Source organism: Xiphophorus couchianus, chromosome 12, assembly GCF_001444195.1.
Source record: "Xiphophorus couchianus chromosome 12, X_couchianus-1.0, whole genome shotgun sequence".
NCBI lineage: Eukaryota > Metazoa > Chordata > Actinopteri > Cyprinodontiformes > Poeciliidae > Xiphophorus > Xiphophorus couchianus.
Window position 1 is genome coordinate 17,101,957 of NC_040239.1, and position 126,005 is coordinate 17,227,961.

At 38.5% G+C, this 126,005-nt stretch overlaps 12 protein-coding genes and 1 non-coding gene across 22 annotated transcripts; 6 read left to right on the top strand and 7 right to left on the bottom strand.

The window, feature by feature from the left end:
* Positions 1 to 4,176: 4,176 nt before the first annotated feature.
* Positions 4,177 to 27,797, bottom strand: ssh1a (slingshot protein phosphatase 1a). 2 transcript variants are annotated; one of them, XM_028034803.1, is made up of 15 exons: positions 27,590 to 27,797; positions 24,967 to 25,004; positions 16,859 to 16,959; positions 14,723 to 14,787; positions 14,136 to 14,257; positions 13,232 to 13,300; positions 12,967 to 13,032; positions 12,555 to 12,749; positions 12,324 to 12,417; positions 11,061 to 11,189; positions 10,796 to 10,842; positions 10,534 to 10,680; positions 9,368 to 9,568; positions 8,549 to 9,248; positions 4,177 to 7,625 (listed from the first exon to the last, which is right to left on the bottom strand). In XM_028034803.1, the coding sequence occupies exons 1-15, from the start codon at positions 27,668 to 27,670 to the stop codon at positions 6,600 to 6,602; spliced, it is 3,081 nt and encodes a 1,026-aa protein (XP_027890604.1). In that variant the 5' UTR covers positions 27,671 to 27,797; the 3' UTR covers positions 4,177 to 6,599. The 2 variants fall into 2 exon arrangements, with proteins under 2 accessions (XP_027890604.1, XP_027890605.1); XM_028034804.1 differs by lacking the exons at positions 24,967 to 25,004; positions 27,590 to 27,797 and adding an exon at positions 19,447 to 19,873.
* Positions 27,798 to 29,140: 1,343 nt separating this feature from the next.
* LOC114154993 (D-amino-acid oxidase) lies at positions 29,141 to 33,338 on the top strand. Its single transcript, XM_028034563.1, has 11 exons — positions 29,141 to 29,267; positions 29,718 to 29,918; positions 30,001 to 30,115; positions 30,477 to 30,553; positions 30,800 to 30,865; positions 31,458 to 31,512; positions 31,601 to 31,705; positions 31,783 to 31,865; positions 32,055 to 32,172; positions 32,741 to 32,839; positions 32,926 to 33,338. The coding sequence occupies exons 2-11, from the start codon at positions 29,725 to 29,727 to the stop codon at positions 33,049 to 33,051; spliced, it is 1,038 nt and encodes a 345-aa protein (XP_027890364.1). The 5' UTR covers positions 29,141 to 29,267; positions 29,718 to 29,724; the 3' UTR covers positions 33,052 to 33,338.
* Positions 33,339 to 33,341: 3 nt separating this feature from the next.
* On the bottom strand, positions 33,342 to 46,064 carry svopa (SV2 related protein a). The gene is made up of 16 exons (XM_028034559.1): positions 45,928 to 46,064; positions 44,388 to 44,545; positions 44,189 to 44,274; positions 43,990 to 44,088; positions 43,438 to 43,509; positions 40,370 to 40,494; positions 40,226 to 40,289; positions 40,009 to 40,134; positions 39,805 to 39,933; positions 39,611 to 39,684; positions 39,146 to 39,222; positions 38,923 to 39,027; positions 36,595 to 36,706; positions 36,425 to 36,506; positions 36,231 to 36,320; positions 33,342 to 36,139 (listed from the first exon to the last, which is right to left on the bottom strand). The coding sequence occupies exons 1-16, from the start codon at positions 45,960 to 45,962 to the stop codon at positions 35,939 to 35,941; spliced, it is 1,635 nt and encodes a 544-aa protein (XP_027890360.1). The 5' UTR covers positions 45,963 to 46,064; the 3' UTR covers positions 33,342 to 35,938.
* A 1,502-nt stretch (positions 46,065 to 47,566) lies between these two features.
* usp30 (ubiquitin specific peptidase 30) lies at positions 47,567 to 55,566 on the top strand. Of its 2 annotated transcripts, none has more exons than XM_028034560.1 (13): positions 47,567 to 47,717; positions 49,297 to 49,406; positions 50,087 to 50,260; positions 50,357 to 50,460; positions 51,583 to 51,681; positions 51,805 to 51,850; positions 51,936 to 52,030; positions 52,117 to 52,176; positions 52,970 to 53,056; positions 53,140 to 53,220; positions 53,335 to 53,557; positions 53,650 to 53,758; positions 54,410 to 55,566. In XM_028034560.1, the coding sequence occupies exons 1-13, from the start codon at positions 47,635 to 47,637 to the stop codon at positions 54,657 to 54,659; spliced, it is 1,521 nt and encodes a 506-aa protein (XP_027890361.1). In that variant the 5' UTR covers positions 47,567 to 47,634; the 3' UTR covers positions 54,660 to 55,566. The 2 variants fall into 2 exon arrangements, with proteins under 2 accessions (XP_027890361.1, XP_027890363.1); XM_028034562.1 differs by lacking the exon at positions 47,567 to 47,717 and adding an exon at positions 47,773 to 47,983.
* A 126-nt stretch (positions 55,567 to 55,692) lies between these two features.
* Positions 55,693 to 58,340, bottom strand: alkbh2 (alkB homolog 2, alpha-ketoglutarate dependent dioxygenase). Of its 2 annotated transcripts, none has more exons than XM_028034566.1 (4): positions 58,207 to 58,340; positions 56,945 to 57,252; positions 56,669 to 56,867; positions 55,693 to 56,596 (listed from the first exon to the last, which is right to left on the bottom strand). In XM_028034566.1, exons 2-4 carry the CDS (start codon positions 57,213 to 57,215, stop codon positions 56,251 to 56,253), a joined length of 816 nt encoding a protein of 271 aa, XP_027890367.1. In that variant the 5' UTR covers positions 57,216 to 57,252; positions 58,207 to 58,340; the 3' UTR covers positions 55,693 to 56,250. The 2 variants fall into 2 exon arrangements, with proteins under 2 accessions (XP_027890367.1, XP_027890368.1); XM_028034567.1 differs by lacking the exon at positions 58,207 to 58,340 and adding an exon at positions 57,627 to 57,756.
* gatc (glutamyl-tRNA amidotransferase subunit C) lies at positions 56,887 to 73,495 on the bottom strand. 2 transcript variants are annotated; one of them, XR_003597659.1, is made up of 7 exons: positions 73,192 to 73,495; positions 73,065 to 73,115; positions 71,558 to 71,727; positions 71,366 to 71,469; positions 71,035 to 71,258; positions 69,037 to 69,040; positions 56,887 to 56,898 (listed from the first exon to the last, which is right to left on the bottom strand). XR_003597659.1 is itself a non-coding variant. In XM_028034570.1 (5 exons), the coding sequence occupies exons 1-5, from the start codon at positions 73,360 to 73,362 to the stop codon at positions 71,197 to 71,199; spliced, it is 558 nt and encodes a 185-aa protein (XP_027890371.1). In that variant the 5' UTR covers positions 73,363 to 73,495; the 3' UTR covers positions 70,729 to 71,196. The 2 variants fall into 2 exon arrangements, 1 of the variants encoding a protein (XP_027890371.1); XM_028034570.1 differs by lacking the exons at positions 56,887 to 56,898; positions 69,037 to 69,040 and having other exon boundaries at positions 70,729 to 71,258.
* Positions 57,887 to 62,745, top strand: unga (uracil DNA glycosylase a). 2 transcript variants are annotated; one of them, XM_028034565.1, is made up of 7 exons: positions 57,887 to 58,120; positions 58,432 to 58,632; positions 59,512 to 59,607; positions 60,845 to 60,942; positions 61,872 to 61,960; positions 62,074 to 62,252; positions 62,342 to 62,742. In XM_028034565.1, the coding sequence occupies exons 1-7, from the start codon at positions 58,022 to 58,024 to the stop codon at positions 62,480 to 62,482; spliced, it is 903 nt and encodes a 300-aa protein (XP_027890366.1). In that variant the 5' UTR covers positions 57,887 to 58,021; the 3' UTR covers positions 62,483 to 62,742. The 2 variants fall into 2 exon arrangements, with proteins under 2 accessions (XP_027890366.1, XP_027890365.1); XM_028034564.1 differs by lacking the exon at positions 57,887 to 58,120 and having other exon boundaries at positions 58,127 to 58,632; positions 62,342 to 62,745.
* On the top strand, positions 63,379 to 66,235 carry pxmp2 (peroxisomal membrane protein 2). The gene is made up of 5 exons (XM_028034568.1): positions 63,379 to 63,604; positions 63,941 to 64,063; positions 64,880 to 65,042; positions 65,652 to 65,771; positions 65,872 to 66,235. The coding sequence occupies exons 1-5, from the start codon at positions 63,489 to 63,491 to the stop codon at positions 65,938 to 65,940; spliced, it is 591 nt and encodes a 196-aa protein (XP_027890369.1). The 5' UTR covers positions 63,379 to 63,488; the 3' UTR covers positions 65,941 to 66,235.
* isg15 (ISG15 ubiquitin like modifier) lies at positions 66,025 to 69,609 on the bottom strand. 3 transcript variants are annotated; one of them, XM_028034573.1, is made up of 3 exons: positions 69,458 to 69,609; positions 68,866 to 69,375; positions 66,025 to 66,327 (listed from the first exon to the last, which is right to left on the bottom strand). In XM_028034573.1, the coding sequence occupies exon 2, from the start codon at positions 69,361 to 69,363 to the stop codon at positions 68,896 to 68,898; it is 468 nt and encodes a 155-aa protein (XP_027890374.1). In that variant the 5' UTR covers positions 69,364 to 69,375; positions 69,458 to 69,609; the 3' UTR covers positions 66,025 to 66,327; positions 68,866 to 68,895. The 3 variants fall into 3 exon arrangements, with proteins under 3 accessions (XP_027890374.1, XP_027890373.1, XP_027890372.1); XM_028034572.1 differs by having other exon boundaries at positions 66,025 to 66,320; positions 68,860 to 69,375; XM_028034571.1 differs by lacking the exon at positions 66,025 to 66,327 and having other exon boundaries at positions 68,256 to 69,375.
* Positions 66,243 to 67,062, bottom strand: LOC114154999 (polyubiquitin-like). Its single transcript, XM_028034574.1, has 2 exons — positions 66,930 to 67,062; positions 66,243 to 66,837 (listed from the first exon to the last, which is right to left on the bottom strand). The coding sequence occupies exon 2, from the start codon at positions 66,823 to 66,825 to the stop codon at positions 66,358 to 66,360; it is 468 nt and encodes a 155-aa protein (XP_027890375.1). The 5' UTR covers positions 66,826 to 66,837; positions 66,930 to 67,062; the 3' UTR covers positions 66,243 to 66,357.
* Positions 73,496 to 73,854: 359 nt separating the features above from the next.
* trnak-uuu (transfer RNA lysine (anticodon UUU)) lies at positions 73,855 to 73,927 on the top strand. Its single transcript has one exon. It is a non-coding gene; the product is annotated as a tRNA-Lys (tRNA).
* A 2,787-nt stretch (positions 73,928 to 76,714) lies between these two features.
* On the bottom strand, positions 76,715 to 105,780 carry sgsm1a (small G protein signaling modulator 1a). 3 transcript variants are annotated; one of them, XM_028034557.1, is made up of 25 exons: positions 105,698 to 105,780; positions 105,527 to 105,570; positions 98,495 to 98,570; positions 93,560 to 93,722; positions 93,152 to 93,304; positions 92,995 to 93,062; positions 91,606 to 91,751; positions 91,127 to 91,264; positions 90,310 to 90,434; positions 89,732 to 89,799; positions 89,457 to 89,620; positions 87,931 to 88,066; positions 86,894 to 87,011; positions 85,755 to 85,819; positions 85,521 to 85,666; positions 84,942 to 85,070; positions 84,673 to 84,855; positions 83,686 to 83,757; positions 81,403 to 82,410; positions 81,086 to 81,210; positions 80,300 to 80,382; positions 80,075 to 80,184; positions 79,872 to 79,968; positions 79,403 to 79,570; positions 76,715 to 77,382 (listed from the first exon to the last, which is right to left on the bottom strand). In XM_028034557.1, the coding sequence occupies exons 1-25, from the start codon at positions 105,714 to 105,716 to the stop codon at positions 77,294 to 77,296; spliced, it is 3,693 nt and encodes a 1,230-aa protein (XP_027890358.1). In that variant the 5' UTR covers positions 105,717 to 105,780; the 3' UTR covers positions 76,715 to 77,293. The 3 variants fall into 3 exon arrangements, with proteins under 3 accessions (XP_027890358.1, XP_027890359.1, XP_027890357.1); XM_028034558.1 differs by having other exon boundaries at positions 81,403 to 82,347; positions 86,894 to 87,023; XM_028034556.1 differs by having other exon boundaries at positions 86,894 to 87,023.
* Positions 105,781 to 111,277: 5,497 nt separating this feature from the next.
* Positions 111,278 to 120,682, top strand: slc6a4b (solute carrier family 6 member 4b). Its single transcript, XM_028032897.1, has 13 exons — positions 111,278 to 111,599; positions 112,342 to 112,476; positions 112,633 to 112,852; positions 113,015 to 113,153; positions 114,081 to 114,215; positions 115,232 to 115,335; positions 116,207 to 116,334; positions 116,421 to 116,533; positions 116,857 to 116,988; positions 117,124 to 117,223; positions 117,317 to 117,417; positions 118,212 to 118,379; positions 118,482 to 120,682. Exons 1-13 carry the CDS (start codon positions 111,398 to 111,400, stop codon positions 118,590 to 118,592), a joined length of 1,788 nt encoding a protein of 595 aa, XP_027888698.1. The 5' UTR covers positions 111,278 to 111,397; the 3' UTR covers positions 118,593 to 120,682.
* The last annotated feature ends 5,323 nt before the right edge of the window (positions 120,683 to 126,005 follow it).

Below are 126,005 nucleotides of genomic sequence, written 5' to 3' on the forward strand. Positions count from 1 at the left end.
CAGCAGCAGACAATGTTTTTCATAGGTTATCTGCCTCATACCATGTTGTCATGACATAGCAACAGTTTCAAGAAATGTGTAAAAAACATATATTTTTTATAAAAGTTACATACTGCAGGTTTAAGTCTTAAGAGTATAGTATAGTTCATGCTTTATTATGAACTATACTTTCATAGTATAGTTCACCTCTTGTGTTCTCTCATTAACACAAGAGAAGTTTTCAAGGAGATGGTTTGTCAACTCTTAATTATTACCGTTTCATCTGACTCCGGTTCCTTACAATTTTTCAGTGACAACATTTAAACCAATGAATTTAAATGTTCATCCTTGAATTTGTAATTTTTATTAAATCCTAAATAGTGTTTCTCACATGCAGTGGTAATTTTTGATTTGGGTGATATGGCTCAAACAGCAAACTTGCTTTTCTAAACCAGCTTTCTGTTGTGTATTCGTATGTCTGATCAATAGAGAGTAGGCGTCCCCGGTGTTGTGTACATAAAATATTGCTGTACTCTGCATTGTACAGCAATGTAGTTTGACTCCCAGTTTCTTATTCTTCAAATATGTAATTGTAAGTTCCCATTTCAGTGTTTTTTTTATTTTTGAAAGAAAAATAAACTGCATTTTATATGATCGGATTTAACATGGGGATGGTGCACAAGCGGGCTCAACCAGGGTGCCATTTATGCAAGAACTACCACGACTCTCATGTCTTACTGTCATAAATTTGCCAACATGTCACTTAGGGAACAGTCACTGTTTTATATCAATGCATATTGACTAAAGTCATTACATTAGCACTAAGCATTCAACGCAGACAACTGGGTATTTTTTATTCCTGCTCATGATGAAGAACCTTGACCAGAGTAGGGAGCTGGAAAGAGGACACAAACTTTTCCATGACATTGTCTAATTGCTAAATGAGTTTGCAATCACAAAATTGCAGCAGTAAGCAGAAAAAATGGCAGAGCACAATAAACAATGATCATTCTAGAGCATGAGTGTGCTTCCTGCCTGTGTCCTCATGCCCTGCTTGTGTGAAAACATATGACTGACTGCTGTCTTCTCATCTGACAGCCCCATTTAACAACCAGATGCATGGTACAACACCCAAAAGACAGAATAAAGCAGAATAGCAGTAAAACACAGAAGACATCATGGTATTATTTTCCTTCAGTTTGGGTTAAAGTTGCTGTCAGTAAGCAGAAGAATTAACTTTTATTGGTTGTTTTTCAGCTACTCTACGACTTGTTGGGAACTCCTTCCCTTAAGCAAATTCTTTCTCTGTAACAACTGGTTCATTATTTCGTCTCAAGCTCCTTGAAGAGATCATTTGATCACCATGTGCTCTGCTGCTGCTGCAACATACTCAGACGTACAGGAATTCAACACCAGGGAACCAACAACCTCTTGCAGACCGAAGTTTTAGCATCTGTAAACAACATCGCTCGATTTGCTCAAACAGGTGTGATAAGAGAAGATCCACAAAAATATGGTTCAGGTTACAATAAACACAACACAGCGCTCTTGCTATATGGTGAACATGACATCGATCACCTATTATATGCTGCAGCTGACACTTACCGGTTAGGATTCCTGGGCAAAGTCGATCGCTCTCCCTTAGGACTGACACAGTGCTCTTTGTTGGTTGTTTAGTGATGATCAGTCCTCCCTCAAATGGCACAAGCAATGGGAGCCTTATATTACATCCATGTGATGTCACTGCACATTTGACTAACACAATCAGGAAATCTTGGACTTGTAGTATAACTGGCAGCTATCTGAAGAAACCTAGGAGAAAGTTGTTTAACTTAAAATCCCATCTTCATGAGGGCTGAGATGCAGAAAGACATGTTCAGGGAAGTGAACTTGGGATCGTTTGCCTTTATGTTGTCTTTCACTCTGGATTCAAAACACTCTTGTAAACATGTGTGTAATAATAGATAACTATCTATAAAAAAGTGAATAAAACTCTGTGCAAACATTTAAGTCTCAGGTAGAGAAAAACATCCCCACAGTACTACACTGCCTCCACTGTGTTTTATAATAATGATGGGGATTAACTTACACACAGCTAGACACCAATTACTGCTCTTTACATGTGTTTATTTATTGGCTTTAATATAGAAGTATCAGAGTAAAGGGGTTAGAAATGCATGCCACATATCTTAACTTTTTGCTGATAAAAAATTTTGAAAACTTGTAATGTATCATCTTCCTTCTACTTCACGTTGTGTTGGTCTTTCTCATGAAATCCTGATAAGAGTACGTTGAATGTAAGGTTGTAATTTGACAAAAAGTTCAAAAGGTATGAATACTTTTGAAAAGCAATGCTTGTTTTCAAAGTTCAATTCAAGGGGTAAATTGAAAATGAAAAAAATAAGTTCCATGGTTCACAGATAAACACAAGACAGTGCTGTACAACCCAGAGGTAATAATGATGGTGGTGTGTGAAATGTGATTTTGAATATCAACCTAATGGCTGTTGGAAATTAGTTTTATTTTAAAATTTTTGCTTCAAACGAGTCGTGCATTTTATTTTAAAATTTCATTTTGTCTTTTGTTGAAAATATCTTCCATCTTCAGTGTTTTTAGAGAAGTCCTGGAAACGTATTCTTAATTTTGAGGGTAACATTAGGTGTTGCCATAATTGACGGCATCTTGAGCAGTCAGATGTGGTACTATGTAAAATGTTATCACCTTTAGGGTCTTTGTAATTATTAGCAGGCAGCTAATGGGCGGAACATCATCTGAAAAACAGCTCAGAAGTTTTCTATTGTTTCTTGCTGTCTCTATAGTAATGACCAAAACAGGATGCAGTGTCGGATAATAAAACAAAAGTGCAAGCACAACGGCCAAGAATTCACCGGCAGAAGGAGAAGAGGGGCCACACCCATCGACTCCAAGCTGAAGGCTACTGTTTTTTCCTAGACAGAGTGATTAGTGTTTTTACCAGCCAATGCTTGTAAAGTTGAATAGGTCACCTCATTTAGAGTAAAACTAACTCAAGCAACGAGGTTATTTTAAGATTATCGATTAAAAGCAGGCTAAAAATACTCCTGCATGTAATAACATATGGTTACAGCATGTTTTCCAATGTACATGCAGCATTTCCAATCATGCATTTAAAATACAGTGTTGGGAAGGATTAATGCTGGTGTTCACAGGACTCCAAAACAAACAGCACTAAACATCTCTGCCTCTTCAGTTCCCTATTGCATCCAGAACTGCAGCCATTTAGACCCAGGACACATTTAACTTCAGTAATTCACTGATGTCATGCAAAGAGTAACGGAAAGCCAAATGTTATGTAACCTGGCTGTTAGAAAACAGTCCTTTTGCCAAAACACACAGATGAGGGCACCATGATGTAATTCAGGGTCCACACGCTACAGTATGGAGCCCATACTTTTTTCCTCTTTAACCCTTTTTCACATCATGACCACAAACTTCACAGTACTTTGTTGGGATGTTACTTATTAGACCAACACAACCACAGTGCATAATGGTGTGATGAGAGTAAAATGAGAGATGGGTTTCTTTTTACAAATAAAAATCTGAAGAGTGCGGTGTGCATTTGTGTTTAGCCCTCTGTACTCTGACACCAAAAAACGAAGACGAAACGAATTGGTTTCACAAAACAAATAATTAGTAAATAGAGCCCATCTGCGTATGATTTGTGAGGGCCTCAAAGATTTATTAGGCAGAGCTTCATAAAGGCAGAGCAACGCAGCAGGCAGCTCAGGGAGAGAGCTATGGAAAACAGGCTTAGGTCATAAAACAATGACGGAAAACTGACATTGCAATTCATCCTAAAAACAGCATCCTGACTGTGACCGGCTTGTGGCGACAAGGCTTTTGTAAGAATGATGGCTGCGACATGCCATTTATCCAATATTACAAAAAAAAGGATATGCAAAAGGAAATAAATAGAAAGTGTTCAATGAAAACCACATTCAACATAAAATCAACCAGTCAAAACTGTTAAATGTCTAAACCTCAGAAATACAATACACTGAGGATCAGGGATCCCTCAGCATCTCAAACGGTAGAAAAACTGTTTGAGATGTTTTTCTACCGAAACTCTCACTTGAAACTCCATTAAAATCTATTGCAGCTACACAGTAGCTTCAGATTTGTGTACAGAAAACAAAAACAACAAAACAAGATTCAGGGTAAATTATGTAAAACAGGATTTTATTTTCATAATTAGCACATACAGTACATTATTTTCTTACCAACATAAAAAGTGCAATATGCATTCAAACTACAGCAATGCACAGTACAAAAATTACTGCATAATTAAAATATAAAAAGAAAAAGGTTACAAAACTGTGAAGTAACCTATTGTGAACCTCGTCACAAAAGCTTTAAAACTCACTGATGATATGAGCATAAAAGCCTAACAGCTATGAGCCCCGGGACTCCTCAGATTCTCTTTGACTACTCCGAAAGGTGCAAAAAAGAGGTGACAGCATTTAAATATGTACGCGATTGACATTTGGATTCACATATTTCGTACAGCTTTCAATTTGTTAAGACGGCAAAAATAACTTTGGTCTCCCACACTTCGAAAAGCACAAATGAGCTTAAAGACATTGGCAGCACTTTAACTGAATTTAAGCCAGAGAATGATTACAGGTAGTGTTTACACCGTTTTTTTTTTATTTGTAAATGTCAGAAATGTCCACACAAATGTGAGCTCTAACTCTCACACTAGCCATTTTTATTTTGATCTCAAGCCATGCTGCATGACTTCTTGTCACTACGCTCCTCCTGAAATATTATACAATGTAGGAAATGATGAGGTTAATAACATTACTCCAATGTTATTTTGGAAGATAGCTCGCCAGAATCGACTCAGTAACAAAAAGCAGTGCAAAAGGAACAACAAACTCAGAAAAGATTCTGTTCTGTTTGTTGAAAACAGCAAGTATGCCTCTGGCAACGGTTGTTTCTCTTCCCACTCCCATTCACGCACTCATACGCACGTGTAATTAATATATTACACATTAGTTTAAAAAACAGCAACAATGTCCTCACTCTAACCAAGCATTAGTGAAAGAAGTCCAATTAAAAGACTAGTTCAGGATTTTTGAAAAGAGGTTCTGTTCATTTAATATAAATCCTGTTAAGATGGTCTCAGAGGCCAAACCAACAATATTTTATCCTCTTAAAACAATTCTAATCGCAAGAACATCAAAGCAGTTTATAAAACTGATAAAACTTTGAACTCTTTTCTTGTTTGCATTGGGTGGTTATTAACACAGACGCCATGTTCATGTCACAGAAAACAGAGGTAAGAGGATGCGCACCATTAATGATCTTCCTGCGTGAAACACCTACTGAGAACAGAGCATTTAAAGGTTTCCAGTCAGGATAATTGTGTGATTGCCAAAACTGCATGTTATATATATTTTAGTTTTTACTGTGCTTCTGCTGACTCTGAATAAAAATGTGTTACATGTTGTGTTCTTGGTATTTGTTTCATGGGGAAGTTCATTGTGGCACACTGCCTCCTATCTCAATTTCCTGTTAATAATCGTTTCAGGCTAAATAACCCCCAACATGAAAGACACAATGTTTCTGTAAGCTTCAATGGGTTTAAATTTAAAACGTTTTATGACCATAATAATGTAAATATAATTATTAGACATGACAAAATGAAATTTAAGACCAAGTACTGAAAACTTGGAAAAATTAAAACCTTAAAAAAGCCTAGGAACATGCAAAAAGCTGGTCAGAGATTATTATAAGAATTTGAATGCTGTAGGTCTACTAAACTTTCAGCCGTATATCGAGAATGGCATAAATCCATTGTAACGTATAAATAAATAGAATAGTTTAGCTTTTTTAGAAGGGATACTCATTTTACATAGTTTTAATATTCTTTTAAAAATGTCTAATCTCCTATCAACTAATTTTTGCCTTAATGCCAGGAGTATTAGTAATACTTGCCATAACAGTGCAGTGTATTACACCAAGACTGACAGCGTTACCATTTCTGCTAGAAATAAAATATTAACTGCTTTTAACCTTACTGCAGAATCTCACTTCAAAAATCCTGAAATATTCTGGACAGGAACTCACTGAATGCAACATGAGGTAAATTAAAAAAAAAAAAACAGTCATCAAAACAACTCTGCTTCCACCAAACCAAACTCTCAGTTAAAGTGAAGCTCGTTGAGCAATTCAAGTTCATCAATGCAGGCTATAACTTTATACCTGACAGGTAAACGTAAAGTAGGAGCTGCTGGAAACCAAGTTAAAGGTCATAGAGCGCCTCGTACCGTCTCAGCATGCAATCTGTCACACAGATCTGTGCCTCAGGTCTCTTGGGTAAGGCACTTGTTTGTCTGTGATTCAGAGTTAGAGGTGATCTGATGGCTTAACAGGTTTGTCAGATACAGCAGTATGACTTTGATCGCTATGAACAGCAGTTTGAGAAACATTGTGGCCTCCTTATGTAAGAGTTGGCATTGTGTTTGCTCAGTTTCGACTCGCTTTTCACCGGAATGGGTGCAGCCCTTCACAACCACACGGCGCAACAGAAGGGAAGGTGAGTGGAGCATACAAATGTATGAGTCCCACTTGATACGTCAGCTCCTGGGCTCACCTGGAAGTGCTCTTTCTGGAGTGAGCAGGTTCTTGCCGGGTCTGGACAACGACGAGGCGGTCGGAGAGTCCCACTCTAAGCCTTGGTCCGGCTCAGGGGACAACGAGAGGAGCAGCAGTGTCCCAGCGTCTGAAGAACAGGCCGAACACAGGTCATCGGAGGAGAGGTTGAGGCTTCCCAACTTGGCCAGCGAGTTGGAGCGCTTCAGCCTGGAGGGCACGGTTAGGCCTGCCAGCCGCAAGCGCGTCTCAATCTCCTGCGCCCTCTGACGCACGAGGCCGGGTTTCCCCCGCACGCTGCGCAGACTGTCACTGCTGGAGCTCCGTGTCAGCGTGGAGCCGTGAGGGGAGGAGGTGGGTGTGAGGAGCCCTGAACCCACCACCCCCAACAAGGCTTCGTTGGTCAGTGGCACTACCAGTGGCTCTAACCGCACTTGGCACGGGGTTGATGTTTTAGCGAAATCCCCGGTAAAACTGGAGAACTCCTCCTTTTCCACATTGTGAGACGGACACCTCTGAGACTTCTGGCATTCCTGCAGGGACATTCCTGAAAGCCTCTCAAGCCTCTCTGCCCGACGCCGGACCAGGCCAGACCGACGCAGCTGCAAAAGGCTCTCCTGCTGTTGGCCAAGATAACAAGCCACTGCGGGCGTCTCTTCCTCAAAATCGGCTCTCATCAGCTCAGGGAGAACATCCGAGGCAGATTCAGTTTGGCTGTCTTGAAGCAAATGGCTGCTGTCCTCATCCTCCGCTGACTGCTGTTCCTCTGAGGACGGCAGAGCGGTGGCAGAGGCTGCACAGTTGGCACAGTCACACTGAGGACCACAGGGCTTCAGAAGTCCCGCTGAAGTTGAAACGCCTTCAGAATGATGCAATGAAGCACTTTGGACTTCAGAAGGAGGGCGGGCGTTAAGGCGAAGCTCAGAAGCTGGAGAAGAAGAACGCTCTTTCTGATGAGACCCAGGCACCAGAGAAGCATCTCTCTGAAGAAGGAGGGAGGAAGATGTGTCCTAAATAAAGACAAGATAAAACACGTCTGATGAAAACACAAGTCAGATGAATAAATTCTGATTTATATAGATTCATTACAAGCAGAGTGATGCAATATAGTGGTTAATTCCTGATAATATTGATTATTATAAGTTACAGACTCTAAAAACAGAATATTACCGTTACAAGGTTCCTGCGCAATTTTAATTTTAAAATCAATTACTTTTCAAGACTATGATGCAGCACATATGACATCTGGCCTCAACTTAAACCAGCTCTAGTCCAAAATTTGTAAATTTTATATTTACCCACAGGGATTGTGGTATTTCACAATAAATGTTGATTCATTAAGGGGCAATTTTTGTTTTACAAACTTTGGTACCATTATTTATTTACTTTCCCAGACTTTTAAAAACTATGTAGGACCTAAGGACGCATAAAATATCACAACTACATTGTCATCGCAATATCACTATGAGCAATATTCATATCACAAAGGACTGTCTGCAGTGCAATGACTGTTTACTTATATATATATTCTAAGTCATATGAAGTTGTTAAAGTAATATTAAGTTGGACACAGTCTCACAACAAGAGACACTCACACCAGACACAAACGACTTTGTCCAAAATGCTAAAGACTGCAGAGTGATGGTAGCACAAATGAGAAAGAAGAAAATAAGCATATATTGCAATTGATATTATCTTTGCAATATTTACCAATATTGCCGCCATTGTAATATTTATTAATATAGTGCAGCTCTAGTAGGAACTTGTCTGGCATGATTCTTTTGTATGCGTTCTGTACTTTTGGTTTTGGCACTCTGCGCACAGAACATTTCTGTATTATATAACTTTTTTCGGTTTATTTAATATCGAAATTTTGTGATAAACATAATTTTAAGCTAACCACAGTCATCATTAAAATATTTCTCAAACTTACCTTGTGGTTTTGTAGAAGGCTCAAATGATTGTTGTTGTTTGAATTGTCATTAAGGGATGCCAGATCCATCCCAAACCCCTCCGCATCGCCCTCGACCTCCACATCCTGAGTCTCACCACCGTGTCCCTCACCTCCCCCTCTGTCATCTGGCTGCATCAACACCTCCATCTCTGCCTCCTCCTTTTGCACGTCCTCCTCGTTCTCCTCCTCCACTGTGCTGAACTCCAGTCTCAGCCGAAGCTCCTCCAGGGGTTCGGGCCCACGGCTGGAGGTCTGGGCAGCGGTGCCCTCTGCCGTAGGTCCAAAGTGAGGGAGCGGCAGGCCTTCCCGCCCATGGAAAGCCTCGTCGTCCAGCAGGGCGTCTCTCTCCACGTCCTCGATTTCTATGAAGACTTTTTCCATGCCGAGAAGAGGAGGGCCACGCACAGGCGTTGACGGCTCGCTGTCGAGGGCTGAGTCGGAGAGCCGACGGAAGTAGTAGTTGTTGTAAGCGGGGTCGATGTCTAGAGCAACAGTCCTGCATGGGGATGAGCAGGCGGCGCCTTTGTCAGAGGACCCCTCCTCACAGCAGGGAGACATCTCTGGGTCTGCAGTGGGATCCCCCCCATCCTCTCCTCCACAGAACTGAGCCAGACCCTGCTGACCCTCGGCCATCTCACAGTCTGCGTCCGGGTGCCACAGCTTATTGTGCCGCTGTTTGCTGGGGGCAGAAAATCCCACCGAGCACAAGAAGAGGACACATAACAAAAATAAAAAGTTTATTTCAAAAGTACTGATAGCTGACAACACGTCAGACATGTATGGAGTGAATGAGCGTACCTGGCATCTAAAATGCCCTCATACTCTGCCAGCTGCCTCATGAAACCTGCGTTGGGTCGTGTGATGTTCCTCTTCTGCTTCACAAAGTTATACGCTTTCTCCAGAGACCAGCCGCACTCCTTCATGGCATAAGCAATGACGGTGGAGGCAGAGCGACTGACGCCCATCTTACAGTGGACGAGACACTTGGAGTCGTTCTTTCTGTGGATAAGAATTACACATACATCTGTGTAATATGTGTATGTATGCTAGCTCTTAAAAAAGGGAAAACTGGCAATCACATTTGTCTTTTAAATTGACTTAAAAAGTAGATAAAGTAGGAATACAGATGATAATGGATAAAAAAAACAAACTTCCCAGGATTTAGAGGCACTCGTGGAAAAAAGCTGTCTTCTGGTTCTTCCAGATTTTGATGGTCAGTATGTACACTTCAATCAAGTGAAGCAAATCTTTTTTCTATTTTTTAACTTTCTACAACAGTGAACAAGTAATTTTCAGATTACATAGTGAAAATAATTACATTTTATTATGCTTTATAACATCAAATAATGGCTCGTAAACAATCACTTGGTTTGGTTATTTATATTAATTAAGGATAATCGGGTATATCCAATACTTGGATACATTATATGACAATAAAAAAACACCTGAAAATAGTCAAGGTTATTATTTAAGAATTTATAAAATAAGACTGCGCTGGTATTTGAAAATACTTTTTTTTTTTTTTACATCATACTGGGGTAATTTTGATGTACGAGCTGTCCCTGAACGCACCTTTAAAAAAAACATTCAGCTCCTACTTCAGGCAGCAGGATCTGGACTTTAGCTCCTTTTTTCTCCTGTGTTCACATGCAGCTTGAAGTTATCTATAGTGAGTAATTAAGTGCTGGAAAATATTCCATTGCTACTGTAGCTGAATAAAAAATATAAATTTTCCTTACATATCAGATTTCATGAATAGCCAAGCATCCACACTGGTTTTCTTTGCCGGTAAGTTTTAAAGTTATAAGTTGAGTAATTTATCTTGATCTGTTTAAAATAAAATATACATTTTTATTTCTAAATGGAGAGCTTCATCGTTGGATTCCACCACCCAAAAATGTAGGCCGTTTACACGTCAACAGAAAAGAGCTAACAAATATTATCTATAAAATTCTGCGACTCACTTTGCTTTCATGATGAAGTTATACGTGTCGTTCCAGTGAGCAAGGAGATCCGTGGCCTCTTCATCATAAACGCGGATGTTGTGATAACAGAACGTCCCTGGGAAGAAGTTGTCGATCTCCCTGGTAACGTTGAGGATGTAGCCCACCCTGGAGGAGAAACACAGCACCAACTTATCACCAGCATTCTTTCTCGCTTAGATCGTAATGAAAATATGCGTTGTGTGTGGTTATCTTAGTTCTCGCATAATCTAAAACAAATCACCCCGTCTCCTGCAGCTCCTCCAAATTAGATGCATTCCATTCAGATCCCTAAAAACAAATGAGAGAAAGTTCTGTTTAGTCAGAGTGTATTTTAACTCCGTTTAAGGTTGTTCTGTTCTTCATGACAATTATTTCACTGAGAAGATTAATTAAACAGAAATCTGTTTCTTGACCATAAAGGAATTTGAACATTTTCAACGTCATTTACATCAACAAGTCCAGCAGACATTTTTTGTGACAGTAGAAGAGAGTTTAACGATGCTCACCAAGTAGACATGGTCAAAAATGAGAGTGGCTTTGTCCATCTGGCCGAGAATCAGCAGCATCTCATTGTCAATGAACTCCTTGTATTCTTTCAAGTTGCAGTTCATGTGCTGCTCCAGCTCAGTTCGGATCTGAAAGAAAAAAGAAAATGGAAGGCCTTTGTTTCTGTCTCAATGGCTTTACGATATAAAACATAAATTCTGCCTACAGTGCCGAGGAATCTTCAAGGTTTTAATTTCAACTGTCTCCAAAGCTTGACAGATGTGAATGTGTCGCAATCTGAGAGAATAAAACTTTCTGATAAATCAGCCAAACTTCAAATAAAAAAGGCAAAACAAAACCTTCAATTCAGAAGCAAGTAAGCAGATAGTTTAACCAAAACAGAAATGGGGACTGTAACATCAGGATTTAACACAACTCCAGAAGCTGTCGCTGTGGCAAGATGTTAAATTAGAATCACACAATAAGACAATAATTGTTTATTTAAGTTTCATTTAATAAGAAAATATATTTTCTGTTTAAGTATAGGGGTGAAAATATTGGGCTCTAGGATGTTTGGTGATGTGTAGTAAGAGAAATTGTGGAACAACAAGGAAGTAAATCTATTTAGTCAGAAAAGTAAAAACCAGAAATGATGCATGTATAATAATGATCTAAACGAAAAGAAACAAATCAAAAACAGAACCTTAGATTGGCTCCAAATTTAGCAATTGCGATATGAATAGAGTCAATGAAGCTAAAACTTACTGAGGAGCTGACGCCTTTAAATATTTAGTAATGTTTCCTTCTACATTTATACTGAGCAGACTATTCAGAGGTTATGTGCAGGTTTGACTTCTTTATGCATAGCTGTTTCAATAATGATCCAATATTAACTAAAAAAAAGTAGCAGTCAAATTTCCCACAAATAGTGTAAAGGTTATAAATATCAAAAACGGATTAATTTTGAATAATTGATAAGCACAGGGACAGTGTTAAGTCTACAGGTCAAAACAATCACCTGGTTTATAAAGACGTTTAAGAAGTCAGAGACTCAAACTGCATTTTAAATAATCTGTAAACAGGATAAATAAGTGATTAAAGTTTGATTCATCTCATCAGTACTTTGAGCTACAAACTGGAAGCTGCAGAAAGGATGCAAAATTCAGCATCTTAAGTCAGTCGGGGTGTAAATCAGTGCCTTCTTCCACTGTTTACAAAACGATATCAAGAGACTCTTTGGCATGAGATTTTTTTTATTCCACTCCTTACACTTATGCTTTTACCTGTTTGCAGGTGACGTTCTCAAGGTCCTGGGAGGTCATAATGCTTCTTAGTTTGGATTTAATAAGGCACTCCGTCCTTTCCCTCTCTGAAGGCCTAGAAATAAAACAGCATCTTAACAATCTGAAAATTGCACAGAAAATTTGCTAGCCATCAAATCAGAGTACATTCCAGTTAAATTGTTGAAGTATTCACTAAGAGAGGTGTTGCTAAGGTAAATAGAGTTTTCTCACTTGTCGACAAACATGATGGGTGAGTCTGGCCGCGTAGTTTCTAAGTCCTTCATGGCGTTCCACTCGTTGATGCAGCTCTGCTCAGAAGCGATGCAGCTCTCGTAGTATCCCATCCAGGTGAGGGCAATGCCTCCAGGGAAGTAGTTAAACCTGCGCGACACCTCACAAGCCTTGTGCAGCACCTGCAACGCCGACCTAAATCATTGATCACACAAATGAAGATTCTTTTTAGGATATAGAAAGCATAGAAGTATTCAGCATCTTACATTCTCCTCCCAGCAGGTGGCACACTTATTTCTCATACATCACTGCAGCCCATCTGACTGGTTGTCAGGGGAATTACTGCGCTATTCCATTACAGGTAAACTGCAGCAGACAACCAGGGTGACTCAACAGGTTAATCATTACTCACCACATAGCCTGCACAGACACGGGCTTGAAAACATGAGTCCGACCTGCTGTGTTCACAGTGAAGCCCCTGAGGAGCAGACAAAACAGATGGGACACTGAGTGTGGAGAGAGTTGCTGCTTTGTGTGAATCAAATTCATCTGAGGTGTCAGAGAGTTGGTGCAGGATTTGATAAAAATCTGAAAAAAAAAGAAAAAGAAAAAAAACAACAACCAATGCTGTAGTTGTGTCCCCTGTTCTTTCTGACAGGGAGATTTAAATAGCTCACCCGTCTCCATCCAGATGGATCTTTGTATCGCTCCAAAGAGGTAGCACCATGCCGATTGAACAGCTTTTACTGGCATAAACACAAAAAAAATCATTTCAGGAATACTGGCATAAGAGTCTAAGAATCAAATAAATAAGAAACTATATGTTTAAGATTTTCTTTTTGCAAACATTAGTCTAAGTGACTAAAATAAGGTTACTCTCACTGACAAGAACCTCTAAACTGAGAATAAAACAGTTATAAATTTCTAGCCCCTATATTCTATACATTTTCTCAGTGAACATAATATGTTTATTATTAACACAGATTCTGAGTGTTGTAAATAGACTCAGAATGACATTGCCATACAGTTCAGTATTTACAACTGTGATTTGTGCAAATTTTCCATTTAAAAATTCTCAACTTTTCCAGACTCAAATTTCTGTTTTGTTCTGGTTCTCTGATTACAAAACAACTTACTACTTGTATAAAACTATCTGTATGTTTCACAAAACAACTCAACGCTACTCTTAGATTCTGATTTGACAGACTCTTATATCATCTTATTTAAAAAAAATATAGACACTTAACTTTTTTTTTTTACTTGATAACTCTACACTAACTACAGATTATTAAAGTCACAGTTTACAATGTATGAAAATCCATCAAATAAGAATATAAATACTTTGTTTGGCATCTAAACATGACCCAGGTTAAAACTCTGATCTAAGAGGGTCTAAAGGTCACTAAAGCTGTTATTAAATAGCCCAATCTTTATCTAGACAAAAACAACAATGAAATGGAATTCCATACTTCTCCTAACTTTTTAAAACTAATCACTTCTGATTAGTGACACCAAGAAAACGACTCAAAGCAAAACAGAGCCTATACTGCGTAAAACCCAAGAAACCGAACGAATTTGTACCAGTCTTTGTTGGTGAAGTCGATTCCCAAAAGGATGTTCTCCTCTGTGTCCTGTCGCCCGCTGGTGTACACCACCACCATGTACCGCACCCGATCCGACCACGCACTCTCCAGACGCACTGCCTGCAAAGGGAACAGGCAGGTTAACAGGTATATTACTCCCAAGTTTCCTGTTTAATTTATTAACACAGCAAAAATAAAACACAGTGACTGCAATGACTGCAATAGAAAAAGAAGATAGAAGGTTTAAATAAGAAATCAAAGGTGAAATAAAATAAAAAATCCTGTGTACGCTACATGCTGGTGAAAATCTTTGCTTGTTTATAACAATTATTGTAATAAAAAAATCAATAAAAACAGGTGAAACTCTGCTTAAAAAAGTAATGTGTCAAAATACATAATTGATAGATATAAAAATTTTATTTCATCTCTCTTACTAAAGACACCTTGCACTACTCTTCAACACCCTCATGAAACAACAACACTGAGCAAATAAGCACCAAAGTGCACAATAAATTGCAATCTGCTTGTTAAAATGATCTTATAGTCACTGTCTTGATTAAGTTTTATGTTTCTGATGTCTCTCACCAGTTTGATTCTGTCCTCTGAGCGGAGAATGTTTATCATCACCTGCAGGTGCTGAGGTAGTTCACCTGTCCGAGAAGGAAGGAGAGTGTTTTTATAGTCAGTTACTATAAATTAACATCATTAAGCAACACTGGGAGTTGATTACATGCTGTAGGCATTATGAACTTATAAAGTAAAAAGGGTTTCTAAGCATCAACTAAAGCCTGCTGATTTTTAAAAACAGAATTTAACACATTCAGTTAATTTTGATCAATAATTAATTCAATTTCAATGTGAATTAAGTCACATGTTGTTAACTAAACCAAAAGAAGCCTCCTGACTTTACAAAGTAAACTTCATCAACCACAAAATCTGAACTCAAGAACTTGTCTTTGTCCGTTTCCCCTACCCTTGCTGTTCCCTTTGACAGCTGGTCATGAAACAAGGTGAACTAGCAGAAATAACAAATGACTGTAAGTAAAAAAAACAACAACTTTGAAATATGTCACAACAGGTAAAATGATGTTCTAGATGTACAACCATGGCGGGCAAACAAGAGTAACAGGTTTATTATTCTACTGACTGTCTTCCAGCAGCATGATGCAAACTCATCCTTCTCCTAATAAATCCATATATGGTCACTGGCTGTTAAGATATTAATATTTAAATCATGCTGTGATTTCGCTTTATTACACAAAGTGAACTTAAATAACAAGATTAAAATATTAAAGCTATAGCTAACTTAATAAGCTACACAGAAACAGAAATGAATGAACAGCTGTATAAATTTAAGATTGAAATAATTGCAATTTAAGACAAAGTACAGAAAACTGCACAATACTTTACTGCAAATCATCACTGCAAATTTTGTGTCACAACAGGTAAAATGACTGTGATATAAATGCACAGTATTTATATCACAGAGACATACTGCACAAGGGAGGAACACCAGAACAAAACATATTCACCATTATCAATCTTAAAAAGAAAAATTGCTAATTGTCCACAAAACCGTCACTGGTGCATCTCTAGGATGACCCTCTATGCCTGATCAAAACAAAAGCATTTCCTACATCATTTACTTCTTTTTCATAAGAAGAGCTCAATTAAGTTCAAGTTTACATTTTTTAATCTTGATGCTGAACATGTTGAAAGATTTCTGAAAATGCTACATTTGTGCAGTGTTCATATTTATTAACACTGCTTCTCTTCCCATTTTTACATAAAATGCCAAATGTGTCCAGGTTGTGCCCAGCTGGGATAAATACCCTCAGCAACTAGAGAGACATGTTTGCACTAGCAGGGTCTGTCGCGTAGATGTTCAATGACGAACTTTAAGTTACAGATGGTAAGGTAGCAGGTCTTAGAACAAGAAAGCCCTTATTGAAGAACTCTCTATAGGTCAACCTCCCTGTCTCCCACTTCTGGGTTAAATACCACAGTTCCTGAGAAATGACACAGCTATTTCCCCTGGCAAAAGTTCCTGACGACACAGTACGTCTGGCAGATATGTGAGCTACCTTACAAAGTGGCCAGTAAATATGGTCAAAGTTGCCAGGAGCAGTCACGGTTTGCCAAATGACTTGGCAGCAGATGCGCTGTTGGCTCATGGTGAATTCCCATCATGAATGCGTGCTGGCAGGTAGGCTTTGTGTCTTTAAAGGAGCAATTGTGGCTTTCAATCAGAAAACCTTTACGGATACTGGGCATTCAGACTGACTTCAGTCAACGCAATAAGCCATACAAGCCACTTCACAACAGGTTTATTCTTTTGCAAAAGTAACCTCTCTTCCAGAGTTACAGTAGAAGAAAAACAAATCTCTAAATTACACACTAGGATTGCTACTCTGGTATTGCTGGAATAAATGTTATGAATCTTGAGTTTATAAGAAGAGAAGAAAACACGTGAGGTTCCACAAATGGTTGGGCCCTCTTTAAATCGTCCACAGAGGTTCCTCTAACAGTGCTACCATAGGCTGGATTTAAGCTGTAATCTGCCTAAGCTACGGGTCTGGAACATGCTTATCAACGACACACCCGCCATCCTTCTCACCCCTGCTATAAACATCTGCTGCAACGCTAAGGAGCGCCACAGCTGAACTCCTCGTACACCGAGACGACAGCAGGTCAAGCTCAGAAAACATGTTTTATTCTCACCTGCATGTTTGTGAGGAGGCTGTGCTTTTTGGCCTTGCTGACTGCTTCCTTGCTGCAAGAAGAGAGCGGCACCCTTCACCATGAAGAAGCTCTCGCTCAAACTGCCACAAACAAAACAAAACAAAAAAAAAAAAACAGGAAAGAGAAATTTTAAAACAGAGAAACTGTAGGTCAGATTCCATGATTCAGGGTAATGTCCAAAATGAGCAAATAAATGAAACAGCGAGGACACTCGACAGGAAAAAAAGCAAAAATTTTCAGTTTTAACAGGATTGTTTTGTTCAGTTCGATGAAGCCAACGAGACAATCGTAAATCATGGCTGTCTGCTTCTGGCCAATTCACTCAACAGCTCAGAGGAGAAGCCAAGCTGCCACGTTACAGAGGCCGACCTCAGGATTGATGCTTTGAACTGAGTGCTTATCTATCTTCTTTCTGCTGCATGGGCTTCACACTCTGATTTGACTTGTCAGGCCTTGGCTGGCTGGGTCTAATGCAGCGAGGGCCTGAATATTGACCTAACTACAGTTCTTTCCCTTTTTTGAATAGGTCTCCAGTGCTTATGAGGAGCTCTAATAAAAACAATGAGATGTTTTCCTCAGACTGAGTTCAATCACTTGAATTTAATGGAGAGAAATGTGAACATATCCGTAAATCTACCTGACAGCAGGGTGGAACACATGTTCCGTGTATTCAACGTGTGCAGTCTGGCAAACCAGGTCATCATCAGGAAGGTACAAAACTGATGAGTGACAAAATCAAAACAAATCCTTACATGTGCTGAAGACAAACCTGTCTGTAAATGCTGCTGCCATGACATCATTGTGTGCTGATGGAGGCTAAAAGAGCCCATACAGAAGAAGCAGGCTCTTTTTGGTTATTACAATTTAATTTTATTAACATCCAGGGAAAACTAAACCATTTCATTATAAATGATGATACTGGAGTGACGATTGCGATTGGTTTCCTTCACTCCTCTTTCTATCTCATTGTCATGACTTCCCCACCGCTCTCCTTAAGTTTTAGCATCATTGTATTTATGAGCATATAATTAATGCACAACATTGGAAATATATCAAATATTGCAATCAAGCAGTCGTTTGTAACTATGACACTGGACATATAAATATATATATGAAGGTAGGGTACACATAGGAAAGGTTGCCAGCCCATCGCAGGGTAACAACAACATAGAAACAACCAACCACACACACAATTTAGAGAGACCAATTAACTTAACAGTGATGTTTCTAAACTGTGGGAAGAAGCTGGAAGAAATCCACCCATGAACAGTGAGAACATGTAAATTCCATGCAGAACAATACCAGCCATGGATTCGAACCCAAGACCTTCTTGCTACAAGGCAGCAGTGCTACTTACCAACTGCATACAAATACTTGATTGCAGTTGTTGTTGCTAATGTTCAATATACCTGCACAATTATGTACATTTTTGTAAGAATTTCATGCGACTCAGCTGCATATCCCTTAGATTAGTGTAAGCTATTTTTATTTCTGATAACTGCACAGTATTTTTATTTCATAATCTTTAACAGTATATTATTAGTTCTACAATTGTTGTGTGAACCTATATATCTGATGCTGATGTTATACCTACATTTTTCCTCTAAGACTCAAAAAGGCTGTTTCTATTCTTTAACATAGTGAGGGTGGTGCAATCAGTTATTACGTTTAACAGCCAATCACTTTTTCACATAGAGCCAGGTAGGTTTGGCTTTTTCTCCCTTAATAATAAGCATCTTCATTTAAAAACTGAATTTTGTGTTTACTTGTGCTGTCTTTGACTAATGTTTAAATTGGTTTGATATTCTGATTGCACTGAGTTTGACTTTTCAGTAAGTAGTCATTCTGAAAATGTTACGATGCGTTGCTCTGTAGATCTCCAAATCTGACTAAGTTTCCTGTCGTTTTGGTCCGACAATCAAACCCCACATGCAGCAAAAAGGCCTGAACCAAACTGAACATTATGAAGGAACAATGAGTTTCATTTTGTGCACCACCCCCAGAGCTGCAAAAAAGGAGAAGAAAACGGTGACAAGGCACGAGGGTGGACAACGAGAGCTTTTGTGTCACTTTAGCACATTTATGGCTTGACTTTGTTCTATGTTTGATGTTTATGATGGAGTGTCTAGTTGCTAAAGCAAGAACAAGACTGAGGCAGCCACCTTGTCAAACCAAGATCCTGTCCAAATTCAGGCTAATAATTGTTCACTTTTCTAGACATGTGAAATTGTGAAACCTGTTTTTATGTTTTAAATCACAAGCTGTCCAACTACAGACGTCCCAACCAAACAGCCTAAGCTCTGCTCTTTCCCTGCAGCACCCTGCTATCAGCTTCTCCACAAACGCTGGGGCTAAAAATACATCTACTATCAAAGAAAGTCCAGACTGTAACAGAAAACCTGCTCACCATTATCACACCTTCAACTTCTGCTAAAGAGTGAGAACTTTCAGGTAAAAAGTTAAAAACATAGATAATAATCAAACAGTAACTGCTCCTGAAGCTGTTGAAAATGTAAATAATTTATAAGCTGATCTGCATTTTTCCAAAAAACCGTATTAACACTCACATGCGGTTTATCTCATTCTGGGTCAAAACGGCATTCTCCACAAAATAAGGTAGCATCTTCATCACGGCCTCCTGAAAGGGCTCCACAACCAGATGCATCCTGTTCTCCGGAGTGTCACCTAGGTCTGCCTGGTACCCAGTTAATGCCTCTGCATCCACATCCAGAAACAGTTGAGGAGGAGAAAAGAGGAGTAATCACAGCTTCAAATCGGTCCCAGTGGTTTTGAGTGACAGACAGTCCAAACTCATCTGGGCTGCTCAGCGAAGCAGTGCCGTCTGTTCAGAGGCCCCTCCCCCTGATCGCCTCTTCCTCCTCCCCTTCGTCTCTGTTTGTGAGTCAGCCCGCTTGCCTGCAGGGACACACTCCACCCGGTGCCTCAGGCGCACATGGCCCGTCTCCTTAAATCCCTCAGTCTGTCTTGTCTCTTGTCACAATCTCTCTGCAGTGTAGAGAAGACTGTGAGCAAGAATCTAAAAGCTAAGAATAACTCAGGAGGTGGATGCCTCTTCCCAACAGGGGAATCTTGCCTTTGAAGTTTCCTTAAACTTCAGGTTAAATCTGAACGAGGTAAAGTAAAGGCTTCCTCCTAAGGCAAGGGAAGAATGTCATTTTCAAAAACAGTTGTGAAAAAAAAATCTTTACGCGTCTTTTTCCACTACAAGAAGAAAAACCTCTTGGTTTTGCCAAAAATAATCCAAATTAGACATCTAATATTGAAAACCACATCAGGAGTCTTCAAACTTTATGATAATGTCTCAGCAGAAGTCGAGCAAAAGGTGGAGCAGGCACTGGGAAGAACTGGCATTGTCCCAAAACCCCCAAATCTCATTATAGACGAGCTTATAGGGGGAAGGATTATCTCTTTCCTTCAAGTGCCTGGTGCTAGTTGTCACTCACTCACATGCCATCAAACATGCCGTCTGAGATTATTAGAGATTACAGCTGGTTATGGAGGACATACCTTTTATGTCCCATTTGTCCCTAAACTCTGCAGGATTTCTTTTAGATGTGTAAAGTATTGTAAAAAGTAATTACAATACTTTTTAATTATTGTATTCATATATAATTAACAATTATATATGAATTATATAAATAGAATTCATAATGAATAAAGTCAAACAAATATGCTTTAATGAGATTCTGATAAGACAGACCTCCAACGCAACTTTTTTCTGAGCAACATCATGTCAATGACTTACAGAGCACTGTACACATTAGCAGAGGTTCAGAAATGTTCATTTGAAACTTCGGGCAGCTTTTCATTTCCCTCCTGAAGCATAAAGCAACTTCCCCGTAAAACTAAGGTCCAGCTTTAGAAGAATTTGGTACAGATGATGACGTAGCTCTGCGTTAGAGCAGGGTTTGTAGCTCTGTAGGAATCCAGATGGATCTGGACGGGGCAAAACAGGACCAGATGTCCTCTAAGCCGCCACCTTGAGTTGCTGGACGAAAGTGTGAGACAGCTGCTCCGAGTTACTCTTTAAAGAGGCCACTCAGAAGCTGTTACCAGGCTGGTTTAGTCATGTTTCACACACAGCACCACAATGAGGGGAGAGAAAATAGAAAAAATAAACCCCCCTGGAGGCTCTCCGTTGCATAACATTGCCATTTTTCCTCACTGACACTTTACTCAGAAAATAAAGGGAGGAGTGCAGAAGTGAGCAACCACCTCAGGTATCAGATGATGAGCCCGAGCAAGAAAAATGACATCATGAGCGTACTGAGGAAAAATTCAGGAGAAAAAAATGTGACCAATATGAGATGCAGCTGAACAAAACTTGCAATCAAGTTTTGTTCTAAACAGACTCATCTTCACTAAAAACAGAAAACAGTTCAATGTAGAGGACATGAAAAAATTTTTAAAAAAAACAACTGCCACCATGCCACAAAACCCAGGACTTCTGGAAAAATTTACTTTGGAAAAGTGTTTCCTATTCATATTTAGCATAAATCAAGAAGTGAAAAGGAAAAGCATATCAGGTCAACAGTGAAGCATTCAGGAGGAAGTGTCATGGTTTGGGGACTGCTTGCTGCAGCAGAACCTTAAGTCCCACCATGGATTCTATGATGCATCTAAAGGGGCTTCAGAAAAATGTGCTCTAATGTTCTGTAAAATAATAACAACAATAATACAGCTGAAGCAGAACTGCTGCAACTTGACAGTGACCCAAAACAATTCAGTGAACCCACCAATGACTGGACGAGAACAGAAGAATAGAAAGTTTTCAGCCGAGTCAAAGCTCAGATCTTCATCTCCATGAGATGCTGTAGGGTGACTTGAAACTGGCTGTACATGCAATGAAGCCCTTAAATCGTCTCACAACTAAAAGAGAAGATTGATGGATGGCTACATGGAGCATTCCACGTTAATTCAGCTAGAGCGGGTAAGACTATGAGGGGGTCCTAACTTTTTCCCATGACATTGTGGTTAATATGTTTTATTTGATGAGTAAAGCGAGACTCATTGTTGTTGTTTACCAGCAATTAAATCACTTACTTTTAGAAATATAAAAATGTCGGAAATATTTAATGGTGTAATTTATTTTTTCACATAACTGTGAAGACAATAAATCAAGAATACTAAGTAATGGCTGGTTAATGTCAGATAGCAACCTAAATATATATTTCTTGCTTTTTCTGAAAAACAAAACAAAAAAAAATAGAAGCGTGGAAAATTATGGGCAAGCATGACCAGAAGTCTTGTGTTCTCATTATCTATTTGAAAATTAATATGTAATTATAGTCGTATAAAAATATTTTGTAATTATTGTAAATAGAGCTCAGTAAAGTACAGTTAAAGGACAGAAAATCATACTGTTTTTGTATAGAGTTAATATTTACTATGAAATACAACATGGCTCAAAATTCAAAATTTAGGAGGGATCTGACTCGAGACTTTAGACCAATGTATAAGATGCAAAATAATGACTTAGTCCAATCTCTGGATGGGACTATAGCATTAAATTATCCTTCTTTATGAACCAAAGGATAAGCTCTGAACCACTATCTGATTTTCACTAAACTCAAAATAAAACACATTAAGTTGCATGCTGTTGATTTATATGTTCACAACCTGGGAATAATGAAGGTTCTTAGTTTTGATGCATTTATTGAATCAGAAAAAATTGATACTTCAGTGTTTGACTTAACAATCGCCAGTCAAAGCTGATCAAGGGAAAATAGCCAAATTCAATCTTTGCCTGATTGGTAAATCTTTGGCAATATTTCAAATAATCTTGAAAGTAAGACACTGTCCTTAACCTTGAACTAAAGTACCTTGCCCGTTTTTTCAGTTTACAAGCTAGTTGAATGAAATCATTCTTTGGTTAACTTCCAAAGACACCTGCACAATGTTTATGTTGGCCCTCATCAACTATCTTGGCTATTCATCATTAAGGTCAGCCAGCAAGCACAAACATCCCCATTTGTTCCCCATTTGGCAGAACATCAGCTGTCCATCAACAGATGCTACCTCTCGAGTTGTGTGTCAGATGAGCACACCCTGCTAAATACGTCTATCAAATATGCATCAACTGAATGCATTTATACTATAAACATCAAGTTACTGCCAGTTTTATTACCCAACGTGGCTTACAAAGGCTTCAAAAAATGGCAGAAATCTAGACGCAAGTCGGGACTCGCACCATGCATAGATCATGCATTACCCGAGGACATTCCATAGGCTGTTGCATAACGGAAAACAAACAGAACAGCTTGTATGATGTAGTTTCCCTCAGTTCACATTTCTTCTGAGGCAAAGTTTACAGGAATAAATGTGTGTAGAATTATAGGTCTCATAAGAGGACATACCATTGTTCACAAGAGAAAAAGAGCTGTCAAAGTGAGTGACATATAAACTCCCACATTGTTATCTTCTTGACAACTAAGGTTTGTGCTGACATGCTATTGAAGAAGCTTTTGTCCTGATAAGCTCTGAATTGAAATTAAATCCCTGGGTTTGCTCCACTGAGGCTGGGTTACAATGGTGTCCAACTGAGCTTGACTGTACTTGCTTTGCATAATTATAACAAATATTTACATCATAATAAATTGTTACCGAGTTTTGTTGTGAGGCTTGTGTGATTAAATCTGCCAGGGCTGATTGATAGTGAAAAAAAAGTACAATTATTTTGGTCAGCAGAACCCAAAACCACTGTGTATAAACCACTGTTGGACTTTTTCATGAACCCAAAAACTGAGTTTGCACTGTTTGGGCAGTAGATGGTAGTTTTAACTAAAGACTAAAAAGAGCCTCATAATTCTTCCATCTACCAAACTAAAACTTTACAACCTGATCACTTTGTAATAAATTTCTCCCACAAGAAGAAAAACAAATGACGGCATGGTATAATTAAGGTGTATAATAATATCAGTATTAGTGGGTTGTGTTAATGACTTTAAACTATTATGTATTTTCCAAGCACATAGTGCCATTTTATCACATAATCAAGTAACTATGTTACCTTCAGTTGTTAAAAAGAATACTGTATATTGAAGCTTGGGAAAGCAGCTCCAAGAAGGAGCTTTGTATAAATAGACGGCGCTTGCTAGCGTTTGGGATCTCCGTATGGTTGCCATGGGAGATTCAAGGATTTCTCAAACATGCATGAAAGAATCAAAGTAACACTCCAGGTATGTTTTTGATGAGGGAATAACTTTATAACATGAAATAAAGCAAAAAGAAATTGAATTTACAAAATACCCTTCCTTTAAAATAAAATTTGCCTTTTAAATGCTAAGTTAGCATAAGCTAGCAATGGGTGGTTTAACATTTTATCAATATTTATGATTTATAGCAATAAAGATAAAAGTTCAAATACTAATTTGAATTTGTTTGATACAATAATTTCGCATCCCTATGATACAACATTCAAATTTGGACCAAAGAATTGATTATAAAGTTAGTATTAAAACACTAAAGCTACATTTATTTCTATTCTGAGTTATCTTTATATTATTATTTTTTATTTTAGTTCTATTAATTGAATTATTAATTAGGTTTTTTAACTCGGTGTTACTAAGTATGAATTTTGGCATTAAGGAGAGACTACACAACTGCAAGTAACAAAGACTTTGTATTGATCAGAACTGCAAGTAAATGTGAAGGATGCATACATCAGATTTTCCATTATGTAAACATTTTATTGTTGCATGAACATGCAACAACAAACATTATGGTTAACAGATGGTCTGTTTAAAGAAAAACCAAAAAAAACTGTGACAAAGCAAACAAACAGACACACCATTCAATATATTCCTTCAGGGAAAGTAACACAAATGTTGCAGTTGGCAATTAAAAAGAAAAAACGTGCCAAGCAGACAGACAAACAGGTGTTTTACGACACTTGCTCCTATTTGCCGATGCCAGAGAGTCTGCCGCCACTCACGATTTCACAGCATGAGTCAAGTACAGATGCTGGTAAATAATAGTCTGTAAATAATACCTGCTTAATAAATGTGAAAGACCTTGCTCAATGCTATGTGACAGAGAAGTGTAGCTGCACGTTAAGATAAACATACCTCTGATTTATTCGCCGTTCATCGTCACTCCCGAAGTCCTGCAAAGATAAGAAGAAATGAGCGATAGTAAACTGGTTTAACTATAATCGTGAAACACACTTTAAGGTGTTGGAAAAATGCATCATCCTGAGTGGTGGGCTCTCCAACCACCTATGAGTTTGAGTACTAAAGATTTTGTTTAGATTTAAAATGGGATAGCATAAAAAAGAAGCTGCGGTTTGGTAAAATGTTCAAATGAGTGTGTATATACTCAATGTTCTAATCAAGAGACTGAAAACGTAAAATGGTCAAAGTGTTCACATCTAGTTTTGATTTGGCAAATCAAACTAAGGAGTAAAATTGTATAATTTAAATATAAAATTATATTTAAAAAATACTGTTTATGTTTATGGCTGATCATTTCTGAACACTTTTCTCCATACTTATCAGGTCAAACCACATAGTGCAATATGATATCACTGGTCAATCTATCCGCCAAATTCTTATATTTTTTTTGTGTTGTATTGATATTTACTTATATTCTTATATTCTATATTCTTATTCCTTGTTTCTTGCATAATTTAAGGTTTTTCTTGCATAATTTAAGGTTTTGGTTAATCACATTTGGTGTGTACCTTAGTATTTAATTTGTATTTTGTATTCTTTTGCACTTTTGCTTACTGTGTGTTATCTTTGTTTTTTGCCTGGGTGCTGCTGGTAACTTCAATCTCCTGAGGGAGTCTTCCCAAAGGATCAATAAAGTACAAGTCTAAGTCTAAGTCTAAAACATTTTTCCACACTGAATCATTGGGCTGTCCATGAAAATCTTAACCTTAAACTAAATCTTAACTTTTTATAATTGTAGCCTGATCTCTCAATGCCTACAAATCGTATAAATAAAATATTTGAGGCAAGCCCGTATGTTCTATGTATATTCTCTGTAAAATTTGACAGATTTGCCCAACAATAAGTCAGAATTTAGTGACAATGTTCCTTGTTCATCACACCAAAATAGGCAGCACAAATGCGTTGAGAGTAAAGTCCTTTTAGGCCAGAAGATCAACTTGAGTCACACATTGCCTGTTTTCAAACATGATCCTGCAAGCAAATTCACACACAGCCATGGAAAACGTTGCTTGTTATCTGGTAGACAAAGACGCTTTCAGAATTTTACTTTCTAACTTTCTAACACTGAGGTACTCTTAATTTGAAAAAAAAAAAAAAAGGTTATTTAATACGAGAAATGGTATATATGTATTAGTAAGAAATGCACGAGACTTACTGGGCACAAATCCTAAACAAAATGCATGATTATGTTTGTCTTCATTACTGTGCATTAGGATTAAATTGTCTCAGCTGCCTCATCACTTCATGCCAGCATCCCCTTATGTGCCTGTTTACATAAGCTCTTTTTCCCTTCACTCCTGCACAGCGCTGCTCCTCCAGCCCTCCCACCCCTTGTGAACAGATGACATCATGGCTGCGGCAGATTTCACTCAGCATTTTCTGTCACACCTGAGCACAACATTCAAAGCACTAACAAGGTACACAGACAAAACAAAACTAATCCTACAGAGGGCAGGGTCTATTTTTAAAAAGCAACCAAGTGCTGTAAAAGCCTCAACATCCAGCAATAATATGTAAAAAGTTTTTTGGGGGGTTGTGGAGACAATAAATATTTATCCCAAAGAAAAGCTCAGACACAAAAATATGGTCTTCATATCAGCAGCTGTAAATAAATACAAATTCATTCCTGATTGTATGGAGAGGAAAACAAGGTGAGCTCATGTGTTTGTAAGTAGTAAGCAGCGCCCTCACCTGGCTACTATTATCAGTGCGTGTACATAGTAAAGAAACCTGATTGTGATTGATAAATGTGTGGAATACACTTTGACTTTTTCAGCATAGTGGCCAGTAAACAAGAAACTCGAAATACAAGAATTGACTATTGTAGATCAATATAAGTTATAAGTAATCTGATTTTTTTTTCTTAAAGAATGTGTCAGTCCGGAAATCTACTTCTCACTGAGGAAATGACCAATAGTTCATAAACTGTAAACCGACACACATATCCAGAGCAATGTTTCGTGTTTTTAATTTAAAATTAAATATTTTCCTGTAAATTAGCTGCCAAGACAGTATAATAAAAATTTTAACAAGGAAATGCCTCATTTATCAGATGTACTTCTTTGTAAACAACATTCTGTTATTCTTTTTTTTTTTAAATGAATAAGATGTAAACCAGATTATTAAATGAGTCAATCACGTCATAAACAGCTAACATTATGGTTAGCTGCTGCTTGCTTCCATCATTCATAAGGTATTAAGGATTATGTTCAGCCAACATTAGCACATATCAACATTGCAACAGACGAACTTAACACTTTTTGTCATCAAGCATAATAACATGCTGACTTATCACACACTGCTGGTTAATTTTTAAAAGAAAGTAAGGAACGCGTTTGATAGCTAACAGCTTAGCATAACGTGATAAAGCCTAGCATAACATAACTAACGGTGCTAATTTAGCTTCAATCAGCGGCCCTTCCTCCAGCAACATCCCCCTCATCCTCACTGCTTCCCGGCTAGACCACCACGCCGGAGCATCGCTTTAGCTGCCCTCCTCGTAAGGGCCGAAACTGACCTCCCCCGCAGTCGTGGTCGCTGTGCTGGCGGTGGACGCGGCGCTCGGAGTCGGGGACCGCTGCAACGTTACCAACGCCATGGCTGGAGGCTGCGGATGCTGCACCGACACCGGGGCGGCCGCTGTGGCCTGGAGAGCTGCAGCTAGCTGCCGGGGCTAACGGGGTGTGGAGGAGGGAGGCAGACCGGGGTGTTATCTTGCAGGATGGGACTCAGTGTGTGGGCGTGCACGTAGGGGGGGGGGTGTGTGTGCGCGGGTGTGTGTGTGCAGGAAGAGCTGCCTTCAAGGCTTCATGTATTACCATTGGACTCTAGTAAATGTAAATGTTACACAGTAGGACAGACATTTCTAAATAACATCTGTGAAAAGTAATACTTGTGTATGCAACTTATTGCTGTCAGACATATTTTAGTTTTTAAGGCTTGCATAATATCAAAATTGATTTAAAACTAATTTATCCAAGTATAAAAATAATCTGATGCTACTACAACAGAATAAAAAGTGCACAGTAGTAACAAGTACAATAAAGAAACATAACAGTTCCAAATAAAAACATTTATTCTCTAAATTATTGAAGTGCATTGAAATAAAGGATATATCTGTACACCATTTCAGTTTTTTGTAACTTTTATTTAGTTACAATTACACTAAACTTTCAATCTTTTCTCATTCCTATTAGCTTTGGTACCTGAGTTTGGGATTCTTAAAATTTATTTGGTTTCTGAGAACAGTCAAAGTGTAACTTGACACTGATCTTATTACACTATGATTGTTGTGATAAGAGTTTACCCAAAGTGCAGCATTGCATCATTTTACAGGCCATTGCTACAACCATGACTGAATAAATTCCTTGGTTGTGACATTTTATAGCTATTATATAACTTAAATGAAGAGAATAGGTCTTAACACGGGACTATTATGTTTCATCATATGCAAGTTCAGTCAATATATAATTCGCTAGAAATTATGGAACAGGTTATTTCCAGATTGGAAGTTTGAGGCTTGTTTCATTCTAATTGATTTATACACTAAATTTTGTGCAGCCACAGAAATTTAAATATATAAAAGTAAAAAATATTAAGTTTATTTGTAAAGTGGCAGTCACACAAATAAATCCAAGCACAAAAATTATATGCAACATATTGCAGTATATTTCATAAAAGAAAAAAAATACAAAGAGAGAGGATACACCCTGGACAGGTCACCAAATGAGTGCTGATTATTTTTTTCTACAGAAAACTAAAAAGTTTTTTTTTTAGCTTCAACATTTTTAGTGCTTTTAGCCAAAACCGTTTTAGTTTGATTTTATGAACAAAAGCCGGACTTGAATGCCTCTTTCTTAAAAAAAAAAAAAAAAAAAATGTTTTATGCGACCAAGTTTATTTAAAGTGATAAGTGTTAATAAATAACATTTTTACCACTTTTGAATTGTGGTTGCATAATATCGCAAAAATAAGTAAGTTTTCATTTATTTATAAAAAGCTATTAAATACCATGTTGGTGACGTTGAATCACAAGTGACGTGTGCCCCCATGCGTCCGCTATGGTTGTGCTTTCAACGATGGGACGTGAACGCAACACGCACTCAGCTGAGAGCTCCGCCCTCCTCCATGTGATATATGGAGCAAAATGGGAGTGACTGGTAGTTAAAAGTGTTCAGTAGAGACTTGATCCAAAGGTAAGTCAAGAAAATAACTTTTTTATGAACGTCCGTTTTGTGATTTAAGGTGTATCTCTTAAATTTGTGTGGATTCTACTGCTTTTCTTGTTATTTTTTTTTTATACACGCTTAATCAAAATGTGTATTTTGCCAACTCGTCGTCCCCTGTTACATAAACCTCTCAGCATGGGGACTGCACAAAGTTCGGAGAGCTGCCTATTTGTTTTTTCTGGGTCTGGTCAACCATTTACATTTTCCCCAGAATCGTGTAGCTTTTTCCTTTCAGTACATCTGATTTCATTCATGCACAATTTCATGCCATAGCGTGCAATATTAGAGCAGATGCACCGGCCTAAGCAACCTGCTTTGTAAAGTTTTATGGAGTGTTATTTACCAGCGATGTGGAGTATATCTGTGTGCATAAAGAAGTAATTTCAGATCAATCGGTGTTACTGTGTCTCATTTCAGTGCAAAGATGCGAGTAGCAGTGATTGGTGCTGGAGTCATTGGCCTGTCAGCAGCTCAGAGTATATATGAGCAGTACCACTCCATAGTCAGCCCACTGACCATTGAGGTGTATGCAGACCGCTTCACCCCTCTGACCACCAGCGATGGAGCCGCTGGCTTCTGGCAGCCATACCTCTATGACAAGGGCAACATCCAGGAGACGTGAGTGCAGTCTCTATAATTGCCAATTCATTTTTCCCCCCTTTAATTCCAAATATGACACTTTTTCTCTTTATATCTTCAGAAAGTGGAATAAGGAGACCTTTGATTACCTGCTAAACTGGCTGAGCTCACCTGAGGCAGTAAAAATGGGCATATTCCTCCAATCAGGCTACAACCTCTGCATTGAACCCCTTCCAGTGAGTTCTGTTTTGATCTTGTAAAATGCACTACAAATCTGACCATAAAGATAAGACTTGGACTTGTTAGCCTTTTTTACAACAAAGAGCAAAGCTAAATTTTAACCTCTTAAAGATTATTTATAGAATTATTATGGATAAGTTCACTGTCGGTCATAGATAATACTCCAATGGTTTTTAGCTACACTGAAACACAGTGTTGTTCAGACAAGCAAAAGATGGTTGCCAGCAGTGGTTGGGAAACGGAGCGGCCTCCCTAAGGTTTGGGGATACACACAGAGTTAATTGTGGTTCTGTACAGTCACACAGATAAGGTCATTTTTGTGTTGCATTTCCTTAGTAAACCTGTTTTTGATTCTAGGAGCCATCATTTAAGGACATTGTCCTGGGCTTCAGACAGCTCACAGAGCGGGAACTGCAAATGTTTCCTGGATACAAGTGAGTTCCTTCAGAAACAGCCATAAAAACCAGTCAAGCAGCCATCTGCGCCTCTTATCACATTCCCAGTGTAACAGCAAATATTAAAACGAAGCCCATACTTTCCAGTGGCACACATGAAGAAAATAAACAATTTTTTCAGTAGACGTGATTAAACTTAACTTCTTCCTGACACGTAATTTGTATTCCAAGTTTGTTTGCTATTTTCTAAATAGCAAATTATCATTAAATAAATTTTTTCTTCAGGTTTGGCTGGTTCAACACAGCTCTCATGGTGGAAGGTAAAACCTACTTACCATGGCTGACGGACTGGTGAGAATGTTAGATCATGTCAAATCTGCATTTTTTTCTCACGTTCGTTTTTGTCTTCCTTTAGTCCAGGGGTGCCCAAAGTTGGTTCTCGAGGGTCAGCATCCTGCACGTTTTAGTTCTGTCCCTGGTGGCATCAACAACCTTTTCAGCATTTCAATTTTCTTCTTAGGCCTTCTAACGAGCCATTATTTGATCCAGGTGCGTTAAACCAGGGAGAGAACTAAAACATGCAGGATGCCGGCCCTCGAGGACCAACTTTGGGTGACCCCTGCTTTAGTCCTATTATATTTGTTAATGTTAATGATTACATGGATTTATGTTGTGTAGCAACACAGTCAAAAGTAATTTATATTTAAAAGCTAGTATCTATTGGAGTTTATTTTATTTGAGATTTTATTGGCTCTGACAGGATCTCCCTCCTAAGGCACGAAGCTCTGCATTACAATGTAGTTTGACCTCTAAAGGCCATTGGTCTTTAAAATAAGTTGGTTATCACCAAGATAACCAAGATTATACACAAAATCACAATATGTAACTTGTCACAAATCTTGATTTCCACAGAGGTCCTGCTAATGAACAAAGTTTTTTGTAGGTTGAAAAAGAGGGGCGTCAGATTTTATCACAAGAAAATAGAGTCATTTAAAGAGGTAAGTGTCAGCTTTTTCATGTTTACAATTGAACTTTTTGTGCTTCATGTTTGTTTATCACTTTACATATTCTCCATGACTCCTTTAGCTTTCTGATGCTGGGGTGGATGTGATAATAAACTGCACTGGGATAAGATCTGGGGAGCTGCAGCCCGACCCGGACCTAACACCAGGCCGTGGCCAGATAATTAAGGTGAGCTAAAGACTCCTTGAAGAGCCTGTGCAGACAATACAGAAACTGATCTTTTTACTTTCTTTTCTGGGTTTCAGGTGGACGCCCCATGGCTGAAGCATTGGATTAGTACCCACAGTACCAAAGCTGGAGTGTATAATTCACCGTATATCATCCCAGGGTATTTCCAGTAACACACCTGGTTAACTTTTAAACACCATGTTTTTCAGTGGGCAGTTTTACCTCATTCTTTTCTGGTGGTGTTGATTTGTAGCTGCAGACCTTGCTTGGGCTGCTTTGGGATTGTTGTGCAGTGAGGTCAGAAAGTCAGACCTGTTTTCTTCCGCTCACAGACCCTCTGTGTCCGCAGGAGTCGTCTTGTGACTGTGGGAGGGGTTTTCCAGCTGGGAAACTGGAGTGAGCAGAACAACTCCACTGACCATGAGAACATCTGGAAGACTGCATGTCAGCTTGAGCCCAGTCTCAAGGTGAGCTGACGTCAGAAGGCCAAAAAGAGCCACTTTGTTTCCGCTGAAGTTAATTATTTATAATGAGCCTTCTGTGATGAAGACACTTTTAATCTTTCCTTAGCCACTTTTAGGGACATTTTAAAAAATGCAAAAGATAAGAATTGACAGTGCATTAAAACGAACAAACAAAAAGACATCACAATCAGATGTAGTGACTTGCATTTGATTATTATGCAGTATCAATAGCTCTTAAACTTGCTAACATTTTGTCACATTAAGACCACAAATCTGAATGTATTTTAATAGGATTTTTTGATGGACCAAAACACATCATTCTGAAGGAAAAAGAACGCACATTTTTAACCAATAAAATGTGAAAAGCGTAAGCGTCTGCATTCTGCCTGAACTTTGACTAGACCACAGTGACACATCAGCATGACATTATCTAAACTATTGTAACCCACTGTACATATTTTTGTGAGGCGTGGTCAGAAGTGAGAGAAAAATGCATTTTTTCACATGAGTAACAGCTACAGTTTAAATGTTTTTCTCTAAAGGTCATGGGTTGGTTCTTGTTTCTCCACAGCATGCCAAGATAGTAGAGGACTGGGCCGGTCTCAGGCCTGTTCGCAGCAAAGTCCGACTGGAGCGAGAGACCATACAATCCGGTGGCTCCACAATTGAGGTAAAACTGAGCAGAAAATCAGTAATTGATTGTTGACTTTCTGCTGTCCAGCTTCCTAAAAAAAACCCAGTGGTTCTCTCTTCCAGGTCATACACAACTACGGCCATGGTGGCTTTGGGCTCACCATTCACCGGGGTTGTGCTCAGGAGACAGCAAGGCTGTTCGGTCAGATCGTGGCGCAGAAGGGCAAATGCCCCAAAGCTCGCCTGTAGCCCTGAGTCCAGCAGCAGGGATCGGGGCTCTTCTTTTGCCAAAATCCAGCACTCCCTGTGTTTTTAACAAAGCTAACATGTAATGCAAAAAAATAAAAATACTCTGCATACTTTATCTGAACTATGCTGACATCACTACAACCTGAGACGACTTAGATAAATAATGAGTTCGAGTAAGAAAGATTTTCATAAATTGTCTTTATAGTTTGTTGTAAATCCATTGCTTCTAGAATATAAAATTTCCCTATTAATTTTATAAATAATAATAATAAAAAAACATGACTCCATTGGCATTTTTAATGTTTTTTATTATAATATCATACACATTTACATCTAGTGCATTGACACTTAATGCTGCACGATATCTCAAACACGGGCGAGTCAAAGCATCTTGGTGGACCCGTGAGTGGTGATATCCTGTTGTTTGTTAGATTAACCAAAGTCTGCCTCCATCTCTATCAATTACAAACAAAAGACAATGACCGAACTAGGTGTTGTATTTTTTTTCTCATTTACATCAAGAACATGACATCCAGTTAACGTTCACAGCTCGGGTCTATGTATGGGAGTTAAAAGTCTGGATCAGTAGAGGAATAGTTGATACACGAGTAGTAACATCATTACTAAAATGCCCTCCATAGGCAGTTCATTTTGGCTGACCACATGAATACTAAGGCTGAATTTCTGGATTATTTGTCAACTTCTCATATTCTTCAGGAAATAAAGCCTAATGTTTTATTAATGCACATGTCATTTTCTAGAAAACTTCCCAATCCTCTAAACTTATCTGCATGTGAAGAGAAATAATTACAAGATGCAGCTGGAAATGTACTTTCAAGGTAAAATGGCCAAATTCCTGACTTCAGTTGGGCCTGAAATTAAGTAAATGTGTAACAGACTCTAACTTTTTCATCTGGACTTTATCTTCACTTTGTATTGATAAACCTTTGCCCTGTTATAGCATATTTTGGAGAAATTAACACTTAAGAAGTAGAACATGTTTAAGAAAGTTGAGATAGCATCTCTGTGGAGTGGCTGTAAAAGTATTCATACCCCTTCAGCCTTTTCACATTTGTTCACATTAAAATCACAAACAAGGATATTCTATGTGACAGACCAACAAAATATTACATATTTGTGGAGTATAAGATAATGAGATCCCTGTTTTCCAGATCTTGTAATAATAAACAATATAAAAAGTGTGTCCATTAGTTTTTTTTGCTCCATTTACTCTGAAACCTTTTACATGAAATTCTGTGAAACAAACTGGCTTCAGATGTTCTTGAATTTAGTAAATAGTAATTGCTGCAATTTATTCTTAGTATAAAACCAGATGTTCTGTGAACGTTACAGATGTTTGCTACACTATAGGGAACACTAGTGACAGAAATATTCCTGAAACACATCAAGATAGGTCAGTGATGTCATGGAGAAGTTTAAAGCTAAGTTCTAAAACAAAATCCCTGGCTTTGAACATTTCACAAAGCTCTGTTCAATCATGTCAAAGTAGAGGACTGCACAACAATGGTCTTAATCAAAACATATTTGTGTACTTTTGTGAAAATTAGTATTAAGTCTTGAAAATTCATGTTCACAGATTGTCTTCACTCAGTGGGACTGAGGTTGAACTGTGTTGCAAAGATGACTGAGCAAACATTTCAGTCTTGAGATGTGTAAAAGTAGTAGACGCATACCCCCAAAAGACTGGAAGCTGCAACTACAGGGAAATGTGTCTACAAAGTACTGGCTTATGGGGACTAAAAACAAATTGGTTTGTTCATTTTAACATTTTTAAACCATCTCTAGATGTTTCAGTTTCCTTCATAATCATGGGCTACGTGGTGTTGGTTTGTCACATATAATTAGAATAAAATGCATGGAAATTTGTGGTTGTAATATGGAAAAAAATGTCACAAAGTTCAAGGAATATGAATAAGTTTGCAACATATTGTAAACTTTAAATCTACCGGTACTTATATGAGTGTACAGAACCATTTAAGAGTAATTACACTTTTGGAAAACTCTCTTCAGACTCTCGCTGTTTGTGCTGTAATGTAGAAATGCTTAGTTTTATGTTAAAGAAACTTCCAGCCCTCCACTGACAGCTTCAGGAAATCTAAAAGTTTGTCATAGGTAAAACAATCACATCATGATTAAACTTTTCAAAATCATGATTTCAGTCATTTATATGTGCATTTGCATTGGGAAACTGATGAAAGTGAAGCAAATTATTTCTTAAAAGTTCGGATATTTGCAATAAAATCAAGGGCTCCTACATAGGATCTATATTTACCTTGATAACTAGGAATGTTCAGTGAAAAAAACGTAATCTGGTCAGTTCATCTGAGGAGTTATTTTTGTTCTTCAACAATACTTTTTTAAGTTAAAGTGCATTTCAGCAGGCAATTTCCATGTACATGAGATGATTGTGGGGTTATTTTTGCTAAGAATACTTAGGAGATGGTATGTTCAGTATGCTTTGTGTACTACAGAGGCTGTTTTTCATTGATTTCCAAGGTGGTTTTGTCACCTACTCAATAGGTTGTTTTAAGGCTCTTTCAAACGAAGGTAGCTGTATGAAGATAAATTTCATCACTTTCACACCTTCTATCTTCCCCTTTTCAGAAACTTTTCCCATTTTCACCATCATCTCCGGTAATCCTGAACATCGCTTGGTCTTTCTAACTCGTCCTGTGCGTACGTAGTTTTACAGTGGCAACCCTGTGACACCAATGGTGTTTAAAGACTTTACATACAGTAATGTGATGTAAAAATGGTGCTGCCTGGATCTTAGGAGAAACATACAAGAAGGGCAGAAAGCTGGTTTAGTTTTCTCCTCTCCTCTCATCTGGTCTCTCCTCCAGCTTTTACCACAGTGAGCATGTCCTCAACCCTGAGAACCAGAGCTGGAGTGTGGGATTTCTTCTGATCTGTGGCCTACCATCTCCTGTCCCCACTCACGATTGCTGGACTCCTGCAGACCTCGACCTGTGGTTTCAATGGGCAGAGCGCAGGAGGCGACAGCAGCGAACAGGCAGCAGCAGCAGTACACAGAGAGGGCCAGGTACACCGAAGACTCCAACATCACCTGCAGGATGAAAGTCCGAGAAAACCAAGATTAATAAACTCATGTAGCCAGTTCACTTTGAATATTCAGTACTTTTTTATTTAGGTGTTACCTGTGCAACAAAAGGAGTGATGAGGGCACCAACTCTGGCCATCCCACTGCTTGTTCCCAGACCCAAAGCTCTGGTTGCTGTTGGATAAACCTGCAGAAAGCCCAGAGAAAACGGCCATTTCGTGCCATCTATCACCCTGCTTTCATTGTTTCTCATAGTGTAAGCTCATACAACAGTCTGCAAGGATGTATTACCTCAGGAGTGTAAACATAGGCTGCCTGGAAGCCTCCAGCAATAAATGCTCTGGCTATGAATATCAACACCATCATGGACACTCTGCATAAGAAAACGTGTGTCAAAAGGAGCAGATAAACATTGAACAATATTAACATGACAATTCATAAGATGTAAAAGATGTATTTACCTCCCTACACATCCATACAGAGGGATGATGCACAGAGAGAACACAAGGAAACACAATGCCATGGTCTTTCTCCGTCCCAATCGGTCAATAGCCCACAGTGTCACCAGCAGTCCTGCAGGAAGTCAGCACAGTCACTAATCTTCAATGCACAGAGGTTTTTGTCCTTTTTAAATGTGTGATAAATAATGTGAGTATTATTTATTATAGCAGAGAACTGACAGAGAAAATTATCTTTTTGGACTATAACAAAAAATGTATAAATGTATATTTCGCTGTGTGTGAGATCCTCTCCTTAAACTGCTAACATAAACATACAGGCGCATCTTTTTACCTTAGAAAAACATTGAAAATAATTAAGTAAAACTGATACAGATTCAATACGTACACACTGAAATTTTTCAAGAATTAATTTCTATTTATTTTTATTATTATAGCTTTCAGCTAACAAAAACCTAAAATGTCTGTTTCTTGAATAATTAGAATAAAAAAATTTAAAAGACTATGACTGTAAAACTAGGGAGCTCTGTAAATCAATGTCTCAAAGGAAGAGTGCAGATGCAGAGTCACTGATTTTAAGTAGCTTGAGATCCAATGGAAAGTTTCTGTTGTCAGTAATTATTTGAAGTTTCATTCTGTCTTCTGGTGTTGGCACCATGTTGAAGCACAGAGTCTTCCTGAACCCCTCAGCAGAACCACTGAATGACCGCCTCCATATGTCTCTGCACTGCTGCAACTATTAATGCTAAAGCAGCCCCAACCACATATTAAGCGCATGTAACACTGTACATGGGCATGATTATGTTACAGTAATTACCATAGCAACAGAACAGTGAGGAGGGCAGAGATGTAGAGAACTACAGAGACGCCACCTTGGCGGAACACTTACTACAGAAAAGTATATTTGTTTTATAATACATTTACCCCCAAAGACAAAAGAAAAAAATATATTAAGAGCAGAAGAAATCTTATGTATTTTGAACAATAACAATATTTGTTGCTAATCTGTTGCTAAGAAATGAGCGTGTTTTCTGTTAAGGAAGTGCCACGAAGTAAACATCAGATGTTTACTTTTGCAAAACTTACCAACTGTAAATTTCTTTTGTCCAAGCAGATAAGCAGTATTTCCAAAGAGCTTATGTTTTATAAACAATAATACTACTTGTTATTAATTTGGTGTTAAGAGATGAGTGTTTTTTTTCTGGTAACGATGTACCAGAAACTGCCACGAAGTACAATTCAGATTTTTACATTTGCGTTGAATAACCAAAAAAAAAAAACATTTTCACTTTTCTGAAAAATTCACCAACTGCACAGTTCTTTTTAAGTAGCAAATACTATATGACAAGTAGCATTTCAAAAGAGAAGAAATCTTATGTTTTTTGAACAATAATAATATTTGTTGTTAATCTGTTGCTAAGAGATGAGAGCATTTTCAGGTAACCAAGTGCCATGAAGTAAACATCTGATTTTTACTTTTGCAAAATTTACCAACTCTAAATTTCCTCTGTCTAAGCAGGTAAGAAGTATTTAGGAAGAGATTATGTTTTATAAACAATAACTAATTTGGGGTTAAGAGATTATTATTTTTTTCTGGTAACAAACTGCCACAAAGTTTTTAAGTTTTTAAGTTTTTTAAGTGTATTTGTGTTGAATGACTTTTTATAATATATTTACCACCAATGACAAAAAAACAACAACACTTTTTTGAAAAATTCACCAACTGCACAGTTCTTGTTAAGTAGTAAGTACTATATGATAAGTAGTATTTCAAAAGAGCAGAAAAAATCTTATGTTTTCTGAACAATAACAATATTTGTTGTTAATCTGTTGCTAAGAGATGAGCGTGTTTTCTGGTAACCAAGTGCCACATCTGATTTTTACTTTTACAAACGTAAAAATCAATGTACTCACTCTATTGAGTACATTGTAGCTTACTTTAAAATTGATTCTAATTTTTAGCCCCATTTAAATTTCTTCAGAAATTTTCTAGTTTTTCTATGCTATTTTAACTTAAGCTTGTGTCAAATACATGCAACTAGTTTTAGCACAGACTTGCAGTTAGAGCTAACAAGATGCTAAAGTAATCAATAAAGAAACAAAAATGTATAAACAATTATTGAATACGACCTGAGAATATGTGTCTGAGTTAAGTGATGTCTTTTGTAATGCCAAACAGCATTCTCTGATGAGAACGATGTGTTGTTTTAAAATTTAGAATCTTGTGCATCTTTTTAAAACAATTTTTAATGTTTTTTTTGTCCAAGATACTGCAGAGGAAACATATTTGTTAATGACAGTGACATAGCAAAACATATTGGATTTATTTACCTGGGAATTCAGACAATGTAGTCCAGAGCAGATCTTTATAGTCATCAGAATTTAGATATCTACACTCCAAGTTGCATCTGAGCTCCTTTTTTCCGCCTTTGGGCACTAGAGGGAGACATTAAGCAGCAAAAAGTATCTCTCAGTCTGATATCTGACATGTTTTGGTAATGCTTTTTGCTAAAACATGACTGTTTCTATTTGTGTGATGACCTCGCTGACTCACTTCCACATGCACCTCCTTCCTGGAACAACTCTGTAGTGAGCAGCACCAGTCCGTAGTAAGAGAAGGCGTTTGCAAACCTGCACTGACAGAGATGCAAAATGAAATCAGACTCGGCGCCTGGCAGAAGCATTCATGTCCTTTTACCTTTTCCATGTTTTGATACATGACAGCCACAAACATCAAACATCTATTTTTATATTTTTAATTGTAAAAACAGTTGAAAACCACATGTCTTCATTTTCACAAATACTCATTACTATCTATCACATACAAATATAATGAAATGCATTGAATTTTGTGGACAAAATATTTAAGAGTTTAAGGGTTGTGAATGTTTTTACAAGCCACTATGCATAGGCACTGCAATTTTTAAAAAAATGATTAAAATAGTAAGCACTAAAATCCTGAAGCTTGAGAAGCTCTTGAAGAGGACATTGTGCTTGCTTTATCATTTGTTTCATTTACCAAATGAACCAGAGCAGAATCGTGGTGCATCGGAAGTCTGATGAAAATAAGTCTCGGATCTTCCCCCGATCTTCCTAATGAGAACGAACAGATACAAAAAAATAGATAAATGCCTGCATAACAGGATTAAACAGCGGAGAAGAGTTATTGTTACACAGAGCATGCATGTTCTGCCAGCCCAGGCTGTGCTGCACCTGTCTGTCAGCAATAAGTTTCCCCAGAGGCATGGGGACGCCGTTCTCTGTGGCTATACGTTTCAGAGTTGCCAGAGCCTTTTCCTGATTCCCCGTAAGCACATCATACCGAGCACTCTCTGGCAGCCACTGTGAACACACACATACCGGCAATGAACATGCCATTACATAAAGATGAACAGTCTGTTAAGCTGCTGTACCTACATAGCACAGAAAGGCGAAAATGAAGAGAGGGATGGTGGAAAGGCCGAGCAGCCAGCGCCAGCCCAGAGTGGGCATCACAAGGATCGCCAACAGGACCTCAAAAACTGTACCGATTGCCCAAAAGATCTAAAAAATAAAAAAATAAAAAATACAAAAGTAGTTAAAGGGAAAAGGACAGTCTGATTGCTATAGTCTGATTGTCTGGAGCAACTCATACCTCTATAAGCAAAATACATGTGGCTCTGGATCTCATGGGAAGAAACTCAGCATACAGGGTCACCCTTAAAAGAACTTCAGTGTAAATACCAACTCAGCTCATTTGTTTCACTGTTGCTTTCAGAGAAGTGAATGAGGTACTCACGACTGAGGCGCCCCTCCTATACCAAAGCCCACCAGCGCACGCAGGACCAGGATCCACCCGTAAATGGGTGCAAATGCACTCATGAGGCCGTAGAACATGGTCCAAAGCACACTCAGCGTCAAGCCCTGTTAGTGGATATGATCAGTATGTTACTTATATACCACATGACTTTTTGTGAATTTGAATCACGTCGTTAGATATTTTCCTAATTCTAAATTTAAAACCTAGAAACACAAGCACAACTACACAAGCAGTAACCTGGAAAAGTATTCAATCCCTTTAAGCTTTTCTGTTATAACTACAAATATTGCATTTTGTGGAGATTTTATTTGATAAGTCAATGATTTGTAGTATACAAATGTTAAGGAGAAAAGTTAAACCTGGTTGACAAAATTTTTTACTAAGACAAAAATCTCCAAAGTGTGCCACACATTCACTCATGATTTACATCACTGCACACCAAACAACATCTCAACCATCGCAGTGGACGGGTAAACATGCTAGTCTAATCTTGAGCAGTGTCACAAGCACATGTGTTAATTTTTGGAGCAAAATGACAGTGATTTTGTATTTCTGCAAGTAGCATGCTGCTTTGAAGAATGCAACAAAGAAGTGAAAAACAGTGCAGCTCTGGTCACCATTCTTTTGAAGCTATAGCTTTGTGCAGTCAGCATGAAACTCCAGAACAACTATACTATATAGAATAGTTTATTCTTGCTTGGAATTTTGTAAAAAGAAAGTTTATGCATCGGTCTTGCTGCATCATCTGAAACCAAATGTTTACACATGTTTAAAAATAAAAAAGACAGTGCCACAATCTAGGTATGAATATCAAAAATAATCACCAAATCTGAACTGTTTTCATTATGTTTGGACCAGCAATGTGTTATGGATTTTGTGTTTTCCTCTATCTCTTTTATCTGCTTATATACACACGCTGCAGCTCACATAACCATGTTTATGTGTGACTGCCGCCAGTCATATGTAAATACACTGAAACTAAGTAGACTAGCCTTTAGGGAGGGTACAGACTGCAGAGAAGAATAAAAAGCTAATGTAACCCAGTGTTTAAAAACACAAGAAAAAAATAATAGATGTTGATTCAATGTCTTATTCTACCAAAATAGCTAAAAGGTAATTACGTAAATCTTCAAAAAATGTGAAATATGCTTTTAGTGTTAGCTTCTATTGACAGATTAGGCAGCCAATGGCTGGCGCGGTCTGGTTTCGTGTCGGCCAATGGGGTTGATCGTCCCGCCCCTTTTTAACAGCTGGCGGTTGTTTCGTTCGGAGCGCGGCAGACAGGCTTGAAAGCTAACAGCTGACGGTTGCTTCGCTCAGAACGCTTGAGAACAGCTGACGGTTGTTTCGCTGCGAACGCTTGAGAGCTAACAGCTGACGGTCGTTTCCGTAAAGAGGTAGAAAGAAATTGACGAATCTGGAAATTGGTAAGGAAAACAATATTAATATAAATTCACTAAATATATAATTCAAAATACTACATTCGGTTTTATTAGATCTCGGAGGGTTTCCCCCGTGAACAGCTGAAGCCCGAAAAATAGCCGTTGACAACTCGGAGCATCGGTGAGTCATCGCACGCACTCGGCAGTTGGTTAAGTAAATTTGGTGAAAATTGGCTAAAATACCTATTAAATTATAAAATTTAATATAAAATAAAATTGATTGTAAGATTTTGTATTGTTATTGTTGTGTATGTTGTATTTGTTTTATGTAATTGCATTTATTTTAAGATTGAATGTATATTATATTCTTTTTTTACCACATATAAGCTAATCTATTTAGTTTTACTAATATGTTGGAAAAATTGTGTTCTGTTAACTTGTTGTTATACAACATGAAAGAAAAAAAATAAGAAGAACTTGAGAAATGATTAAATAGCATCTTATGTGCTAAAATGTTTTACTTTGGCCTTGTTATAGGTCAGGTTTTTTTTTTGGAGTTTGTACAGTACACTTTTGGCTTGGAGGGCCAAAGATTCCAAGACCCTCTTCTCCTGAAACTGGATGGCGAGCCCCAGCCCAGAGGACCAGGCGCACGGGTAGATAGTGACCCGACTGGTCACCAGCTGAGAGACTTTGAGACTGAAGAATTAATTCATTGGAGACTGAAGTATTCAATTTATTTATTTATTTATTTTTTATAAAAGCGCGCAGTATTTGTTTGTCTGTTTTAAATGTGGATCCACAATTGTCTATTATATTAAATATTTGCTCTTTTCTTGTAGACACTGTGTGTTCTGTTGTTGCTCACACCTGGGTTCCCTAGAATTTAAAATCTTCTGATTAGGCCCAACTTCCTATATATATAGTATAAATTAATTAACCTATTTTTGTGAGTTGCAGGTTACACTAAACTCACGCTACAGTCTTTGCCTCACTTGGTTACATCCATATAAGCTTTGCTAAGTGTGGTCCAGCGCTGGACGGTGAATGTAACTCTGTATCTGTTCCATTTGTATGAAATGTATGGCTTGTAACATTTGATAATTTTTTGCCATTAAAGTCTGTTTTTATATAACCCAATCTCATTATTTCTCAAGGTAATTTACTCTGAGTGGTTCTGGTCGGGTCCTGAAACTGGTTAACAAACCTGGGTGGTGCACAGAGACAAAAATGAATGAACACCAACAAATGAAATTCTACAAAACAAAATGAAATATCTGGGCTTAGTTGAGTCCATTAAAACCTTGAGTTTCTCCAATGGTGTAACATCAACTTTGCACCTGTCAGCGCTCAGCCATCATCCACATCCCTCACTTTAGAGGCCTCTATTCCACTGCCTCCCTCCCCCACCACCATTTTGTACCTTTCAACACTTCAGGTGAGGAATGTCTACAAAGGGTCAAGTCAAGGTGTGAAAAGCTGCAAGTCTGGATGGCATCAGTTTCACACTCTTAAGGTGCTGTGTAGATTAACTGGGATCATGGGATGCATGTTCAATCAAATAAAGTCTCAATAAAGTTTGGGAAATTGGATGCTTCAGGGGTTCTGAAAACGTTTGCAGTGAATTGCATGAATCATTTTCACAAGATTTTCAGTGGAACTCACCATCTTTCTGCCGTATTTATCAGATATGTTTCCCCAAAGAGAAGAGCTGATCATCATCCCAATGAACACCGCCTGCATCATTAATGGAAAAAAAGTAATTATCATTTTGTGTGAGAAGGTTTAGTAGGTCATGGACAGTTTCATGTCTCTGCAGTCTTTGTGAATTACATTTTAACGATGATCATTAGGATATCATTATATCCTGAGTTTTACTGTTTTCGGGGTTTAGGTTGAATCTTTCTGTATGAATCATGTTTCATTTGATAGTATTTAGATTTCTTAAGGAGTCATTTATATTAGTGTAACAGGTGGCACCTATAGGTGTCTCACTCTCCACAGCCTGCTCGCACTTCCATTGATATATATCCTCTTTGGTTGTCATGGTTATTTGTCAGATTCTCTGATTACCTTTTATTGTGTAACCTGAAAAATGGTTTCCAATTTCACTGTTAATTTTCGAATAAACCCAAGTATTCTCATTTAATTCAATTACCAGCACATTCATTAAGCGCTATAGGCAGGATCACTTTACAAACTTTGAGAAACTCTTACCGATGTGAGCAGTGCCACCTCAAGGCTCGGTAGTCTCCATTCACAGTGGAGCTGTGGGGCTAAGATGCTGAGTATCATCATCTCCATGGCATCGGCCATCTGCACAAACCAAGGGAACCAAGAGGCACTCAGGAAATTAGTGTGGGAGTGGGCAAGAGCAACTTCCATTAAGCTTGCATGGAGTTCGAACAATTCTCACCCAGGATAAACCAGTGAGGATGGAGAGTTTCCACTGAAATGTGCCAAAACCTATGGCCTCCACAGCGTCTTCTACCATGAACGTGTCTGAGAAAATGATAAAGATGATAATTTGGTAGTATTCTGAGTAAATTATTACTTTAATTGAATAGAAAAGTATAGGATTTAGAGAAAAGGAGCAGATTTCTAAGATAACGCACCATCGGTTGGATTGGCAAACTCTCGGGGCACCGGAACGCCTTCTGCCAGCGCCACAGACTCCAGATCAGCAGGCTCAGCTGGCCTGACCTCCTGCTCTCTGCTTTCGACATCTTCCTCAGATCGTGTGCTCTCCCCTGTGCGACGGAAACGGACAACACTGCAAAAAAAAAAAATAAATAATTACAAAAAAAAATTACAAAAAAAGCAAAGTGAAATAAAAGATTATGATTTTTTTTTTAATACAAAGATCCAGCTTATTTGAACAGTTCTTTATGTAAAGACACATTTGTAGTTGATGCTTGTATTGTAATGCCAAAGTCTTCAACCATAAGGAAAATAAAATGCCTCCTACTCACTTTCCTTCATAGATCAACAAAATATCTTTTAGCAGGTCTAGAAATTATATTTTGAGGAACCACAGTATCCGTGACTTGGAGCAGCATATTTTAGATATTTTGAAGAATATTTTTGATTTTGGAGCATATTGCAGGCTACTTCCCCACTTTTGTGAGTGTGAAAGAAATAATATCAACACTATGTTTTCTAGCTTTGCCTATAAAGACTTTGAACATGTGCTGATAATGTTTCTCAAAGAAAGTACTAAACAATGTCAAACAGTTGAGGTAGAGTTGATTTATGACAAGTTCTAGCTATGAAACACAAATCATTTCTTGTAAAAAAGAAACACCAGGATAATTTAGTTTCATATCAATGTTTGATATTGTTGGTGTAAATCAAATTATAAGAGTAGGCTTTGTTATATGAGCCTCTGTTGGTTGTAAATCTACAAACAAAATGATATTGCGGTCAAATGTATAAACGATATCTGGACAGGTTAGATACCCAGATGGCAACGTATAATTTTCCCCCACATACAAAAAAATTGCTAGTTGCACTCACAAATAATAGAGAGCGCCTGTGATGTCTTAATCACAGTAATTACAGAACATGACCTGCAGGCTATGTGAAGCCTCAGGGTTGCATTTAAGTATGTGAGGTCCATAAAGATGTCCTTCAGAATGCACAAATGGCAAAATCAAACCAGTGCTATTCTTTACTAACTATAAATATGCCAATAAGTATATTTACAATCCATATATTTAACACATTTATATTTATAGCAGGACTAACTAGTTGTTGAGGAAGAAGAATGCAGCCAGTTTAAGAAACCAGCCTTCAGTTTAACTGATTTATACGTAAACGGGTTTATATAAACCATGTTATGTACTGAGTCATGACTGTAAAGTCGACAGCAAGTCTAGATCAGTCTGCAAAACACAACAAACCGGCTTGTTAATAACTGTGTACACGAAAAATAATGTAAAATAACAGTATGATATTAATCTATATGAGTCTAACACTCTCTTTGCAGTCTAACTGTATAAATCAGTGTTGTGTTTGAGGACTGCCAGGCTATTTGTGGTGAGCTAATGAAACAAACACGAAGCAGTCAGAGAGCGACGCATCGGGCTGTCACGGTCGAAAATGTGTGATTTAAAAACCAGTCCGGCATTGATATATTAACTATGCTCTACTCACGGAAGTTGTCTCAACTGAAACAGGTCATCGTCCATTTCGTATGTTTTTTTAACGATGCTCCGTTTGGCCTCATCGCCGTTTACATTATCGCGTCGGTCGGCGATTTCAGCACCGAGGAGAGCGACTCGGTCCGGGGCGTCTGCCGGCAGCCAATCAGAGGCCACGCTGGTTGAGCTCAGGGGGAACCACGTGACTCCTGATCAAAGTGCGGGGGGGGGGGGGGGTCAACACAGGACTCTGCAACCTTCACAGAGAGGGAGACGAAAACAGGTGTCCAGATAAATAAAGGACATATCAGTATTCAAACAAGGCAATGTTAAATAGCTTACAAACGGACAAAAGTTAATTAGAATATGAGTCAAATCACAGATTTAAATGATGAAAACAGGTAACAATATCGACAAATAATATTTTTTAAACCCTCTTCATCACTTCATGCTGTTACATTACATATCCAAAATGGAAAGTATTTATTATTGTGACAAAGAAGGAAAATCATACATAGTTTATTGTTGTTTAATCTATTATGGGTTCATTTTTATTCAGTCCAGGGCATCTCCCCTCCTAAGTCCATACTTTGGAGAACCATTTTTCACAGGTGAAGGTGGTTTTTAGATATGTCTCCACAAGCACATCACATCTACAGGCTCCAAGTGTTGCCCAGTCATCTTTAATTGGTTATTTTCTCATTTGATCTGAGGCTTTCTTCAGTTCCTCCAGAGTCAGGTAGCTCTTGGCTGCTCTTATGATTTGTTTTCCTCTTCTCCAACTTGTCCGATTAGGTTGATTGCCGTATCTTTTTAGGTGTGTGATCTTATCATTTCATGCACATTTTATGAGCATTTTATTCTTTATAAGAATTTTGAAAGGCATTTACAAACATATTGCAAGCATTGATGTACTGAAATATTTTAGAAACTACAGTTAAGCATCTCAGTATAAGATTTCTTTATTTGTTAATAGAGTTTAAAGATAGGAGGCATGTACAGGAAAAGAGAAGACAGAGAAAAAAGTCACAGTAAACTGAAACTGTGAGGATTGACGTCAGATCAAAAGAGGGGGAGTGAGACACAAGAAGAGCTATGGTGTGTTCTCTTCATTGTTGGGGGTTTGTTGTAAGTGCCAGATTGCTGCCTACTGAACAGTGTGACACTTCCAGCAAGCCCCATCGTTGATAACATTTTTGTTGCTTTCTCTTAAGAGTAGCAGCAAAAAATGTCCTTTATCTTTGACTTTAACTGAGGTCACTGAAGTTGGTTGCACTTGATTTGATTTGGGGGTATACGAGTAAATATGGTTGAAATCAGAAAAAACGGCATCAGAATAAAAGGTCTCAGAGCTCTCAGAAGTTTCCAACAGGTGGCGCCATTGTCAGGTCACTGTTACGAAGTTTGGCTCAAGAGATCTATCTATCTATCTATCTATCTATCTATCTATCTATCTATCTATCTATCTATCTATCTATCTATCTATCTATCTATCTATCTATCTATCTATCTATCTATCTATCTATCTATCTATCTGTCTGTCTGTCTGTCTGTCTATATATAGATATATTCCAGTGTCAATGGCGATATACTATAAAGCAGACTTATTTCTATTTATTTTATATGTAAGATTTATTTAAAGAACCAATGCGTTTGTTTGGTTGTTTGCGCTCTTGAACAAGTCCGTGTGGAAACATGCTGCTCAGGACGGTGGTTCCACATGGACAACAGAATGTTGTGGTGCAGACCAGAAAGCTGGGATAAGCTTGTGGGGGAGTTTCTTGGCACAGGACCCACAATCAGGTAAGAACTCCATGTGGTAAACAACAGGTTAGTGATCAGGGTCAGATCTCAGCAGGACAGCTGTAAGTGTAGGTTAGCAGGCCTTCTGGACCGTCTATGGCCAAGAGGGCAAACACGCAGTCTGAGTTGTGCCCCTAAATCTCACGCCCGAGTGTGGTTAGTGACACTTTAACGCATTTACTTGTGTTTTTGGGACAGCATCTGAATGTTTTGCATTTGTGAAGTTACTATAGTGTTCGGAGTGGAGCCTGGCCTCGGTGTTGTTGGTAAGTTAGCCTGGAGGCTAAAGCTAGCTCATTTTACACATGACAGACCCTGAAGTTGATGTGATCAACTCATGTTAAAGTCGTGATTATCTGATGTTATTAGCAACGATGTAAACAGTAATTCAAATTAGGTCCAGCACTTATATAGTGATCTTAAATGGATAATTGTTCACGGAATTCATTTTCTTTATGCAATGTGGTATTTGAAAAACGATTTTCAATCTTTTATTTTTGGTCAGGTGATCATTTAACTCAACCTGATATGTGTGAATCGAATGGCTTAAAGGGAACCTTAAATGCATAGTTGAATGTTTTATTTATAGAATAGTGATTTCTCAAAACAGTGTAATAATAGAATCTGTATTTCGGTAAAGACAGATACTGAAAAAGTAGTTCAGGTGACAAAATAAATGTGGAATAAAACAACTTCTTGCAAAGCTGTCATTTTTGCACTGTTGTATGAACCCCTCATTGTATGATTACCCTAAGTAAGAAAAAACATCATGGTTTTACTGAAATATTTACAGAAGCATTCAAAATAGCAATGTAAGCAATCTAATACCTTTTATTTAAAACTAAAAGCATTTCATGTATTAATACAGTTATAATAATGGTATTAATATAAAGAAATGCCGGCTCAAATTTACAGGGATTTCCTGGCAAACATGCTTATTGTGTAGAATATTAGACTTTTTTTGTATTGTTTCAGAATTGAAAAGATGGATGATGGCCCTTTAGTTTCCTTACCAAAACTATCTGATTACTGAAAATTGTTCTAAACTCCAGTTAGTCTTTCTGGTATAGTCTAGGAGACATCTTTCAGGCAGCTCAACAGCAGTGCACAGCAATAAGTGAGGAAGGAGCAATGCAGAGTAAAAACTCCAGCTCCTCTGCAATTTTTGTAGCAGCTTATTCCCACGACTTTACTCCATATGAATGTTTTGTTTAGTTTCACAGCCAGACCTGAGCATGTTGGCAAGTGTTTAGAATGTGCTTCACTTGTAAACTGCTTTCCATATAGTCGAATGGCTGATTTCAAATTCTTCTGAGATCTTTTTAAATCCCTCACCAGACTTACAAACACTGACTTTTGTCAGGTGTCCAAATCTTTTTATAACTGTTAGCAGAATCACAGTCATCTTTGCAATGCATTTTTTTAACAACATATTCACAAAGAACATTCTGGTTGGCAAATTCTATTTGCTGTTACTCTCTGTGCGGCAGTAGTATATTCACCCAGCTAAATGGACTTTCAGTGCATGTCGATTATCTCCCTACATGTGTGTCCATTCTCCATTGTCTTTATTTTTCAGGAACAAGATGCTAAAAAACTGGGGTCTCGTCGGAGGGATCGCGGCTGCTATTGCAGCTGGAGCATACGTCCTGTGGGGCCCGATCACTGAGAGGAAGAAAAGGAAGAGAGGTGAGAACTGAGGGGATTTAAAATGAACCTGTTTTAAACTGTAGGACAGATTTTAGAGTACTATAATGAACTATTAGAGTATGAATGTGTGTGTGAATGAGCGATGTCTAGAGTGGGGCGGTTTGGAATCCTCTGGACTTGGTACAGCACTACATAAATACAGGCCATTTACCATTCAACTCTTGGGGGAACATAGCATTGAGAATAGCTACTGTCAACTTAATAAACTATAACAAATGAGGGCTTATGGTGATTGTGTGTACACAGAGCTAAAGAAGTAACCGCATTGTTTGAAATGCAGGTTTGTAGAGTTTGGTAAATGCAGATACGGGATCAATATTCCCTGAGTTTCATCTAATTTATTGGTATTGCTTGCAAGTAGCAAGGCTTTTTTCCTCTCATTTGCTGCTGGGTTACATCAGCAGTGCTTCTTTGTCAGTTGATTGGGAGATTAGATTGGCTTTGGAAAGTTGGCTGGCTTCTTCCCCATATAAGCATCCTCCCTCACCGATTTAATCATTAGAACTGCTTAGTAACAATGTCACGTATGTGACGAGAGTACAAGCTAGAACCTATCTCAAAAAATAATGCCTACTATCCCTGAAGTTACGGAAACAGAGCGTGCAGGTAGACCTCGACATTTCTGGCTGTGATTTGCCATGGTTTGCATTTCCCCACAGGAATGGTCCCAGGTCTGCTGAACTTGGGCAACACCTGCTTCCTGAACTCCTTGCTTCAGGGTTTGGCAGCATGTCCGTCTTTCGTCAAATGGCTGGAGAGGTTTTCAGGCCTGCCCTCGATCCAGTCATGTAAAGACAACCAGCTGTCCTTCACGCTGCTGCAACTACTCCAAGGTAGGTATGCAGGGGCTGTTGCATGAAATAAGTAGAGCATAAAGAACCGATCAATGTTAGTTTTTTTTTCACCCCTCACGGTTTGTGGTCTGACAGCTCTGTCCAGTGAGGAGCCTGGAGACGAGGAGGTTTTAGATGCTGGATGCCTCCTGGATGTTCTCAGTCTGTATCGCTGGCACATCAGCTCATTTGAAGAGCAGGTTGGACTGCTTTTTCAATCATTTGTGATCAGAACCTAATATAAACTGAACATCAGCATGAATGTCCTGTTCATAGCTTTTCTTTCTGGGTGGAAAGATTAAACAACAAGTTGCACCTGACCATTCACTTTTGAAACATCAACAAGTCTCTCTAATAATTATGGATGGATATTTGCATTTAAATTAGTTCCTTTCTTGCAACTCACCTGACATTTATGTACAGTTGAAACATTTTCAGATGGACTTAGATCAGTGCTTTAGGATGATCATTCTTTAAACTTCGTTTTCCCTGTATTACCAATTCTAAATCCAGATCTCATGTGTGTTTGGGTAATTACCCGGTTGAAACTTGCATCAATGAGTTCAAGTTTCCACCTTCATGATCTGAGGTCAAATTGAAGAACTTGGAAATTGTTGTCCTTCTTCCTTACATTATATACTCTGTTATACTCGCCAGCACCATTGGCAGGCAGATTGGCCCTCAGCATGGTGGTGCCACCACTATGCTTGACAGCTGGTTTGGTGTTTTTAGGTGAAAGCCTTTTCTTGACTCCTCTGCGTATTTTTCTAGCCATCGTGTATAAAAAGCGTAATCGTTGTCTCGTCATCTTGACTTAAGCGCCTTTCTCCAGAAGGCATTTGGCTTTTCTCTGTGGGCAGCTGCGACTTTCAGCTCAACGGTATCTTATGTTTGAGCAGCTTTTAACTGAGGATGATATTCTGGAAACCAAGTGAAACTGGGATTCACTTGGTAGTTCCACAGAACTATGATCTAAAACACACATGAACAATGGCTTTGATTAAGCCTTCTGAATGAAGTCCTTATAGCAGCCGTAATTAAAAGTATGCCTTGCTTAAAAGACTTAAAGATTTAAAGGCATTATGTAAATTCTGATTTTAAAAGGTTGACAAATATTCAAGCAGAATTGTGCCAGAAGCTTGTTAAAAGCTACAAAACAAACCCGTGGTGCGTTTGCATTTTTAAAAATAAGTGATTAAAATGCATAATTAAAAGCCCGAACTTAACCTGGCATCCATGCTGATGAGATGCAAGTGTAAACTTCTGAATGGAGCTTCAGCTTATTATGCAACATCTAAAAGTCTGATTTCTTCCCTTTTAAGGATGCACACGAACTTTTTCACGTCCTCACGTCTTCTCTAGAGGAGGAGCGAAATCGACAACCTAAAGTCACACATTTGTTTGACATGCAGTCCCTGGAGGTAAGTTGTCTCCACATCCACTGGGGATTCCAAACTGCAGAAGTCACACAAATCTTTCTGGTTTTTTGTTTGGGGTTTTTTTTTGTTAAATGTTCTTCTACTTTGTGTTTGCTTTGTTTCTAGTCTCTTCCTGATGAAGAGGACAAAACTGTGGCCTGCATTAGTCGAGGTATGAAGAAAAATAAAAATCAAAAGGCCAAGTAATTAAGAATACCAGCAATGAGTGTGTTATATTTAGTTCATTTTCTCTGCAGCTCCTCTTCATCCGATACCAGGTCTCTGGAAGTTCCAGCATCCTTTTCATGGTCGTCTAACGAGCAATATGTCGTGCAAGCACTGTGAAATTCAAGTGTGTTTCTTTATGAGATATAGAACTACGTAACATGCTAGTTTTGATTAATTTGTGAATAACAACTCAACTTTGTTCATTAATAGAGTCCAGTACGGTACGACTCATTTGAGAGCCTCTCTTTGTCCATCCCTCTTCCTCAGTGGGTAAGCTAAAATGGAAGGATTATTACTGTAGCACTTTGCATGAGTGCATTATTGTGAAGTGGAAAAAAGGGATTCTTGGTTTTCAAAAATCTTTACAAATTCTTATCTAAGGAGTGTGGCATTAGTAACTCTGGAGGAACTGTAGAGATTCACAACTCAGGTAGGAGAATTTGAAAACAGGACATCTACCGACGGTGCACTTGACAAATCTAAGCCCTGTTGAATAGTAGCAAGAAGAAAGCCATTGTTGAAAGATGAATATAAGAAGTTTTTTGTTTCCCATGCAGGGGATAGAGAAAACATGTGGAAGAAAAAGCCGATCAAACTTAAGTCAAACCTTTTGGCCAAGTGTGGAGGAAAACTAACACTGGACTTCACCCTGAGCACACCTTCCCTATGATAAAACATGGAGGTGGCAGCACCATGCTGTGGGAATGCTTCATCAGGAAAAGTGAAGCTGGTCAGAGTTGATAGGAAGATGGCTACAGCTACAGGGCAATCCTGGAAGGAATCCTGTTACATTTACCTAAGCTAAATATCTAGGTTCTAGGTCTAAGAATACAAATCCACACTACATTTTTCAGAGCTTCATTTGTAATCAACTTTTGAAAACCATCTACTGCTTTCATTCCTCTTCACAATTATGCCCTAGTTTGCATTGGTCTACTTCATCTAAGTCCAAGCAGTTGTAATGTGGAAAGGTTTCAGCTCTGTAAATACATTTTAAAGGCAGTGTGTCGCTCATCAGTAGCTGGTTTTTGTTTCTATTCACTTAAAACATTTTTCCTCTCAGGGTCGGCCTCTCTCTCTAGATCAGTGTCTGCAGCATTTCATTTCGTCAGAGACAATCAAAGAGGTGGAGTGTGAAAACTGCACAAAGGTACTTTAGTATCAGTAAAATAATTCCATTGTTTGTGAACAGACATGGTGGGATGGTCGTTTGATCTTTATGTCGTACTTCAGCTTCAACAAAGCTCGACAAGAAATGGGCAAGTTTTTGAAAGCCAGAGGACAACGTTTGTTAAACAGCTTAAACTTGGAAAGGTATTTGTATAAGTTTTCTTCCTAAACCATTTGAGATTTTAGTTGCTAGAATGTGTTTCATATTTTTATTCATAGAGGGGAAGGAAATGCAACCCTTATTTCATGTATTTTAAGCTCCCTCAGTGCCTCTGCATCCACCTACAAAGACTGACGTGGTCCAGTGAAGGAACGCCCATCAAGCGACAGGAGCACGTCCAGTTCACGGAGTATCTATCAATGGATCGCTACAAACACAACAGCTCCACACAGAGGAGTCAGCGGTTCACATCGACTCCGATAGCCATAAAAACAGAAAGTTTGGAGGATTCCACAGAAAGGCTAAAAGCTAATGGGACAGGTGTGTCGGATTAATAGGTGTTTTATTTTTAACAGCAATGTTTCCTCTTTGCTTTTTCTTGCTTCAATTTTCTTTCCCCCTTTTTGTTCCAGGTGCAGAACATCATAACAACAACAAGCCTTTCTCTAATGGAACCTGTTCTTCTGTATTTCTTCTCTCTCCTGGTTTGAACCCACAGCTCGGTCTCACGTATGACTTCAGGTAAACTCTGCAGCAGCAGACGGTCAACGGTTTATGACATGGCCACCTATCAAAGAGTGGAGCCTTTAAATGTGAAAACGTCTTTATTTGTAGATCACTTTTAAGAAAGATAAAAGTGTAAGAACAAGTATTTTATAGAGGCTTAGAACAGGCCGGTCAACATACACAATACAAAAGAAATGATTAGATTGATGGTGGTTCTGATACCTGTTTGGGCCAGTTGACAGAACCAAACTAAAATAAATCTGAGCAGCCTCCTGCTGGAAGTTAATAGTTATTTCACTCACCTAGTCTCATTAAAATATTAATTTCAGCATGTTGGAGAAAATCATTTAAAATGATGAGTAGTCAAAATCTGTGGTTGGTGTAAAATGTCCCATGGGAGACTGTTTTTTTGTTCTCAAAGAAAATCTGAGCATGAAAAGATGAAAACCTCAAAAGCTTAAACTGGCAAATGGATCGAATTAATTTAACTTGTTTAACTTTAGAAAGCAGGACAGTTTTTAGAACTTAAGTGTTATTAGTTTTTGTGTTTATAATGCAACCTCAACAGCAAAAACTTCATTACACCTGAGCTATGTAAGGATGCACAGGTTGGACATGTAGGTGGTTTACCTGAGCTAACGCCTGGATCTCTGTGTTTCCTTCCAGCTCCGCAGAGTATTTATTCCAGCTAACAGCGGTGTTGGTTCACCACGGTGACATGCACTCTGGACATTTTGTCACCTACCGCCGCAGCCCTCCCTCGCCCTGCAGCGCCTCACCCTTCAGCTGTCAGTGGCTCTGGGTGTCTGACGACTCTGTGCGGAAAGCCAGCCTGCAGGAGGTGCTGTCTTCCAACGCGTACATGCTCTTCTACGAGAGAGTACGACTGCCGACGATCGATCGAGTAGTCGCCTGATCGACCTCTCGCCGTGGTTACCACCAGGTGCCGTCGTGACGGTAGCTTTGCGGTGACCGAGTGTCACAGAGTCGTGTCGTAATGGAAACTGAAATGGAGGCTGGTAATCCCAAAGATAATGGACCTGCAGGATTTTTCTCAAATATCATTGTCATATAAACTACTCGTCTTTAACACTTTGAACAGTTTCCTGTAACAGACGACAGGCATACTTGACAGTGCCCTGTGATTACACTATAAATGAGGAGTTTTTAAGAATATTTTTGACTTTGTAATCATGCAGTGGTGTAAATATGCTATTAGATATTCCTGTTAATTTGTCAAAATTCCTTTAAATTGCAGACACTTAAAAAAGTGAAATAAATCTGTTACACATTAAAAACTGTCCGTGAAATAGTCCCGGCTGCAGCCTTGTTGTTTAATTTACATTCCCATCATTCCCAACAGCAGCTGTAAACTCTCTTACACTGATAATTTCAGCTAATACTCTGCCATTTTAAATCTTGTTTAAGCTGTAATTTATATGCCTGCACGGTGGAAGATAAAGTGCCATGTTGTTTTTAATGTTCAGCATTTCTATCGTATGAAACCACTTGTGCAGCAGCTATTAGGGCTGTCCTATCTTACCTAAAATTACAATGCATCCAAATTCACTGTTCATGGTGTACAGGTTGTACTGATTTTTAGTCGGTTTCGTTAAGACTTGATTATGTGCAGACGCTTCTGGGTAATTTATCCTGAATTATTTTTAAGTCCTCAGCAGTAAATAACTGCAGTTTCCTACCAAACCGAGAAAATCTAAATGCAGCAGTGTCTGTCCCGATGTTTGCACTAATGTATTTTCATGTCTTTGAAAGTGATTGTTTTCAAATTTAAAAAATAATAAAGTTCTACTTTTGTGTTTTAAGTGAGATTGTTGAAAATGCACCAACATCAAAGAGTTTTAACTACGTTAAATTCTCTTTGACCTAAACACACAGTCTGCCATGTCATGGAAGATTCAAATGATCAAAAACAGGTCTTTCAGAAGAGATTTAGGAAATTACATTTTTAAATTAGAGATATTTTTAAGACGGAAACTAATTGTGTGACAAAACTCACTTTAAGTTGTGTATACATGCATTTTTTTCACTGGCAAATGTATCATGACACTAAAACCACAGCAGGCAGAAAAGTACAGATTTCCCCAGTTAATTTCTAGAGTGCACAGAAAAAAAAAGTCCGCTTTCTGTAAATTTTGTCTGATATCAAAAGGCAGACACAACTCAAGCTGGTCAACAGAGATTAGTTAACACCAGTTATTCACATATTTGCTTGACATAAAAAACGAAACAAAAAACCCCAACTCAGATCTGCCGTTTGTGATGCCAGCACAAGCATAGGCATGTGAAAGATTTCTTCTTGATAAAATCTTGATTTAAAACAAATTGAAAAAAAAAAAAAAACATGACCCGTTTCTTTATAGGAAACAGGCAATGTCTAAAGTAAGTTAAACAGATTTATTGGAAATGTTTGGACAGTATATTAAAATCTTTATTTACTATTTCTTCAGAAAAACTTTGACCTGAAGTATTTCTTAAAAATGCGATCTTTAATCTGGGTTTTTGCTGTTAATGTTCCTCTTTGACTGTTTAGTGACGTCCTCCAAGATGCGTCTAAAGGTGAGATTAATGCGAGGTGAGAGGACCTTCTTCCGAACCGGAAGGCTGTGGTACCAGAAGGTATTGGTGGGAGGGTTCATGAGGAGCAGGCTTCCGTGAGCCAGCTCCAGCTTCACGGGATCGATCTGTCGGCTGCTTCGCTTCCCTCGAGCATCTCTGTGTCTAAAGACAAAGTCTCGAGCTGCTCCCAGAGAGACGGAGGCGATGGGACAGGAAGGGTCCAGCTCCTTCTCGTCGTCCCGATGCTCCCCCATGTGATCTTGTCCATCTTTGTACCTGGTGGAGATACCGAGGCTTCAGACATGTCCAACTCTGAACTTCTGGATTAGGAGTTGGGACGTTTGTCACCTGTTGATCAAGACGAAGTTGAACTTCTGTCCGGTTGTGTCTGTGACCGCGTTTCGGATGTACTCCAAGGTCGGAGTCCAGGGGGAAGCCAGACGCCTCACTCCGGAGTAAGTGTAGGCGAGGCCTGCGTTCCCATAGGTCGCCTGTTTCCTCGGTATGTTGTACACCTTTCCAAACACTTGGACCTTTGCTTCCTCTCCTATAAGAAAACAAAACAACCAGCTGTCACACTATTAAACTGCAAATTCATGCCACATGTTTACAATAAATAACCACCTGTTGAGTACACCACCTCCTCCTCCAGCTGTCTGAAAAGGTCATCAGCCTCTCCTTTCAAGAAGAGCAATGCATAATCACAGTCCAGTCCCTCTGCTTCTATTTTTTGCCAAGGAATAGGATGAGAGAACTCTTCAAAAGACGGGTCCTTTTCCTCCTCCTCTACGCCCTCATGTTCCTCCATCTTTGTCTTCTTTTTCCTGGGACTTCTTTGTGGGACATCATTGTTGCACAGATGTTTATTCTGTCCCCCAAGCAGAAACTTGTCCATTTCTGTAGCCTGATGTGACGACACACTGAACGTTTTCCTGTACAAACCAAGGAAAAAAGGAATTAAAACTAAAAAGTTTATTTCACTGAAAATGCATATTATATGTATGTTGATGTATGTTGATGTATATGTATATTAAGTTGAAAAGCTTAATATTTTAAGTAATCCCCAATTTCTACCTTTTACATTTTATATATGGTCAGCCAGCTATACATTATTTACTTTTGCTAGAAAATATTAAAATGTAGACCAAGTAATGTGACAAACTCCATGGAACTATCTTGTATGAAGGGTATTAAATGGTACAGATTGATTTCACACACTTTATTTCAGTAAATTTATGGCTAATAAAAACTTGGATAGACATTGAGGTGAACAAACCAGCTAAAACAATGACCTTCTGTGCCTTACCTCTCGTTGAGTCTCGACGTCTGTCGACAAATGTTTGTTGGTCTTGTGTAATATTATTTTCTGAGAATCCTTTGTGTTTTTTATCACCATTGATGAGTCACAATTAATTGAAATAAATGCTTAAACTATTTCAGTGTACTAATTATCATGATTAATAAAAACGCGGTAGTAACCAAAACATTTTTTAAAAGTAAAGTTGTTAAAGAGCAGAAAACTGGCGCGTCTTGAACGCCACTCAGCTCATTATAATAAATGCTTTCGTCATTTTGTTTAGGCGCGAATTTATTTGCGCCATCTCACCGACAACGTTAATTTACCTGGGAGTCTCGTGGTCTTTAAACAATTAAGCATTTCATTTCTCTCCGCAGCTCACCGCCAAAGTGTTCGCAACAAGAATGATTGGACAGAAAACTATCAATTCATTTTTTTCGCCGGTATCGAAAAAGAGAGTTTCTAATGAGGCAAACGAACCCGAGGAGAACGCTAAAGAACCGGTGAGTGTCACTACTTTTAAAAACAGATGGCAAATCATCATTAGAAACAGAACCTGAGCCGTGGCACATTGTAATTCAAATCTTACCGGTGCTATTTTGTAGTATTTCATATCGATGTGTTCTCCCGCGACAAGAGCGGCTTACTCCAAGCTGCGTTCAGGGTCACCTCTGTTGTTGAACGTTGCCAAACGAGTTTTGCTAGCATGAAACTGTTGGCACCGCTTCGTCAACTGTTTGTTAAGCAGATTTCTCTCCGGGGAACGCGTTTCTCGCCGGCCTTGTGCTTTGCTCAATATACCAAAATCCTGCAGAAGAAGCAGAAATGCGCCACGGTGCTGCCGGAGCAGCAAAGCCCGCCTCCCAGTCCTCTGTCCCCGGCGCAGCTGGAACGGATGGCTCGCAACAAGAGAGCGGCGCTGGAGAGGCTGGCTTCCGCTCAGACTCCTCCGGGGTTCGGGGGCAGCTGGAGGAAGGAGCTGGCTGCTGAGTTTGGAAAGCCCTACTTCAAACAGGTGAGAAGAGGAGGTTTTTCCACACACACTGTTTACTATCAGGTTGTAATGAAGACTGAAGCTGGTTCAGTTGTGGATAAACAATCACTCCAGGGTGTCGGGTTAGAACAGCTGATATATATGTTCAGGTGAGTTAGTGAAAGAAGAGAATGTCCAAGTCCAGAATTGAGCTTTACTTGTTTTTAATTAGTTCTGGAGGTTCAGCTATACATGTAAGGGCACGTGTGTGTGTGTGTGTGTGGTTTCCTATAAAGATAAACAAATACAAATTATGAGAATTTGTCTGTAAACCCTTTTACAAATAAACCTAATTTCCACAAATGAATAAATGTGTTAATGTCTGACTATGAGAATGTAAATAATAATTATACATACATAGTAATAATAAACTCTGCAAATAATAGTGTCACACGATAAACATACAAGAGAAATAAGGCATTTCAATTGGAACTGGTAACACAAATAACAGCTGCAACTAATTAACCGAGCTTAATAGCTTAATGCTAAACGGCTAACTTTTAGCTCTCAACAATACAAGTAAAATACACCAAACGACCATAATATTCAACGGGACAAAGCACAACTACAGCTCTTAGACATTTACGAAACCTAACTAAATCAACAACAGTATTACTTACATTCAATGGACGCACACAATAGAAAGAGGTTATGAACGAAGTCAGCCTTGAGAACCGTAACACTCTACTCAGATCCATAAACTAGCTGTAACAAAATGAACATGAAGCCACCCAGTGGCTGAAATACAATACTGCACCTAAAATACTTTGATGAAGAAAACCTAAACTAGAGGGCTGAAAACAAATAATTAACAGTCTTTTGTACACAGGTGTTTTAATGACTTTTACACTTTTGCCACAGCTGATGCAGTTTGTTGCTGAAGAGAGGAAACGCCACACAGTTTACCCACCTGCTGAACAAGTGTTCACCTGGAGCAAGGTGTGCAAAATCACAGATGTAAGTGTGGCTCATGAGTACGCAACTTTATGCCTGGAGAAACTGAGTGATTGAAGTGCAGAACTGTAATGTCCATGTAGGTATTAGGGTAGACGTATTTACAGTTGTACCTAAAATAATTTGTTTCTGATAGGACGTTGGATTTGAATCTGTCAAAGAATAAAGTAAATGTGCAAAGAAGTAACAATTTTAAAGAAAAAAAACCCTTTGTAGTGTACATCTTATTAAAAACAGAATATCAAAAAATATTTATAGCCTACCCTTGTCAATGATAAATAGCAACATTTGTGTTGGCATCACAGCAATAAAACCTTTCTGATATTTGCGGAGCAGTTTTCTGCATGTCTCCTGGTATTTTAACAATTTATGTTTGATGAACTGCAGGGCTTTGAGTTTGGAAGGTCTCCATGCCATCACCCTAATCTTTAGCTTCCTCCACAGACTCTTGATCACATTCAGGCTAGTAGTCTGGCTTGGCCACTGAAAACATTATTACTTCGACTAAGTGTTTTGGTAAAACTAAGTGATATTTAAATCTGTGTCAAAATTGATTTTATTAATGATTTAAGTTGAACGATTATTGCATTAAATTACATTAACTCAATCCAGTTCTTTTAGTATTTTGTTACTAGTAAATAACTTCTACCAAGTGTCCTGTAGCATAGGTTATAAAAAATCTTATTAAATTAAAATCTTGATCAAAGGGATGTATTACAGTGAGGAAAAAGCTACTGCTACATAACAGTAAAAAATTGTATTACAGACATTTTTGTACCTCAAACAGCCACAATTCAAAACACTTTACTATCACATTATTAAAATTGAAGTAATGCATCTCTTTATAAAGACACTGTATTTTTGTTTATAAATTTCAATGCCTGATAGTTTTATTGAGGCCATTTCTTTCAAAAGTAAACTCAAAGCACCTGTTTAGTAGGTCCATAGGTCTGATGTTTATTTCTAAAGCACATTAATTAACTACACAATAGTCCCACTTTTTTTTTTAGCTTTTTAGCTGGGGTACCTGAGGGAACTCCCATATGCAAACTCCATGCAGAAATACTCCAGGCTGGGTTTCAAACCCAAGACCTTCCTGCTTGCAAGGCAACATGCTGCCAACTATCAATTTTCCTTTTTTTTTTTTTTGGAAGAAAAAAGGCAAAAACTTATAAAAACCAACCATGTTTTCCCTGGAGAGAATTGTTAAATGTAGTAAAGTCTTTGTCTTCAATTTTAGGTTAAAGTGGTCATTCTAGGTCAAGATCCATATCATGGTCCAGGCCAAGCGCACGGACTATGCTTCAGTGTGAAAAGACCAGTTCCTCCTCCTCCGAGGTTTGTAGTCTGTGTTTTGTTTTGTTTTGTTTATAATGAACAGAAACTGATTGAGTGTTCACATTTCAGGTGTCCTGACTGTCTTTACACACAGGTATTTTAAGATACCTGTGTGGAATCTTGAAATTTCACACAGGTGAAATACCTGTGCATTGTGGAATACAATACACAGGTATTGTGGAATACAATACAATACACAGGTATTGTATTCCACAATACCTGTGTATTGTATTCCACAATGCACAGGTATTTGTGACAACAAAATAAAATTTCAAAAATAATGACCTCAAACAGGAATTCTGATGTTCCTTTATTTACCTGAAAAGAGATGTTTTGTACAATTTTCAATGCACCTTGCATACCACAAAAATGTGAAAAAGTGACAAGATTTTCATCACTGCACCTCTTTATTCATGCAAACGGCAGACTGCATTAATTGAAAGACAAACGACAAAGTTTAGTATTAGACTGTATTGTTGCCACAACTTGGATAAGAGATGTATGGGGCTGAAATGTTTCTTGAAAGGTGAGGAATTTATTTTTGGCTTTTTCCAGACCTACATGATGATCTGCATTTAGACTTTATTCCTTTTGAAATAGAGAAAAATCTAATGATTCTCATTAAATGCCATACAATCACACCTAGATTTTGATATTCTACCCATCAGTATTTTAGTTTTTGAATTAAACACTCTCATTCAAATATTAATAAAAAAAAAAAACCCTGACCTTCGTCAAATTCAGGTTCAAACGAAGTCAAGCGCTCTCAAGGTTATTTCGTTGACTGAAGCTACTAATGTTCACAAACATTATTATGCTTTGAAAAATCTGAAAACATTTTTAACTTTAGAGGACAGCCCTGCAGTTGTATGAACACTCGAATCAAAATCGTTTGCCTTCCATTTTTAACATTTGCTTTTTATTTGCAGTTTGGAGAACATGTACAAAGAGCTGGCCACAGACATCGACGGCTTTCAGCATCCAGGCCATGGCGACCTGACTGGATGGGCCAGACAAGGTAATTCTATTGATTTACATTCTGTTAAATGATTATACAAAAACATGCGAGACATTTTTCTTTCATCCACAACTTTCCTGTCTTTGTTTGAACCCCTTTTACCTTCTCACTAGGTGTGCTGCTGCTCAACGCCGTGCTGACTGTCAGGGCGCACCAAGCTAACTCCCACAAAGACAGAGGCTGGGAGACCTTCACTGACGCTGTGATTCAGTGGCTCAGCAGCAATCAAGAGGGCGTCATCTTCATGCTGTGGGGATCGTACGCACAGAAAAAAGGGGCTTCAATTAACCGAGTGAGTCCGCTAATTCGTACATTTTAACGCTCACCAAAGCTTGCTTGTGCTGAATATTTATGACGAGGATGTACTCCTTTCTGTTACAGACACGCCATCACGTCCTGCAGACTGTACATCCCTCCCCCCTGTCTGCTCATCGAGGATTTTTTGGTTGCAGACATTTCTCCAAGGCCAACGAGTTGCTAGAGAAATGTGGAAAGTCTCCCATAGACTGGAAGGCTCTTTAACTTCTATGTTGGCTTTTCTGAAGCCCATGTAAACTACAGACCAAACCCACCTATAAGCTTTTTATTTCTTCTTCCAGCAGTTATTCATGTTTTTATAAAACAATACCGGCAGATTGTTCTGTTTTCACTGCATTGTTCTCTTAGTGGTTTAACTTTTGTAAATATTTGTTTTCTTTTTCTGCCCTTTTTAGTTTGCACCTTGTTTCCTTTTTTACTTTTTTATGTAATGTTTGGTACATTAAAGGGTTTTCTACATTGTGTAATGTTTTGGGTGAATTTCATATGAATGATAAATCTATGTTTGGCACCATTAATGATCTATATTTGATATTCAATGCTAAATTAGGGAAGACTTAAACTCACTGTTAGTGAAATTATTCTTCATTTTGCTTCAAAATGTAAAAATAATATTAAAAAAATTTGCGGGTGAGACTTTTAAAGAGAATAAGATGTTCATGGCTAACTATATCTAACATTGTGGCCTGCATGCTTGGGAATCCTCCAGAATGAGTTGGAAAGTGTCTTGGATTCCCCCCCCCCAGGCTTGCATAGTGGATGTATGCATAGTTATGAAAATGTTTCCTCCAAAACAGTCTTAAATTTGTTTTAAAGCTTGCAAGGTAAGACTGAAATAGATATAATTAAAACATTTTCTGGCCTGTTCAATATTGAGCAATATAGCCCTCTAAAAGCTTGATGGAACCAGGCACAAACAATCTGCAAAATAAATTCATACTTGTGTAGAAATAACAGATTTTTTTTTTTTTACATAAAATATATTTGTTATAATTGTAATTATTATAATTAACGTACTATAATTTTTGTATCCCAATCCCACCACATTAAAAAGAAACAATCAAGTCACTTAACATCACTTCCGGTTTGACGTCTACGTCGGAGGACGGCTTCTCCTTTGACGCAAGGACGTGGACAGGAACAATAATGGGACTCGCCGCACTTTGTGGGGCAATGTTGCAGAGGTTGTAATGTATGAATACTGTAAGGAATGACAATGCCCGTACAGAGCCTGCCAGTCCGGGATGTATCCTTTCATTTCCGTCTGCTCCAGCAGTATTTGATCCTCCTGAAAAAATACCCGATCCTCACGAAATCTGTAACCAGGTCGGTTTCTGTGCTCCTAAAACTCGCAGCTGTTTTTGTTTCCAGTTGTTTAAACGTGAATTTGTAATGTTCACTGACTAACCGAGAAAATAGTTCTCGTTTCATTTTATTATGTAGTTTTATAAGTCAGATTATTTATGACTGTTGCTTGTATTAGCTCCTGATTACTTTGTTTGCACTGAGCACACTGTGGTATTAGCCAATCAGTATCTGCCATGAAAACTTCCTACTCAGAAGTTACACAGTTTTTTTTTTTTTTTACTTTAAGCTTGTGAAACTTGTTGTTGCTCATTGACAGGAGAGTGTGATCTGTCAGTCTGTTCTTCATTCTTTCAGTGGGATCCTGTCCGCTTTAGGAAATCTACTTTCACAGTACTTGGAAGGCAGAAAAAAGGCCAAAAGTGGAGGTCCAGTTGATGAGATCGATGTGGCTGGAGCCACACGATATGCCATCTTTGGGTGAGACTTAGCAGAATATGAGAACAATGAGAGTGCAGCACACTCTAATAATATACCCAGTCACCTTCTTTTACAAAATGACACTGCAAGCACAATTTTAAATATATTTTTTTGTGGATTTTAAGGGATTGACCAACGTATATGGGATGCGATGCATGGTGTTATTCAGAATGTTGCAATCCAAACCACGCCATTGTAGCTCTGGCTGTATGTTACAGGCCGTTGGGCAAAACCCTTGTCACCGTACCATGAAAGCCAAATTTCATTCATTGCTGATAATTGCACTGTTGACATCCTCCCACCTGAGCCGTAGTTCTCCTCTACAGCCACAGTGGAGCTACCATGTGCCTGTTAGCTGCTTCTCCGACTCCTGTTGTCTCTGTAGTTTAGATGGGAGCCTTGTCTTTGCAGTAGACTTGCAGTTGCCTCGTTCTGTTTTCCATGACGGATTGAACAGGCGTCTGTGAGATGTTGTAAACTTCAGGATATTGTTTTATAACCTGACTCCACATTAAACTTCTGCACAACTTGCACGGAATTTTATTTATGGGTGTCACTGTAGATAGGGTCTGTAACACAATAACATACTATAAAACCATGCGTCACCTTCCACTAGCTGCTACATTGTGTTGCTCTTTCTCACAAAATGTAAATAAACGACTAAATTAAGATTTGTGATTGCAATACGACAAATTGGCAAAACGTTTGAAGAGTAAACACTTTCTCCCGGGCGCTGTGCATATAAATCGGCTAACTCTTGGCAGATTCATGGAGTTTTGTGTTTGTTACTGGTATATTACTTTTTTCCTCTTGTAGGTTGATTATCACTGGGCCAGTGAGCCATATCTTTTACCAGCTGATGGAGGTGTGGATGCCAACCACTGACCCGCTCTGCATCGTCAAACGACTGCTATTGGACCGACTCATCTTTGCCCCTGGCTTCCTGCTCCTTTTCTACCTTGTTATGAACATCCTGGAGGTGATTTCTTTTTGATCTTCTCAAAAGTGTCTATCAAATATATTAATGTACTGCTTTCAGTAAAATATTGGTAAGTTTTGTGATGGTCTGATCAGGTTTTCCCAGCTGAAAACAGATTGCTGGTTTTGTTTTGCTAGTCAGAGACAAAAGAAAATTGTCTGATTCCTGTGTCTGGGCCAATTCTAATTTACGTAATGGTTAGAATATTGAAATCCAAAATGCAATTTAAAAATTTGTATTCAAGCCCTCTTTATTCTAACCCCCCCAAATAAATCCAGGAGAAAGTAAGTGCTGTGAATGTTTTATTCATGGCTTTTTAAATAAGCAAATATTTGAAGAAGGTTTGCAAATCATTCAAGTATTTGTTATCATACATGAACCAAAAATGAATGAGTATCATGCAGCTGATTTTCATTGTTTTATTTCCTGATGCCAGACTCTATGTCTGTCAAATTCTATGCTCCCTTTTCAACATAAACTCAATTTAAAAGCATAAATATCACTTTTAAATACTGAAAGACACATTTTGATATGTAATATAAGCATATAAGTGGATTAATTGCGCATTAAATATACTTTACAGAAAATAAGTATTTACGTGTTCCTCAGGCTAAAGGCTGGGACGATTTCCAGAAGAAGATGAGAAAAAGTTACTGGACTGCTCTGAAGATGAACTGGAAAGTCTGGACTCCTTTCACATTTATAAACATAAACTTTGTGCCTGTTCAGGTACGCTCCGTCACTGACATCCCGTCATGTTAAGAATTAGGAGGAGCCTCACACTGACTTCCTCTGTGATGTTCCCCCCCCTCCTCTCATTATGTTTCAGTTTCGAGTGCTCTTCGCCAACATGATTGCCTTATTCTGGTATGCCTACCTTGCCACTGTGAGGAAATGATGCTTCTTTGAGGACTAACCAGATGCAAGCAACTTCCATATATGGCTGCAGATTCTTTACATGAAGTTGCACTGGTGATTACTGGGATACTGCTTTAAAACGCTAGAATTAAAAAGAATAACAGAGTATTTTTACGCTTCGTTTTGCAGGGACCTGTATAAAAAAAAACTCGAGAAAGTTTAAAATTCTGACATTTTTTACATAAGCTGAGATAACGAGGGGTTGTTTTTTTTGTTACCTTTAATGAGCTTTACCTACTGATCTGAACAAATGAAGAAATAAAATACAAAAGAGACATGCCATTTGTCATGACTGACTTTTATTATTATTATTACTGCTACATAATACATTATAATTACACTTGTTTAAATACAAAAAAACTGGAATGTCTTCTTCTTGTTGACCATGAGAACGTCCTCAGCCTCCTCTCAGACGCAGAGTCAAGAAGATGGTGCTGTGCTCCTTCACGTTGTAGTTGGACAGTTTTCCGGTCTGCATCTCCCGGCCCTCATGGATCAGCCTCTGCTGGTTCGCAGGAACCCCCTGTCTTTTCTCCACTCTCCTCTTGAATCCCTCCACCGTCTCGTCGGGTGTGACATCGTAGGTGCTGTTCGTCCCCGTCTCGTTTTTCAGGAACACCTGGAAGGTGGACGGCTGGGTGACCAGCAGAGACACCTGGGAGCCCGGCTCAATGTTGTAGGAGCTCAGGGTCATGGAGTCGTCGTTCAGAGGTGTGCTCGACCCGTTTGTGAAGACCAGCTTCTGCCTGGCAGCGGGAACCCCCAGCTCCTGCTGGATGCGCATCTTCAGAGAGCCCACTGTGTCGTGTGGGTTTACTTTGAGCGTGCGGGACGTCCCACCCAGCATTCTGATGACTATCTCCATGATTAAGCTGACCTGAAAAATAGTTTAAAAGTTTTCAGCACTTTTACTAGATGACAATATTCAGCGGTAAGATCATAAACGTGTTGATTAGGAGAGCAACTTACCTTGCGATGGATTTCTAATAATAATAATAAAAATGTCCTTCTGGCTTCAGATATCCAATAATCGCTAATCCTCAGCGGTTGTGCACTAATGTTGGCCAGCTGTGTTTATATACAGACCGAGTCAGGGCGTCAGCGCCCTCCCACTGCACTTAAGATTCGTTTTCCCTCTCTGCCTGTTTTTATGTTTCAGTTTCTATTCTCCAAACATGAGTTTGCTGAAATGGCTTTTCGTGACGCTGTTTCGCGGAGTTCCCCGAATACCTGCAAACAGGTGAGGCGGAGGAACAGCTGGGATTTACCGCTTACCTGACGAGGGGAGGAGGAGGGAAACAAAAACAGGATAATAAGAAGTCAGATGGTGGTGAATCATCAGATAAAGTGAATGTGAGTTCGGTTACGGCTGAAACAAAACAGAAAATGAAAAAAATCCGTTTAAGTGGTCCATTTCGCAAATTATTAGGATTATATAATACGAATAGAATAGAATAGACTTTATTGATCCCCAAGGGAAATTTCTTATTTAACAAGCTACTCCATCTAAGGTGTTAAATATTAATACTACAAATATATGCACAATCAAGGGATATATACTGTATATGTATATGTAGTATATACAGTACAGACCAAAAGTTTGGACACACCTTTTAATTCAATGAGTTTCCTTTATTTTCATGACTATTGAGATTCACACCGAAGGCATCAAAACTATGAATAACACATGTGGAAATATGCACTAAACAAAAAAGTGTAAAACAACTGAAAATACCCCTTATATTCTAGTTTCTTCAAAGTAGCAACCTTTTGCTGTGATTACTGCTTTGCACACACTCTGCATTTTCTTGATGAGCTTCAAGAGGTAGTCACCTGAAATGGTTTTCACTTCATAGGTGAGCCCTGTCAGGTTAATAAGTGGGATTTCTTGCCTTATAAATAGTCATGAAAATAAAGAAAACCCAATGAATTAGAAAGGTGTGTCCAAACGTTTGGTCTGTACTGTATATCTAGATATATATATATATATATGTCTCTGTATATATATATATATATATATATATATATATACATCTATCTATCTATCTATCTATCTATCTATCTATCTATCTATACTCAAAAGTGATGTAAGTCATTCAATATGACGGAATATAATTAAATAAATAAATAAATAAATAAGCATAATGAGTGGAGAAATAATTAGATTTTTTGGGCCTTGTAAAGCCTAATGGCTACAGGCAGAATCAAAACAAGAGTTTTTTTATGCTTCACTACCACAGACCTGTATTACAAAACTTGAGAAAGTTTAAAATGAGGACATTCTGTACATAAGCAAGGTGTGATGTATGCTTTATTTATTTCAAACAGACAATAAAAGGTAAAACCAGAAAATAAGAATAAGACAAACATGTCAATTTACATTCAATTTTACTCAATTTATTTGGAACAGGAACAATTAGGAGGTAAAATATAATGACTTCCTGTTCCTCTCATACAGTAACTCAAGTCTCCCCACACCATAGATTTATTAAACACAGTTATGTACAAAAACTATTTTTGGCTGTTCTGATACATTGTTTTTTTTTTTTTATTTCCTTCCCCTCTTAAATTCTAACCCCCTATTTTGTCACAAAACACCTTTTGAATATTTTGTGGAAGTTGACGGTTTCTTGCTTTGAACATAAATTTTACTGTTTGGATTTTAACAAATTCACAGAATTTGAGTACAAATTAATAGTAACAATAACATCTAAAAAGCTATACTTATTGATTGGTACAAATGTAGAAATAAAATTTGTCCTGACTGACACCTTATTCAGACTACTAGATAATATATTACAATTTCACTTATTTCAGTAATATGATTATTTTTTTTGTTTGTGTACAGAAAATGCATTATAATTGTTTTATCATAAAAGTGCCTTAAATAAATAAAAACTGGAATGTCTTCTTCTTGTTGACCATGAGAACGTCCTCAGCCTCCTCTCAGACGCAGAGTCAAGAAGATGGTGCTGTGCTCCTTCACGTTGTAGTCGGACAGTTTTCCGGTCTGCATCTCCCGGCCCTCATGGATCAGCCTCTGCTGGTTCGCAGGAACCCCCTGTCTTTTCTCCACTCTCCTCTTGAATCCCTCCACCGTCTCGTCGGGTGTGACATCGTAGGTGCTGTTCGTCCCCGTCTCGTTTTTCAGGAACACCTGGAAGGTGGACGGCTGGGTGACCAGCAGAGACACCTGGGAGCCCGGCTCAATGTTGTAGGAGCTCAGGGTCATGGAGTCGTCGTTCAGAGGTGTGCTCGACCCGTTTGTGAAGACCAGCTTCTGCCTGGCAGCGGGAACCCCCAGCTCCTGCTGGATGCGCATCTTCAGAGAGCCCACTGTGTCATGTGGGTTTACTTTGAGCGTGCGGGACGTCCCACCCAGCATTCTGATGACTATCTCCATGATTAAACTGACCTGAAAAATAATTTAAAAACTTTTAATTATGACAATATTCAGAAGTGAGATCATAAACGTATTCATTAGGAGATGAACTTACCTTGTGTTTAACCTCTAATGAAAGAAAATGTCCTTCAGGCTTCAAATGTCCAGTAATGGCTGATCCTCAGGTGTTTTGCTCCTCTGAGCCTGAACAGCTGTGTTTATATACAGACTGGGCCAGCCCACTTCATTTAAGATTCGTTTTCATATTTTGGTTTCTATTCTCCAAAGCACGCCTGTTCAAATGTTTTCCATGACGTTTCCTGGATACCTGCCAGCAGGTGAGGTGGAGGAACAGCTGAGTTTTACAGCTTACCTGATAATGACAGGAGGGAAACAAAAACTGAACAATAAGAAATCAGATGGAATGAATGCAAAGTCAGGCCTAAGTAAAGCAGAAATGGAAAAAGGCCAGTCTGTTTAGTGGCCCATTTTGTTTATTATTAGGAATAAAACACGACTAATATAGGCAACAATGATAAGATAATAGACAACAAGTTAGCCAATAACCTAAAATCAATGGTATGAATGTTTCTTATCAAAAACATGATTTAGTTTAGGAATTAAAAAATTGGAACTCAAAAATTTATTTGAAATTTCTTTCAGATTTCTTTTGTTTTTACTTGTTTTTGACACAAGCTTTGTGCTTCATTTAACCGATATCTAAGATAACCCCAGGTAATACAAAATGCAGTTTACAAATTATGATTTCATTTACTGAGAGAAAAACAATCAAAATTATGTGAAAAAACTATGGCATACTGCAACCAATAACCCATAGACTCTGTGATTCTCCACTAACTCCAGTTGCAATCCACTCTTGGGCGGGCTTAGATTCAAAATCTTCCCAAGGACACGGTTAGCCAAACTAAAATGTTTTCCTTCCACAGAACTTTTTGTAAATACTAAGCTCCTCTCTACAGCCAGCTTCTTTAGCAGGGAGTGTTACCATTCTGAAAGAGTTGAGATGTCAGTCTTTCCCATGATTGTGCAGACCACAATGTGACACTTCATTGCAATTCCTTTATCAACAAATTTTCAGTGTAAACTGAAGTCATCAATGTGAAAGTATCAACCTGAAGGTTGAGGAAATAAATAGTACTGCTTTGTTTTCTTAACATATTTCCAAGATGTTTCTAAGAAATCCATCAAATTATGCATTTTTCAATTGAAACTTAATGAAGAAGTGGTGGGAGACAAAGAGCTGTAATGTTCTGTATATTGCCAAAAATACAAAGCCCCAAACTCCCCTTTTAAAAATATCTAGTTAATAAATTGTAATTTAAAATCTTGGTCTTGCGCACAACCTGAAAAGAAAAAAATGTGAAACAGGTTTTTAATTTTTATTCCTTTATTGTAAAATCAATATTTACAGGCCTATTTATAAGAGCTTAAGACATTTGAAGAGTCATGGATCAGATTTCAGTGAGAACCTTATGTAAAATATGACAACCAACATAACACAACATAACATATATGTCACTGTGCAATGTACTATCTATTCTATCATTACTTTGCATCCTCACAGCTGTAGTCAATGTGTGACGTCAACTTTATGTGAAATGATACTGAAACCCGAACATAATTGTCAACAACAGGAAGATTTGACTTTTAGCAGAAGCTGAGCCAATAAACCCAGTTTCTCCCATATTGCTTATGGTTGCAGATAAACTGTAGTAAAGACAATTATGAACGTCTGCCATGTGGTATCAACCAAGGCATGTGACTGAGGAGTATAAGGCAAACACGTACAATTTTCCATTAAAAAAAAGCAATAAATTATTCACTATCAAGTCTTCAGAATTCCGAGTGTCTGAGGATGGCAGCCCTCTCCTCCCTTTTAGGCAGAGGAATATTCCCTGGTGAAAAGAAAAAGAAAAATCACCATGATTCTGCACTTTCAAACCTAAACATATTCAAGAAGAATCCAGATGCTATCCAATAAATGTAGTCAGACGTTTCTTACCTGGTGGTGCAACAAAATATTCTTCCACTGTGTTTTTTGCGAGCTTAAGCAGCTCCTCTGCGCAGTCGCCCTCTGTCACTGTGTCGTCCCTCAGATATAAAGCCCTGAGTGGATGAAACAAAACAATATTTAACAAACAGCAATAAGATATTTTTCTATCAGGTCTGCCATTCACAGCTCTCTGCGCAGCACCTGTCCTCCAGAACTGAATCCATCGGTTCGACCCCAGACGTGTCAACAACATGAAGCTGATCAGCAAAACGAATGGCTTTCTCCAAGCACTCCAGCCCCTGCTGGGTCCGGAAATCCACCAAGGCCAGCCGCTCCAGCCTGTCCACCAGGTCAGCAGGGATCTTGGTGGGCTGCAACATTAATGAGGTATGAAATGATGTATGACCACTCTTCTCCACTATCAATGCTATAAAATACTGTATTGGGGAATTACATAAATGTATCTTAAGTCAAATCAAACATGGATCAGTAGCTTGATCCATGTTGTAAAATGCTTAAATTAAGCATTTGTATCTACTAACTATGGGCCTCATGCTTGATCATTAAATAACTTCAGAATTTGTGTAGTGCCTGTTATGCAAAGAGACTTTAATTGGTATAATGTGTGTTTTTTGTGCTGCTCAAAGTTTCAGTGTATAGAATAGCATCTTAACATAAAAACAGAAAAAAGACAAAGTTATATGATTTTGATTTAAAACAAAGAAAATGGAGAAATCACTGAACAAAATTTGAAATGTGTGGAGTAAGGAGTGCCTCTGAGCACAAGAACAGGTCTAAGTGAAACAAATATGATTTCGAATATTTGGATATTTATTTGGTCTTTTTGTCTTGTACAGCTTTGCGAATTTGCATTATATATTTAAACTGAACTAAGTCTTTTTTTCCTCTCACTTACTAGTCTTGTTTGTTTTAATTAGATGATTGGGACGGCTTTATTGGACGAAATATGGCCGCCTTGTATGAACTTGTGTCCTTTGCTGCACCTTTCCCGAAATACAACGATTGCCACTTGCAGGTACGTACAAAATTCTTAATAGATCACCAATTTTTTCCGTAGCTCGTTTCACAAAACCCAGACTTCTTCAATTTCTTTGTATAGGATTTTATGTGGCAGACCAACACAAAATCATTATTGTGAAGTGCGAAGAAAACGATACAAAATCCTAAAATACCTTTTACAAAACAAAAAACTGTCCGCTGTCTTAGTACTTTACAGAACCATATTGTAGTTACAGCTGCAAGTCTTTAAGGAATGTCTCTACAAATTTTGTGCATCTGGAAAATTAACATTTTCTCTCTTCTCTTCCAAAATACCAGCAGTCAATGCAAAGACACTGTCTGTAAGTCTATTCAGAGCTTTTCTTTTCGCTAGTCAAACATCTGGCACACATCAGATTTTCATTTGTAAAATAGATGAAAACCATCAGTCTTTACTCCTCTACTTTACAATTATTCATTACCTTGTGCTCATCATACTGGGTTATTGTCCCAAATGGAAAACTTGCTGTGTTGGGCTATTAAATAAAATCCCAATGTGTGACAAAATGTGAATGAGTTTAAGTTTCTTAAGGCTCTGTAAATGTCCTCCATGTGACAGAACCAGATACAGAGCATGACCTCCTGAACCTTAGGGTCAGTTTATAAGGGTTGTTCTGTGTTTACATGCATGCAACCATGAGGATGTTACCCGAGGAAGCTCCTCTTCTGGTACATGCTCCCATGTTGGCACTTTTGGGACCTGTAAGATAACCATATATAGCCTTAGTAAATAAATAAAATGTTGTAGAATCTATACTATGGTGCATTTGCCTTACCTTTAGATTATGTTGGTGGGAGCTGAGCGGTCTTAAGATTTGGCTTTGCAGACTCCTGAGGCTGCATCTCTTAGTTATGGAGCGAACATTGTTTGCCAACAGGTTACATGACGAACCAAGGATCTCCAGGGAAACGACACGAAGCGTTTGAAATGCCAACATCTTTATCATATTTACTCAATCACTTCTGCATATGATCTAAGCGAAAACCGCCACATTGTCTTTGTCCTCTTTTCCAGTAAGGTCAGCCCCACCTAGCTTGCAGCTCTGCTAACAACATGCTAAAGGGGGAAGTAAAACAGAGGCTCATCTGAACGTATTTCCTGTTTCACTCAAAACGTCCGATTTTTTAAAAATAACTATTGTGTGGATGTCTTTCACAATAAAGACTGTATTTATATAATCGAGATGTTGTTTCTCAAAGTACTAAAAAAGATACTAATCAGCTTGAGCTGAAATTGCAGCGATGCTGTCGACAGTTTACCGTTAACGGTCGCTGACAGTGCGTGTCAATATTGGCCTGCGTAGCAATTTGAAATGTAAGAGCAAGGGCTATATACAAATCTACATTTAGTCTTTTAATTACAAATTTAATTATATTAGCATCAACACCTGGTCGATAGGATTTTGAAATCCAGTGACGACTTAACATTGACTAAGAGTGCCCGGATAGCTCAGTCGGTAGAGCATCAGACTTTTAATCTGAGGGTCCAGGGTTCAAGTCCCTGTTCGGGCGAGTTTTTTCTGTTTTAAGGTAGAAACTGTTAAATGGTTTGTTATTTATTGTCCAAGAACAAATGATGACGGTGAGACATCGTTTCTTACCACTTACACTGCAAGAATTGTAAGAAACCGTTTCTTACAATTTATATTTCCAGCAGCTGCATCAAGCTCCAGCTCTGGAGGGCCCCGGCATTCTGCAACTTTTTGATGCCTGCTTGGTTTAACACGCTTGATTAAAATATTTAGATAATTAGCAGGACTCCTACGGAAGAGGATTAGGGCCACTGAAAAAAAAAAAAAATTCTTTAATTATTTAATCTCAGAATTACATTCTTAATTTAATTCTTTAATTAGATTAAAGAATTTGATTTTATTCTTTAAATTAAATTAAAGAATTAAATTGATCAACACTTTTCTTTGTTATAAAGAAAAGTGAGTTTAAAGTCAGAATTCAGAATTCTGACTTTAATCTCAGAATTCTGACTTTAATCTCAGAATTCTGACTTTAAACTCGGAATTCTGACTTTAATCTCGGAATTCTGACTTTAATCTCGGAATTCTGACTTTAATCTCGGAATTCTGACTTTAAACTCAGAATTCTGACTTTAAACTCAGAATTCTGACTTTAAACTCAGAATTCTCACTTTAATCTCAGAATTCTGACTTTAAACTCAGAATTCTGACTTTAATCTCGGAATTCTGACTTTAAACTCAGAATTCTCACTTTAATCTCAGAATTCTGACTTTAAACTCAGAATTCTGACTTTAATCTCGGAATTCTGACTTTAAACTCAGAATTCTCACTTTAAACTCAGAATTCTGACTTTAATCTCGGAATTCTGACTTTAAACTCAGAATTCTTTTTTTTTTTCAATGGCTCTAATCCTCTTCCGCATGGACTCTGAACTTAACTGCATGCTAAGGAGGCATTGTAACAATTTGAAAGAGGTGTGATGAACCAGGGACACATCTAAAAGTTGCAGGACAAAGCTGAGTATTGGATTTTGACATCTGTTTGAAAAGAATATTTTGGATATTTATTTACCAAAGATCTATGATAGACTAAGAGTAAGAACAATAAACTCCCATCTTATTTTTAAATCAAAAACAGACAGAAACAATAAATATCACTATTAATATGTCTAAACACTATTTCTACAATTTCAAATCGAATTTCTCTTAAGTTTCTAATGTGTTCATTAGGGTATCAATCCATTCATTGTCTATAGGAGCTCATTCTCAACTCATAGTGAGGGTCACTGTGAACAGGTCACCAGTCCATCATAAGGCTTCATATTGACCTTTAAACCAATCGTTCCACTCTATCAAACAACAATTTAAGAATAATAACTTATTCTAAGATACTGAACACCCCTTTAAATGTGTGGACCATTCTTCCCCCTTTAGTTTCAGTTTGAATAAAACATTTAGTAAAACAGACATAACAATGTGATTTGGAAAAATAATTATTCCATTTTTATTTTTTATTATAAGAACATAGACCATTCAATATATATGTGTGTATATATATGTTAAGTGCTATTTAATCTGATTGTTTTATAGTGCACATTTAAAATTGGCCACAAAATAAAAATATCAGCTTTACAAACAAAGCAGCATCCAGAAAAGAAAACTAGCTGACTAAATAAGTACTTTGGCTTTAGAATGTTACAATAAATAAATAAAAAGTTCCTCTGAAAGCACTTGGAATCCACAAAGAAGTACTAGTAATAAATGCGAAGAAACCTACTACATTCATGAAACAACAACAAGTGTCTGACGTTTTAGGCTATGTATGACAGGCATTGACTTGCATGAACCATTAGGAACTGGAATATAAATATGTCAAAAATTATGTAATTGCTACTCATATCAACAAAGCAATTGTCGTTTTTCGCAGCGATGAACAGCAGTTGTTGCTAGGTTAGGGTGGCTAAATACGGCCGCTGCCTCGTCTGTCTTTTCTGTTTGATGAGGAAATTAAAGTCTGATTGAACAAGCAGGCACCAGACAATGCAAGACAATACAAAAACAAAAGTAAGTAACTCACTCAATTGACAAAATAAGCTGAAGATCACGAAACAATGCAAAACAATTCACAAGGATTGTGAAATTAGGCCCGTCTTTTCATATACACACCTCTGTGTGAATTTCGGACCACACACTCATTAGTCACCGAAGTATCAGGTTATGAGCTCACAACATATTCTGAACACAATTTTCTCTGAGGACACAACAAATACAAAAATAAACAAACTGGCAGAAAACGCAGTTTTAGAACACTTAAGACGCTATATTTTCTGTAACACTGACTTGCAAAAGTACTAATATCCCTTCAACTTCAATCAAATTCAATGCATTTTATTGAGTTTTTAAATGTTAGACCAACATAAAGTCCTGCGTAATTTTGAAATGAAAGAAAATAACGAATAGTGTGGATTTATATTCAGCCTTGCAGAATTTGTAGAACCACATTTTGCAACGTCTTGTGAGCTGCTCAGTATTCTGCTTCATGCTGATTCCTGCAACTCCTATAAAGTTACTCTTGTCTCTGATTTAATGCTCCTCTTGTTAATTTAAGTGGGCGTCACACACATGATCAAAGCTTAGGATATTATTTTATGACAGAATCCTGCTTTAAATTTCTCCACAGCTACTTGTTGTGTTTTTAGGTCTGTTGTGATGCTGCTTATTCACTTTTTATTTGCAATAAACCTTGACAAGTGTCTGATTTTCCTTCCACAACAAAATCATGTGAGACTTTCCATTGGTCCATCAGATAAAATTAAAATAAAATACATTAAAGTTTGCAGTGGAATGCGACAACAATGTTCAGGGGTGTGAATACTTTAGCAAGGTAATTACACAAAGTTTAAAGCAACATGAGACTGACTTTGGAAGGCGATTGTGTTAGATTTCTGGCTACCAGACAGATTCTTAAATTAATTAATGAGGTTAACGTTTAAATGTTTGCATGTAAATAATATTAAAAAAAACATATCTGTAATCTTATTTTGTTAAGGGATGACTTGTAATTAGTTTTTTAAATAGTTGGCTATTAAAATAATTCATAGAGCAGTATCACAATCTATTATTCTCATAAATATAGTCTCTGTTTGAATTCAGCTTTGCGTTTTGGCATGAAATGTGCAACTAGAATGTCTTTATCCTAAAATATTAAGTGCACTCGGATCGACACAGTTCTCATAGTGCTGACAGGACAAACACCACAGAGGATAGTCCATAAGGCTCATAGCAGCAACCTGTGAATGTAAAGACCTTGTGTAGATTGTAGTATATGAACTCATATGCGTTATACTGTTGTGCTACTACAGCCGACTCTTCTTTACATGGAAGGAAAGGAGGACGAAAGCAACAATCACTTGTTTTCTATCAGTATCTGCACTTTGCACACCAGATCTCTGGCCAGGGTCAAAATCTGCTTGATGTTGTGGTGCTCAGCCATCTCTGAAAGACAAAAACGGAGTGGAACATCAAAGCTTTGCATAATTAACCGTATCCAAAGGCTTTTCCCTCATTCTCTCAAGATTTTAGTTGGTTTAATAGAGCAGAGCTTGTTCTGGGTAAATGTTTGGATGAGCGTGTAGTTGGATAGCACACACTGGGATGAATTACACCTATGAGTCACTGTGTAATTACACTGTTGTTGTAATTACACTTTTATCAACACTGTTGATAAAACAAAAGTTTGACTGAAAATCCGATTTTAAACTGAAATACTGCATTTTTCTAAACCAAATTAGGGTAAGGTGCAGTTTTCACGATTTAACCCTAGAAATCAACAGAAAGAGCAACAAACCCAAATATGAATAAATTTTAGCTGCTCAGATAAAAGACATTTAAAAGACTTAGAGAGCCAGAAAATCTACCATCTTGCAAAAGGTAGATTTGTAAAACCAAGGTAGTGATTCTGATTTTCTTTATTTTGGCCAATAATCTGCAGGGAAAATGAGCTAAATAAAAAAAAAACAGAGCAGACCATAATTTTATAACCTCCAATGTTTGCCTGGGAAATGGTTCAACCTCTGCACAAACTTCTCCATGTCTCACAGATTCAAACTGGACCGATGATCTGCTGACTGACGCCTGTTTTCCTGTTTGGTAAATCAACTCAGCTAATCAAACATCATCAGCAGCATCATGTTTTTCGTCAGCAAGCAGAATGGAAGCAAACTGAGCCTCGACAGGATGAGAAATGTGGATGAGACTCTTACATGCGTTGTGAGTCGTCTTACTGTCTAAGCAAATCAATCTAAGCCTCATTTGGATTTACACTGTGAAAAAATATATTTCGATTGTATTTTCATATATAGTTTTTCTATCTTTTTCTTTACTTGCAGTGATATTTTTAGATTATTAGAAAAAATGCATTAGAGAAGAGTAATGTAACAAACAGTTTTCAATGGATAATTTTATAATCCAAACCAACCTGTCCCTATGTGAAAAAAAGTTATTGTTCTCTTTGTTAAATCATGAATTAATGTTTGTTTTAAAAAGCGGAAAATCTAGAAGGTGAATATCCAACAATTCATGAAACAAGCAAAATGAAGCTTCTGGTGTGACCTAGTCAAATTCCTGAATCAAATCTGTGTGAGATGCTACAGCATGATCTTAAACGGGTCGTTTATGTTTCAAAAACCTTCAATGGTGATGAGTTGAAGCAATTTAGCAAAAGTGTGTAAGAGAGTCGAATTTTCTGCATGCCGATGTAAAACTCGTTTATTTTACATGCCAGATGACAGTTAATGTCGCCAAGGGTGGAACAACAACTTATTAGGTTTGTGGAGAAATTACTTCTTCACATGATGCCAGGCTGCTTTTGGCACCATAATTGAAATTGCCACCGAGTACCACCTTTTGTATTTACTAAGGTTGATAACATGAAACACTTAAGAGTGACAAAAAAAACCCAAAAACAAAAACTGAAGAAATCTGTGAGGGGACAAATATGTAACGTGCAGGGAATCGTTTTTGTGCAGGATTAACAGCATGTATCAAGTACAAGCTGTACTGACACAAATAATGTTCCTATAGTAGATGTCTACAGACATCTACTATCTCAAAGCATAGTAATAGTGGAAAAAGGATATCAGGTTTGGGAAGATCAAGGTTTAATTTTTATATTTTTGCAGACTATGATCTTTAGCATTTACTGAAATGATATGTAACAAGTTCGAAGAGCCTGGGGAGAGTCAGCTGACGACTTGGTTCTCAAATAATAAAAGGTTTATTGCTCTGTCCAGGTTGGAAGTAATACTGGCGCTGTACTGGTCTGACTTGATGAAGGAAGACCAAAGCCAAAGAAGCTGAGCTCAAACTTAAACTCTCAAAACCCCAAATTTATTACAAATGTATTTAGTTTTTGGTTTGTTTTCTTTTTCCTACATTTTTGTTACTTTTAACAAAGTTGATTCCACTGCACAGGAGCATGTGTTAAGAACATTAGCTAGAAGGTGACGAGCTTTACCATTGAAGAACTTGATGATGTCTGTGAAGTCCATGTTGTTCTCCAGGATGATGTCCCTGTATACCTCCACCAGAGCAAGGGCAATGAAGAGCACAAAGTGACTTGATGAGGCATACTTGGCGGCCCAAATGGTTTCCCAGACAGCAAACACGTCATCATAAACCAGCTCTGGACAGAAAGCACAAAGAAACAGAGGTTTGGCTCTGAACAAAATGAAAATGTTTGTTCAGAGCTTTATCCATTTCTTTATTCTGTTTACTTGATTAATCTTTTATACTTACGATTGCTCCAATTACTTCTTTTTACTCTACTTGTGTTATTAAATTTGTTTTATTTTTTTTAACCTTTAACTGCACTTGCTCAACTGCAGCAAATATTTGACTGAAAACAGAAAAGGCTCTAATCACTTCTTTGATGCTTCTCTCCTTCTAATAGACGGCGACTCTGTTAGCCTGAGCCGTTACATCACCTCGTTTGAAGTCGAGCAGAAACCAGCGGTAGCAGAAGTAGAAGTGGGTGTAGTCTCCGTTCTGGTGCATGAGCTCAAACAGCTCAGAATCCAGGATCTAAAGCCAGAAGGAAAGAGACAAAAAAACCAAAAAAATAAAACTAGGCGATGATTGGATTCGCTGGCTATTATAGGACTCTATTATAAAACTCTAGCTGCGTCACCTGGATTAGAGAGCGCATGTTCGCAAAGTGAGTATCCATGGCTCCTCCGTGTGGAAAGTTCTGATTCATTCTCTTCATGAGTTTACTGAAACAGCTGAAAGCTTTGGCCTCTGAGAGGAGGACACGGAGAGGGAAAGTGAGCTTGCCAAGTCTTTATTGCAGCTGAGAATATCTCTGTAAAAATACATCAACTAAGTGGGAGCAGGGAGGAGAGTTTTGACTCACCGTCATCAAGAATGACTAAAAGAGGAGCCAGCAGGTCACACATTCCCTGTACGTATCCGATGTCCAGGTGCCTCCAGATGTAGCTGTGAATATGCAGCGTAGAGAGCTGACCTTAACCCCATGTGACTGCTTCTTACTCTGACTCACACTCTCTCTGCAGATTTAGAGGCATTCTGCAGACTACTACTCTGACACTGGAGATAAGAGTTTCAAAACCGATATCCATCATTGAACAAGTCAATGACGTTTGTGGTTGAAAAGCTAATAGCTAGAAATATAAAACTTTTAGACTTTAGGAGAGAGCAAACTTGCAAACTGCATCACATGTTCTCATGGTGCAACCGCAAACTTCAGTCTATGTAATAGTGCAAAATAAAGCAGAGAATAATTGTGAAGGGGAAGGAAAACTGTGCACAGTTTTAAAAATATGTTGGTATCCCGAGTAGCTCCAGTGTGAGTTATTTTCCATGACTCTTGTGTTTTTAACAAGTAACAGTTTCATAAATCTTAAATTATATTATAAAGAATAAAGTCTGAATTTAAAATATCGAACTACACATGTTGAAATGAAAAACTAAATCCTTAAGAGTCTTAAGTTGCCAAGCCATTTTTACTGAACATGCAATACTTATTGGAAAACTTGTTTTCAGCAGAAAAAACTTCCTAAATGGACTATTTTGTTTTTGTCAGTCAGAAAAGTTCAAATGATTGAGCTTCATATGGATGTGAGAAAGCATTGCTGTAATCTATTATTCGATTATGCCCCTGCAGGGGTCGCTGTTTTACCTGCACATGACGTTGCGCAGCTTCTCCAGGTTGGCTGGAGTGAAATACCAGTAATTCCTGTCACACCGCTGGACATCTTTCTCAATGCGGTGCAGATTTAGTGTGTATAAATCCAAAAGCTCTTGCTGTAACAAATATAATTATGACAGTAAATAAAATAAATGTATTATCTGGTTGACTTATAGCGCAATAAATCAGCAGTTATCAAATTATTTCAAGCTGGAGGTTTTTTAAAATGCCCTCCTCAGTGTTTCCTGAACTCAATTTGAGAACCACTGCTGTGAATAAATGTAGACTCGTAAAGATGGTGTGCATACAGAGTAAGGGCTCCCAGTTGCTCCCTGAGAGGTCACTTCATTCTTTGTGTTTTCGTCGGCTGGAAGAGAGTCGAAGGGAGGGTAAAGGCTCTCCATCTCCGGCTCCGACAGGATGGACTCTGTTCCTTCGGGACTGAGCTTTTCTACCTCCTGCTTCAGATCCGCAGGAGTTGCTGAATCCTCAGAGAAGGAAGAAGTCTCACAGTGTCCTCTCCTGCTCCAGGGCGCCATGGAAACCTTGGCCTTGGGGATCGCCTCCATTTCTATGGCTGAAGGAGACTCATCAGACTCAGTCAAAGCCTGGGTCTCGTCTTTCTGAGACGAGCTGTGAACTCCTCCTGATATTGAGGCGCCCAGAATCTGTTCCTCCTCACAATCCTTAAGACTTTTTGATTTTTCTTTATCTTGAGAAAATGTGACGGTTGTGTTTAATTTTTCCATATCTTTAATTGGTGTCACGTTTTTTTCTTTGTGTTTGGAAGCTTCCTCAGTCTTCAGTGGAACATGTTTCTGAGGACTTTCTTTAATGTTCATTTTTGGGTCTTTATCTTCAAAACGTTCTCCTTCCTTTTTCACATTTCCAGACTTTGTGCTGTCCTGTGTTCCAGGATTCCATTTGACGCCTTTGTCCTTCTCTTCACTCGCCACCTGGCTTTCGATTGTCAACGCTTCAGCCTCTCCCACTGCAGCTTTGGCAGAGCTCTGCGACATCGGAGGCGCAGCTGTGGATCTCTGGGACGCATCAGGTGCGGAGCTGTCCTCTGTGCTGAAGGAGCCGTCTGAGAGGCCAGAGGTGATGGAGAAGTTTCGTGAAGAAGGATGCCCAGAGTCGGGAGAGCTTGACTCGTTTTGCACAGCTCCGTTGGGCATCTTCGGCAACTGTTTGGCCTCTTCAGTCTTGGACTCCGACTCTGGCTGGTCCAGCTCCTCTACGGACTCAAACACCTGAAAGAACAAGCCAAAGGGAAGCAGACTACTCCAGGGGAAGGGATGGGAGGATGTGAAGAACTAGTAGGAAGGAGAATGCAAAACATTGGTTCAGAATGTCTAGATTAAATGCATAGTTTAGACATTTACAGTAGGTGCAACAGTTTCTGATAGTGATTTCAAGAAGCCAGACCTTTTTGGGATCTTTTAAAATGGTTTTCTAGGTAAAAAAAAAAAAAAGATTTTTTCGGACTTTCTTTAGTCCTTTTTCACTTATTTTCTCTCCAACGCTTATTGTCAATAATAAAAGCATGTTGCTTAAAATAGAGAAAAGTGGGCAATGAAGATGTTTCAAGGCTAAAAGCCGTCTACAGGATATTAACATCTGATAATCATGTCTCAAAGAAAAGAAAAAAAGCTCTTACTCTGTCACCCTTCAGTTGATCAATTCTTTATTCAGTTAATAGCACATCAGGCATCACCTTGTTGATGGTAAAATATTATCCTATAACAATCAGGAAATTGTAAATTGACTCCCAAAGGACTTCTGCAGCCTTACCAGATAAATACAGAGCAAGCAGCTGGTACACAAATTCATCCATTTTCAGCTCGACTGGTGACAAGACAAAACTCTAACATCTGAATTTTTTCTGATCAGTGACTGCACCATTATGTGATCACTAAGACTGCACTGGAAAAAAAGTGCTGGATTCTACTGGCAACCATTTGTAAATCTCAGGTTTAAAGTAAGGATTCACGTTCTCTAACCAATGCAAAAAGAGAGAAACTATTGTTTTACTGTAACAATGGCTGCTCACGGCAGGCAGACCTAGACAAACTTTACAAAAAGTAAAGCTTGACCACAAAACTGCGATTGGTGCATCGCTGATTTAACACAGTCACATTCACACAAACACGCCGTCACACGTCTTTGGGTTCAGTTTCTTACCCAAAGACATTTAAACATGGAAAAACTCATTGCTTCCCACTAAGAGAATCACTTTTCTCCCCCAGTCACTCTGTTATCTTTGTTATTTTTCACAAATGAACCTAAATATATAAGAAAACCTGTAAATGTCTATATGATCACATGCAATAAAAAACCTAAAAATCCAAGTTGCCCTTTAACATGCAACCACAACACTGGTTCATCTCTCAGTAAATGGGCTCCAGAAATAAACGTTACAGAAATTAAAGTTCCTCCGGAAGAAAAGCTTCATCAAGGACATTTTAAAAGAACACAAAAAGTAGTCTGCCTCTGAGAATGATGATCATTGCAGAATAAATGTAAAGTTTGTATTTAGCTTCTGTGTGAACAGAGTCAACAGAGGAATTGACCGAGTTGGTGTTTTATACCTGTGTGCTGCTGCTGGAATCACTCTGGAGGCGAGCCAGACTCTCCCTGTCTGAGCTGTGAGATGAATGAGACTGGAATAAAGGTCCACAGGAAAAATTGTCATTTCTGTGTTGTTAAAAGCAAAAAAATAAGTGCAGCTAAAGAATGTAAAAAGTATTTTCTTTTCTCTGATGTACAACCCCCCTAGCATGTAAAAGGAGCACTCATTCTTTGTTTGATGTGTATACAAAATAAGTAAAATCATTTAGGTTAAAGGACTTTTGCTGGGGCTTTTTTGCCTCATGAAAAAATATGTAAAGCTCTTAAAGGAATTTTTTTTTTCCCACACTTGAAATCCTAGAATGGGGATTGATTTTCTTTTTACATATCTACAAATTGTAAAAATTTGTACATACAAATTTGTGCTCCTCTACAAAAAGAGGAGCACATTTTCTTTTTGCAAAAAGTGCAACATACTTTGCATGTTTTGAAGGGAGAGTGTTTACTTTAATGTCCATAATCAAGATGTCAGCTCTACAATCTAGATGAAAGTATTTTTGCTTCATGTGCTTATAAAATAATATGCACACCAAAACATAGTGAAAGTTATGTCAAACAAGCCTCTTCACCCTTTGCTAAACAGGTATTTATAAAAAGGAGCATAGTTTTATGTAGCTAATTATTCTCATTAATGATGTGAATAAACATGCTAAAAGTTAAAGTTTAGCTATTTATGAGTCATCTTCAAATATAGCCTTTTATCTGAAGAACTTTTGTTATTATTTACATTTATTACGGTTGTGATTTCCATTTGTACCACAAATAATCAAGCAGGTTATTTACCCCTAAACAAATTGGTTTTAGCTCTGAGTGACTTCCTGTTCACAGATAACATCTACTGGAGTCATATAGCCACAAACGTACAGCAAAACTATAAGCAGGATATAAAAAAATGACCAGCAGCCTTTCTTTTAAACTGTAAATAATGTTTGTTTTTTACTCTTTACCTCGTTGCTCACAGTGGAGTCATGATGGGTCATCCTCTGACTGGAGCTGTCCACGCTCGCCACAGAGGAGCACTTTGCCAAAGCGGCAGCGTGCTGCTCCTTCTCTCGCTCGCGGACAACCTCCTCACATGCCAACCACTCGCTGATGGTTTGCTCGTAGGAAGCCTGCATTTGTTCATCCACCTACGGCCAAAGAGTGAGCAGTCAAGCGTCAGTGGTGTTGGTGCAGAAAACCTCCGAAGAGATAGAGTAACAGAGGAGCAGCTAACCTCCCTCCTGTCCTCCTCTGACGTCCCAAACTGGTAATGACCCAGCAGGAAAGGCCACACCTCTTTACGCAGCGAGGGGTCCACGCCGCCGAAGTAGACCAAGCGGAGCAGCTCCTGCTCTTTGTAGGCCTGACGAAAAGCAGCACAAGCCTTTGATCGACCCAGGGCTTGCCTTTTGATCAGTCCTATTATCTTCTTTATTAAAAATGATAATGATCTCCCACACACGCCTTAATGTGCCAGAACAACACCGGCTGCCTCAGTAATGATCAAAGCTTGCATTCAATTATTCATGACAAAGCAACGTTTTAATGTTTTGAAATGAGCCAGGCTATATTGCTGACCCCTCATAAATTTGATTAATATCTTCATAAACTTCAGAAGTGGTGTTTAGGTGTAATTTACAAGGCCATTAGTCAGGCTTCAGAAAACTGGCAGCGTGAGCCGCATCGCTAGCAGGCTGAGCGGGAGGCAGAGGGAGTGGAAGGAAGAAGCCGAGGTTACATGTGTATGTGTGTATGAGCATGAGGAGAGGCTTCTGTCTGCAGTTAAAATCAAAGCATGTGTCATGGTGCTTACGGTGCAGTCCTTAAGAAATGTCTGCCAAACGTCTGCGGTGAGCCCCCCGGAGGCGTCGCAGGGCGCGTTAGGCGCCACAATGGTGTGGTTGACGAGGGCGGAGAGATGCGTACGCACGGTGGACAGGTGGCGGCAGTACGCCAGCCCTGGTCGAAGAGACGGCTAATCAATTAATCCAACCGCAACAGATGACAGTGAATGTGAGCTGATAACATTCAATACGGCATTTCGTACATCCATAAAACGCCCTGGAGATGATCTGATATTTCATGTTGTCACACAGCAGCTTCAGAGGAGTCCTGTAGAAAGACACAGCACAGATTATTTTACCTAAACTGCAGGACCTTTGCAAAAGTATTCATATCACTTGAAATGATAAATATCTGGTCAAATAATAATATATTTCAGGTGCATTTGATGTGATAGATGGGAAATGATGCAGGGTAAATGAGATGACTGCGCTTACAGCCAGAAGATGTTTGGGGCTGTCTCTTACATTTTTGCTAATTTAGAGACATTTCAGTCTATCATTTTTTATTAAATAGCTCTAACAACCCAATTGGAATAACCTTTGGTCTGGGGCAGCATGATTTTAGGAAAACATCACTTTGCACTAATATCGGTAAATATTGAATTGACCATAAAACCTGCAATCAACCCATACTTCCTCAGTGTTCACTTGCATATTACTGAAATGTAGAGTTTTAATACATGACAACTTAAGTACCATTGCCAACCAAATATTGCATCTAAGCAGTACATTGTGATATTCCATGGTTGATGTAAGATGAATAAATGTAGAGAAAATGGCCTGCTTTACTTGTTTAACCATGTATTATGTCCTTTCCATTCCCCAGTCATGCACTGGTTTGTGTTGGCCTTCCGCAGTAAATTACAAAAATACACTCAAGTTTGTTGTTGTAATGTGAGAAAATGTGAAAATATTCATGGGGTGTAAATATTGTAGCAGAGCACTGCACCCAGCACTCTTCTTCTACAGCACTATCATTAAGCTGCCATTCTGATTTACGTCTTTTTTTATATATATCTTCCATAACACGTCATACACTACAGTATCTCTGATACACAGCTTATTACAGGGTTCAGGCTGACCTTTTGTAAAATGATAAACTATTGTGCTGCCATGCAGCACAAATTTGCAAAGCAGCTCATCTTTTTTTTCTGCCACGGTTATCAGCTAATTTACCCCAAACTCTTCTAATTCCAGTCAGCCAAATGTCACATCATTTTCCTCTGGGTAGTCTTGATGTTCTTGTATCTGTCTTCCATCTCCAGTTTTCTTGGTGTTATTAGAAACGCCACAGGGCCAAACGGGTTCCTGTGTAGATTAATGACTTGTGTTTTTCTCTCACCTCTCATAGTTGCACCCTTTGTGCGCAGCGCCGTCAGAGAAGTTCCCCTTGGAGCAGGAGGAACACGAAGACTTCCTGAGACTAGGCTGCCACAGGGCAGCTCCGTGATCCATCAGATCTGGAGGAGGCACTGCGTGCAAAACCACACACACGCACACAACCTCATTATCACTTTAAAAGAGGCGCACTTCGAAGGCTTTCAGGAGCAATTACATTAGCACAGAGACGATTGTAAACACTACAGAAAACACTTTGGCACAAGCAGAATAATGCAGATCAGCTCCGTGCCGCTTAAAGCACTTCAAAGGATTGTTCATCAGCGATTCATTCCTGCTTGAGTGATGACACAAAAACTTTTATATTACCAGAGATTAATAAAATAAGATTAATTTATATTACCAGAGATTCAATTTGATCATTTGAAAGCATGAAGGCACCACACAGTAGATGTTTGATCATGGGGAAAAAGAAAACATTTTGCAGTTCAAAAGCCAAACTCACAGTTCCTACACACTTTCAAAATCCAAATTCAATACTTTTCAGGCAATTTTAGATTTTTTTAGATGGTTGGATGGATGGATGGACTGTGTAGGAAGCCTGCATATTTGACCAATCAGCCCCCAGCTGTTGTCTGAAAGGTTAACTGCATTGAAATGTGGTTAGGAAGGCACGGCACAAGTGACTTTAATAACGCCGCATATCAACACGATTTGCCAGAGGTGCACTTTAAACCAGAAGGGAATGAGACGTGAGGAATTAAAACGAGGAAAGCTGACAGACAGACTGATGAGCCCATGTGTGACAGTGTTACAGCTGCTTTCTGTGAGTGAGGGGGATTCTCCCTGACAGCTGGAGCACCTCCTGGGTGCAACCAGAGTCCCTGTTCGGGAGTCAGACTGTCCACTCAGTTCAAGGGGAAGAGAAAAAATCAGACGGGGGTGGTGGGAGACAGTCACTGTAACAAACAAGGAGCAACATTTTCATTTCAACGCAAGAATCTCAAATCGGTTTGCCTCTGCAAAAAGGGAGAAACTCACCAAAATCAGACTGGCTGTTTGGAAAGATGATGCGGAAGACGTAGTCAGTGGCTTCGTCCTCCTCCTTGTCAGAAACTGACTCTGTGGACCCAGATCCCAGAGGAACTCTCTTCTTCAGTTTGGGAAACACCTTCCCCTGGAAAAGGATCAAACTGAAGTCAACAACAACGGAACACTTTTTGAAACCTGATGAGTTAGTGAGTTTTTTTTTTAATCACATTTCAATTATTTAGATTAACAAAATTTTATTATTATACAAAGATAGACAGAAAAACAAAACAAAAAAAACGCAGATACCAAGTGACGACTTCACCAATTTTAGGAAATAGGCTTTCCAAGCCACCTTGGCCCTATGTGAATAAGTAATTAACTCCTAAAACTAATAACTGGTACCCATAACTAATAACTGGCTGCAGCAGCAGCCAATTGACAATGAGAGCTTTACATAGAGGTAGATGCATATTTTCACGCTTATCTCTGCAGAATTGTTTGAATACAAATAAATTGGAAGGTTTTAGAGTGCTAACATTCAATCAGATACAGATTTCCAGACTTTGACTAGGCCTTTCATAACTGAACTTGCTGGTGTGCTTCATTTGATCATTTGGCAGCTGTCTAACCCTAGAATGCTCCAGCTTGATCTCACAAACTGGTCGTTCTTCTTCAAGATTCTTTGGTAGCGAGCAGAACGTAAAAGCAGTCTCATACATTATTTTCTAACCGCCACCACGTTTGACTATTAGTGTGTTGTTGCTGTCCTGAAATGTTATTTAATGCCAGATTTAACAGGAAAGATGTACAACATTTTAAAACCTTAGCTTTTGTCTCTCAGGCCATAAAATATTTTCCCAAAGGTTTTGATCATTAAGGTATGTTTTTTGACAAATATGAATCAGCCCTTTTGTTCCCTTTGGTTAGCGTTGATGTTCAGTTTGGAAGTCTCAAATGGATCCAATTTTTTTCTAATGGTTGACTGAGGAGGGCTGACGCTGTTCCGGTCACTCCTGGGAAGGAAGGTTACTCATAATTCCATGTTTTATCCATTTGTAGGTAATAGCGCTCAGTGTGGTTCGCTGGAGTCTCAAAGCATCATAAATGACTTTATGACCCTTTCCAGAATGACAGATGTCAATGACTGTCAATATTTTTCAAAAAAACCCTCCATTTTCTATTTACTCAGGTTACCTTTGTCTGGTATTAAAATGATCTTGGTTATCTGTAATATTCAAGTGTGACAAAAAAACAGCAGAAACAGAAGAAATCTGTATGGTTGCAAATATTTTTTTTTCACATTAGAGCAGAAATGACAAGTAAATCAGCGGAGTTGGGACAAATGTGGCTTAACTAACTGAGAGGGAACTGAGCACACAGTCATGTGCTTGAGACAATTTGTCCATATCCAGACCCAAAATCCCATTCTTATAGATTTTTAGATCAGATAATCTTTGTTTGCCATTGTATTCATGCTTCCTTTAAGGATCCCAGCTGCAAGTATTTGCATTGTGTTTTGGAAAGACGATGCTGACCTTTCCCCTCTGGGACCAGAGAGGAGGGTCCAGCTGTCCGTGAGGGAGCAGACCGTTCTCCAGACAAGACAGAAACTGGAGCAAATGTCCTCCTCTGGGGAAGCGAAGTGGAGGTCTTTGGATCCCATCCTGACTGACTAACACCACCGTCCCCCCACTGTCCACTGCAGGACACAGATGTATGGCAATCTAGCAAACCCTTCACACTGACAGGAGATTATCAATATACTGCAAATAATCAAAGTAAGAATGAGATTTTAAGTAAAAGCTCATACCTTGTTGATGGCAGTGCAAGTACACTATTTCCTCTAAATTGATTGTCATGGCATAGTCCCAGTATACACTGAAAAACGACAGAAAAGCAGGCAGTCACTGAAGCAACGGCCCTTTCTTTATTTTGCACTCCAGGTTAAAAGTAAGAAACAAAAAAACTATAAATGGTTCTTTAAAATCAGAATGAAGAAAAAGCAGCCATCAGCCCAGCAGCATGCACATCAACAAGCCAGGATTGATTATTTTGTTGATGGAAACCATGTGCAGGTGTTAGACGCTAACATGGTTTTTTCTAGTTTGATGGAGCTCTGACAGTGTTGCAGTCAATAAGCCATGAGGTTGGCTGCTTGGTAAGCTGAAAACCGGCTTCATCAGATCACCAGCAGTAACTCAGAGCACTGAGCCCCCAAGCACAAACATACTGCATTATTCAGCAGAAGGGTGTTATAAAAACAGCACAACAAGTAAAAAAAGGCACTTAGCATGTTATTTTTTTTCTTGGTATGAGCAGGAGAACAGAACAGCAATTATATAAAATACTGATGCATTTTTCTATGTTCAGAATGAAATTATTTCACACCTGCGTTCATAGTCCAAGTCTGCAACAGACCCGTTCATGAGCTGATTGGGCGTCCACTTCAGTGTCATTATGTCAGCAGTTTGGTGCAGAGAGAGGTAACCTGGGATAGCCTCCATGTCATCCCTCTACAGTACAGCAGGGGCAAGATGACAGAATGGTCAATAAACAGAAATCAGTAGAAAATGGGGGACATAAACATATCACACTGGGATTATGTGGGATTACAAGTGGAAGAAAAAGCATACAAAGTTTTAAAATATCTCCACAAATAAAAATCTGAAAAGAATGACATACACAAGAGCCACTAGCAGCTCTGGAGCCACAGGTTGCAGACCTCTGTGTTAGAGGGGTTCACTGCAGCCACGACACAGAAGCAGATTAGAGCTGATGGAAACATGGATGGAGCTAATTAAGGGGTCAGAGCTGTAATGGTATGATCAAGATGAAGGTACTTAGATCTGATAGAATGACCCAGTCAAATCATTCTATCTATCTTTGGCTTGAAGATTGCAAGCCGAAGCTCTCTGTCCATTCTGACTGAGCTACCGCTATTTTCCAAAGATGAATGCTTACGGATTTCAGCTTTAAGATGTGTACGTTTGGTAGAGATAGAGTAGAAAAAAGGTTTTCAGCTTTTTATTTGTGAAATATTTTTAGAGCTGGGCATCATTTTTCATTCACAAAGTAATTATTCACTACTTTTTGTTGCTCTATCACATAATTTATCAATGTAAAATGACAAAATGTGAAACATTTTAAGGGAAATATGTATATGTATAAATAGTGAGATGCTGTATATAAAGCACCACAGAGTTACCGGTTGCACCAGCACATTGTTCTTGCCAAAAAGCAGCGTGGCCCTGCTGTTCTGATGAAGCGACTCCACATATTCTCGAGCTGACGGGGAAGGCGACGGGCGCTCATCCATGCTGCTGCTGGAGTGTCGCTTCTGGATCTGTGCAATCACAAAACACACCGATGACTCACACTTCCTTGTTCATGTGCATCAACAAAGCTGCCCTCATGCATCTTGTTTTCCTCCAAACACACATTTGCAAATAGCTCCGCGGCACACGAACGCGTCAGAGTTTGTGAGATGGGCCGAGCTGACCCGCTCTACTGACAGCGTAATGGGTGAAAATGTGCGAGATGCTCTCTGTTCCTGCTTCTGTTATGCACTGTGCTTCACTTAATGCATCTCAGCAGTGAATGTCTGCTAATGCAGCTGATTTATCAGGATAAAATCTGACACTTGGACAAAAAGGCTAAGAAGAATCTCTCAAATTTCATACGCACACACAACGCGGGTCTCTTGGTGGGAGAATCCTGCCTGCAGATGCCACTGTGGATGCGATGTCTCTGAACCAACTCGTCAGCAGACGGGTCGGTCCAGAAGTGATCAGCTGTCTTCATCTTTGTGTACTCCAAAGCACAGGGTCCAACTGTCAACAACGAGACACCGAGGGGAAACACAGTCTTCAGATAGTCTTAGACCTTCCAAACATTATAACCCAACTAAAACAGAGCAGGAGAAGTAATTTAAAATCAAATAGATTTTCTAATATTTTCAAATTGTAGCCTCATTGTACAGATTGTGAAAAATAATTCATGAACATTCAATTCTGTGCTAACATTTTGATGCCTAACCTTTTTTTTAAAAAAAATCATTGGACAAGACTGTGATTTAATTGGAGTTGAAAAAACAACAGGGAATATTTTAGCTGAGAATAAAGTTAGGACAGCACGCCTGCCTGGGGGTTTTCTTGCATGATCAGCCCATTTCAAGTCACCCCACAGAATCACAGTTAGATCTGGGCTTTGACTAGGCCTTAAACCTTTCTTAGTTCTTCTCAGCTAGTACTTGCTGAGAAGAACTAGCTGGCTAGCTAGCTAGATTCAGCTTTAATTTATTTTTATCGATGGTTTCACATGTTCAGCAAGAGACCACAGACATTGAACTGGGAGATGTGCAAGGAGGAAACAGTTGTCCTCTGAGAAACACAGGAAGGCCAAACTAAAGTTTATCGGAGAAAACGTGGACAAACATCAAGACTTCTGGAATAACAGATTAGTATAAAACTGATTTGTGTGTGCACCAAAACAAAAGCCATAGTTGAGACATTCTAAATACTCCTCCAGCTGTGAAGCACAGAAGTGGATGTATCATGGTTTGGGGTTCTTCGATGCAGCAGGGCCTGACCAGCTGAAAAATAACCTCCAGGAGAATACATGGCCATTTGTAAAAAAGCAACAGGAACTGGACCCGCAACATGATAATTACCAATATGTACCAACAAACACGGCAAGTACTACCTGAGAATTAAGAAGCATAACATCCTGGGTCAAGTCAAAGCTCAGATCTTTAATTTATTGATATGCAATAGTCTGTTCACTCAGGAGACCCATAAAGCTGAAGTATATATAATTTTTTTTGTGTAATTAAATCACTTTCATTTTCCAGAGATAAAGAATTAGACCAGACATCAATATTTGAGCATGTCCTAGTAAAGAACTGAATAATGAATGTCTAAGTGGTTTCAAATGAATGCACATTGATAGAATTTAAAGTAGCAATCAAATGGCTCCAACTATAACATTTCTCTCGACTTAAAGCCCTATTATAACAGTCCAAGGTAGGAAATTACATGTAACTACACAAATATGCTCCTTTTCCTGCTTCATTACCTAACAGCGAAGCCAGAATCGGTCCATCCACAGGGTCCATCAGAATAGCTTCTTTCTCATAGTATTTACTGGAAGAAAATAAGTGCAACTTTTATTTTTCTGAACAGGAACAGAAACCTTTCATCCCACACGAGGGTGGTTTGTCCTCTCAACGCACCTGCTGTTCTCCACCAGGTAAAGGACAATCCTGTCCAGCACTTTCTCAAACAGAGCCGTCCTGATCCACAGGTTCTTGACCCCAGGAGGGTTGAGGCTCGGCAGCCGGGGCATCCTGCGAAGGCTGTCTTGACTCTGCAGGCTTTGACTTCGTCTGCAGAAAAATAAAATCAAACAACCAATTTTTTATTTGATTTTTTTTTAAAGTACATTCTCAATTTTCTCTGCATCTTGCAAACAAGACGAAAGACTCCTAGCCCCCAAATTATTCTGACTCTTCAATAAAAAGAAGCTTCTTCAGAAAATATGTAGTTGCTTTCATTGTTCAAACAATCAAACAGGCTTTGTTGCTCTGCTTTGAATTCTGCTGTGATGTGTGAGGAGAGGCTGTGACGCATGCGTCGCTCACTTTGTCTCCATGACCTGCTCCAACTCCTGGGCCTTCCTGCAAAACTCCTCCGCCGGGGGGAAGCTTTTGCCCACCTTCATGAAGAGCGCTGCTATCTTGTTGCTGCGCAGAAAGCCAGCCGCTCGCCGCTTGAGCCCATGCAGGACACATGCCTCCACCGCAGCTGTGTGGACAGAGAGTCTTTTCTTTATTAAGGTGTAATCTATTAAAACCGAGCACCAGATGAGTGGAGAAGTAAAAGAACAAATAAAACCACTAATTATCACTAAAAGATAGTTATATTACTTGGTGTATTTCCTGTGTAGGGAGGTTTTGCTCCCTCCTCTTGCACAGTACAGTCATTTAAAGCAGTGTTTCCCAAACCTGGTCCTCAAGGCTCACTGACCTGCATGTTTTAGATGTTTCCCTGCTTCAACACACCCCATTCAGATGATTGGAGTTCAGCAAAAGCCTGTTAATCAGCCATAAATTGAAGTCATGTGTGTTAAAGCCAGGAAATGCCTAAACCATGCAGGGCAGTGTGCCTTGAGGACCAGGGTTGAAAAACACTGAGTTAATGTACTGACGGGACTCCCTTCTCAAAGCTGCTGCAATCGTTATTACTTCTGCATTCTTCAGCCATATTTTTACCTTCCACTCAACTTTCCATTAATATACTTACAGTAGAACTGACTGTGTAAATAGCTTTTTTAACAACAACCTTTGGCAGCCTAACCTTTTGTCTGTTGTACAACAGAAGTTATTGTATGGTAATAAAATAACTTTTTTGTATTAAAAATCTTTTTTCTTGGTCTTAACTAATATTCAGCCATTGTGAGAAGCTGAATTTTGGGCTCCAATTAGCTACTAGCAAATCAGAAAAATTAATAAGCATGCATCAGTCAATGTCTAATTAGTCCATATAACAAACATTTTACTTGTATCAATTTACTGCGACAAATTACTTTCCAAAGATGTTCTAGCTTTTTGAAATGTACTTGTGATTTGGATCTTTTTTGTACAATAAATGCACCCATTTTCAAACACTCACTGAGAGATCGTTTAATAACTGATTTCAGTAATGACAAAAGTTACTGTAATTATGTTTTCTTCCCATATTCATGCCACATAAATTAATAATATTGCTACGTATATAGGTCAGTATAAGTCTCAGTAACAGGATGCTCCAGATGAAGACATGTTGACACATTTTACTTTAACGTGACGTGGACCGGACCCTGTTTCCTCCCCAAGTTGACGTGGCAGCGCCTGGTTGCTGTGTTGACATTTGAATTTTCTGTCAAGACTAATCCCTGTTCACATGGGGTCAGGGGGAAAGGATGGGGTTACCATAGCAACCCTTACTGATGGAGTGACGGAGCTTTGGGAGAGACGGGAGGGGGGCAGAGGCAACTTGCGAGGATCACGATCTGCCTCGTTCCACCGTCACCGCTTCAGCAAACAACTTCTTCCTACATTCTGCCGCTCGTTTCCGTAGAAGTCTTCTTTTCCCATATTTTTTCCTCCTCACTTGTCCCTCCCTCCATCCTGGTATCCCATTATTATAAGAGCAGCGAGATAAATGTCAGAACAACGAGCCTTATTAAAAGGTCTCCAATTATATTCCAGCTTTGCTACTCCCTCATCATCTCCTATAAGTGGTCTCAGATGGCAGAAGTACAACCCCTGCTGCTTTTTAAAATCTGTCTCTCCACTAAAATGCGGAGAGGATTCTGGGAATCTCCAGGTCTGCTGTGAGATGAAAAACTATGAATAACTAAACTAAAGTAAGCACAAAGGAATCAGAACACATTTTTATTATTTTGGTGCAGGAGTTTATCGACTAAAACCCACAAAGAAATCACCTTAAAACCATAGCTGCAGGTGAAAAGGGACGAAATGCAACATGTGAGCAGGATCAGTACCCACCTGACAGAAACATCTAATTCAGTAAACCGTCTCTAATCACCCTGTATCTGTGGCAACTAAGAGTCTGACAGACTGATGTCAGTGGCATGTAACTGACCAACACTTCACTCAGAACAGCAAGCAAGGCAACAGCACAGCATTTTGCAATAAAACAAACCCTGATATAATTACACCATATTTACCAGAAACAGGTCCAGTACAATACAAGCATTGGTTCTAGTTTCTGAAATCAAAAACACACCTTCACATTTTGCAAATAAAAAGTCCAGAATGTACAGTGGCAGGTATTTGTGATGGGGGAAAAAATGAGATAATGATAAATCATCACAAATCAAAACTTTGACAAGGCCATTACGGGAGGGAGTTTCAAAAAACAAGAAAGTTGCACAGGCTTGTTTGCATTAGTTTGTACATCCTTCAATTAATACTTTATTGAAGCGCCTTTTGATTTGTCTTTCATCTGTTTTTCTTGGATTTCCCTCACATTTGCTTACTTTCATCCCTTAAATGCAGTAACAATTTGAAGGAAGCTCAAAAATGGATCTCACTGCACAATGTTATCACTGATAAGTCAGGGAAAAAAATTAATCTCACAGCATTAGATGCCATGTGCCTCAAGCAAAGGTATAAACGTCATTCTTCACGTCTGAATTCTCTCAAGACAGCTGGTGTGAGCAAGCATAACGTCTTCACAGCTATTTTCTGGACTCTCCACTTGGACTAAGGCATTGAAATGCAAGATACGATTCTATTTATCTAAAGAAAACATCTAGACCTATCTTCAATAAATCTCCTAGTGGGAGAATGTGCTATGGTCTGAAGGAATCAAACTGGAACGTTTGGACCACAGTCCCCTAAAATAGGCTGGATGTGAAGGCAACACAGTATATCACAGAAACAACAGTGAAAGAAGGTGGGGGCAGCATCATGGTTTCTGTAATATTACAGTTTATATGGAAAACTATTAAGAATGGTCTTGATATTTACATTCTGTACATCACATTGGCTGCCCTCTGTGTATTGGAAACATGTCTTAGTCTGTCTACCCCAAACAAAAATGCATTAATTATTGTTGTAAAAAGCGAACACTTTCTTTTCTACTGTGTGGTAACATAAAGAGCATTTTAAATGTTTCATTATGTATGTTTCATTTTTATAAAAGGAAAAAAAATCTAATGTGTATACATGCAGTATATTTATAATGAACTTTTCCAGAGACAAATTTGTTTCTGCTATCAAACACACAAGCAAGATAGGACCTAAAGGAGAGCTCTGGAAATGTAACAACTAAAATGTAGAAATAAATAACCCGAGCTTTTTATGTCCCAAACTCTAAGATTTTTTTTTGTTTCTTCTGAAACATTTTAGTGCCTTTTATCTCAGTCTTTTCCCTCCAGTTTCTACATTTCATTCAGGCTTGTAGTAGGCAGCTCATAAAAGTAGCCATGAACGAGGAGGTTAATGGCTCCCCAGTGAGCGCTTCTCCGATCTTCCACTCTCTCTCATCTCATCTCATCTCATCAACGACTGCAGCCAGAAAACCACACTGGAGGGGTCAGTAGGTGGAGGAGGAAGCTTCGACAACAAAGCAGGAGGAGGAGGGTACTTTTTAAACTGAAGCGTGTCCACCGGATATTATAGCAGAACATGTAGAGCCCTCCATTCAATAGATAATGTCCAGACTGCAGGCCAAGAAATCTGTTGGTGTGGCAACATGAAAGCACTAATGGAAGCACGTAAAGCACGACAGACAGGAAAAATGAGTAAAACAGAGCTTGCAGCAAGGAGTCTTGCAAAATTAAATTTTCATTAGTTACTCAGAGGGAAATTAAACTGGAAAAAAGAGGGATTCAGTGTGAGCTGATTATTGGATTATTAAACCTATGTGGATATAGAAGGTTTTAGGCAGAGTTGCAAATGTTTGACACACTGTGAAATTCAAATAGACCATATATAAGCAACATTATGTGGAGATAATATGTGATAGCTTAAATGGCATTTTAAAAGTTTCTTTTTTTTTACTCTGTGGGCTTTATGTTCCACAGCATGCACGGTAAACTAACAAATCACAAGTTACCCACATCTTCTTCAGTCTGCACCAGTAAATTTAGCGACTTCACACAATTTGACAAGCTTGATGCTACTGCATCTTCACATCAGTAAAGAGCTGATAGACCTTCAGAGACCTGACAGCTCCTCCGTACCTTCACTGGTGCATCTCTTTGCACATATTTAAAAGGTAACACCATGGCGACCGCTCATTTGTTTGCATCACAGCACTACATGCTGACCTGAGTCTGAGTCAAGACAAGGTTTGTGACTTCTCTCACATCTCATTGGGTTTGAAGCGTCTCACCTCATGTCAAACTTGTTGTTTGTTTGCAGACGTGGTTTTTCATCAGGTAAAAATATTAGATTTTGTGTGAGTTATTTTGTTCACACTGAAAATCCACAAATATATCACATTTCCTGTGATTCTCTGGTCTGAGCGTTAGTGTCTGAATGTGGGCGGTGTGTTTTCCATGGTGATCAGTGATTTAATGCTTTGATTTGAACGATGGAGCAATAATTTCATTTTTAGTACAGAAATGTTAATTCCATACAAAAGTAACGGGAAGACAGCTGTCCACAGTCACAGACACCCTCAGCAGGACAAAACAAAAAATGTAATTGCTAGAGAACCTGACTGAACTCAGTGTTAACTGACAGTTGAGTGAAAGGAAAAAGTGTGGCAGAAAATATCCAACATATTTTCGCTTCACTAACTGTAATGTACAATCATTAATAATATCAAAACAATCTGAATACATCTCTTCATGTGTAATAAATTTGGATAATATGAGAATTACTGAAATAAATCAACCTTTTGATTTGATTCTAATTTACTGCGATGGACCCGTGACTATCAGAAACAGTAGGTGGAGGCCATTTTTTCCTAATAGTAGGAAGAGAATAAATATATATCTAAGCTATTTAACTCAATTGAAGCATGATGATAACAAAGTTATGTGATTTTTGAATACTCACCACAAAAGGACACAATATGGCTGCTGTCTTCATGAACAAATTTCCTGGTGACAGCTTCCTCCATAATCTGCTTCACCTGTCAATGAAAGAGGAGACGCTGGATGACTCATTCATTACGATGTCACATCAGGCACAAACAGTCTGAGAGGGGCTTCTTAGTGAGGATTTGACTGAGTGAAAAACACGCTTCAGCTGAGGGAATAATTAGGAGGATTTATTAATGAAAGAGGAGTTTAGCCTTAAAAGTTAGGAGCAGGAAAAACTATCAGCAACTGCATGTTCAGTCTGTGAATGAGTCACCAGCTCTTGTGCCAAGGACCGCTGGGAGATGGAGGTCCATTTGGTGCTAGAGGAGGGCAGTTCGTACATCACAGACCTCCATTTCTAAGCAATTACCATCGCTCAGTGGGAACAGATGATTATGTTGCAGATTAAAATGCAGAAGGCGACTCCATACTTTCTATTAAAAAAAAAGACGATGCACATCGGATGCAAGGAAGCGCTTATTAGTTTGGCTTTGTTGTCGATGTGTCCTTCTCCCTGCTGACCTGACAACTGCCACGCACCACGAGTTAAGAGGAGTGGTGAATCAACCCCTGTGGTGACTATGGAGACGCAACCCAGTGTGGGCACAGCTTTGCAGTCTGGATGGGGAATATCAACCTCCAGACACGGCCACGCAGATAGATGAGCTGTAATTTCCTGCTGAAATTAGTCTGTCCACAAAGAACGCATTACACTGCCAGGCTCATCAGGCAAACCCTCTCTCTACATGCTGGACATGCATATGCCTCTCTCTGCAAGGAAATTTGTGGTCATAATATGTTTCACAAAGTCCCATCAGCCCAATGCACAACTAAGCTGAAATCTAGATAAATAAACAATTTTTTTTATTTCTGTCCATAATCATCATAGACGTGTTGAACACAGCAAGGTAAAAAGTCCCGGTGCAGCTTTCAGAGTTAACATGTTCTGCACTTTGATGCAGGTGCTAACACAAAGGCTGAGCCAAACATGCAGAGACAGCGACAGCCAGCAGGAACACTTCAGCACTCGCCTGACAAATGGTGCTTTCTGATTCAGTCATATTAGGTCAATCAGCAGAGCAGAGCAGAGCATTTAGATCATAAACAGCTGATTCTGTCTAAGCTAATATGTCCTTACAAGTTCCTAATCATGTGCTATTAGACTCAGAAATGGCAAAATGAGACACAAAATGTTAAAATATACACACATATGACCTAAATATGTCAAGATTTCAGGTCAAAGAACATCCAAAGATGACGTGGAAGCAGACTGATTTAAAGTAAAACCACACTTTCATAAATAACTGTGAACTCCTAAAACATAAAACAGGAGGTAAACAAAATAAATCACTTGAATCCCACTGGATTATAACAAGAAAATAAACAAGGCAAAAATATTTATACTTCATCAATTTGTCAAGTTACAAATGCTCGATCGATTCTGTGTCACAGGCCATAACAAATAGTGCAACTGTAAAGTGGAGGAACATTTCTTGTGTTTTTTTTCTAAATTTCTCCACAAAGAAATCTGAACGTTGTGGTGAGCAGTTACGTATATTTAGCCCTCTATATTCTGATAACACTTAATAAAATACAGTGACACCAACTACCTTCAGAAGTCAAACAATATTTAAAGTCCACCTGTGCGTTAACTAATCACAGTATAAACTCAGTTGTTCTTTTAAGGTTTCAGTGGTTTGATAAGAGAACATTAATGAACAAACAGCATCATGAAGACCTAAGAACACAGCAGGCAGATCGGGTCTGAAGTGCCTTTTTCATCTACTACATAATTCTAAACTACTTTACGATTAACGTTGGAATATTAGACAGAGTGTCAAAAATAAATCAGAGTACGGTACATGGCTGCAATAAATGGAAAAAAGGGTCTATCTCACAAACACCCGACTACATACGTATGGAGAGTTTTCTTTCCGAGTGTTGGTATATCTTAAAACATGCAAAAGCGGACAGTGATATGCGATATACATAAATTAAAATTTTATTGAGAAGTTTATTTATTCCAGTTAATTTACTAAGTGATTATCTTGATTATTTACACAGACTGATGTTTTTAAGCTTTCATTTCTATCAGTTATAATGAAGTTGTGCTTTCAGCTGATGAAACAGAAAATTTTGCGTTAGAAAACACCGGAATGTGAGCTTAAATATTTTTATCAAAACAATGTCATAATTTATTCAATATGGCTGCAGATAATTTTGATGAACCAAATATCAATAATATTTTACTCAAAGTAATAGTCAACCACATAACATTTCATGACCTGAAATTTTAGAGAGACATGCTGTTTTTCATAACGTCACAATCTTATTTTTGAGTAAATTCATACTTTTATAGAAAGCACATTGTGCAATACTAACTAACTAACTAACCAACTAACTAACTAACTAACTAACTAACTAACTAACTAACTAACTAACTAACTAACTAACTAACTAACTAACTACTCCATTAGTTAGCTAGCTATAGCAAACCAGCAATGTTAGTTAGTCTTCTCACAGTTAGTGAAAGATTTAATCTGTTTTATCACACTTGTGGAAGCTGAAACTGGCTCAAACTGCACTCCTTGAAAATATTTATTTACTCATATGGCACTGACTAATTAGAGCACAGTCATTAGAAACAAGCAGTGCCATTGTTTATTTCAGCTGCAACAGAAATGATTCATACTGCCAACACAACAGAGACAGCAGCAGTCTGATGAGATGCCTAGCAGCTTCAACTCATGAATATACTGCTAAAAAAAGAAAGCACACACACACACACACACGTGCACGCCCCAACATGTAGAACACGGGAGTCTTGGGTCCCTTAGCTTCCTTTCCTGAGTTCACCTGACAAGAAAAAATTTGATTGATTTGCTCACTTGTGTCCCCTCGTCCCTCTCATCTAGGCTACTGATCAGCCCTCTGAGGAATAAGTCTGGCAAAGCGTCTGTGCGCTGGCAACTTGAGGGTTTCTATGGAGATGTCACGAGTCTCAAAGTGGAACTCTCTATCCAAAAAGATGCATAAAAAAAACAACATTAATTCATCTTTGACACAAATAGGAATGACTGCAGCTCCAACATCAAGTCGTCAGTAACACAGAGCTCAACCACTTCAAAGTCGTTTTCACGTACATTTTGTAGCTAAGCAATGTTTTGGCAACTTCTATTGCAGCAAAGCTGGGTAAATCTGCTCTAACTAATCACTGTCTTGAAACCAACAGCTTTACTGATAAAAGATCTGCTGAGCACTCCAATTACATCCTGTAATAGCAACAAATAGCAGCCAGAGAGAAAAACTAATTTACTAACATCCACCCTTCATTATTCAATGTCGATGAAGAATAAAGGGAGCAAGTAATGTAAAAAATGAAAAAGCTAAGTCACGACTGTTGCGTATGTAAAGCTGATTCATTAGTTTACTAAGATTTTTTTTATTGCACATGCGGGTTTGAGCTTCGTCTTCGTCGATCAGGCAGTTCATCACCTCAAAGTCAAGGCAACATATTAAGATTTTTTTTTAACCTTAAGGAAGGAGGCCATCCTGTTCCAGCAGTTCCAAAATCCTCATTATACCTATCATTCACCTAAGAGGCACAAACAGGATCACAGTCTCCAAGTGATAATGTCTATCCGTGTGCATGATGGTAGTGATATCTGATGATTTCCCTGAGCTTGTTGCCCTGGAATGAATTAATCAACCTTGCATTAACACTGTCCATCAATACACCTCAGTGGCACAGAAAAATCTGTACAACCCTAAAACAAAGAATGAAAATGGTTCACAGGAAGCAGGAAAGTAAAGGGTGCTGCTCTCTTTCACTCACTCCTTTAGCAAACACAGGTGTGCATTTGTGTTTGTTTGTTAAAGCATGATATATGGAAAAGGCAGAGCGTGACACAGTGACACAGGCAGTTCGAGTGAGGCTCCGTACTAAAGACCAGGCAAATAGGAGCTCTTATTCACACCAATTTTCTGCCAGAGAGGTAATTCTGCTGCCGCAGACAGGCTCAGTTCTCTGAATAATGGCCCACATCCAGGTACGTCTGAGCAACCGGGTGGCATAAAACCAGCTTGATGGGGACGGAGCGTAAACACGCAGCATAGAGACACCATATGGCACAGCCCACACCAAGCAATATAACTCATAAACCAATGGAAAATGGCGCAAACAAACTTATTTTTTCATCCACCTTCAGAGTGATCACAGAAAAAACATTAAACAACAGTGGGGCACAGTGGAAATGCAATGGAGAAATACATAAAATATATTAGTTTACAAATGGCTTAAGCTCTTATGTTTCAGTGAGGGTTTATTCACAATTTATCCCACTTCATTTGACCCGGTGTGTTAAAGTTAGTGAAACGATGGAAAATCTGTTTCAACAAGAAGCGTGCATTTCAGTTTTACTTCAGGTTGACAAAAAATGTTTCCTCTATAAAGGGTTAATATTCAAATACCTACATTAGAACAGCTACCATCATAGAGTTGTAACATCAAGCATTGCAGCATTTCATATTACTTTCTGTAAAAAAATATTTAAGCTGGCTACATTAATGTTGTTTTTCACAGGATCACAATGATCATCTTACTATTAATGTTTCCAAATGTGAAAACAGAAGCTACTACGTGGAGACAATGTTTGAAATGTATTGCACTTAAACTCTGCTTTCCAACTATATATTTGGCCAATTGGTTGCATTTCACTGTCCTTTATGCTCACATCTTGTTGAAAAGATTGAAAGGATACTGTGATGAACGGAAGATAAGCAAAATATTGTGGAAAATGCACACAATACTCAGCAGTTATATTCCAGCATTATGCTTTACTGATATCGTGCAGGTCTAATAAAAATCCATCTGGGATCAAAGTGAGCCATTCACACAATGAACCACAATGATGTCGGTCCGTCCACAGACCCAATCTGGCCACAGATGGCTCTAGCAGCTACACATAAACAAGGCAAGAAAATAAAAACTGAAAAGAGTCACTGTGAGTGAAGCTAATTGTGAACAGAGTTTAATCAGAGGAAGGGTCTGGCCTCCACAGATAAGACTGTAAACAGGAAGCAAAGGAAGACAAATCTGACCGAAGCCGTTCCATTTTCATTTAAATAAGGATGCAAATTTAAAGGTTTTGTTAGCCAGAAAAAAATCCTGCCATTTATAAAGCATAAGCAAATGATTTAAAAATGCCGATCCTAGCAAAGATATTTAAGGGAGATTAAAAAGCAGGTTGGAATCTTGCTTTTGCTTTTGGACGTTTGTAAGTAATTTTGATTTGTATAATTATAGTTTGATTCACAATCTATACGAAGCATGGATGGATCTGTACAGATTAGGGTACAGATTCATGTAGTACATCAAGTAAAAATACCACAGTTTAACATTACCACAATATTTATAAGAAAAAATCTAAACAAAAATGTTAAACATTATCTCACTGTTTTGTTTTTAAAACAGAAAACCAAATTACCTCATCTGTACAGTAGAATGATGATACCGTTATCTATAACATATAGCTGTTGTTATTTTGATACATAGACCAAAGCAAAAAACATAAAATAAACCCACAATAAATTCAGAGGTAGTTTTTAAGAAAACAAGGTTGTTGTGCAGAGCTACCAGATGTGTAACTCGGAGTTTGCCAAGTAGCACATCTGTGAAGTGACACTCTTGTAGATCCAATATTATAACAACAAAATGGCTGTTCTTCCTGCCAGCTGACCTGCAGTGCACAGCAACAGGTGGGGGAGGTGCACTACTGCACATTTATGTTTTTAGATAGCTAGTGAAAAACCTTCAGACTCTTTCTCACTTGCAACCATAGCAACAATATGATGGCAATTTATAGCAGTTTTTAAAATTTTATGTTTAAAAACCTGGAATACCTTGATATCAGTTATGTGTCTGGCTGAGGGTGTTAGTGGAGCTTTGCCCTAATATATGGTTCATTTTTTAAACATTTCCACCTTTCAAATAAAAAAAAAAAACCTGCAGGTCAGCCTGCATGTGGGAAAACACAAAGACGATTCACTGAAAAGTTTGGTAAGTTGCTTTATTGCTTTCATCTCTCAGTCTCTGCTCCAGATGTGTTAAAAATAAAGAAAATCAGTAAAAACAGATATTAGATGAGTCACTGTGTGACCTCTCCTTACATAGATGGCGATGCAGGAAGAGGTTTGCATCTCAACGCCTTCCCAGTTTGCTGTGAAAATATGGCAAAGTCTAAGACATAGTTTTAAGCGTTCTCATACGGCATCTTATGGAAAAACCCAATACTGTTGTTGAAAATGTGCAGACAGCTCTTTGATAAAAGCTCCCTAATTATCTGCAAGGATTTCTAATCTACTAAGGGACTGTCATCGTTGTTTAAATGTCAGGCCAACTAAACAATCCTAATGTTTCATTCAAAATCTGCTTCTTTGTGCTTGGGAGGAAACCCAGATGATCAAATTATTGCGGCTGCTTCCATGTTTGCTTCCACTAAATGCAGTAAAATTAATTACAAGCATCTCTTCCCCTCAACTCCCCCACCCCTTTCTATTTCCTTTCTCTCTCTATCTGTCTCTCTATCTCTCTCACACACACACACAAAATTATATCCAAATAAAACAACCAAATGGTGCGTCAGAAGACTGATGATCTCCTTTGCTGTGATGCCAGACAATCTGCTTCCTTTGTGCTGCTTCTTCCTTCTGAGCTCCAGCAAAGTAACAATAACAATATCAAAAAAAAAATCTTAATTATTTATCTTTTTGATTATTTAAACTAACTGTTATTTCCCTAAAAAACATGTAAACTGGTCTTTCAGATCAGCCACGTTTATTCAAACCATACTCAGATATGAGAAGCGGTGTCCAAACATGGTGTGAGCCATATGAGTTGTCATAATCTCCGTGAAAGTTTGACAAGAGTGCAGCTTAAGCAATAAAACCTTCATAAGGCAGTTTTCCCCCCCCGAAACGATTTTCCTGATGATGTGAAAATACCCACCTCCTTTTTGACGGTGCGCAGCAGCTTCTGGCGGGTCTCCGCTTCTGAAACAAAGCAAAGAAGACACAAAGGGTTCATTTTCTCTGTCTCGGAGAATAGTTTTCCGTCCCCATGCATTGGAAGCAATCTATATATGCGCTACAAGTATAAATGTAGATAATTTTCTCCCACCTGCCATGATTGTTGCCATGGATCCTGCCTCCTGCACGAGCGCAGCACCTCTCCCCGTAGCTGCGTGTGAACCCAGATGGAGCTCGCGGCTCCTCCTCTGTTGGGCGCACGAGCAGCGCTGCCATTGGCTGAGCCAAAAGCCAATTCAACCGGGTGATCGTTGAGCTGTGGAGCTGTATGGTTAGTAGCCTTCTAATACTATAAAATATGTGCAAATCTGTGAAAAAAGGAATTTTGAAGGTTTATTAAATATCTGTTTATTTTTTTAAATAACTTAACTACAATTGAGTTGAGAATTACAACTGAGAAATCATTTGTAGCTTTTTCTTTTTCAAAAAAGAAAAAGATTTCCAATATTAAGAAATGTGTTGAAGTTATTAAAATGGAGAGGAAGACCAGCTTCAAACAGCAGCAGTGATGCGAGCAGCTCTACGGGACAATGCAACATGTACAAATTTACTTGAAAGATTTCTGAACTAATAAAAAGGACTCTTGAATTTCAAATTTTATGTGGAAAGTGGAGGGTTTCTTGTAAACCCCTAAAAATGGTGGTAGATGCATATTTACACATTTAGCAAATAATTTTGTTCTTTATTCTGTTTAATTTATATTCTATCTGTGTGTGAGTTTGCTTGTTTTGATTACTTGCCACTTATCTGGTGCTGCACAGAAATATTGTCACTCTGGGAAAACAAAGATTATTTATATTCTACTCACCTATTCTACTCTATTCCATATCTTAAATGTGTCATGTAGACAAAGACATTAAGTAAATGTTCAATCTTTACTGAACATTTACTTAGGGTAGTGTCAGTTTATAGATGTTGTCGTAAATTACAGTGGTAGCTTCATACAGGTAGTGCACATGATACGAAAGTATTTCCAAACTATAAATTGCAAGCTGAGTTTTGAGTTTCTTTCTACAATACTCTCAGTGCCATCTTGTGGTCAATAATAGGAAAAGCAGTCATGAGGTCCCATCCGCATCAGAATGAGGAAGAAGAAATAAATTGTTACTTTCCAATAATTACCTGCTCGTAGTTTAGACAAACTCTTGTGATCATTAGCAGAGTTTGAGCTACAATTCCTTAAAGGATTGTTTTAGAGACCAAGTTGCTAAAATGGATTCAGAGTTTTAGGTATTCCAAGCCAAATCTGATCCATCTCAGCTTATTCCTTCCAACACAGAGAAACTGATGGAGCTCCTCACTTTCTAGCGAAGTATTAGCAATGAGGCACCAGAATGGAAGAAGCTAAGGTGTACTGAATGGGAACTCAGTAAATTTGCTTTATGACAGCTTTGTCTGCAATCTCCCACTCACAATAATACATAATAAATAAACTTAAACCAAAAAAAGAGGTCTAGAGGGCTTTATTTACAATCACCAGACAGGAAATGGGTACAGAGGGAAGGCGGGATGAGGTGCAGCAAAGGTCACAGAGTTGGGAGTTGAACCCAGGATGAGCATAATAGCCTCTGTTTATATCGCTTTACCGCTACACCACGCAGCATGGTTTTACTGCAAAACTATATATTCTGTTTTAAACTCTTTAAAACCTGAAGTTTATTTTGCTCACAGTGAATCAGATTTCTTAAATATTTCGATGTGTTCTGCAATAGTAAAGCTTCAGGGTTACTCCAAGTTATTTCTTGGAGTTTGGATGACCTTCTTCTGACCTTTCTTCATGTCAATCAAAACACGTGGCAACGAATCTGATGCAGTTTATCAAGCACTTTTTGTTTAGTTGACTGCTAATAGCTCTTTTAAAATCAAATTGTCATTGCAGAAATCCCTAATGAATTGGAATAAAAAGTTTTTTGTGGACAGACTGCAAAATAGTGCAAGTTACTGGACTGCTGTCCAGAAGGTGGCGATAGCATCAAATCAGTTCTCATGCCCAATTCTATGAGAATCCCAACAGTTTGCAATTTCTCAGGTTTTACTGATCATCTTTTAAACATATATACAGCATATGAGTGAGAGCATCTTCAGTGAAGTACAGTCTGAGTATCTGAGGAAGAGAAGCTGCTATAAGCTCCAACATACTTCAGTGTGATGTCTGGGGGTGATCGGTCTGGTTCTGCCTGCAGGTCTGAGCTGTCATGTGCATCAGGTGGTGAAAAGACGGAGGGATAACAGAACATGACAGACTGAGAGCAGTGAGGCCAGAGCCCTCTTTCCCTCTGTTAACCTCATAATCATCTTTAACCCAGGATTCCCTGTCTGGGATGTCACTTTGCTAAGGTTTTAGATAAACAGGGATAATAGTTTTTCTGTTTAAATATCATAGCAGAACGTTGCCTCAAATCATCATTAGTTTCCCTTAAGGAGAAAAATAAATGTTTTGAAAGTGTTTGCGTACCTACAGCAGCTCATTTCAGAAATCCTGAACTTCAGCATTGTCCTTGGAGGAATTAATGTTACTTTAAATCATAAAACTTAATTCCAGCCATTTAGAGACTGATTCAAGGGGACTGAGTTTCCTTAAAAATTAGCAAGTAACAGCTGCTGTACACTGTAAAATAATAATAATAATTTGAAAAAATCCACATTTCAGTTTATAGATTTGGGTTTAACATTGATTTTTGGATGCTTTTGATATTTTTTATGATTAAATAAACATATTTGTTTGTTTGTTTTTTAAGAAAAAAGGTAATTTAAACTTAATCAAATTTCAGCCAAAAAGATATATAATATTGTTATTATATTATAAGTAAAAAATATTTTCATATTTTATTTAAACATCTTCCTTTGTCTACATGTCTCTGACTACTCTACTGCATTCTCCTCCTTCCTTTAATTTTGCATTATCTGCTGTAATTTCAACTTTTTATTATATCTTCTCTCACAGTTTTTGACGCTTTACAGAAGCTTCATCTTGTAATATTTTTCTTCTGTGGATGAAACACTTTGCACTCTTTTAAAGTTTAACTTCTGTCATATACTGGATGAGCTCTTACTGCAACTAACTTTATGTGCTTGCTTTCATTCTTCAGTCTTGAAAACTGGCTTAAAGCTGATCTGTTTAGCAGTGTTTCTCTCCTAGATGAAGCCACTAAAGGAGCTACTTTAACATAGAAGGTGCTCTCAGATCGGTGCTTCGGTTTCTTTTATGCATGTCTTCTTAAGCCTACAGTAGGTCATAATAGATTATTCAAATTGGTGGAAAAGAGTTTCTACCATAGGAAACCTAGCAGATTTCACTGCAGTCATTGACTTTCAGTATTTAAGCCTCCTGGTGCATTCACTTCCAAACCCTTTTCTGTCTTGTCCCTCCAGCCTCCATTTTCTGACACTATGGCACTTATGAGGTGCATTTTTAACTGAATTTGACACTTTTTGCATAAACTGTTGAGAGGTTTTGTAAGAGCAGCACATTGTTGATTTGCAGTAAGAAGCTGCGCGGTTGAAACAAATTGATGCTCTCAGAAATCTTCTGCAATGAAGAAAAGATCTAAAAGGAATTTCTGCAATGCAATTAGAAGTAAAGGAAAAAGATCTGTGTAAACAGAGGAAAGTCTAAACTCCAGTAAACAGAAGAGAGGAAAACTATATTGTTACCTCAGCTTAACATTTTAGATGTATTTCAGATTACCTCACCACACTTATAAAAGTCCAACAGTGCCGCCTGTCAGTGAGCAGTGCGGTGGGCACGGCCAACGTCCACCTGTCCGTGTGTGATTAGAGTCGACGGGCTCCAACAGGCAGCAGGGCATGTGATACAAGCTGCTGTCAGTCTGATGTTCTCCTGGCCGTGTATGCCAACACACACTGACAAGGTGATGTGCTTCAGAAGGCCAGTGATACAAGCTTTAGAGCTAAAATGTTTTGATGCTGTTGGCCCTCAGGGACCCTTGCATTTTGGCTCCACAACATGTGCCGTTTTTGTTTTCTCAGTTGTTTGTTAACCTATCCTACACAGCCAGACAGGAATCTAAAAGTATCTTTGTACCAAAATTACTTAAAAGCAAGCCATCATTTCACCATTTCCTGACTCTGGTGGCAGACAGCCTCAGTCACGTGACACCAGTCCAGACAGTTTGGCTACCAGTGGATGCTGGATGCTTTTGCTCCTATCTCATACTGGGTCATATCCATTTTCTCTGTTACTTCCTGCTCACACAAGATTGCTGCTCCCACAGTGTCCAGTTAGTAGTCTTTTGGTCCACTCACAGCTGAAAGGGTTGGATTTGAAAGATGAGCCAGATGAGCGCAGCTGAACTGCTGGGATTTGATTGTGGTGTTTTCACCAAACCACACAAACGTCAGGATGGTGAGATATTTTAAAGAGCAATCATCAGTTCACTTACTTTAAAGATGATCATCATTTTTCACTGGACTTGTTTCCCTAAAAATGTAACATATCACATTTGTTTCGCTTTCTATCTTTTTCAAATTTGGTGGTTAGTTTGACCTTTTGCTTTGTTGAAAAGCAGCTTAAAGTTAAGTCAAAAAGTCAAGAAATATGCATTTCTTTGTAAAAATATTTAATGGATTGTTTTTTTTCTGTCCCCTGGAAAAATAAATAAATATCGTCCAAGCCATCCGTGAAAATCCAAAATTTAAGCAATAAATTCAAACTTAAGAAAGAATGGTTGTTCATCTAATGGGATACTGACTCTGGAGGAGCTGCAGAGATTCACACCTCAGGTGGGTCTTTATGAAAGCCACATGAAGTTCTGTTTGCAGAGACAAAGCAAAAAGTGTTCTGGTCAGTCCATGTAAAACATCAAAAATGAACATTGCACACTTTCCTCACAGTAACACGTAGTGGTGGCAGCATTATACTGTGGGGACAGTTTTCTTCAACCGAGTCGGGGAAACTGATTAGAGTTGATGGGAAGAAGGACGGAGATTAATCCAGGACAATCCTGAAAGAAAACCAGTTAAAAGCTGCAAAACACTTGAGACCACAGGTTCACTTTCAACCAACATTTCAACCAGAGTTCAGCCAAAGTTAAAATGAATGGGTTTAGATCAGGGGTCTCAAACTCCAGTCCTCAATGGCTGCTGTCCTGCAACTTTTAGATGTGCCTCTGCTGCACCACCTGAATAGAATAATTAGGTCATTAACAAGGCTGTGGAGAACTGATCTACACAAGGAGGAGGTCATTAAGCCATTTTATTCCAGGATTTTGTACCTGTGGCACATTTAAAAACTGCAGGACAGTGGCCCTCGAGGACTGGAGTTTGAGACCCCTGGTTTAGATCAAATAAAATTATTTAATTTAAAAAATTATGTTTGCAGATGTTCTCCAAGCAATTTTTTTTCTGACTGGGATATTTTGCAAAGAAGACAAAATGGAAACGACACATCTCAAGGACAAGCTGAACAAGGAAGACAAAATCCAAAGCATACTTTCAATGTTTGTATTTGCATAAAACATTTAAATAAAATTAAAAACCACGTATAATTTCCCTCTACCTTTGAAGGATACTATAAATATGAAAAGCAACTCAGACATTAACAACAACACTAATGTAAAGAACTGGTCAACTTGACCTAGAAGCTCTATCAGAAAGGGAAGCGTTTCATTTTTTTTTTTTCCACCAACAGGTACCTCCACGTCCCCCCAGCAGCTTCAACTCCTCCCACTCGGCCCTTGTGATCTGATTGAGGAGCAGCGTCCTCCTCTCCTCTGGAGCAGCTCCTCTCTCTAACTTTTCAGTCCGCTGCCCCGAACAGGACTCTGCGGTCATGGCCGGCACTCTGCCCCAGCACGGCTCTCCGAACTCCGGCTACAGCGCCAACAACGCCGCGGCTGTGCCGGCGATCACCCAGACGGACTCCAGGGACAAATGGAGCAAGAAGATGGACTTTCTCCTGTCTGTCATTGGGTTTGCGGTGGATTTGGGCAACGTTTGGAGATTTCCTTACATTTGTTATCAAAACGGTGGCGGTAAGTGTTTAAAGATGAAATTTACCTTCCAGGTTAATAAAGTTACTTTTGTAAAGTCAGTAACTTGTTTAACGTTTATTATTATTATTATTATTATTATTATTATTATTATTATTATTATTATTATTATTATTATTAATAATAATAATAATAATAATTAATAATAATAATAGAGAAATAAAATGACTAATAGATTAAATAATGTAAAACTACTCAGGAAAAACTAATAGCAGGAACTGTCCATGGTGCCAAAGCAGGCGTATCTAAAATGGAAAAGTAATAAAAATGAAAGGCATTTAAACAAACAAACAAACAAAAAAGTTTTAATTTCTTTTTTTTATTATGTCTGTGTTACTGGCTCATCTCTTGAAATATACAAATTATACAAAAAAATCTTGATACACTTATTCATTTTGTACACAAGAGTCAATTTAGAGCTATCATTTTAGGCAACCAAATTATAAATAGTAAAACTATATTAATTTATTTTATTTTTTCTAAATGTATGCATCAACAATTAATTTCAATCAAGGTAATTAGTGATGTGATATTTCTTTCTTTCAAATGTTGTCTTTTTTTCTGTCTTTGTTTTCTTTTCTTTCTTCATTTCTTTCTGTGGCTCCTCTGTGGTTGTATCAGTTTTTGATGAATTTTGAAGTCATTTCTTTGTGTTAAAATATATTTGTTGTTTTCAGATGAACAGCTGAGACATTAAAGCGTCTTCTGTCATGCATGTGTTCAGGTGCTTTCCTCATCCCCTACATTTTGATGGCGATCTTTGGTGGCGTGCCGCTGTTTTACATGGAGCTGGCTCTCGGGCAGTTCCACCGGACTGGAGCCATATCCATATGGAAACACATCTGTCCTATTTTCAAAGGTGAGGCTGAGCAATGAGCTGATTTAACACAGGTATTCAGATAAGATAAAAAAAAGCCCTTTTGATTGAACCTTTCCCATAATTAATCACTGCATTTTATTCACAAAGCAAAGCTAAAAGTGGGAATCCTGCGTGATGTGTGACTTGGTCTTTCAGGAATAGGATATGCCATCTGTGTCATTGCTCTGTACGTGTCCTTCTACTACAACACCATCATCGCCTGGGCCCTGTTCTACTTCTACTCCTCCTTCTCCAGCATCCTCCCCTGGACTAACTGTGATAACGTCTGGAACACCCCCAACTGCACCAACTACTTTGGAATGGATAATGTGACTTGGACAAATTCCTCCAGGTCTCCGGCAGAGGAATTTTACACGTAAGTGCATGTAAGTGTGAGTAACAGAAACCACATATGCGAGTATAAATAGCTTTTACTGTAACAGTTCTCACAAATGTTGCCAGATGGTTATTTTTAACCACAAGCCCTTCTTGTCTTGTTTGCTGACAGCCTGATGAGACGCGGATTTTCTCTCAACAGGAGGAACGTTCTTGAAATCCACAAGTCGTCAGGACTAAGAGATGTCGGGGGTGTTCGCTGGCAGCTGATGCTCTGCCTCTTTCTTATCTTCACTATAGTTTACTTCAGCCTCTGGAAGGGTGTGCGAACCTCAGGGAAGGTAAGAATGAATGAATATACTTTATAAATACCATCTTCCATAGATGTATTGCAGAGTATTTATTTCTGTTCATTTGATGATTAGGCCTTTATTGTGGCTCTGAATGCCAATAAAGAATTTGTCAGTATTCAAGCATATGAATGGAAAGTTTTGTGGAAGGAAAAAAACGGCAGAAGAAAATGTGCCTTTGCAGCAGGGATAACCTCCGCTGTGAGAAGATTGTGAAGCAAAACCCTCCTAAAATTTTAGAGTGGTTCCCAAAGTGAAGTCCGAGCTTCAAACTTCACCTCACATAGACAAATCTAGGACATCAACTACAAGCAGAAACGGTGTCAGAAATGTCTTGGGCTAATTAGAAGAAGGAGTGGCCCAAAGTCCTCTTTAGATGAAAGAGGACTTCATCTGAAGAGTAAACTTTTCATTTTGTTTAGAGATTAAGATCCAGGAGTCTGATGGAGGTGTGGAGAGACACAGAATCCAAGTCTAGTGTGAAGTTTCCACATTCAGTGATGGTTTAGGGGACCATGTCATCTTCTGATGTTGGTCCACTCTGTTTTATGAAGCTCACAGTTCATGTTTCCTTCTCCAGACACCCTTTATGAAGACTGATAAAAAAATGTCCAACTGGAATTGGCATCTGCCCACACTGCCAAAAGTATCAAAAGCTGCGTCAGTGACCTCTGTGTTTCTGCGCTTGATTTAACTGATATGAAACCCCACAGAGGTCGACAGCTTGCTGCCATGCTGCACTGATACTGCAAATCATCATTTATTGAGTGCAGATACTCTAGAGAACATCCTTTTTCTCTTGTTTCTGTGTTTCTGCAAACCCTAATACTATCTGAGTTTCACTTTTTGAATTGCTAAAATAAAGACTTTCCTTTCCTCTGTTTCTCACTCTCTGCTATTTTCTCTGCTCACCGTCAGGTTGTGTGGGTCACCGCCACCTTGCCTTACATTGTGCTTTTTATCCTGCTGATTCGAGGTGCAACTCTGCCAGGAGCCTGGAGAGGTGTGGTGTTTTATCTGAAACCACAGTGGGACAAGCTGCTGGAGACCAGTGTACGTTAACCAAAAGCTAAACACCTAGCTTAACCCATATTTCTCAAATGTTAGAATTATTATTCACCCATATCATCAGCTTAAAACCCTGCTTTAATTGTAAAATATATTTTTTTCTCCTACGCTAATTTATTTATGTGTAGACTTAAAATCTAAAAAAGACATATGAGATTATCTGTTGATTTATTCTTGATTATTTTTAAAACTCTATTTTGGGGGCAGTATTCCTATATAATAACAGAAAACCGTGTTATATTTTAGTTGTTATTTAAGCTTTATTTAGTCGAGCAGAGAAAGAACAATTTCTTATTTACAACTTGATTTGTACAAAACCTCTGCATGCACTCAACCAGTAACAGAAAAACTGAACATTTACAAACCTAAACTGTTCTATGTGTTTTTCAAAGTAAAGTAAATTTACAAAAGGAACAGCTTTAAGTTTGTTGCAGGGTTATTAAATATATTTGTTGAAAATGGTGCCTGGGTAGATACCAGCCTCTTGACAATCTGCCTATCTATATCTCCTACATCTATAAAAAATACTCCTCTTCTTCATCCGGCTCGCTGCTGTGTTACACCAAACCTGTGCGATCGCTTTGTTTGGAAGCGAATATGGATGAGATGAAATGAGATGCATAAATAAACCACAGAGTAGAATAATAAGATGCATAATTACTTCAGATTTTCTACCCATTAACAAAGGCTCCCCCCTTCCTCCCTCGCTCATGTATATCCAATGCTGTTCTCCCCTTTTTACCGCCGAATGCTCTTCAGATCTCCCTGCATGCAGCTGTGCAGCAGCTCGACCTTCCTCTGACAGGCACATCTTTCAGTTTGACAGAATTACATTGAGTGACCAAGACCACAACATAGAGAAATAGGAACTTTAATGACATTAAGTCACTAAAAGGTCAGGAAGTAATGAATGACTTTTCATGTTTAACATATGAAAACCTGCAGCATCCCAGACTGCAGACTCGAGGAAGGGTTGAAAAGTGTCTGCGCCTGTTTTCCAGGTGTGGGTGGACGCTGCTGCTCAGATCTTCTTCTCTCTGGGTCCTGGGTTCGGCGTTCTTTTGGCTCTTTCCAGCTACAACCCTTTTACAAATAACTGCTATCGGTATGCTTCTTCAAAATCCAACCCGATGAGTCACACAAAGTCTGTGTTTTACCGCTGGAAAAAAGTAGGTAGTCTCCATGCAAAGTTAGAACCGATGCACATCATGCATCAGCTGTGATCTATCTGAAACACTTAAAGGTCATCCACACAGAGTCACCGTGCATGAAATTTAACATATGAAAACCAAGTGTGTGTGTGCTGTGCAGGTAAAACCAATGCAGCAAAGTAAAGGAATATAACTACCACGAATTAAAACAGATGCTGCAGCGGAGGGTAACATCCTCTGGAAGCTATTAATTTAAAAGTATAATCCATCTCTTCTCAGAGAGGTAATCATTTGCATTATAATTGATTTAGGTCTGTTTCCACAATAATAACAAACAGACCTTTAGTTTTGCTTCTTTTGTTTGACAGGATAGATATGCAGGATTTTTGCTTTTAGTGTCGAGCTCCAAAAGTGCCACAATTCAGTAAAAATTTTATTTTCAATATTTAGATTTTTGGGGATACAGAATAAAAAAAATGACAACAATAGGTATGTTAGTATTATTTACAATGAAGTATTTTTAGCATTTATTTGTTATTCTGTGATCAACACCACCTCATGAATTTATTTAATCTGCATCCCAGATGAAGTCCAATGCTGCCCTGTTCAAGGTAATTGGTCTGAAGTCTCTGCGCAGGTTAACCAATCAGATGTCAGAGTAAAATGTGATTAACCAAATAACTGAGTTTTACATTTAAATGAATAATTGTGCATGTCTTTAAATAATGTTGAAACATTATTTTTATTTTTTTTTCTAGTTTTATTTTAACTTTTAAACACTTGCAATGACGACTGTGTATTTCAGTTGTGTTCTTCCTCCAACAGTGATGCCATTGTGACCAGTTTGGTGAACTGCCTGACCAGCTTTGTGTCAGGCTTTGTAATCTTCACTGTGCTGGGCTACATGGCAGAGATGAGGAAGGTCGAGGTTGAGGATGTGGCCAAAGATAAAGGTCAGAAAATACAGAAGTCAAAATCAAATCAGCTGATTCAACATATACTAACCTGTGCCTTGCTCCTGTTGTTATTTTTATTTCAGGGCCAAGTCTACTTTTCATCACATACCCAGAAGCAATTGCAAACATGATGGGGTCTACTTTTTTTGCTATAATTTTTTTTGTGATGATGATCACACTGGGACTCGACAGCACGGTATGAAATCTGGATAGTTTTATAATGTTGTAATATACAAATGGCCATTTGTGCAACAAAAGTACTGCGAGTAAGCACAATAGTAGTCTACTTTCTAAATAGGTCATTGCTGAATGCAAATGGTTACTCTAGATTTTATGGATAATAGAGAGATGGGGCCTGAATTCAACATACTGCCACACTTTTTCAGATTTTTACCTGTATGCCCCTTTTAAAACCATGTACCATTTTTTTGCCATCTCCCAATTAAAATCCCAATAAAAAGTCCAAAAGCTGATTGTTTAATTTATGAATTTTCTGATAGAAATATTTGTGTGTTTTAGTTTGGAGGGCTAGAGGCAATCATCACCGCTGTGCTGGACGAATACCCAGATTATTTCTCTCACAGACGTGAGCTTTTTGTTCTGTGCTTGGTGGTTGTCTGTTTCCTGGGTTCTCTAAGCACTCTCACAAATGTAAGTTTTCCTCTGAACACATTTTGTCATCTCATTACTCAAAATGACAGTTCCAGCTCCTTGCTGTTTTAAACTTTGGGACACTTCCAGATGATAAAATTGCTGATGTAACTCACAACTTTCACATGAACATAGGGTGGCGCCTATGTGGTGAAGCTACTGGAGGAGTTTGGAGTAGGATGCTCTATCATCGCTGTGGGTTTCCTTGAAGCTATTGCAGTTTCCTGGTTCTATGGTACAAATATAAATGTTTTGAAAAAAAAATTTCTGTGTGTCTTTCTTGATAACTGTCTGTAAGAATTACATTTTGTGTTATTTCTGGTTTCAGGGATTAAAAGATTTAGTAACGATGTTCAGGCGATGCTCGGTCAAGCCCCAGGATTGTTCTGGAGAGTGTGCTGGGTTGCTATAAGTCCTGCGTTTCTGGCGGTAAGAGAAGAAAATAAAGTCAAAATTTTTATAACAGTAGCATATACTTCGGACTGGCACAATGAGAACACACTAACGCGTATTTATTTTGAAGGGAAGAAATGGTAAATAAGCATCATCCTTTGAGGAAATTCAGACATAAGTGGGCTACAGTAGATAAGATATGAGTAAAAGCTTGTTGTAGCATCAAACACTCCTTGGACCAGCAGCCTTTAAACAAACTCTCCTCTAGATTAAACTCCTCTCAGCTTGATATGTCTCCTTTTTGTTTGCATCCGTCTTTCTTTTGACTGATTTTACATATTTAGTTTACGTTAAAGAATAATATTTACAATGAATTGCAAAAACATTTATACCCTTTTAACTCTTAACATTTTGTCCTTTTTTGTCCTGGGATTTATTTTGCCTTAGTGTGAACAGGAAACCTGTTTAAAGCTAATGGGAATATGAATGGTATTAAATACAGGGCGATCCTGAGAAAAAAAATCTGTAACAGCAACACAATGACCCTAAATCTACAGTAAGAGTCACACTGGAAGAGTTTAGATCGAAGAATATTCATGTGGTGGGTACGAGTACACAGCTAAATTTAATTGAGAATGGTCCATGTTAAGACTTGAAAATTGATTTTCTATTCAATCTGAACAAGCATTAGCTTTTTGCAAAGAAAAAAAAGCATGCAGGCCTTCAGATAGTTTGGGGAACCTCTAAAAACAAAACTCATCAGCACGATTGAAAACTTTTCAGCATGAAATTTCCAACACTGAAGTGTAATTTTTCTCTACTCCTCTCAGTACATCATAGTGAGCTCTCTGTTGAAAGCACCTACCCTCATGCTGTTTGACTACAAGTATCCAGACTGGAGCATCACAGTCGGCTACATCATCGGCTTCTCCTCCTTTATGTGGATCCCCATATACATGGTCTACAAACTGGTGTGGACCCCTGGTTCTCTCAAACAGGTTTGTGGATTAAAAAGAAACCCCAAAACAATAAAACCATTTCTCATGTGTTTAATTTACTAGCCTCTTTTAAACCTCTGATCATCGGCTTGTTTCCCACAGAGGCTGGCTGTGTGTCTGAGACCAGAGAGGACCATCCCAGACGTCCATACTGGCAGTCTCAACATGGCCGCCGTATCACAGAAAGACATGAACACCTCTGTGTGCTTGTGAACTCCTCTTTAATTAAACCACAGTTTCAAGTAATTTGTGATTGAACCCCAACGTGACCTGTCATCATGACTGTTCTCCTGGTGGTGATGTTGAACACGTCAGATGGCTTTTTCACAGCAGACTGGCGAAAGGTTGAATGCTGCTACATTTGAGGATCTAAGATAGCAATAGCTGTATCTTTACTTTGTGTAAGTCAGACCTGCATCACCTGCACAGTGCACAGCTCTGTAATATGGCTATTTTCTCATGTGATACTAGTTTGTTGTATGCTCTGTGGTCTGTTTTAATATTAATGCGGTTGCATCTCAACAAGAATAATTAGACAATATTGAAAAGTTACCTTGTTTCAGAAATAAAAAGTGAGTTCATAAATAGATTTATTACATGGAGAGTGAGATATTTTAAGTGTTTGTTTCTCTTTTATTTGAGGATGATGGCTTAGAAATAATGAAAACCCAAAAATTAGTTTCTCAGGAAATTTTAATATAACATAGAACCACAAAATGATTTTACTTAATAAATTCTGGCTTACCAAAAAGCATGCCCATACATTGTACTAAATATGCTCTCAATACTTATTTGCATAAATTATTACATCAAAGCAGAGAAGCACAGAGGAGATCAGAATGGACACCCAAGCTGCCTTAGCAGCTGCAAATTGAAGCATGAAGTTCTCTAAAATGTCCTGGTAAATGGTTCTGCTACCGATAGGCTTCAGTGCACCAACACCTCCAGATGACAAGTTTCTCCAAACCATTACTGGCTGTGGAAACTTCCCACCGAATTTCAAGCCACTTACGTTCTGTGCCTCTCTACTCTTTCAAACTCTGAGAGATTGATTTCCAAATGAAAATGTCTCTGATCAACAGACCTCCAGAGTCTATGTCCTGGATATGTGTGTGTGGTGACTCTTGAAGCTTTGTCTAGTGCAACTCTCAGGACTGCAGTTTTTTCTTTCACTTAACTTTCCATTGATATATACAGGACTTCATTATCAGTCAGCTTCTTTATAAATCCCTTTTTGTGGCATTTTTTTCCTTGTAGAAAGAGTAAAGTAATGTTTGCTGAACACTTGTCAAGTTAGCCATCTTTGCCACTGCTGTGTGTCACAACATAATATTTCTGTGTTAACACTCATACTGTAATTAAACTTGTGTGGCATTTTAATTTTATGAGAAGCAGATGTTCGGATGTTTTTTTTTTAGCTGTAAGCCATGATAAGTAAAACTAGAATCCAATGTTTAAAAACATACCACTCTGTATGTAACAAATATGAAATATATTACTGAACTCTTTTATTGTCCAGATAAGATTTAATTCCTTGTCATGCACCCATATTAGAGTTTGCCAAGGAGAATAACATTTAGATTGTGTAATTGTAATATTAATTTATGTAATTAGGAAGCACTTCCTCCACTATTTACTTGTTTGATGGCATTACTTTCCAACAAAGGGCATCAGATTTGATCACATCTGGGGCCAAATGTTGCATTTACTTTTAGGTTCAATGTAACAAAGCTCAAAACAGGTTGACAGGTATTTACAGTTTTCACCACATCATTGTATTTTATGACCTGGCTCTGAAGTATAATAATTTATTAGGATCTAAGGACTGTTGATTAATTTATCCTAAAAAAAAAGTGTATTTCCTCATTAAATCCCACAAAATATAATTGAACAACACAGAAAGCAAAAAATTATCAAATCATACCATTGTCTCACTTTAAAAGCAGGAATCCTCTCCATCGATAACATGTGTGAAAATGTTTCTAATTCATTTCTAATCAAATTTTTCAGTTGATATTCATTAAAAAAAGTTTCTTAATAATGTCCTTTGACTCTCGTTGGACTGTTTTGCCTTAAGTTGAACATGTGTGGAAAAATTGTAAGTGTGGTAACAATATTGTGCCTCTCCATAAGAGGTTTTTACTCTAAAGACTGTTCAGATGTTTATCAGAATATATATTATGTTTTAGTCACAACTGTTATTTTAAATGCTTTATTCAGAGACTTATGTGATGATTGTTGTGTCCTCCCTGACATGGTTTCTGCAAAATGTGTATGAAGTGACTATAACACCTAACTGTGTCAGTCTGGTTTCTTTTATTCTTTTAAGATTTCAGATAAACATATACAAACTCTGTTGTGGGAAGTTTTTAATGATTATTATAAGTAAACACCAAGAATGTGGTTGTAAATGTTGTAGATATTTGTGGCCACAAATTTGTGAAGAGCCTTTTATGACTCCCTAATGTATGTTTCTCTCTTGAAACAATATTTTAGATAAGAAACAGCATGCAAACAGAGCAGTATTAAACTTTGGATATTTCTATTAGACTTTCAAACAACTATAATCCTATTATCTCTGCAAACATTCACATTTGAAGTTTTCAGTCAAATTCTGTCCACATCAGGGCTTATCTCTTCAAGAACAACAGAGTTCAGGACATATGAGCTGCTGCTGGCTGCAGCATGGTGAGCAGATAAAAGCCCTTTTGTGCCTATTGAAGTCGAGAACAGGCAAGCGCAATGGATACATGAAAGAAACACACTATAAAATACAGTCCTGCCTTATCAACCTGATGCAGCATATACAAAAATGCTGCTGCTCATATGACAATGCAAAGCAAGGAAATACACGACAAGAACTGACAGAAACAATATGTCATAGTGTAAACAGTCAAGATTGTTGATTACTAACTAAATGTTCAAAGATGTTATTTTATTCTTTGGCATTTGTGTGGAAAGGTTTGGTTTTATGACTTGTATGATTTATTCGTGCATTCATGTAATCAAGAAGATAATTTCACAAAAGTCCCAAAAATTCCTTATAGTGCAACCTAATATTCTCTACACCTCCCTCCCTGACCTCTCTGCTGTGTTCTTCACAGAACAGCTGGATTTCTAATGTGATCAAATTAACTCAGGAGGACTCTGATAACTAAAAGCATGTCTTATTGAACTGATTTTGTTTAGGGGTATCAGAGTAAAGTGAGCCGAGTGCAAATGCAGGACACATCTTTTAGATTTTTATTTGTTGTTTTTTTTTTGTTTTGTTTTGTTTTTTAAAAGACAGAAAACACTGAACCGGTTCCTTAAACCTATATGCACCACTTTGTTCCAGGCTATTAAAATACACTGACATTTGTGGTTGTAATGTGACAAAATACAGAAAAGCTTAAAGAATATGATTACTTTTTGAAGGTACAGTGTATCAGGGTGAAGACACTGACATATTGTCTTTCTTTCAAGATAAGATTCAAATTGTTGTGGGTGCCTTCTCCTGTTTACCTTATTTCCCAATCAGATGCACATCCTTGATTGATTAAGTCAGAACTGATACTTATTAGCAGAATATGTGTCTGTGTCTGCATGCGTTCATTTAAGAGCAGACCTCTGACTTTATGCATTAATTACATGCTTTCTAGTTGCAATGACATTATTTAAGGAGCTCTGTCTACCGTGAGTGACATTTCATGATGTTAATTATGGCTTCTGTGTTAGAAAATAAAAGTCGACACGCCTATCCATCAGACATGCAGAGAGACGATATAATATGTAACTTCAAGGAGCCTGACCCGTCGGTCTGTTCTTCATTGCACTTTGACATTGCACAAATAAGAAACAGGAAAGATGCTACAGGTAATCTCATTACTTTCCACTTGTCATATTTCCACATTAGCTAAATAAGTCTGAGCTGACTGATGAATTTATATATCAGATAAAATTGAATATTCTATTTGCTATATATATATATACTGTATATACCTATATATATTTCCTGTCAAAGAAAATCAGTTCATCCTACATTTTCTTTCCATGTACCTTAATTGTGTGAAATATAAGAATAACTGTGCTAACTGAATCTGGTTCTTTACAGTATTTTGCTCTTATTTATTCATATATGTGGTTGTAAAGCACACAGGATCAGCTGATGGTAGTAATAAAAAAAATGTGATTCAAAATAATAAAAGCTTCACTGTATTTGTTTTTTGAGAAAAGTGACTTAAAATGATACCTTGGGGACGGTTTTTTTCCTTTCTGTTCCAACACAAACACAAAACCCTATTACTGAAAACAGCTCAAATATTTTATTTTTTTATTTTTTACTTGCTTAACAATGGAAAAATCTAAAAATATAAGCTACTTTAATGAAATTTGCAAAGCGATCTGTCAGATAGTCACATTTTTGTAGATATGTAAATCATCTGGAACATAAAAAGAGTTGTACAAATATCTTATTAGAAACACTTGTATGTCCCACCTTTCTTTTATTTCCATTTTCCTTTTTTTGTGCTGAACTGGAGTCATTTAACCACGCTACCTTTTAAAAGACTGATTTAGAAAACAGCTTTGATTTTTCGGTAGACTTTTCTGACGCTCCTTTCTGGCTTCCCCTTGGTGGCGTCATTGCTCAGCGCAGTAACCCAGTGGCTTTAGGACCCTGATGAAGCGGAAGAAGAAACGCCTCCCATCCTCCTCCTCCTTCTCCTCCTCTTCCTCCATCCTGTAACATGATCCTGCATCTCATCCCACAGGCTGTAATATCATGTTTTAGTGTGATTACCAGCGCTCAGGACGCCTCCGACGTGACCAAAAGCCTTATGCGGTCCTGCAGAAGCAGAACCTAGGTGAGTCCTGGTGCTTCACTGGAAACCAGTATGAGGACTGGGTCTGGAACTCTGCCATCCGGGCCGCTGTTTGCTTTTTGTTCTTTTGTTCCGTTTTACTGTAACATCGCCATGTTCCGATCTGCCGTGCAGCGGTGAATGCATCCTATGAAGTGTTTTAAGGCGTTGTTGCTGACCTGTGCGTGTGTTTTGCTGCTTCACAGTAACGTTGGGGAGTGTCCTCGCCGTCCTGCTGCTGCTGATGATCATCATGGCTGTCTGTGTCTACAAACCTCTGGCTCGTCGTTGAAACTGGACACAAATATTTGCACTAATAACAGACTCCGACTGCTTGCGGTTCTTCCGGTGCAAAGTCACTCCTGCAACGTGTTCAGACGCCTGCTGAGGGCAGCACCCCTGGGCCACAGCCAGCTGCCTGGAAGCCTGGCCCAAATGAATTAGGTTTTCAGGCATTTTAATGGTTTAATAAACATACAGTTCCCCTCAGTCAGCATAAAAAGGATTCTTGTGGCAGCACTCATTAGATTTAGACCCTCAGAGCAATGGGGAAGTCCAAGGAACTCAGTGAGGATGTGAGAAGGAGAATTGTAGATCTGCACAAGTCAGGAAAGTCTCTTGGAGCCATTTCTAAAGAGCTACAGATTCCCAAATCATCCGTTCAATCGATCATACGCAAGTATGATTTATTTGGGTGCGTCAGCACTTTGCCCAGGTCTGGGAGAAGGCCCAAGCTTTCCCACTCAGACGAACTGAAACTGGTTAAGATGTTCAAAGACAATCCAGGAACCACCAAGGTTCAAATCTGGCAGGAACTGGAAACTGCTGGAATGCAAGTGTCTCTGTCCACAGTGAAGCGGGTTTTGCATTGCGTTGAGCGTCCAAAACTGTCCAGCAAGAACCAGGATGATCTTCTTCTGAAGAGTGCCACCGGTGCAGAGCTCGCTCAACAGTTGCAGAAGGTGGGAGTGGGTGCGTCTGCTTGCGCAGGGAGACGAAAAAGGGCCGCCAAGAAGCCACTGTTGTCGGAGGAAAAGGCCCAGGGCAGACTGGAGTTCTGCCAGAAGTACATAGACTGGACCACAGAGGACTGGTGCAGAGTCATCTTCTCTGACATGTCTTCCTTCCGATTGTTTGCAACATCTGGAAAAGGATTAGTAAGAAGAAAAGATGAGGCCTCCCAGGAGACCTGTATGATGCCAGCAGTGACGGATCCTGATGCGGTGCATGTGTGGGGCTGCTTCTCATCCAAGGGAGTGGGTTCACTCACAGTCTTACCCAAGGACACCTTCATGGATGAAGAGTGGTATCAAACCGTCCTGCAGGAGCAGCTTCTTCCAACAATACACGAGCAGTTTGATGATGGAAAATATTTTTTCCAGCATGACAGGGCACCGTGCCACAAGGCAGAAGTGATAACCAAGTGGTTCAAAGACCATGAGGTTGAAGTTTTGGACCTGTGGCCAGAAAACTCTCCAGATCTCAACCCCATGGAGAACCTGTGGTCATTCCTCAAAAAACGAGTGGACAAGCAGAAGTCATCAAACTGCGAGCAGCTCCAGACTCTGATACGTCAAGAATGGTTCACTCTAAGCCGGGATTTGGTTCAGAAGTTTATATCTAGCATGCCAGAAAGGATTGCAGAGGTTGTGAAGAAACAGGGTCAACCTTGTGAATTTTAAATCTTTACAAGGTCACCCAGTCAGTGCTTCTCTGTGAGGTTCTGTTGGCGTTTTATGACACAAATTAACCATTCTTCTATTTTTCTGTCTTGATTGCTGTTTTTCCTGTCGGCTATGCAATGTTTCTAATAATTATGTTATGACATCTGATCCTAAATTAAGAAAATGCTTTAATGTTATCGTTTCAGCTTGGTGATGGTAAAAATGTGACGCATATCACCAGAAGATCAAAACATAAAGCTTTCTTTTCTTGGAGACAAATCAATCTAATTGGACACAGCAGAGGAAACAACTTTGAAGAGCTGTGGAATGGTGGTTTCACAGGATTTCTCTGGTCTCTAAAGAGGAGAACATGGACGTTTCTCTGGAGAATCTGTCTTGGAGGAGTAAAGTGTGGTGGGAGGATTAAAGTCCTTGGGTGGTTTTGGAGTTTCCCCACTTGTCTTTAGTCAATCAATATTGGACAAAGCAGAAGTAAATGTGCTCTTCAAAGGTTGTTGAAGTCTTTTTGTAGAGAAAAAAAAAATCCCACTTCTGCTGCATAATCAACCCAAAGCACTTTGGAGCTTTGGGAGAACTTCTTGAACAGTAAATTGACAGTGAAAATTTCCACCACAGTTGCTTAACATTTGTAGCGGTACTTTTGATGACCCTACATTTGTTATACTTTTCTTTCTCTCTGTGTACCTCTTGTTTTTTTTCATTGGATTCTACCCCATATCAGTTAGAGTAGTTATCGAGTTTTAGAGGGTGATCTGTAGAGGGGAGAAATCTGCAAGGGGATGATCCTCCTCTCTCATTACTTACTGTATTGTTTGGATTTGAGTTTTGTATTAATTAAACTAACAAATGCGAGATGAAATACTATGGTAGTTTCCTCTGTTTTCAACTGATCAGTCAGAGCAGGTAAATCTTTATTCAAAGCTTAGGATTTGCTTAAAACTTTTTAGCATCAAACTAAAGAGCTGCTTTTTCTGTAATCCATGAATCTTTGAATGTGTAGAAATATTTTGTATCTGATCTAGACAATGAAAAGTAAAATATCCCACAGAGTATTTTTTATGGTTTTATTTCTGCCATTGTAAAGTTGTCATCAGTAAAGC

What these genes read in the sequence shown, in the direction of transcription:
- LOC114154993 (XM_028034563.1), top strand. Translation starts at nt 29,725, where the DNA reads ATGCGAGTAGCAGTGATTGGTGCTGGAGTCATTGGCCTGTCAGCAGCT. An exon ending in GCCGTGGCCAGATAATTAAG is followed by an intron (nt 31,706 to 31,782) that starts GTGAGCTAAAGA and finishes TCTGGGTTTCAG; the next exon opens with GTGGACGCCCCATGGCTGAA. An exon ending in TCACCGTATATCATCCCAGG is followed by an intron (nt 31,866 to 32,054) that starts GTATTTCCAGTA and finishes CTGTGTCCGCAG; the next exon opens with GAGTCGTCTTGTGACTGTGG.
- unga (XM_028034564.1), top strand. Translation starts at nt 58,324, where the DNA reads ATGAAACTGTTGGCACCGCTTCGTCAACTGTTTGTTAAGCAGATTTCT. An exon ending in GAAAGCCCTACTTCAAACAG is followed by an intron (nt 58,633 to 59,511) that starts GTGAGAAGAGGA and finishes CTTTTGCCACAG; the next exon opens with CTGATGCAGTTTGTTGCTGA. An exon ending in CCAGTTCCTCCTCCTCCGAG is followed by an intron (nt 60,943 to 61,871) that starts GTTTGTAGTCTG and finishes TTTTATTTGCAG; the next exon opens with TTTGGAGAACATGTACAAAG.
- sgsm1a (XM_028034556.1), bottom strand. An exon ending in CCAAGAGACCCGCGTTGTGT is followed by an intron (nt 91,265 to 91,605) that starts GTGCGTATGAAA and finishes GTGATTGCACAG; the next exon opens with ATCCAGAAGCGACACTCCAG. An exon ending in CTCCAGGGCGTTTTATGGAT is followed by an intron (nt 85,667 to 85,754) that starts GTACGAAATGCC and finishes CTCTTCGACCAG; the next exon opens with GGCTGGCGTACTGCCGCCAC.
- LOC114154999 (XM_028034574.1), bottom strand. Translation starts at nt 66,825, where the DNA reads ATGGAGATAGTCATCAGAATGCTGGGTGGGACGTCCCGCACGCTCAAA.
- ssh1a (XM_028034803.1), bottom strand. Translation starts at nt 27,670, where the DNA reads ATGGCGTTGGTAACGTTGCAGCGGTCCCCGACTCCGAGCGCCGCGTCC. An exon ending in ATCCATCTGGATGGAGACGG is followed by an intron (nt 13,033 to 13,231) that starts GTGAGCTATTTA and finishes TCTGCTCCTCAG; the next exon opens with GGGCTTCACTGTGAACACAG. An exon ending in GTGTCTGTGCAGGCTATGTG is followed by an intron (nt 12,750 to 12,966) that starts GTGAGTAATGAT and finishes TCAATGATTTAG; the next exon opens with GTCGGCGTTGCAGGTGCTGC.
- gatc (XM_028034570.1), bottom strand. Translation starts at nt 73,362, where the DNA reads ATGATAAAGATGTTGGCATTTCAAACGCTTCGTGTCGTTTCCCTGGAG. An exon ending in CAGAAGAGGAGCTTCCTCGG is followed by an intron (nt 71,728 to 73,064) that starts GTAACATCCTCA and finishes TTAATGTTGCAG; the next exon opens with CCCACCAAGATCCCTGCTGA. An exon ending in ATATTTTGTTGCACCACCAG is followed by an intron (nt 71,259 to 71,365) that starts GTAAGAAACGTC and finishes TCTTTTCACCAG; the next exon opens with GGAATATTCCTCTGCCTAAA.
- slc6a4b (XM_028032897.1), top strand. Translation starts at nt 111,398, where the DNA reads ATGGCCGGCACTCTGCCCCAGCACGGCTCTCCGAACTCCGGCTACAGC. An exon ending in CTCTAAGCACTCTCACAAAT is followed by an intron (nt 116,989 to 117,123) that starts GTAAGTTTTCCT and finishes ACATGAACATAG; the next exon opens with GGTGGCGCCTATGTGGTGAA. An exon ending in TAAGTCCTGCGTTTCTGGCG is followed by an intron (nt 117,418 to 118,211) that starts GTAAGAGAAGAA and finishes TACTCCTCTCAG; the next exon opens with TACATCATAGTGAGCTCTCT.
- usp30 (XM_028034560.1), top strand. Translation starts at nt 47,635, where the DNA reads ATGGACAACAGAATGTTGTGGTGCAGACCAGAAAGCTGGGATAAGCTT. An exon ending in TGTGGCCTGCATTAGTCGAG is followed by an intron (nt 51,851 to 51,935) that starts GTATGAAGAAAA and finishes TTTTCTCTGCAG; the next exon opens with CTCCTCTTCATCCGATACCA. An exon ending in GCTAAAAGCTAATGGGACAG is followed by an intron (nt 53,558 to 53,649) that starts GTGTGTCGGATT and finishes TTTTTGTTCCAG; the next exon opens with GTGCAGAACATCATAACAAC.
- pxmp2 (XM_028034568.1), top strand. Translation starts at nt 63,489, where the DNA reads ATGACAATGCCCGTACAGAGCCTGCCAGTCCGGGATGTATCCTTTCAT. An exon ending in TTGTTATGAACATCCTGGAG is followed by an intron (nt 65,043 to 65,651) that starts GTGATTTCTTTT and finishes CGTGTTCCTCAG; the next exon opens with GCTAAAGGCTGGGACGATTT. An exon ending in TAAACTTTGTGCCTGTTCAG is followed by an intron (nt 65,772 to 65,871) that starts GTACGCTCCGTC and finishes ATTATGTTTCAG; the next exon opens with TTTCGAGTGCTCTTCGCCAA.
- alkbh2 (XM_028034566.1), bottom strand. Translation starts at nt 57,215, where the DNA reads ATGGACAAGTTTCTGCTTGGGGGACAGAATAAACATCTGTGCAACAAT. An exon ending in GGAGGTGGTGTACTCAACAG is followed by an intron (nt 56,868 to 56,944) that starts GTGGTTATTTAT and finishes GTTTTCTTATAG; the next exon opens with GAGAGGAAGCAAAGGTCCAA. An exon ending in AACTTCGTCTTGATCAACAG is followed by an intron (nt 56,597 to 56,668) that starts GTGACAAACGTC and finishes TATCTCCACCAG; the next exon opens with GTACAAAGATGGACAAGATC.
- svopa (XM_028034559.1), bottom strand. Translation starts at nt 45,962, where the DNA reads ATGGACGATGACCTGTTTCAGTTGAGACAACTTCC. An exon ending in ATAAATACGGCAGAAAGATG is followed by an intron (nt 40,495 to 43,437) that starts GTGAGTTCCACT and finishes ATCCACTAACAG; the next exon opens with GGCTTGACGCTGAGTGTGCT. An exon ending in TACATTGTCTGAATTCCCAG is followed by an intron (nt 36,707 to 38,922) that starts GTAAATAAATCC and finishes GACTTCCTGCAG; the next exon opens with GACTGCTGGTGACACTGTGG.
- isg15 (XM_028034573.1), bottom strand. Translation starts at nt 69,363, where the DNA reads ATGGAGATAGTCATCAGAATGCTGGGTGGGACGTCCCGCACGCTCAAA.